Source organism: Asterias amurensis, chromosome 19 (genome assembly GCF_032118995.1).
Source record: "Asterias amurensis chromosome 19, ASM3211899v1".
NCBI lineage: Eukaryota > Metazoa > Echinodermata > Asteroidea > Forcipulatida > Asteriidae > Asterias > Asterias amurensis.
Window position 1 is genome coordinate 12,993,379 of NC_092666.1, and position 144,179 is coordinate 13,137,557.

At 38.4% G+C, this 144,179-nt stretch overlaps 6 protein-coding genes across 18 annotated transcripts in view; 3 read left to right on the forward strand and 3 right to left on the reverse strand.

Annotated features, from left to right (window-relative positions):
• The first annotated feature begins 10,553 nt into the window (after positions 1-10,553).
• LOC139951544 (uncharacterized) lies at positions 10,554-46,329 on the forward strand. Of its 9 annotated transcripts, XM_071950476.1 has the most exons (23): positions 22,221-22,354; positions 22,856-23,215; positions 27,487-27,834; positions 29,825-30,169; positions 30,666-31,007; positions 31,386-31,688; positions 31,998-32,309; positions 33,344-33,625; positions 34,387-34,713; positions 35,143-35,439; positions 35,584-35,604; positions 35,753-35,968; positions 37,000-37,125; positions 37,583-37,607; positions 37,713-37,747; positions 38,352-38,582; positions 39,122-39,232; positions 39,751-39,947; positions 41,461-41,583; positions 42,074-42,185; positions 42,813-42,909; positions 44,242-44,341; positions 44,769-46,329. In XM_071950476.1, exons 1-23 carry the CDS (start codon positions 22,297-22,299, stop codon positions 44,844-44,846), a joined length of 4,446 nt encoding a protein of 1,481 aa, XP_071806577.1. In that variant the 5' UTR covers positions 22,221-22,296; the 3' UTR covers positions 44,847-46,329. The 9 variants fall into 9 exon arrangements, with proteins under 9 accessions (XP_071806583.1, XP_071806585.1, XP_071806584.1 ...); XM_071950482.1 differs by lacking the exons at positions 22,221-22,354; positions 22,856-23,215; positions 27,487-27,834 and adding exons at positions 10,554-10,876; positions 11,838-12,185 and having other exon boundaries at positions 44,769-46,327; XM_071950483.1 differs by lacking the exons at positions 22,221-22,354; positions 22,856-23,215; positions 27,487-27,834 and adding exons at positions 18,271-18,320; positions 18,854-19,219 and having other exon boundaries at positions 44,769-46,327.
• Positions 46,298-62,396, reverse strand: LOC139951546 (titin-like). 2 transcript variants are annotated; one of them, XM_071950485.1, is made up of 10 exons: positions 62,286-62,396; positions 59,353-59,688; positions 55,900-56,229; positions 52,526-52,867; positions 51,083-51,157; positions 49,892-50,020; positions 48,018-48,042; positions 47,675-47,739; positions 46,741-46,841; positions 46,298-46,436 (listed from the first exon to the last, which is right to left on the reverse strand). In XM_071950485.1, the coding sequence occupies exons 1-10, from the start codon at positions 62,344-62,346 to the stop codon at positions 46,356-46,358; spliced, it is 1,545 nt and encodes a 514-aa protein (XP_071806586.1). In that variant the 5' UTR covers positions 62,347-62,396; the 3' UTR covers positions 46,298-46,355. The 2 variants fall into 2 exon arrangements, with proteins under 2 accessions (XP_071806586.1, XP_071806587.1); XM_071950486.1 differs by lacking the exons at positions 59,353-59,688; positions 62,286-62,396 and adding an exon at positions 57,511-57,850.
• Positions 62,397-78,783: 16,387 nt separating this feature from the next.
• On the reverse strand, positions 78,784-80,914 carry LOC139951404 (uncharacterized). Its single transcript, XM_071950286.1, has one exon. The coding sequence runs from the start codon at positions 80,766-80,768 to the stop codon at positions 79,965-79,967; it is 804 nt and encodes a 267-aa protein (XP_071806387.1). The 5' UTR covers positions 80,769-80,914; the 3' UTR covers positions 78,784-79,964.
• Positions 80,915-85,959: 5,045 nt separating this feature from the next.
• On the forward strand, positions 85,960-130,025 carry LOC139951734 (probable G-protein coupled receptor 156). Of its 4 annotated transcripts, XM_071950787.1 has the most exons (10): positions 90,967-91,047; positions 97,379-97,895; positions 112,318-112,790; positions 121,012-121,244; positions 121,884-122,019; positions 123,187-123,294; positions 124,138-124,248; positions 125,987-126,337; positions 126,867-127,028; positions 127,682-130,025. In XM_071950787.1, the coding sequence occupies exons 4-10, from the start codon at positions 121,054-121,056 to the stop codon at positions 128,561-128,563; spliced, it is 1,941 nt and encodes a 646-aa protein (XP_071806888.1). In that variant the 5' UTR covers positions 90,967-91,047; positions 97,379-97,895; positions 112,318-112,790; positions 121,012-121,053; the 3' UTR covers positions 128,564-130,025. The 4 variants fall into 4 exon arrangements, with proteins under 4 accessions (XP_071806889.1, XP_071806890.1, XP_071806888.1 ...); XM_071950788.1 differs by lacking the exons at positions 90,967-91,047; positions 97,379-97,895 and adding an exon at positions 85,960-86,091; XM_071950789.1 differs by lacking the exon at positions 97,379-97,895 and having other exon boundaries at positions 90,931-91,047.
• A 1,236-nt stretch (positions 130,026-131,261) lies between these two features.
• LOC139951633 (small ribosomal subunit protein eS25-like) lies at positions 131,262-135,195 on the reverse strand. The gene is made up of 4 exons (XM_071950601.1): positions 135,130-135,195; positions 134,151-134,243; positions 133,586-133,769; positions 131,262-131,724 (listed from the first exon to the last, which is right to left on the reverse strand). The coding sequence occupies exons 1-4, from the start codon at positions 135,130-135,132 to the stop codon at positions 131,630-131,632; spliced, it is 375 nt and encodes a 124-aa protein (XP_071806702.1). The 5' UTR covers positions 135,133-135,195; the 3' UTR covers positions 131,262-131,629.
• Positions 135,196-136,537: 1,342 nt separating this feature from the next.
• LOC139951765 (cilia- and flagella-associated protein 44-like) overlaps positions 136,538-144,179 on the forward strand; it is a 42,727-nt gene continuing 35,085 nt past the window's right edge. The window contains 6 exon segments of the mRNA XM_071950842.1: positions 136,538-136,624; positions 138,067-138,147; positions 140,715-140,849; positions 140,975-141,820; positions 142,122-142,416; positions 143,191-143,353. Coding sequence (XP_071806943.1) covers positions 136,597-136,624; positions 138,067-138,147; positions 140,715-140,849; positions 140,975-141,820; positions 142,122-142,416; positions 143,191-143,353 — 1,548 coding nt within the window. The 5' untranslated portion in view covers positions 136,538-136,596.

Sequence of the window (144,179 nt, forward strand, 5' to 3'; positions counted from 1 at the left end):
AGTAATTTTCCACGAACTTGAGGTCTTGAAATCAACCATCTGAACGCACACAACTTCGTGTGACAAGAGTATTTTTTCTTTCATTATTATCTCGCAACTTTGATGACTGATTGAGCTCAAATTTTCACAGGTTTGTTATTGTATGCTTATGTTGAGATACACCAACTGTGAAGGCTAGTCTTTGACAATTACCAATAGTGTCCACTGCCTTTAAACAAACAAATAATAACCTGCATAGTGTTGATAATGCTTAATGTATATGGCACAATTAATGATGGATATTCGAGTATTACCCGATACTATTTGGATCAAGGCACATTCAAATTGTAGTTATGCAGACGTTAAAATGTATACACAATTAGTCTGAAACTCATATTTTATGTATTATCTTCTTAAAGGGTCTATGTAACTTTTGTAGGACAAAAATATTTTACACTATAACTTACACAGTTTGAAGATAATGATAGTAGAAAGCTTCCCTGAAAATACTACGTGCTGAGGTGCTGTAGTTTGGGGGAAATGAGTAAAACAATGTCATGAAAATAATTTACAAACGTATTTTCATGACATTGTTTTGCTCATTTCTCAAAAACTACAGCACCACAGTAAGTAAGATTTGAAGGGAAGCTTTCCACTATCATTATCTTCAAACCCTGTAAGTTTAATGTAAATCTATGGACATTTTGAAAAGTACCCAGATCCTTAAATGATTAAAATTAGTTGTCTAACTAAAGTTTACATCGCATGAGCCAATGGTCCAGGTTGATGCTTCAGTACTCATCAATGTAATAGAGCATGTTGTCCCTTCTTGTCCGACGGTAGACCCAATGTTAAGGTTACCTCCATCCAAACTCACTTCGATGGAGCGGATGCCGACAACCAAATGAATCCGTTTACCCTGGACGGTCCCACGGTAGCTTGAGGAGGATCTGCCCCCAAACAACCTGATGGATGTGGCAGTGATATCTATGTTGTAAAAAAAAAGGAATTTAATAATAAATAACAATAATATAGGTTTTCTCGGTCAATTTCGACAAAATGAGCAGCCAATTTAACCACCAAGCTATTCTATTTCGCCCAAAATCGAATGCTACTTAAAAGAGTCATTCGATTTCGTTTTATGATTAGTCAAATGTAATGTTGCGTCATTCGAATTAACAAATTAATAATCATTCAATTTAACAATTCATCAAAGCAGCATTCAAAATCGCAGACGCTTCTGAGGCGTGTGTGCCACGAAAAAGAATGACGCTACGCTAAATTGAACAGAGTGCTAAAGGAATTTGACTCGACCCAAAACGAAATTGAATGGCCGAATTCTGAATTTGAAACGCAGTAAAAACTGGAGAGGCAAAACAGTTTTAATTCGAACGCTTGAAAATGAAATTGGCTGCTCATTTGCCGATTTTGATCGAGAAAACCTAAATTGACAATCTCCTCAAAGGTTCCGAATCAAAACTTTAAGTTATCAATGAATTATGTCATATTCAGGAAGTAGTTGCTTGGCATAAACGCTGTTGATAAAAAAAAATATTTACAGCAAAAACTACTCACAACTTCAACACAACTAAAGGTTGTTGTTTTGACGGACCCTGCACGGATGTGCGACAAGCACAATTATTCCAAGTACTACTTATGTCTTTCGGGGGGGGGGGGGAAATTCCACATGCCCCACAATCCCCAGCCGTGACACTGTGTCCTTGAGCAAGACACTTAACCATTGCTTCGTCCTTCGGATGGGACGTAAAGCTGTTGGTCCCATGTGTTGTGTAACGCATGTAAAAGAACCCAGTGCACTTATCGAAAAGAGAAGGGGTTCGCCCCGGTGTTCCTAGTTGTGGCTGCTTAATGCACCGTAGCACCTGGCAAACCCTTATAAGTTGCTAAATAATTGGGTCTCAGAATTCATCACTGCAATAACCTATCTTTCTGAAAGTTTGTATTTACTCAGCGCATTGAGTACCTTGTTTGGTAGATACGTGCGATATATAAGACTTCGATACTGTATTATTATTATGCATCCTACTAGATTGGGATTCGAACCCACTTTGTAGATATTTTAATATCACGATATTACATCTCCTCTCACGATGTTAGTAAATTTTATACACACACACTTTGCTTCCTAAAACGCTAAATACCTTCCTTAAAATTGACCCCTCCGGCACAAACTATTGGTGGCGCACTTTATAGTGAATCCAAAATAGGGTCGATTTGTACAACTTAAATGCTCCGAATAACCTGTACACAAGTGCTATGCATACACTGACTGTCTTATTGGTTAGCCTTTAAAAGATGGTGGTCACTATGGTAGTGCATTGTTTGGTTTGGGTGGATATTATCTGATTTACCCTAACCTAAAGTTTTCTGTCCGCCGTACCTCAAAATGGCATATGGAAACGTACACGTGTGTGAGCTCTGTAAGCAAATGTCGTGTCTTCATTTCTCAGCAAGGGCGCGTCATTTCTTGTGCTGGTGACGTCATAATTTGAGGGGGCACAGTTTACATTGGTACCTACCCATAGTGTAAACCTTGTCGTTTGTCGATAACTTCAACGTCATTTTGTTTCCACGGGAGACGGTAAAATCGAAAACGAAAGGCAAGTGCTGCTCCGCAGTCAATTCCAAACTGGATTGAGTGGTGTACGATCGTGGGCAAGGGATTGCTGAAGATTCCACGGCAGCTGATAATAGTAAAAAATTAGAATTACACGGTAAAATTATGTAATTAAGCATAACCCCTTCCAACAAATCACAAAATGCAAACAACTATAGGCAACTATAATATTATTGTATTGTAAAAACTAGTAAGTATGCTCACTTGGTGTATTCCAAAATAATAACATGCATACAAAATCCGTGAAAAAAATGTATTGTAAAAACTAGTAAGTATGCTCACTTGGTGTATTCCAAAATAATAACATGCATACAAAATCCGTGAAAAAATGTACTCAAAGTTGCAGGAGACTAAAGAAATAACACAAGTGTGCTTTAAGATGCCTAAAAAGGCTTCAGGCCTTTTAAAAAATTTTTAAAATTCTTTTAAAATTTGAGTGAGAAAAAAATAACCCCTTTTTCAAAAGTTACGTATACTCGGGGAGTCGTTTCTCACAATTTTTTTTTCACTATCAACAGCTCTCCATAGACCTTATCGCAAATACCAATGCGCAAGCGCAGACTGTTGAATGAGGTGCATTGTGGGATATATATGAATCAAATTTGTAATCAGCTAGACCACAATGCACCTAATTCCAAGCTTTACGCGCGCGCCCCAGTATTTGCGAAAAGGTCTATTGTTCTGTGCCAATTAGAGCAACAATTAATTTCGGTAATTACCGATGGTAAAAACAAAACAAAAAAAACAGTTCCCTGGTAACACATACCTCTGGCCGTGGTCTTGAGGGGCGGTGCGTAGGTCTCGATTAACGGCGACGGAGTAATCGTAGTTAGGGTCAAAATCTCGGTCACGGCACTCAGTGTGTCACCTCCAACGGAAAAATTGATAGGCCCACCTGTTGTAGTACAGAATATTATTTATTACCAAATTTATTGCACCATTCATTATACTTTGTAATGATGGCGAGTGAGAATGCATTCTCATCGGGGATTCAGCTGGTTTAAAGGGCTCTCTGACACTTTTCGTGGATCATGTTTTTTGCCATGACATACAATCTATGTACCCACTGTGAATGAAGATGTCGCTTCAGCTCCAAGTTGCAAGAGAAGTTGAGCACAGTCTCAACAGAGATGTTTTTTCTGTCATATTTTATTATAAAATATGAAAGAAAAAACTCTGTTGAGACTGTGCTCTCAGATTCCCTAAAAGGGCTTAAGTCCTGCATGAAGTATGAGTGAGCAGTTACCTCTTTCTCAAAAACTACGTTACTTTTCTTTTACAAATTACAATACGTTACAATTTTTGTTATACTATCAACAGCTCTCCATTGCTCATTACCGAGTAAATTTTTATGCTAACAATTGTGTTGAGTATTTACCAAAAACTAGTGTCCACTGCATATATAAGACTGTTACCTTTGTGTTCACTCTCGTCAAAGTAGATGCAGCTACCAGCTCTCTGTAGGGTGGTAGAGTTTCCGGTGAACACAGCCGAGTTGAGCTGGCAGACCTTTCCATTCATGCAGTAGTTAAATGACTTGCATGCGTCATCGAGTAAGCAAACAACTGCGCACGTCACGTATGAACGCGCCGTTGTAACGCGGTAGACGTGCCCGGTGAACAGGAGGCCTGGCATGGTGCCCTTGTTGAAGCTATGGGGTTTTCCCTTTCGAAGGTCGGGTTCCCGAATTGATGATGGCCATGTTCTGTTGCAAGCAAATGATGACGTCACGGCTGCAATGGCCGCTGCTAGCAAGATGATGGTTAAAATTAGACGCACGGCACACATGACGTTCAAACACAACTGGAAAACAAATTAGGAAAAATAAAACGAGATCAGATAGTTTAACAGACAGCAAACTGGAGTAAAAACGTTTTGCCTTATAAAGTGGCTTCTTATAAAAGCGCGCATATCCAACACTCAGTAACGCAATGTTAAGTGCTTTAATATTCAGTAATTTCCTACGTTTGAATTATGAGATATACTCCGTGTAGCATCATGTACTAGGTAACAAGGTGATGTGGCGCAACATGCTGTCAATCAAACCAGGAACACCGGGGCGAACCCCTTCTCTTTAAGATAAGGTGCACTGGCTTCTTTTACGCCCATTACACAACACACGGGATCTACGGCTTTACGTCACGTCCGAAGGCAAAGCTCATGTTAAGTGTATTGCTTAAGGACACATTGTGTCTCTGCTGATCAGAAATACCATAGCTTGAGTTAAGTGCTCTTATCTGCTCGGCCACAACACCCATGTAAAGATCAACATCAATACTTCGATGTGGGGCACACATCGTGAATATTCACGTACATTTTAACGTAAATTTGCACTATAATGCAGAGATGGTGCACATTTACGTTTACACTATTTAGGCCTGTCTTGGTTTTAAAAAAACCAGATAATTATAAAATAAAATTGAAATGTATGGTGAGATTATTTCAAGATTTCACTCACCTTTTACTTTAGATACTCGTGGTTTTAGCAGCAACTGAAGAACTATTAATGTGTACCTATAAAGCATCTCCCTCTATGCATTCAGAATAGATGCGTGTTCTCCACCTGCCGTAACTATGTACAAACAAACAGCATCCGGGCCCTCAGACGTCCTTATTATAGAAACCACAAAATTACTGAGTAAAGAAAAGGGGTCTCCGTGATGGCCTATAGCTTCAAATTGTACAAACAGTTCACGTACAATCAATGTTTAGTCCAACTCTGTATCTGGAACATCGTTTTTATGATAGAGTGGACACAAACCGTCTGTAGTTCGAGTCTAGTTGAAAGTGGTAACTGGGCTGTTTGCGACCAGACGACTGCGTCTACACTAACCTTGGTGTGACATTTAAAAAAAGCTGCTCAGAAACTAAAAAGACTTCAGTGCGCTAATTGTTGTTATGACCACTTAAGACTAGTATCGATCTTACAAACCGGTGGGAACAATTTGTCAATAATAATAAGTATAGAGTTCTTTAGAAAGCGCACTTATCAAATAAACTAGATCAAGCCGCTGCGCAGCAACAAATAACGACAACAACAAAAAGAAAATGAAGTAAAGGATTCCGCAATGACAGTCAGAATATTGTTCCAAATCATTGGCCCAGATTCACTGTAAGCTTTCTGACCTAGAATATTATGGTTGCTCGGGGAAAATTCAAGCGAGTGATGTCAAGTGTGAACCGAAGAAGAAGTCTCAGAAGAGTGTAAAAATGACAGTATAGGTGGAAATGTATCGAGGAGTTGTTTGGTTCAAGCATTTTAAAGGCAGTGGACACTATTGGTAATTACTCAAAATAATTGTTAGCAAAACCTTACTTGGTAACGAGTAATGGGGAGATCTAAGAGGTTGATAGTATAAAACATTGTGAGAAACGGCTCACTCGATGAAGTAACGTAGTTTTTGAGACAGAAGTAATTTTCAACGAATGTGATTTCGCGAACTCAGGATTAGATTTTGAAGTCTCGAAATTAAGCATCTGAAAGGAGACAACTTCGTACAAGGGTGTTTTTTTCTTTCATTATTATCTCGCAACTTCGACGACCAATGTGCTCAAATTTTCACAGGTTTGTTATTTTATGCATAAGTTGAGATACACAAAGTGAGAAGACTTGTCTTTGACAATTATTACCGATAGTGTCCAGTGCCTTTAAAACAAGAATAGCAATCTTAAAATGAATTCGTTCTTTGGTCGCTCTTTAAAGGCACTGGACACTGTTGGTAATTACTCCAAATAATTGTTGGAACAAAAACTTACTTGGTAACGAGCAATGTAGAACTGTTGGTAGAATAATACATTGTGAAAAACGGCTAAATCTGAAGTATGTACGTTTTGAGAAAGAGGTGATTTCTTACCACAAAATTAAAAGACCTAAGGCCTGAATAATTTTTAGGCATCTGAAAGCACACAGCTTTTGTGCAAAAGTGGCGTTTTTCTCATTGTTCTTTTCTTTTGCAACTTCGATGACCTATTGAGTCCAAAATTGTACGCATATGTTGGGATACACAACGTGAGAATACTGGTCTTTGACAATACCAAAGGTGTCCACCGACCTTTGTTGAGGAAATCACCATTGCGCAGTTGAGCAGACCTCGAGTCTATTGCACAGTTGAGCATACCCACCTCGAGTCTATTGCGCAGTTGAGCATACCCACCTCGAGTCTTTTGCGCAGTTGAGCATACCCACCTCGAGTCTTTTGCGCAGTTGAGCAGACCTCGAGTCTATTGCGCAGTTGAGCATATCTCGAGTCTATTGCGCAGTTGAGCATACCCACCTCGAGTCTTTTGCGTAGTTGAGCAGACCTCGAGTCTATTGCGCAGTTGAGCATACCTCGAGTCTATTGCGCAGTTGAGCATACCCACCTCGAGTCTTTTGCGCAGTTGAGCATACCCACCTCGAGTCTTTTGCGCAGTTGAGGAGACCTCGAGTCTATTGCGCAGTTGAGCATACCTCGAGTCTAATGACGAGCGTTATTAAAGTCACCTGGAAATATAATTTTTTTTTCTTCAAATATTAGAGTACATGTTTCTGAACAATAAAATAATTGTTTGAGTAATTTTTTTTAACGATTTATATGTAAATCCGCCTACCCCTTTTGTGACGTCAATCGAGGCAGACTTTGTACGTTTCGAAAAAGTGTTTTTATTGCATTTTTTCGGCAATGTCGACAAGGTGTATTGCTCTGCTGGATGCAGCAAAACAACTAAAGTTTGGGTCAGTTTGCAAGGCTTTTCCAGCGCTGTGCAGCAAACACTTCGAGCCGTCGTGCTTCGAGAATCCGGAATACACTACACATTTTGACATGAGGAGAAAAGTTCTTTTCTAAAACATGACGCCATTCCAACAATTTTTCCAGCTAGTGGGGAAGTCAAAGAAGGTACCTGAAGACGTACCGAACCTAAAGGAGCATTTGCCTATAGGTGACAAAAATCAGGTATTGTTTCAACTTTGAGGGCATGTTTTTAGCTTGCGCCAAGCGTCACTAGTGTTGGCAGTGCATGCGATCCATCGCGCCTCGATTGACGTCACGAACAGTGCACTCTCGGGTCGGGCTTATTTTCAAATTTGTAAATAACATGGAAACAATTTTTTTTAAACCTTAGTTAATTGTTTATTCATATTATTCCACTCATCAAAACATATTATTTTAGTGACAAAAGCTTTATTTTGAAAAAAAAAAAAAAACACTTCCAGGTGACTTTAAGTTCCTAGCTGTGCGCTTATACACCACGCGCTGTGTTGAGTGTAATACTGTGTAGGAGCAAGGTGTCGTATACCCTGTATACAATAACATAATTATGCACATGGCCTTTGAAGTAGCCAGACTAATGATGAAGGACTCTAACATACTGAGTAAGTGACCAATCGCATCACTACATTGCAGCAGTGTTCCTCTCCAATGGCCTTATAAAAGTCTTTCTTGTTATTGCATGCTTCAAGCTCCCATTGTCCACATTTCTGCAAAATAAACATTATCGCCAATCGCTTCATCCGTTGCTTTGGCAACTGCTCGTGCCAATGCGTCCATCATCGAAATCATCAGCAATTTTATTTTAAATATGTTTTTTTTAAGTTGCTGTGGCACGGTTTGCACTGGCTGTTCATTGTCGCATCACTTATGTTATCGATAGCTATTTCCATAGAACAGTGGAGCAGTTATCAGAAAACACGTTGACGTGACATTCGAAAATTTTACTTCTGAAAGCACACAATTTATTTTTGCTTTCATTCTCTTGCAAATTCGATGAATAATTGAGTCCAAATCTTCACACAATTGTTGTTGTATTCATATGTTGGTATACACCTAGTTAGAATACTGGTCTCTGACAATTACCAAAGTGTCCAGCCTAACTTATGATTAATCTTAGAACTTAGGACGAGTTAAGTTCCGTATCCATAGACGTATAGACGGATTGAACCCATCTTTGGTTATGGCGAGTTACTCGTCCTTATTACTCGAGATAGGATTAATTCTAGCGCTTCGTGAAATCGGCTGCGGTATGCGGCTAAAGTCATCCATCATAACGTGAATTGTTAGTCAATGACGTCATCACAGTGAACTTTCAATTAAGACGACTATTATAATGTCGTCCTTCGAGATAGACTCTGTTAGGCTTGAAACGGAGACAATTATTTTTTTTGGCAACTATAGGTTTTCTCGGTCAAATTCGGCAAATGAGCAGCCAATTTAATTTTCATGCGTTCGAATTAAAGCTATTTTGCCTCTCCGGTTTTTACTGCGTTTCAAATTCAGAATTCGGTCATTCAATTTCGTTTTGAGGCATTCAAGTTCCTAGCACATTCATTCTTTTTCATGACACACAATCATCATTCAATTTAGCAAAGCTGGTTCGACTAGAGATTTTGCTGATTTAATCATTTTCAATTTCGTAAAGAGGCAATCAATTTCGCTCACCGATAATTCAAATAAGTACTACTATAAAGAAATACGAATAAACAGACAAACTGTATAAGGCAAACCGTTTCGTACCTTCACTTTTAAATCAAGCAAACCTTATTTTCTTAATTTATGTTTCCAGTAGACTTTTCCTTGGGCCTCAAAAGGGTTGTTTTCTTCTTAATTTTTTTTCGGGTGACCTTCAATGGTTAACTGACCAAGACCAGACATTTGAATGTGTTCGAATTTTTTTTTTGGTACAAAAAGAAAAAATGTTTTTCCAGTTGTTGGTTTTTATAAATATTCACCAACCATCTGTTGGCGGGCCAGACATCTTGGCATAATTATGTTCACGAGTGCCAAAAATTAACCGCATGCCTTTAACACTCGTATAAGGAAACAACAAGTTAACCAAGCGTTTTTAAGACTGCACAAATATCAGAATTGACTGCCTCAAAAACACTCCTGCGAATTTGAATGCAGCTTCGATGAACTGTTAAATTGAATGATTATTTTGTTAAATCGAATGACGTAAAAGTAGATTTGACTAGTCTTAAAATGAAATCGAATGACCCTTTTGTAGTAGCATTCGATTTCGTGCGAAATAGAATAGGCCGGTGGTTAAATTGGCTGCTCATTTTCCGAAATTGACCGAGAAAACCTATACTATGATAGAGGCATGTCATGTAGTCCTTGCCTCAATTCACCATTGTTACGCTCTGTTTATTTTCTTGGCATTTGCTGCGACAGTTGGCCTTCGCAGCAACAGTTAGTCCTACTGATGGCATCCGTTGATAAACCGCTTTTTCAAAGGAATTGAAAATCGATATTTTACCCTTCATTTTTTGTTCACTCCCTTTCCCAGCACTCAAGGCAGCATGCGTCTAAAAGATAATTCTATCACAATTATTTATTTCCGTGTTATTTTGAAGCACAAAAGCAGAAGTTAATTATAACTTAGCCCTCGAGAAGGACTCTCGGATTGAAACGCCAGACCATTAACTGTTTTTTTTTTTTTTTTTTTTTTTACATCTTTAACGCTCCTTGTGTTCAATCATTGGGTGGGGGATAAAAAGTGATATCAATTATTTGTCCGTAACCGGAGTACATGTAAGTTTTTATTGTCATTAATTTTCAGAGTCATACAAAACGTATGCAGACAAAATAACCAGTAGGCCTACAGATTCCCACAAGCTGAAAACATCTGACGTCACACTTCTAGGCTCGTGAAGCAAGAGAGATGCCGTTTAGCCTTATCATGTCAATAATCACCTTTGACCTCGCATCATGTCACATTGCCTTCATGGTCCTGGAGATTCACAGTTAAGTCCGACGTAAACTTAAGCCAATACCTTTCCTTATCATTGTTGGTAAAGACAGGGTACCAGTATGGACTCTATAGCCTGACGCTACACAGAGTGTCAACAGAGGGCGCGCTAATTGCAACACAAAACCCCCCAAATAACCGTATGAATTGACACCCACGTTGAAACGTTAACTCAGATTGACCAAAATTGTTTCGTGAATCGGCACTATAAGTATTGTTTGAGGCTTTACATGTACATGGTGTGGCTGAATACGGAAAAACTATAAAACAATTTATGGGTACAACCATGTTTACATCTTTTTTGTAGGAGTGTTGGCTTTGAAAAGAGCCGGTTGTGATCTCGACGTTTCGAACAGTATAATCTGCTCGTCTTCAAGGGAATCGACACTTGTTGAACCAGGTGGTGAGCTTATGCGCCGAGTCCGTGGCGATCGTTCCAAACGTGGACTACCCTTTCGACAACAGTCAGCTAAACGTCATGCGCTATGGCATCGTCTTATTGCAAAGCATTTTACTTGACATGGTTGCTGGCAGGTTAGAACAAATATTTCATTATCATCCTTTCTATTGTTGTTTTAAAATAAACCGACCTGACTGGTGTGGACGGTCAAATGTTGGCAAAACAATCAACCATGTTAACAGATGTTCTGACCAAATTAAGAATTGATTGCAATAGATAAATTTAATGACTTAACTCCAACGATCGGTTGATTTGTTTCCAAACAATTTAAACAATGATTCGTGAATAGTTGTGTGACATTTTTTACAAACTGTGGCCATTTATTTTGCATTCATGGCTTACCACAGAGTATGTTAGTACTACTTAGTACGTTTCCGAGTTCCGTTAACAAATCACAGGCATTACTCGGGTGGAAGTCGCAACCATGACCTTTGTATATATAGCATGGTCTTTCACTTAGACGACTGGGTAAGACACTGCTATAGATGCAGAGGTCGTGGGTTCGAACTCCACTGAGTGATTTGCCTGGGATTGTTTTCACAGAACTCGGGAAAGTACTGAGCATACAGTGCTAACAAACATAGGGGTGTAAGTTAGTGAACAACCAAAAATAACATTATATTGACCCATTTCACCTGACGTCATCATCAGAATAATCTTGGATGCGCCATTTTGGTGGTCAATGTCAACGTGTGTTATTCAGTGAAGTGCGCATTTTTAGGTGACGCGGCGTTTACACGTAAGCCTATTGACCACCAACATGGTGAGCCTGGCATCAGTCGCCGCGTGTGTGTGACGCGCGTGCAAGGGGTCAACAGTAAGGTTTGCGGTAAAATCTCTAAATGAGTTGGGGTGGTTCTGAAAAGAACTCTGTTAGCGATTATCCTTACATGGTGTTACCACAAACCATCGTATTTCCACCACGAAACGAATTAATATTCTTTATCCCCGATGTAAGTTCAACATCTATTACATCAATAATTTAGTTTCTGAAGTATCTCTAAGATCCACTTTAAAATCAATTGCTTGTTACAGCTGCCGCAGCACAACAGGTAGCAGTTGCAGGCAATCACTGGGGTGACATCGGCGGTGATGCAACATTCACATGCACTCCTGAGACTGACATATCCTTAGTAAGATGGAAGAACAGCAGTTTGTCCGAGACTGAGATCAAGAACTCTGACACCATCTTAAGATTGGTGTTGCCTCTAGACGACTATGTGCGAGTAGATGACCCTCGCTATGTATTTGACAAGAACAACCCTCAGTATCCCCTGACTATAGAGGGCCTCACCCTTGAAGACGAGATGAGGTATTGGTGCGAGGTAGACTTCACTGTGTCTGGAAGAGTCGGACATGATTCGCAAAAGTTCAGGATTAGAGGTACGTATATTTTTATGTTTTGTTTACATAATAATAATAACATAACATTTATAAGGCGCACAGTATCTGGAAATGTACCATTCAAAGGTGCCGGATGCTAGCAAGCTGACAAATTGAACAAATGGGTCTTGAGGTTGTGTTTGAATGTAGATAGATCAGGTGTGTCCTTCAGCTCGTCTGGCAAGGAATTCCAGAGCCGCGGTGCGCAACTGGAAAAGGCACGGTCTCCGTATAACTCGCCAAACGAGGTTCTTTCCATCCAACAGCACAATTAGCGTCAATAAAAATAACATTCTATTAAACGGCGCATATTTATATAAATAAATAAACTAAAAATAATTAAACAAATACATAAAAAAGAGGAAGAAGGAAAAAAAAAGAAAAAGTATGCGTACTAAAAGCAGTTGTTACAAAAGAAAGATTCAAACAAAATCTGAAGAGTCTGCTTGGCGAGTATGATTAGCGCACATTTTTACTAAACAAGGTACTCAAGGCGCTGAGTATATAGAAACTTTCAGAAAGATAGGTTATTGCAGTGATGAATTCTGAGACCCACTTATTTAGCACCTTATAAGGTGCTACGGCTCATACAGCAGCCACAGCCAGGAACACCGGGACGAACCCCTTCTCTTTTCGATAAGCGCACTGGGGTGGATTTCACAAAGAGTTAAGACTAGTCTTATCTCGAGTTAGGACGAGTTACTCGTCCTAACTTAGGACGAGCCAAACGTTTTGTATACCCCCTAGGACTACTCCTTAGTTAGGACTAGTCCTAACTCTTTGTGAAATCGACCTCTGGGTTCTTTTACATACGTTACACAACACGTGGGACCAACGGCTTTACGTCCCATCCGAAGGATGAAGCAATGGTTAAGTGTCTTGCTTAAGGACACAAGTGTCACGGCTGGGGATTCGAACCCACACTCTGCTGATCAGAAACATCAGAGTTTGAATTCAATGCTCTTATACCGCTCGGCCACGACAGTTTCAATTCGTGAGGTTTCTAGGGTAACAGAAACCCAGTGAATTTGTCCATCAGATGTTACCTCCAAATCTCTCCAAAGGTGAATAAGGACATAACTTTACATCACAAGAAAAATCATAGGCCTACTTAAGTTTCAATATTCTGAAAGTCACTAGTGCCCAATTTCATACAGCCTGTAGGCATACAAACTTGCTAAGCAAAGAAAAATCTTGCTTTATAGAAACTGGTTTCCAGTCACAGCCTGTATGCATACAAACTTGCTAAGCAAAGAAAAATCTTGCTTTATAGAAACTGGTTTCCAGTCACAGCCTGTAGGCATACAAACTTGCTAAGCAAAGAAAAATCTTGCTTTATAGAAACTGGTTTCCAATCACAACTCAATAACGATTGCATTGTTGCAACTTGTGGCAAGTAACTTTTGTTTTGCTTTGCAAAGAAATTTGCTAAGCAGTAATTTCTGTTTAAAAGCTTTATGAAATTGGGCCCAATTTAAGTAGCCATGCTCAACATAGAATAAGGTTACTAGCAAAAACGTCCAATTCACATGTGCTGTTTGTGTCTGGTACCCTGCTCATTCCTGCTTAGCAGACAATGTTGTTTAGCAACATTTTCTGCTTAAGCAGTGCTATGAAATTGGTCCCTGGTGTCAATGGTGACCTTTTTTAGAAAACAGTGGCAAGGTTTTGTGTCCAAGGTAAACATGTATACCCTTTCCTGGGAACATTGATTATAACAACACATGGAACTTCCTAAAGTCTTAGTTGGGACTTGATAATGACCTTCTACCAAGGAAATGGTACTGTAAGTCAATGATGCTTTAATATAATAACAACAATGGTTTTAACATTGCGTGTCATGAAAAGGCCCCAAGGGACATTTTGGGTAATTACTCAAAACTTCATAAATTATTGACTTAAAAACGTACATATCGGAGAGCAGCTGTTGATAATGTATACTATTTTGAGAAACGATATTAAAAGGAATGAGGTTGCAGAGAAAGGGAATTTAAAGATTGTTTATCTGAGAAACTTGTTATGTATGAAAAGTTTTTGTGATGTTGTTGTTGTTGTTGTTATTGTTGTTGTTGTTGTTGTTGTTGTTGTTGTTGTTGATGTTGTTGTTGTTGTTGTTGTTGGTGTTGTTGTTGTTGTTCTTGTTGTTGTTGTTGTTGTTGTTGTTGTTGTTGTTGTTGTTGTTGTTGTTGTTGTTCTTGTTTTCGTTGTTGCTTTTTTTTAATATTTTTTTAAAATGTTTTTTGGGGGAGGGGTGGTTCGATGTTTGTGCACTGTTGTTATTTTGGGTGTAAAACTAAAAACAAAGAGTAACTGTTGACTCAATGGTTTTACCCTTGCACTTTGTACAATACATTGCACTTTGTACAAATCATGTTTTCGGTCGTTTTTCCGCTTGTTGTCATGTTTGTAATTGCCTTATACTGATTTTACATTGTTAGCCTTTTTAATTAAGTTTTCAAAAGAATAGAGAGAAAATAGTGCTTTAAAAAATGTCTCGCGCTGCTCCTTTTGCATTTTGCCTGTCTTTTCCAGTTGATTTGAAACCATTATAAAGTCCTATAAGTTCAACTCCAAAATATACGTCTGCAATTGGAAAGGAAGGTAGAATATTCCAAGACACCTTTGTCAAATCACCATTATAACTTATTTGAGTTAAAAAGAGATGCTTAAAGGCACTGGACACTATTGGTACAGAATGTTTTTAGCATAAAAACGTACTTGTAACAAGAAATAGAGAGCTGTTCTTTAAAAAAAAACAAAAAAAAACAAAAAAAAAAACAGCTGAAGCCTTTAGGCATCTGAAAGCACACAAATTTGTGGCACAATGGTGTTTTTTCTTTCATTATCCTCTTGCAACTTCGATCGCCAATTGAGTGTAAATTTTCACAGATTTGTTATTTATGCATATGTTGAGATACACCAAGTGGGAACACTGGTCTTTGACAATACCGAAGGTGTCCATGCCTTTAATAACACATAATTGCCGCATTGTTAACGGCGCACACGTGTAGAGTTCGTCCAGGGTACACCAACCAGGAAGGAGGGCAGTTGTTGGTTCATCACTAAATTTACCATGGCGGCCCCAGACCATTCTGCCTGTGTATTTTTTGTGCTCAGCAGTTCCATCATTGGTAAGTACCATAATGGTATACAAGAGTTAGACTTGTTAAACTGGATGTTAAAAGTGTTTGCTTATTTTGGTTATCTGCGTGTTCACGTTATAATTCAGAACTTTTAAAAGCTTGACTGGTTTAAAGCTATATGGATACTTTTCTTTTCTCTGATAAACATTTATTTTTTGAAACGATTAGTAAGACCAGTTTCCTGTAAACAATAGTATAATAAATCAAATATACTAAGTTTAAGTATGTTGAAGTATGCCTATTTGGAATTTCAAAGCATGCATGGATTGGTCTTTTTACAAATCTGCTGACAAATCTGCTGCACGATTTATTTTCTTCTAAAACGTACGTTAAAATTTGTACTCGAATTTCCTCTTTATTTGTGTGTGTGGATTTGTTTTAATGGTTAGATGACTTTAAAACAAATTATGTGTTGATTTTGTCGACCCACAATATTGTAAGTTGTTTAATGTTTATTTATCTTATTTAAGCTTACTTAAAACATTCACCGAACAGTTTTAGTAAAGTTAGCGTCTAACTAATGTGTTTCCATCTCAACTCAAATCTCGCGTTCTGTACTGTTTTTCATAATTTTTTATCCCGACACAAATTTAACATCTTTTAAATCAAACAAAAAATTAAGTATTTTTAAAATTCCTCTATTCAATTCATTGTTTCAGTTGCCGCCGCACCACAAGTAAGAGTTTCAGGCAGTCAATGGGGTGACATCGGCGGTGATGCAACATTCACATGCACTCCTAAAACTAACATATCCCTAATACGATGGAAGAACAGCAGTTTGTCCGAGACTGAGATCAAGAACTCTGACAACATCTTAAGATTGGTGGTGCCTCTAGACGACTATGTGCGAGTAGATGACCCTCGCTATGTATTTGACAAGAACAACCCTCAGTACCCCCTGACTATAGAGGGCCTCACCCTTGAAGACGAGATGAGGTACTGGTGCGAGGTATACCTCACTGAGACTGGATTCAGACATGATTCGCAGATATTAAGGATTAGAGGTACGTCTACGTTTATGTTTTGTTCACATCCAACAGCACAATTAGCGTAAATAATAATAACATACTGTTAAATGATGAAGGAGCCTCTAAGTAGCCAGTCACAACAAAATTATGCTTACTAGAATAAGGTTACCAGCCAAACTTCCATGTCACACGTACAATTTGTGAGTGGTACCCTGCTCATTTCTGCTTAGCAGAAAATTGTTAAGCCATATTTTCTGCTTATTAATAGCTCTATGAAACTGGGCCCTGGTATCACTGGTGACCTTTTTAGAAAACGGTGGCAAGGTTTTGTGTCCAGGGTAAACATGTATACCATTTCCTGGGAACATTGATTATAACAACACATGGAACTTCCTAAATGTTATTTTGGACTTGATAATAACCTTCTATCCAGGAAATGGTACTGTAAGTCAACGATGCCTTAGTACAAAAAGGACTTTGACATTATTGTTTGTCATGAGAAGGTTAAAGCGACCTTTGGTAATTGCAAGGGAAAAAAAAAATGAATGACAATATTAACGCCTTTAAAGCACTGCAGCTGTTAATAATGTATATTCATTTTTTGAGAAACGATTCACTTTTAAGTTCTAAGGAATGTGGTTTTAGATAAAGGATTTCAAAAGTTTGTCAATCTAAGCAACACTTTATGCATGAAGCGTATTATTTATGAAGTTCTTTTGTTTGTTTATTATGTTGTAAATGTGTTGTTGTTTTTTTCTTTTCTTTTTCTTTTTCTTTTTCTTTTTTTTTGAGGCGGGGGGGGGGGTTCCATTTTTGTTAACTGTTCTTGTCATTTGTGTTTTCTTAAAGGAACACGTTGCCTTGGATCGGACGAGTTGGTATATTAAAAGCGTTTGAAACGGTTTGTTATGAAATGCATATGGTTAGAAAGATGTTGTTAAAGTAAAATATAATGATCCACACAAGTATCACTCGAAATTGCACGGTTTTTCTTTTACGTCGCGAACTATCACGGTCGGCCATTTATGGGAGTCAAAATTTTGACTCCCATAAATGGCCGACCGTGTTAGTCGACAGGGTAAAAAGAAAACCACGCAATTTTGAAGCATATTTGTGTAGATCATTGTATTCTACTTTTACAATATCTTTCCAACCATATACATTTTACAACAAACGGTTACAAAACGCTCTTCAAAGACCAACTCGACCGATCCAAGGCAACGTGTTCCTTTAAAAAACGTAGGCTAACTGTTAAATTTATGGCAGCTTTACACATACTTGTATTAAGCACTGTAGACCTATACTCGTCCGGCTTCTTTTTATGAGTCCAGAGGTGGATTTCACAAAGAGTTAGGACTAGTCTTATCTCGAGTTAGGACCATATAATCGTCCTAACTTAGGACTAGCCATGCAATTTGTATATCTCCTAGGACTAGTCCTAAATTAGGACTAGTCCCAACTCTTTGTGAAATCGACCCCTGGGGTGGATTTCACAAAGAGTTAAGACTAGTCTTATCTAGTCTTAGGACGAATAACTCATCCTAACTTAGGACTGGCCATAAGTTTTCAATATCTCTTAGGACTAGTCCAAAGTTAGGACAAGTCCTAACTCTTTGTGAAATCGACCCCTGAGAACAACATCCATAAGCTTGGTATTTGGGTTCGGAGGCCACATGACCAGGGAAGTTACTTGCACAAAAGCATTCACAATGCCACTCCCGCTTTGATATCATGTTGTTTTTTGGTCCCATGTTCACCTTTGACTTTCAATGGTGAGCCTTCTCTAATGTTGAAATTTCAAAACATAGAGAGGATTTGTTCACACTATTCAAAAGTACTATAACTTATTCGTGCGAGAAGTTGATCACACAGGAATACCGTATTGTTACGGCGCACACGTGTAGAGTTCGTCCAGGGTACACAAACCCGGAAGGAGAGCAGTTGTTGGTTCATCATTCAATTTACCATGGCGGCCCCAAACCATTCTGCGTATGTATTTTTTGTGCTCAGCAGTTCCATCATTGGTAAGTACAAAAATGGTACAAAAATGATATTTATAAAAAAGTAAGATTCAAACAAGTAACCCAATGTCAAAAGTGCAAGATGTGTTGACTTATTTTAGTTATCTGAGTGTTCACAATAATTATTTTCTCCCGGCGTTATAGTACATTATAAGCTTTACTGGTTGACTGCGTTGCCAACTGGAAATGTTTGTATTCCGAACGCTTAGATCATAGTTGATACAAATATTCATTCATGAAAATCGTCTAAGTTTGTCCATGTATATTTAAAATCCTGAAATTTTAAAGTATATTTTATGTGTTGGATTTGTTTAAAAATCTACTTGTTATAACTTTCCTTTTAGATTTTGTTTCGACTTTTTTTCTCCCGATTGTTTTTGTTCATATTATAGGCCTACTTATGCATTAATTTGTTTTCACGCTTATGTGTTGATTTTTGGAGGCCATAAAACACTTCTCTTTATGTGTAAAAGAATGTTTAACTAATGTTTTCACCTCGACTCAAAATAAATCTCGCGTTCTGTACTGTTTTTCAGTTATGGCCGTTGATGAGTTAATAGTCACCAGTGATCCATGGGTCGACATCCACCAAAACACAACCATCACATGTTCCGTAAGCATGGCACAAGCTTTAGATTTGAATTGGCGGAAGGGCCCGCTTGGTGGCCCCGGAGACGCCACCCGAGCTATACTTTTTTACGATACTTTTTTTACAAGCAGTGATCGCGTGATATGGAATAGTACCGTAGATAGAGCTCACTTTATATTCGATGAAACTAGAGACGATTTTCCCTTGACCATAATCTCTGTTACGCTTGAGGACGAAGGCAGATATTGGTGCAAGGTCACAGATGACGTCACCTTTTCATTGTCATCTAAGCACACAGATACACGCATACGGGGTAAGACAGCCCACTTCTCTCTTTATTTTGGTTTACATAGATCAAAGGTTCTTGACACCATTATCAACTGTTTAAAATAATTAGCATAGTTTTGGAGACAGAGGTAATTTCTCACTCACTTTGGGCTTAAGGCTATTTTTAGGTTTCTAAGAGCACACTAATTTGTGCAACAAGGAGTTTTTTCTTTCATTATTCTCTTGCATTTCGATGACCGATTGAGTATATTTGTCACAGATTTGATATTTTATTCATATGTTTGGGAACACCAAGTCTTGTCTTGGGCAAGTACCAAAAAGTGTCACAGTTTCTTTAACTCTTTCCCCTCCATATTTTGTGCCCATTATTTTGCTAATCTATGTAAACATTTGTACATCAGGTTATTTTTATTTGCAAAATAACTGTAGTATGAAATAAACTTTGACTTGAATTGAAAACTGAATTAAATGTAGTTTTAGTTTGTCGATATTTTTGAAGGATTCGGGGGAATTGTAGAATCGCGGTGTGATTTATATTTTTCCATCCTCTGTATTCTAATTGTTCTTGCTGTGTCTTTGAATGATTTTATCAAATGTGCATTATTATACTTTGTTATCTACCCGAGAAATGCAATAAATATAAATACACAACATAAGCAACAGCAGCAGCAAGTGACCTGCGATCACAGACACAAATCGCTGACCCGGAACGTATGTTGAAAATAAGTTCAAGTATGTTTTCATTATTACGCGGTTCGAACGAAGCAGATAATTGCGGAAGTACGAGGTTGTATGCTGTAGTGGCACCATTATGCCACCTACTATACATGTACTTAAAGTTCCACGTCATGGCGTCAAATGGTGTTGTGTTTGTACTAACACTCTGCTGTGTGTCAACAGAAGGTATGTTCAATAACATTATATTAAAAAATAACTATGTTACTTTATAGTATCAATTTGAATTAACATTGGGATATCACATGGATCCTGGGGGCATTTGTGGGCACGCCCACCCGTACAGGGTGGGTTTGAAAAGTTCTAAGGTCAGTTTGTCCAAGTGCCGTATATAACTTGAAATCGATATAGTATAAGGCAGGGCTTTGATCTTCATGCTTCTTCTGCCTAAGTTTGTTTTTCTATAGCATGACACGTTCTCAAAAGAACAATCTATCCCCAGTAATAGATATTTAAATGGTGTTACTGCAAACCAATTATTGATACATAATGCAATGCCTCAAATCACATTATTTCTAAAGCTTTTGTTTCACATGTCTTTTCCGATATTTTCTGTCATCACTTTGTTTCCTGTATTGTACACGTCATAATGTTTGTCAACTACGTCCTTCTTATTTTTACTCTGACATTAAAATGTTGTCTTAATTTCCATCTATACTCAAATGCAGCGTTTTCTGTACTGTTTTGCAGTTGCGTCTGTTGGTTTAACGGTCACCGGAGAACCATGGGTCGACATCGAGCAAAATACAACCGTTACCTGCTCCGCATCGACGGCCCACCTTTTGATAGTGAACTGGCAGAAGAGCCCACTGGGCGCTTTAATCAGTGTCTCTCAACCCATAGTTCTATACGATGCAACTTCAGTTAGTCAAGTAACTTGGGATGATACTGTCAATAGATCCCACGTTTTGTTCGATGAATCAATGAATGATTTTCCTTTAACAATAGTTTCGTTGGTACTTGAGGATGAAGGCAGATATTGGTGCCTGGCTTTGGATAATGAAACTTTTTCAACTACGACTGAGAATACAGAAATTCTCGTTAGAGGTAAGACACAAGTTTACTTATTTATTACATCTACATCTAAAGCTATGATGGTTCTTTCCAAAGCCTGTTCAGAAACTGGACGAGGGGAGAAGACAATGAAGATGTTTAAGTTGTAGATGTGGGAGGAAAACCCCACAGAATTATTCCAGTGTGTGACTCAAACCGGGGTCGCAGAGTTTAAAGGTATGGTTTCTTCAACGACGAGAGAGAACCTCAGTATTCAGTACGGTTTGAATACGAAAGCTGCGAGCCCATGAAACAAATCGTTGAGTTGGAACTAACATGTTATAGTTTTTACGAAGAATTTTGTAAATTGTGTACGTTTTAATTGCTAACAGGTGCTTCAATTTTTACCATTGTTAAAGGCAGTAGACACTATTGGTAATTACTCAAAATAATTATTAGCATAAAACCTTTCTTGGTGACGAGAAATGGGGAGAGGTTGATGGTATAAAACATTGTGAGAAACGGCTCCCTCTGAAGTGCCATAGTTTTCGAGAAAGAAGTTATTTTCCACGAATTTGATTTCGAGACCTCAGATTTAGAACTTGAGGTCTCGAAATCAACCATCTAAACGCACACAACTTCGTGTGACAAGGGTGTTTGCTTCTTTCATCATTATCTCTGTAGACCTATACTCGTCCGGCTTCTTTTTACGAGTCCAGGGGTGGATTTCACAAAGAGTTAGGACTAGTCTTATCTCGAGTTAGGACCGTATACTCGTCCTAACTTAGGACTAGCCATGCAATTTGTATATCTCCTAGGACTAGTCCTAAGTTAGGACAAGTCCTAACTCTTTGTGGAATCGACCCCAGGGGTGGATTTCACAAAGAGTTAAGACTAGTCTTATCTAGTCTTAGGACGAATAACTCATCCTAACTTAGGACTGGCCATAAGTTTTCAATATCTCTTAGGACTAGTCCTAAGTTAGGACAAGTCCTAACTCTTTGTGAAATCGACCCCTGAGAACAACATCCATAAGCTTGGTATTTGGGTTCGGAGGCCACATGACCAGGGAAGTTACTTGCACAAAAGCGTTTACAATGCCACCCCACTCCCCGCTTTGATATCATGTTGTTTTTTGGTCCCATGTTCACCTTTGTCTTTCAATGGTGAGCCTTCTCTAATGTTGAAATTTCAAAACATAGACAGGATTTGTTCACACTATTCAAAAGCACTACAACTTATTCGTGCGAGAAGTTGATTAGAGATGCATGATCACACAGGAATACCGTATTGTTACGGCGCACACGTGTAGAGTTCGTTCAGGGTACACCAACCAGGAAGGAGGGCAGTTGTTGGTTCATCATTCAATTTACCATGGCGGCCCCAGACCATTCTGCCTGTGTATTGTTTGTGCTCGGCATTTCCATCATTGGTAAGTACATTAATGGTATTTATAAAAAAGTTAGATTGAAACAAGTAACCCAATGTCAAAAGTGCAAGACTTATTTTGGTTATCTGAGTGTTCACAATAGTTATTTTCCCCGGCGTTATAGTACATGAGCCTTACTGGTTCACTGCGTTGCCAACTGGAAATGTTTGTATTCCGAACGCTTAGATCAAAGTTGATACAAATATTCATTCATGAAAATCGTCTAAGTTTGTCCATGTATATTTAAAATCCTGAATTTTTAAAGTATATTATATGTGTTGGATTTGTTTAAAAATCTACTTGTTATAACTTCCTTTTAGATTTTGTTTCGACTTGTTTTCTCCCGGTTGTTTTTGTTCATATAGGCCTACTTATGCGTTGACTTTTTTTCACGCTTATATGTTGATTTGTGGAGGCCATAAAACATTTCTCTTTATGTATAAATAAATGTTTGGTTAATGTTTCCACCTCAACTCAAGTCTCGCGTTCTGTACTGTTTTTCAGTTATGGCCGTTGGTGAGTTAGTAGTCACCAGTGATCCATGGGTCGACATCCACCAAAACACAACCATCACATGCTCCGTAAGCATGGCACAAGCTTTAGATTTGAATTGGCAGAAGGGCCCGCTTGGTGGCCCCGGAGACGCCACCCAAGCTATAGTTTTTTACGATACTACAAACAGTGATCGCGTGATATGGGATAGTACCGTAGATAGAGACCGTTTCATATTCGATGAAACCAGAGACGATTTTCCCTTGACCATAATCTCTGTTACGCTTGAGGACGAAGGCAGATATTGGTGCCTGGCCACAGATGACGTCTCTTTTTCATTGTCATCTAAGCATACAGATTCACGCATACGGGGTAAGACAGCCCACTTTTCTCTTTATTTCGGTTTACATAGATGAAATGTTCTTGACACCATTATCAATTATTCAAAATAATTAGCATGACAACTTACTTGGTAACGAGCAATGGAGAGCTGTTGAAAGTATAAAACATTGTAAGAAACAGCTCCCTCTGAAGTAACGTATAGTTTTGGAGATAGAGGTAATTTCTCACTCACTTTGGGCTTAAGGCCATTTTTAGGTTTCTAAGAGCACACTAATTAATTGTGCAAAAAGGGAGTTTTTTCTTTCATTATTCTCTTCGATTTCGATGACCGATTGAGTAAAAATTACTACAGATTTGTTATTTTCTTGGTATTTTTCGGTAAAACCAAGTCTTGTCTTGGACAAGTACCAAAATGTGTCCACTTTCTTTTTAAAACCCTTTTCCTCTCCATATTTTGTGCCCATTATTTTGCTGATCTATGTAAAGTAAAACAGAATTGTCAGAATTGTAGTATGAAATAAACTTCGACTTGAATTGAACACTGAATTGAATGTAGTTTCAATTTTGTCAATATTTTTGAAAGATTCGGGGGAATTGTTGAGTCGCGGTTCGATGTATTTTTCCTTCCTCCGTATGTTAACTTTTCTTGCATTATTCTTTCATAATTTTCATAATCTTAATTTTACTTTACTTGAATTGTGTTTAATTGTTATGCGCTCTCGAACAGGCTGGCAGGCTTAATAAGTTCAATAATTTATTGCTGTTTCTTTTAGTGTTTTAACAATGTGCATGATTACACTTTGTTATCTACCCGAGAAATGCAATAAATATAAATACACAACATAAGCAACAGCAGCAGCAAGTGACCTGCGATCACAGACACAAATCGCTGACCCGGAACGTATGTTTAAAATAAGTCCAAGTATGTTTTCATTATTACGCGGTTCGAACGAAGCAGATAATTGCGGAAGTACGAGGTTGTATGCTGTAGTGGCACCATTATGCCACCTACTATACATGTACTTAAAGTTCCACGTCATGGCGTCGAATGGTGTTGTGTTTGTACTAACACTCTGCTGTGTGTTAACAGAAGGTATGTTCAATAACTTTATATTAAAAAATAACTATGTTACTTTATAGTATCAATTTGAATTAACATTGGGATATCACATGGATCCTGGGGGCATTTGTGGGCACGCCCACCCGTACAGGGTGGGTTTGAAAAGTTCTAAGGTCAGTTTGTCCAAGTGCCGTATATAACTTGAAATCGATATTGTATAAGGCAGGGCTTTGATCTTCATGCTTCTTCTGCCTAAGTTTGTTTTTCTATAGCATGAAACGTTCTCAAAAGAACAATCTATCCCCAGTAATAGATATTTAAATGGTGTTACTGCAAACCAATTATTGATACATAATATAATGCCTCAAATCACATTATTTCTAAAGCTTTTGTTTCACATGTCTTTTCCGATATTTTCTGTCATCACTTTGTTTCCTGTATTGTACACGTCATAATGTTTGTCAACTACGTCCTTCTTAATTTTACTCTGACATTAAAATGTTGTCTTAATTTCCATCTATACTCAAATGCAGCGTTTTCTGTACTATTTTGCAGTTGCGTCTGTTGGTTTAACGGTCACCGGAGAACCATGGGTTGACATCGAGCAAAATACAACCGTTACCTGCTCCGCATCGACGGCCCAACTTTTGAGAGTGAACTGGCAGAAGAGCCCACTGGGCGCTTCAAACAGTGTCTCTCAACCCATAGTTTTATACGAGGCCAGTCCAGTTAGTCAAGTTACCTGGTCTGATACTGTAGATAGGACCCACTTTGTGTTCGATGTGTCAAGAAATGATTTTCCTTTTACAATAATTTCGGTGGTACTTGAGGATGAAGGCAGATATTGGTGCCAGGCTTTGGATGATGAAACTTTTTACCAGTCGACTGAGAATACAGAAATCCGCGTTAGAGGTAAGACACAAGTTTACTTTGTTATTTCATTATATACATCATAATGATAGATCTCGGCAAAGCCTGTTCAGAGACTAGACGAGGGGAGAAGGCAATGAAGATGTTTCAGTTCTAGATGTGGGAGGAAAACCCCAGACATTTATTCCATCATCAGCTCTCCATTGCTGGTTACCAAGTTAGTTCGTATGCTAACATTTGTTTTGAGTAATTGCCAATAAAGTGTCCAGGTTTAAGGGTCAAACCAAATACGATATACTTTTGACTATAAATTGAACAAGTCATTAGGAACTTAGACTAATATATATTTTGAACAAGCATTATATCAAATGATTTATCAGAGCCAGCGAGGTTAAATATTTTGGCTTTTAAAGATATCCGTATAAGTGCAGCGACATCGACTATAATGTTAAATTGAACTGAGCAACATTTCACTAGGCTTTGTTGTGAATATTGACAACAATTCGAAATACTCGAAAGAAAAATCTTTATGTCCGTTTCAACAGAACATCATTATTTAGAAATAGTCTCGTCCAACGTGGTACTACATATAGGAATAGTCTCAGCGATTCATTCAAATTTGCACTTACTTTGTCAAATTTTGCAAAAAAAAAAAAATTAAAGCACAGTCCTTAATTCTTAGTTAAGAATGAAAAGTTATGATATATTTCCGGATGATGTTTGTCTTTGTACCCATACATGTACATGTTTTTTTTATGTAAGTCAGTGTTGTGATAGTTTGTTGGTGTGTTTGTTTTGTTTGTTCGTTTTTTTGTCTGTCCGTAGGTACTGGAACAAAAGCCTTGCTTCACCCTATGCCTAGATGTTGTCCTGTTTGTCATTATTTACTCAACTTCGGTGTAAATTTTTATTGTCTTTACTACATCTGTGGTTTGCCATTCTTTATTCATTATCATGTATGTTAACTTTAATGATGTACACAAATGTAACTTTATGGCAACATTGAAATAAATCTAAATAAATACAACAAAAATGACAAAACCATTTCCGTGAGGTAGACCCACACTGAGTGTTTGTTGTGTGTGCTAAAGTTAATCTAATAACATTCTCTCTTAAAAGTGGACTCTAGCTAGGGCCCACCCATTATTGATTTTTTATTTTTTGTGTGAATTTTCGGTTCCGAAAAAACACACAAAAAACAACAACAACAACAACAACAACATCAGCAACAACAACATCATCAATAACAACATCATCAACAACAAAAAAAAACGACAACAACAACAACAGCGTACCCATAAATCGTTGGCCTGGAACTAAATGTACTGAACGGGTTCAAGTTTTGTATTTGAGGTTAAAGCCGTTTCGTACAGCGATTTGCGGAAGTACATGGTCGGATGCTCTACCATACAGGCGCGTGTTGGTAGATTGCAGTTTTAGTTCTACATTATGGCGTTGAATGGTGGGGTGTGTGTCCTGATGCTCTGCTGTTTCTTAACAGAAGGTAAGTTTAAAAGGTTTTAGCGTTTAGTTTAAATATTGTGGTAAATCCATTTTGAAATAAGTGTGTGTGCAAAAAAAAATACAACTTCTAACTATAGGAAATTTGTAGATATATTGTAGTTTGTGGCATGACAAAAACCATACGTTGTTACACTTGGAATTTGCAAACACAAATAAATTCTTAAAAGAATTTCCATTAAAACAAAGTTAAGACGCTCTTTATTAAAGTGTGTTTCCTTGCCAGTCATTTGTGTTAAGCCTACCACATTTTATTGTGTTCCAATTTGTTGCACATTTGGTTTGAATATCGTTGTATAATTGTATGATCTATTAAAACTGAACTTAATGCCAATGGCTAAATTGCGTATTTTGTTATATTTATTAAAAATATAAAATTAAAAGCAATTTTCTCTCTCTTAAAGACAGTGGGCACTATTGGTAATTGTCAAAGACCAGTCATCTCACTTGGTGTATCTAAACGTATGCACAAAATAACAAACCTCTGAAAATTTGAGCTCAATCGGTCGTCGAGTTTGCGAGATAATAATGAAAGAAAAAACACCCTTGTCACACGAAGTTGTGTGCATTCTGATGCTTGATTTCGAGACCTCAAATTCGTAACTTGAGGTCTCGAAATCAAATTCGTGAAAAATTACTTCTTTCTCGAAAACTACGTCACTTCAGAGGGAGCTGTTTCTCACAATGTTTTATACCATCAACCTCTCCCAATTACTCGTAATCAAGAAAGGTTTTATGATACTATTATTCTGAGTAATTACCAATAGTGTCCACTGCCTTTAAAAAAAAGAAGAAGAAAAAAAAGAAAAAAAGTTGTCTTATTAATTACTATGTATTTTATTTTCCGCAGTGACTGCCTCGATAACTGTCTCCAATTCACCCTGGGTGGACTTCGGCTCAGACACCACACTTTACTGCACTACAACATCCACGGGGACGATCAGAGAAATTCTGTGGGCACGAGGCGAATTTAAAGACACCTTTAATAATTTTTCCGAGATCGTGATTGTAATGTTTGGGCGACCGGTTGAGTGGAGTAGTACAGTAGATGTATCGCATTTTACGTTTGACGAGACCGTACCCGATGCTCCACTTACTATCAAGTCGGTTACATTGGGGGACGAGGGGAGGTATTGGTGTGTGAGGAACACCATTGGGGTTGGACAAGAGTATGGCACATCTGATATGCAGATCAGAGGTGGGTGTGGTCGGTTGGTGTGGTCGGTGGGTGGGGTTGATGGGTGTGGTCAGCATGTTACGTAATGTAAAAGCTGTTATTCACAGTCTATTGATAGACCACCGGTAAACATACTGTTGTGCGAATTCGGGAGTTCGAGAATTCGAGTCGGGAATTCGGGAGTCACTTGGCTGTAGTTTTTGAGAAATGAGTAAAACAAGTCACGAATGAGCTGTTGTCTCAGGAGAGTTTTAGCAAAGTAAAACTTATTTTCCTGCAATTGTTTTACTCATTTCTCCAAAGTACAGCACCCCAGTAAGCTTTCTAATCATTACCTATAGAAACGGTGCAAGTTTAATCTAAATTATGTTGATATTGTGTTTTGGTTTACAAAAAGTATCCGAAACCATTTAAAGTTCCCCTTCATTTGCTAAGTACCTCTGAATAATGCAGCTAGAATGATGGTGCCTTATAAGGAAGAAGGAAATGGCCAAACAGTTGCCACGCAAAGGTCTGTTTTACCACATTACAACTTTCGGGTTCATGTAGTTGAACGAGAAAAAAAAATGCAATGTTTACTTGTTTTATAGATAGATATCCTTGGACACCGGAAATTTTTTTTTCCCGTTCTGGTTGTTCAATTAATGACCCACTTCAGACCATGACAATGTGGATCTAGTCACACGGAAGCTTAACAAAAGTGCTGGTTTAAAAGTTGAAGAGTATTTAGCTCGGGGCAATATGTTTGTCGGTTGCTAAACCGAAAGTACGCGGGCACTTATTCGAAAAGCTAGTAAAACAGATTTTTTTTTATTCAGCTGACAGGACCCTGGAAATTTCCCCTAAATGCTTTCGGTTTTGCTGAAATAGAGTTGATGCTATAATACCCCCTTTTTCATACTATATCTCCTTGTTGTATGCATCAATGAGAATGTGGTCAACGTCTGCAAATTTTTTGGATATTACTTTGGTTATCAAGCAGTTTTAGTTTTTAATAATGGTGAGGGGTATGGATTCTGACGTAATATTTTGCATAATAAAAATGTGTTTCATTTATTAAAATAATTGATTCTGGTTGTTCTATTTTGTTCTTCTTTTTTTCTGGCTGTGGAAGAGTCGTGGCCGAGCGTTTAATAGCACCCAATTAAAACTCAGGTGTTTCTGATCGGCAGAGTGTGGGTTCGAATCCCCAGCCGTGACACTGTGTCCTTGAGCAAGACACTTAACCATTGCTTCGTCCTTCTGATGGGACGTAAAGCCGTTGGTTCCATGTATTGTGTAACGCATGTAGAAAAAAACAAAACAAAAAACAGTGCACTTATCGAAAAGAGAAGGGGTTCGCCCAGGTGTTCCTGGCTGAGTGCACTTATCGAAAAGAGAAGGGGTTCGCCCAGGTGTTCCTGGCTGAGTGCACTTATCGAAAAGAGAAGGGGTTCGCCCAGGTGTTCCTGGCTGTGGCTGCTGAATGCGCCGTAGCACTCTATAAACCATTACACGGTGTGCTAAGGATAAGGTTCCCTAATTTAAAAAAAGATCAGGACAGTCCCACTCACCTTGCAGTAAAAAATACTTGGCGTTTTGTATCCTTTGTGAAAAGGCTAGTTATAAATTCAGTTATTACTATAAGGAATCTCATCAAAGCGAACTCATAAAGTTTCAGTTTTATATGGAAACCATGTGCAGTCTGATAGGGGCTGATCCACACGTAATCGACCTGGGGTCCCAGAGATTGAAGGCAATGCAAGACACCACTACGCCAACCTGACCCGTTGCGAGTAGGCTCAACAAGTTGGAGAGGTAGTGCTTTCTGCTCTACCATCCAGCCCTACATCCGTATGGATTGTAAATGGAGTTGACCCTGTTGCATCCCCAGGTGTGCGTGGCAATGGCCCCATCGAAATGTAATAGTTGTTTTGTAGCCCACATCTTGAAGTGGTGTCTTGCAAAAAAAAAAAAAAAAAAAAAAAAAAAAATGTAATCGTTGCATTTTTTATACGTCATCTCATTTCAGTACCTCCGACCACCATGACCATCACCTATCAGGGAAACAGATACAGCAACGGTGACTCCATCCCAGTACTAGTAGGAGATAATCAACTGTTTACCTGCATCGTTCCCGGTATCAAACCTGCAGCTAACTTCACATGGACGCTTGAAGGCGCCGAACTCATGCAGACAGGGTCTCAGGTGGACAACGAAAACCAGGGAGATTCCAGATTAGTGGACAGTGATGATACTGAAGACGTGAGTATCGCCGAGTCGCCCGGTACTCTAGCGCTGTCGTGCGGTGCCACCAACCGCCAGGATGGACTCAGTGATGTCGAGATGACTGTCACTGTGACCCTCCAAGTTAAAGGTTGGTCGGTCAGTCATTCTTTTCGGGTCAATTTTACTATGGAATTGTTAAACCTCAAAGATCAAGATTTCAAGTGGTATGGACATCAAGGGGTGGTGTTGGGGGGGGGGGGGGGTACGAACCCTCTTTGGGCCCTCACCCCACCCCCTCCAAAACCCCACCCCGATTACGCTACTGTATGTCAACATTAAACAGAATTGTGTACATTTCAGTTAAGGTGTTTAACATTTCCAGTTCAAGTAAAATTTGTGAAAATTTCCAGCGACATTTCACAACTTTACTAGTGGCTTCATCAGAATGGCAACTCACCACAGCTGGTTTTCTACTAATAGTTGTGTACATTGTATTAATAGTCTAGTTCCTGTTTTTGGAAGGATATCAATAATACTTAAACGGCTTTGGTTTTCAGATTTCAACTGGATGGCAACAATCCTGAGAAGATCTTAAAGGATAAAATGACAGGTTATATTTTAATGTTTCTTTTCGAATTTAAAAGTTCCTCCTAGAGCGTCATCGATAACATTGTCGGATTCAACTGGTTCCCTCGATCCGGATACAACAATCACCGTTGACCAGGGTGTTGAGTACACCTTAACGTGCGTAGTACGGGGTACCAGACCTTCAGTTACCATCAAGTGGTACCTTCGAGATCAGGTGCAAAAGACCGACGGACCCGACTCTCCTCCGATAGGGGACGAGTTGGTTGATACTACGTCTGATTGGTCATTTATACCAACTCGGCCCCACCACGACGGCATGGTTAAGTGTTCGGCTAGTACGCCTGAAACACCAGCTGGTCAGTCGGCCCCAAGTGTGTCTATCGCCTTAAATGTTAACGGTAAGGACAAGTCGTCACTGATGAGTCACATATCTTAAAGGCACTGGACACGTTTGGTAATAATTGTCAAAGACCAGTATTTTCCCAACATATGCATTAAGTTACAAGCCTGAAGAAATTTGGGCTCAGTTGGCCATCGAAGTTGCAAGAAAATGATGAAAGAAAAGACACCCTTGGTGTACAAATGTGTGTGCTTTCAGATAGGAAAGGCTTCAGCTGACATTTTAGTGAGAAAATACCTCTTTCTCAAAAACTGTGTTACTTCAGAAGGAGTCTTTTCTCACAATGTGTTATACTATCAACAGCTCTCCACTGCTCGTTACCATGAGTATGTTTTTTATGCTAAGACTTATGATAAACTGATGTTTCGTTGTACAGGTCCTCCAGACAATGCACGCATCACTGCGGAAACGTCACCAATGACAGAGAATGAGCCTGTTGATTTAACGTGCACTGCTGACAATGGGTACCCTAACGACTGGTCACTGGCCTGGTTCAATGGTGACACCCCCCTCAACAATCCAGGCACCACGCCCACACCCCAAGGTACTCGGTTCACTTTTTCCAGTACGTTGACGTTTACACCAGGAAGACGGGACAATGGAGGGAGCATCATTTGCAAGGCAGTAAGAGGAGCGGTGACTGCTGCTGAGGGGACGTTCGGGCCACTCGACGTACGATGTAGGTTTGTCAGACTTGTATAGGTTTGATGTTTGATAATACCGAGGATTCTTATTTATTTATCTCTTGATTCACACAAGAAAAAAAAAACACAAAACGATAGCAATAATAATAAAAAAAAACAACAACATTTACATCAATTATATCAATCAATCAATCAACATATACACAAGGAGGCATCATCTTAAAGGCCGGGGCTTGTGGTGGATGTGCCTGTTAAAGGCAATACAAAACAAAACTTTCAGCAAAACTAGTAAGATCGACTTGTTTTTATTAACAGTATTTTGCTTGATCCAATTTTCTTTGTAGTTTGCGCCAGATCAACAAGGATAGAGCAATGCCCCATGAAAGTACAGCAAGGATCGGAGCTTGCCCTCATCTGTTCCTCAGAGAGTAGTAGCCCAGCAACTTCCCTATCCTGGTTTAAGAACGGTGCAAAGACAAGTAACCAGGGGACGTCGGTGGTTAGGGATGGAGAATACAACGGCTTCGTGACAGAGCAGACATACCTCCAGCAGTTCACTAGCAAGGTTGATAATGGTGCGATGTTTACATGCTGTGTAGCTGGACCGTGCGATGACAGGAATCTGTGCAGCGCACCTTGCACGCTGAACGTCGAGTGTTTGTATATTTTTATATATATTTTTTATTTACAAACAAACAAAGGGAATCATATCATGTCGCATTCAAGTCTTTTAGTTTCCAACTCCTGATAAACAAATTACAAATTTTTTCTTCAATAAAAACCCCTCTTCTCTATCTTGTTTGATAACACGTAACCCTACTTTTGCGATCGCAACTTAAATTTAGCCTTTTTCTGTTCAAATTCTGTATTATTATTATTATTATTATTATTGTTATTGTTATTGTTATTGTTATTGTTATTATTATTATTATTGTTATTATTATTATTATTTTTTTTTTCCCATTTTTTTTTCACAAGCAACTGAAAAAAACAAACAAATACTATAAATCACAGAAAAAGCATCCAACAAAATTAAACAAAAAAACCTAAAGGGCACTAAACAAGAAAACCATGGACATAGACAAACAAAAAAAAAGACAAAAAGACCAAGAACTAGACAGTGCCAACTAGAAATATAAACCGGGAAGAAAATTCTAATTAAAACATATTAACCCAATTTTTTGTTAAGATCATCGAGTGGTCCGCTTCTCGTTGCGATGGCTTTTCCTGTTTTGAAATAAGATTTAAAAAAACTCTATGAACGCAGTAATTGACTGAAGATGCAGTTCTTTTTATTGTTAAAAATTAACCTTTTCGCCATAATAATAATAAAGGAGATAAGTTCTTTCCCTGGTAATGAACCAAAACAAATATCTTTACAGCTCAGAGTCACTGGATAGTAAGACGTGGAATTAAGCCAGATGATTATATCGTTCAAAAAAGCTTAACCTTACTGCAATCTCCAAAAAGTTGCATCATCTTTTATTACGCTCTTCATTACAAAAGAAACAAATGTCAGAGTTCTTCTTAATTTTGCAGAGAAAGGTGTTTGTTGGGATGGAAAGTTTGGTTCTTGTAGCCCTCATTCAGAGTGCCCATAAATGGTCTAATGATAGGCAACCCCATCCAAAATAAAATGTTGGCTAAACTAAAACGACACCGTGTACTAATCAACCACTTGAAATTATAGATCCCCCGGAGTTTCTAAGGCAAGCAACACCTGACGTGGTAGTCGACGAGGGTGATGATGTGATCCTGTCATGCGCTGCTGATGCTAACCCCAAACCACCTGACTTCATCACGTGGGAAAGAGTCGGTTATTCTCAACCCTTGTCTTCGGTGTACGCAGATGGGGTGAGCAACGTCACACTGACCGGTATCACGAGCGACCAAGCTGGGCGGTACAGGTGCATTGGAAATAACGGTATTCCACCGGTCGTACCTTCAAGTGGTGTTGTTGTCAGGGTCCATTGTAAGTGTAGACTACTCCTAGATGTACAACTACCTAGACCACTCATAACATTTGTAATAATGAACTCAAAGTATTACTTGTATGTGAGCTGACCTACATCCAGTGTCATTGACGTGCCAATATGGGCTAAACATTGGGGCGTCAAGGGCGGGCTGCGTGACGTCATTAAACAAACGAACTAGACTCTTGCAGTCCTCCAACAATACATTACAGAAAGTCACTTTATACAAATTCTAGACCCCCCCCCCCCCGCTAACAATTCCCTACCATGATGACACCTGCGATTATGGTATATCACCCCAATCTATACCATACCTTCTACGATTACCAGCCATGGATCGTTCCGGCTTTCCACTAAGCTCCGCCCACCGCGCAGTTGAGCAAGACACGTGCACAAGCAACCCCAATGACATTCTGCACGATTCTGCCGCGCGTGCCAAATATACGCGCACGCAAAATGACCGAGTTTGTCCGACCACAATCATTGCTGTGATTGGTCAAATGGGTGAACGCGCACAGTTTGATTGACAGGCCGGATCGGTCCATTGAGGAGCAGTGCTGCATTGCACGCCTGATAACAGAAAACGAGAAGGCTGTTAGGTGCACCCAATCCAGGCCAAACATTTTGAAGAGCAGATGATGGACACGAAAGAAGAATCAAACTTTCTATACAATAAAGAAGTATCTCACCTGAAACCCACGCTTATTTTTTGTTCACACGTGCCAACTAGATTAAACTCTGTTCTGTTCTCGTGTTACAGATCAAGTGTTCTTCCTAGATGAAGACGATCTGGCCGTTGGGGCCAAAGATGGTGCCACTGCCCTGCTGAGATGTACAGCCATGGGAAATCCACTCCCTGCAACACAGTGGAGAAGTGCAACTGAAGAAATCACCAATCAGACTCAACCGGGGAAACTCACTGTTACTCATACCACTATTAGCGGAGATGATGTGGAGGGGTACAGGGTGGTTAGCACGTTAGAGATCACTGGAGTGGTTGGGGCCAGCGACTATGGATTGTACACTTGTCAGAGCGGTAATGGTATAGGGAGGGTCGTCACGTTGGCCATTGAACTCAATGATAAAGGTAAGAAGTAACAACGGGAGACTTTGGAACGCTAGGTGGCAGCAGACTTACCGGGTAAACTTCCATTGATTAAGTATGTCTGAGCATGCGCACACTACCGAGAACTATGAATTTTACCTTGTAAGTCTACTGCCACCAAGCGTCTCAAAATCAAACTTCGCAGCCAAAGGCTGAATTGCGCTTAAAATAAAGTATCAACAACCAAAAATGCTACAAAATTTACATTCGAGTTATTTGTACACCCCATGGCCAATGTTGACTCTAAGTTTGTGTGTAAAAACACCCATGCTGTAAATTTAAACACCCCAGTTTTTGAACTGCAGTGGAATGGTAGGTACGTTCGGTGCACATATGGCGCCATTTTGACAAAATAAACATGAATTATTTACCATTGTAAGTTCAATACAATTCACATTCAATTCTCGACAGTTAAGCCCCAGCCGCCTACCGGTGTCACAATCGACCGGGGTCAAATCAAAGCTACATCTGTAAAAATTACATGGACCCCTGGGAACGACGGCGGCGAGACGCAGTGGTTTCACGTGAATCACCGAGAAGTTGCAACGAGCGTGGAGTTCGACCCCGACAAACGGAGCAAAAGGATCGACGGTGCTTTTGAATATCTGTTAGAGCGACTCAGTCCTTTCAGCTTATATGAGATTGAAGTGTATGCTGTGAATGTAAATGGCGTTAGCAGATCCGTCAAGAGGAATGTGACAACTCTACGTAAGTTTCTTTGTTTTGGAAAGTTGTGCCGGTCATTCATACAGAACGTTGAGATAGGCCTACATGACAGAGCTTTTACAAAGTATATCTAACGTTTAAAAAAATAACTAATAAAAATATACATTTTCTCCTTTATTTTTACAGCCTTAAATCCTGCGGAGATGGGTAAGCATTATAAATTCAATAGTTTGTTTGTTTTTAATTCAAAAAGTAAACAATATCTAAAGATACTTTCCCATTTAACATATATTTTGGAACTCTAAATTAAATTTTAGAAACTGAATTGACTGTGTGTGTGGATTGTCTTTCACAGGTATTGCAGTGACTTTCAGACAGGCAACAGGCGCAATGTCCTTGGAGAAAATTCCAGAAAATAACGACGGCTGTTTGCAATTAGAATTTCGTCTGAACGAGCAAGAAGAGTGGTACAACTATGGTGGCTGCCAAGAGACAGACAGGGAGTTGATGTTGGGGGAGGTGCGTTCTCGATATTGTCGGGACAGTCTGTGCAGCGAACCAAGTCAGACAGGTAACCAGCAGAATGTGGGTTGGAATCCCCAGTCATGACACGTTGTGTTCAGGCTTAAAAGCAGTGGACACTATTGGTAATAACTCAAAATAATTATCAGCATAAAACCTTACCTGGTAATGAGTAATGGGGAGAGGTTGTTAGTATAAAACAATGTGAGAAACGGCTCCCTCTGAAGTGGAGTAGTTTTCGAGAAAGAAGTAATTTTCCACGAATTTGATTTCGAGACCTCAAGTTTAGAATTTGAGGTCTCGAAATCAAGCATCTGAAAGCACACAACTTCGTGTGACAAGAGTGTTTGTTTCTGTCATACTTATCTCGCAACTCCGACGACCAATCGAGCTCAAATTTTCACAGGTTTGTTATTTTATGCATATGTTGAGATACACCAAGTGCGAAGACTGGTCTTCGACATTTACCAATAGTGTCCACTGCCTTTAAGCATAACACCTCACCATTGATTCGTCCTTCGGATGGTGGGACGTTAAGCCGTTGGTCCCATGTGTTGTGTAACGCATGTTAAAACAAACTAGTGCACTTATCGAAAAGATAAGGGGTTCGCCCCAGTGTTCCTGGTTGTGGCTGCTGTATGCGCCGTAGCACATTGTAACCCTTATAAGGTGCTACGTAATTGGGTCTCAGAATTCATCACTGCAATAATTCCTATCTTTCTGAAAGTTTGTATATACTCAGCGCCTTGAGTACCTTGTTTGGTAGATAACGTGCGCTCTAAGACATCGATGTCCCGTTCTCTAGCACTGGTAGTGCACGTACACAAATACCAGAACACTTACCGTGGAAGAATATGGGTTTACCGCGGTGTTTCTGGTACCCTTCTTCACATGTTTCGTCAGGCTTCCCTTGCAAGCTTCAGTAATTAAGTTCACTTATGGACATCCTCGGTTTCATGACCAAAACATTTTAAGAATAACTATAGCGTCTTCGGCTGTTTAAAACTTCATTCGATGGGCGGGTACCCTCCCTTTGGTCACGGACTTCATCTTCAATGTGTCTTGTATTTCCCTACTCAGACGTAGACGCATCTAGGGGTGACGTAGGGCTAATTGCCGGCATCATAATACTCATTCTTGTTCTTTTGGTCGTCGTCGTGGTGTTCCTCGTCGTTACATTTCATCGTAGACGATCCAACGGGATGGGTAAGTAATGCAGGTTACAGCAGTCAAGTGTATAAGAGTCCTTTTGAGACGTTACACAAAATCCCTGCCATTTAACGTCTGGCAAAGCTTGCCTCAATGTATTATTCGTGTACCGAGGGATGAACTATCTGATAGCAATCCCACAGTCTTCCAGATGGTATAAAGATTGTAGGTTTACAACTACAATGAATATGTGCACGAAAGGGTCAAGTGTGTCAAACAAAAACAATGGGGAATTCCCTTTGAGGCAGCGGACCAATCTATGTTAGAACAAATCAGCGGGTAAACGACCATGCTTTGGCCACTCAAAAGTAAATTATCATAATTTCCTATGTGCCAAATTCCTCAGAATATTTTCCCCATCTTCCCTAACAATAATAATTTCTATCATGAACAGAAATGTTGTTGTTATAAATGTTAAAGGGGTCTAACGCAATATTTATCATTTATTTTCCAGATAAACAAAGTCTTGTTACAAAGCAGTAAGTAGACCTATAAGTTTAATTATTTTAAATTAATTGATTTTATTTAGGTACCACAATAATTGTATCCTTCTAAATAAAATAATTTATTTTATTTGTCAACAGAAAGAGAAAACATGAAATGGAGTATCAAGAATTGGGTAAGAAAATTACAAGCAAACGTCGGGTGTTTTTGTAAGTTTATTTTATTTTATTGGGATGTGTGTTTGTTAGGTTTGATGGTTTCGTAAGTGTGGATTGTTTGCTTATTTTTTGGTCAGTCTATTAAAATTGTGCCATATGCGATTCTGTTACAATTATCACCATTATTAATGTTTTCACCATAGTTACACGTTAAAGACACTGGACACTATTGGTAATTGTCAAAGACTAGTCTTCAAAGTTGGTGTATCTCAACATGTTTGCATAACAAACCTGTGAAACTTTGAGCTCAATCGGTCGTCGACGTTGCGAGATAACAATGACAGAAAAAAACACCCTTGTCACACGAAGTTGTGTGCTTTCAGAGGCTTGATTTCAAGACCTCAAATTGTAAACTTGAGGTCTCGAAATCAAATTCGTGGAAAATTACTTCTTTCTCGAATACTACGTCACTTCAGAAACAGCCGTTTCTCACAATGTTTTATATTATCAGTCTCTCTCCATTACTCGTAATCAAGTAAGGTTTTATGCTAATATTATTTTTAATGAGTAGTTACCAATAGTGTCCACTGCCTTTAATTCTTCGTGCTAATTTATTTTCAGACATACCGATGCAAATAGTTTCCGGTCCACCAGTGGCCAAACGTCCAGAGCCCGTACCACCAACTTATGACGAAGTACCCGAAGTCGAAATCGCTACGGCTGTACCAAGGGACAGGGTAAACATCAAGAAACCACTCGGTGAGGGCGCTTTTGGTCGGGTCCTACTCGGCAGCGTTCGGAGTATCATCCGAAGAGGTGTGGTCACCGATGTGGCCATCAAAACATTGAAAGGTAAAGTGCACTTTCTCAAAAATGCATCTTTGAATATCCTTATAGATCTAGAAAAGATCTTTGTACAACATTATCCAGAAGAATATTGGACTAATGTTTAACTCATGAAAAACTAGTTCAAAATAGGAATGGCACATGCTTTCTTTTGTTATTTTCCTTTGATCCTGCACTTAAAAGTTCCCCATAGACTTTGTACACGTGTTCGTGTGGAGCACCCATTCACACATTTCCAAAAATGCATCATTTGTGGCGCATTATTTCTTAAAATAGTTCCCTGTAAATGCATTACTTGCCCTGTAGTTAAAACACATCGTGTGTTTATGATAGGATTTGAATGATTTGGTCTGGGCTTCTATTGTTCACAGCGAGAGGTGGGAAGAGGGGGGGGGGTCAGAGCTGTAGTAATACAATTCGGGTTACTATAAGGTGCCGCACACACACAGTGGGCCACGAATCGGCAGGTCTTTAACGGCTGCCGCAGTTTCAGACCGAGTCACCAGTCTATTTTCTTTGCTCTTTGATTGATTGTGTGTTTCTAGACGGGGCAGGCCCTACACAGAAGGACGATCTGCTACGGGAACTAGACCTCATGAAGAGCCTTCCAACTCACAACAACGTGGTCAAGCTTCTCGGATTCTGCATTGAGACGGGTAAAACCAGTTTATCGTTGTGCTTAGAACCAACAACAGTTCTACAGTACAATCAAAATAATTGTGTGTTTTTGTGTGTGTGATGGTGTTAACAATATTTACTCATAACGTATAGATGTAAGGTCCACCCTTGACACTGTATCTGAAATGGTACACAGCGCACATTTCAAACGAGCCGGTCTTGGTGGATGATCCCATGCCTCATTCATGACGGAGTGTAAAGGGGGTAATCAAGTTTCAGCCCGAGAAGTAGATATGTAGCAAGGTAACCCTTGTGGCAGTTGATTTGGGTCGATAGCCCAAATCAGTTTCTTTGTGATGTTTGGCGACATCTCATAAACAACAACAACAACAACAACAACAACAACAACAACAACAATAACATCAACATTCAGACCTTTTCTTTACACATATTATATTTTTATGTTATTTATTTTATATGGTGTCTTTCACAATCATACGGTGCCCTTTTTTTAAGACTATTTTGTAAAGACATTTATTTCAATTAATTTTTCCAGAGCCTATTTACATCATCGTGGAATTCCTCTCTAAAGGAAATCTAAAGGACCTCTTGACCGAGAGCAGAGGCAAAGGAAAAGCTATGATCCAGATATACGGAAACCTTCACGGTACCAGCAAGAACTTGACCTCCCGTGACCTCATCGCAATGGGACGTGACGTAGCTGATGGTATGGCATTTCTGTCTGAGCAGGAGGTAAAGATAGTTTGAAGAAATACAGTAAAGCTATTTTGATGATGAACATTGGACATGTGCATGTCTACTTTGCTAACTGTAGACCTGCAGGTAAGGTTGGGAGAGTGAATGTCTTCTTCTCATTTGAAGATTGGACATTGATGTACAGATCCATGAATGTCCAATATACAATTTCGAAATAAAAAGTAGATATTCGCTTTATAAACCTATGTGAATGTATTCTATAGTGTGTACACGGGGATTTATTTGCCCGTAACATTCTTGTGAGTCAAGACATGGTTGAACACTCACTGTATGTACAAACCTATTTGAATGTACAATGTCCAAGATTGAAAAAGCAAAGGTATTCATTGTACTAATGTGAATGACTAATGTCCAATATAAAACTTAACATTATTTTCATTATGTATTCCACAGTGTCTATACGGGAGTGTAACTGCCCGTAACATTCTCGTGAGTCAAGACATGGGGCCAATTTCATAGAGCTGCTTAAGCAAAAAATTTGCTTAAGCACGAAAATAGCTCGCTTATTTTACACATTTTACTGGCCAAAATTTCATGCCATATACATTGCTTATGACTAGTATTTAGCTGTTGTTTACTTAGCAAAACAATTGAGTGGAGTCTTGGCCGGTAATCTGATTTGACTAAGCAATTAATTTTTTGCTTAAGCAAATTTTTTAGCTTAAGCAGCTCTATGAAATTGGGCCATGGTTTGCAAACTAGTTATCAAACACGCTTGAACACTCAATGTGCAAACCTATTTGGATTTCCAACGTCCAATATTGAAAAGGCAACACAGATATTCGGTGTACTAATTTATTTGATTGTTTAAGGTCCAATACCAACTGTGCTGTCACTTTGTTTACTACACCGTATACACAGGGATTTAGCTGCTCGTAACATTCTTGGGAGTCAAGACATGATTTGCAAACTAGTTATCAAACACGCTTGAACACTCAATGTATAAACCTATTTGGATTTCCAATGTCCAATATTGAAAAGCATCTTCGATATTCGTTGCACCAATTTAATGTGAATGTTCAATGTCAAATATCAAACTAGCTTGTCGTTTTGTATTGTACAGTGTATACACGGGGATTTAGCTGCTCGTAACATTCTTGTGAGTCAAGACATGATTTGCAAACTAGTTATCAAACACGCTTGAACACTCAATGTGCAAACCTGTTTGAATATCCACCGTCCAATATTGAAAAGCATCTTCGATATTCGTTGTACCAATTTAATGTGAATGTTCAATGTCCAATATCAACTTATCCTGTCATTTTGTATTGTACAGTGTATACATAGGGATTTGGCTGCTCGTAACATTCTTGTGAGTCAAGACATGATTTGCAAACTAGTTATCAAACACGCTTGAAAACTCAATGTGCAAACCTGTTTGAATATCCACCGTCCAATATTGAAAAGCATCTTCGATATTCGTTGTACCAATTTAATGTGAATGTTCAATGTCCAATATCAACTTATCCTGTCATTTTGTATTGTACAGTGTATACATAGGGATTTGGCTGCTCGTAACATTCTCGTGAGTCAAGACATGGTTTGCAAAGTGGCTGATTTTGGACTTGCTCGGGACGTCAAAAATGATCGAGTGTACCATCGGAAATCCGAGGTAGGTATCTCTAAAAAAAGAATGGTTTGCGTTTTTTATGTAACCTACGATTATTTCAGCCCACAGTACTGCAAGCTGTTTGTTATATTGGTTGTTGTATAGGCTCTCATTTTGCTGCTACTTAAAGGTACATTACATAATTGGTTTTTGCTTTTGCTAACAAAACAAATGCTGGCAGTGTAAGCACTTTATGTAATCCGCCATATACATAACCTGACAAACCTGTAGAAGTTTGAGATTGATCGGCCATTGTGGTCACGAGAAAATAGTGAAAAAACGTTTACACACCATCATCAGACCGTGTAAGTTTTATGTTAAAAAACTGATCTTAGACGATTTGTTCATCTTACCAACTCTGTAAGATTCCTTTCATCCACAAAAGTATCCCATTTAAATAAGAAATCCACAAACAGATTAAACAAATGAAAATATATTATTATTTTAGTAAACGTTTTGGGTTTTTTCTTTTCAAACTCCCGCCCACCCACAGACTCCTCTTCCAATACGCTGGATGGCGTTAGAGTCAATTTTCGATGACTTGTACACAACAAAGAGTGACATATGGTCATTCGGCATCCTCCTATGGGAAATCGTAACCCTTGGTAAGTTACAATAACAACGGCAATGGCTGCGACGGGCAACAGTCACAACAGCTACAGCGACAGCGACGACATCAAAACGACAGCCACGACATAAAAAAAAAACAGCCGTGAAAGCTATACATCATTAGCCACGACATCGACGGGACCACAGTGACAACAGCCAAGAAAACAAGGGCAATAAAGACAACGAACACATTGACAACAGCCGAGACAACAAGGACAATAACGACAACGAACACAGTGACAACAGCCAATACAACAAGGACAATAACGACAACGAACACAGTGACAACAGCCAATACAACAAGGACAATAACGACAACGACACCGAACACAGTGACAACAGCCAAGACAACAGGGACAATAACGACACGACAACGACCACAGTGAAAACATTAACATAACTGACCATTTGATTACATGCAAACTTCTTGGGCTTTATTCCTGTACAGGCATATGGATTATGTGTCAAGACGCACAAGCTATGGTATAGATAATTTACTGGCCATGTTCTCTGCTTTGTTTCGTCTTTCTTTGTGATGTTGTTTTGTTTCAAGGTTTGTTTGTTGGTTAGTTTGTTTAGATGTTGAGATGGTGTGTTTGTGTTTTTGTTTATGTGTTGTAAAGGTGCACGGCCTTATCCATCCATGAGTGCGAAAACTGTGGTCAACGACATCAAAACAGGTTACAGAATGCCTAGACCGGAACACTGTCAGGATGAACTGTAAGTTTGAACTTAACTCGATACCAAGAGTTAAAGGCAGTGGACACTATTGGTAATTACTCAAAATAATTATTAGCATAAAACCTTTTTTGGTGACGAGTAATGGGGAGAGGTTGGTGGTATAAAACATTGTGAGAAACAGCTCCCTCTGAAGTGCCACAGTTTTCGTGAAAGAAGTAATTTTCCACGAATTTGATTTCGAGACCTCAGATTTAATCAAAAATCTAAACGCACACAACTTCGTGTGACAAGGGTGTTTTTTCTTTCATTATTATCTCGCAAATTCGATGACCGATTGAGTTTAAATTTTCACAGGTTTGTTATGTTATGCATATGTTGAGATACACCAACTGTGAAGGCTAGTCTTTGACAATTACCAATAGTGTCCACTGCCTTTAAAGGCAGTGGACACTATTGGTTATCACTCAAAATAATTATTAGCATAAAACCTTTCTTGATGACCAGTAATGGAGGAGAGGTTGGTGGTATAAAACATTGTGAGAAATGGCTCCCTCTGAAGTGCCATAGTTTTCGAGACAGAAATGTTTTTTCCACGAATTTGATTTCGAGACCTCAAGTTTAGAACTTGAGGTCTCGAAATCAACAATCTAAACGCACACAACTTCGTGTGACAGGGTATTTTTTCTTTCATTATTATCTCGAAAGTTCGATGACCGATTGAGCTCAAATTTTCACAGGTTTGTTATTTTATGCATATGTTGAGAGACAACAAGTGAGAAGACTGGTCTTTGACAATTACCAATAGTGTCCACTGCCTTTAAGATGAATGTGCACAGTACGACGGAATGTCCATACAGTAAATGTACATGCAACAAAGAGCTGTGGGCTTACGGGAGCGTCCTTGTAAGGTCTTTATGACAATGGGACATGGACCCCACAAAAGAATTCTTTAGAAAGGGTAGTAATAGATCATCAATCGCAGGACCCAACAAATCGGATCCGAAAGATGATGTGTATGTGTACCAGTGTTGATAGTACGGTACACGTCCAATGTAGACACTACATAATAGTAATATCGAAGTATTTTAGATAGCGCACGTATCTACCAATAAGTAGGATAATACATTTTTACAGAAAGATTCGTTATAGAAGTTATGAATTCTGAGACCCGATTATGTAGCATCTTATAAGGGTTTACAGGGTGCTACGGCGATTACAGCAGCCACAGCCAGGAACACCGGGCAAACCCCTTCTCTTTTCGATAAGTGCACTAGGTTATTACGTCCCATCCGAAGGACGAAGCAATGGTTAAGTGTCTTGCTTAATCCAGTCAATGCATTAATTAAACTGTGTTTTTGTGTTACCTCCAAGGTACCAGATGATGTTGAATTGCTGGTCTGATGATCCGGATGACCGGTTACCATTCCACAAGCTCGGTACTAAGCTAGGAAAGCTTCTAGAAACAGCGAGTGTAAGTACACTTTATGGTTTCATCGTATTCATTCGCGCTTTGGACCAGGTTAGCTTTAATTTAAATTTTAAAGACAATTGGAAGTATTACTCAAAACAACTGTTAGCATTAAAACTTATTTGGTAACGATCAACGGAGAGCTATTGTGAGAAAATGCACCTACTGAAGTAACGTAGTTTTTTAGGAAGCGGTAATTTCTTGCTCAATTTAAAAGACTTCAAGCGCACAGGTTTATGCAACAAAGATGTTTATTTTTTTCATTGTTCTCTTGCAACTTCGAAGATAAATCGAGTCCAATATTTCACAGATTTGTTAGTTGATGCATTTGTTTGGATACACCAAGTCAGAGAATACTGGTCTTTGACAATTACCAAAGGTATACAGTGCCTTTAATACAAGTTTGCATTTTTCTCCCGTCTTTATCCAGGATTACATTTGCTTGAGCGACTACCAAGAAACTTTGTATGAAGTGACGATGCCAAGCACTTCAGATGAGAAAATTTGAAAACATAATCGATCCCTCGACTTCACTTTATTGCAAGCAACATTTCACTTAGCCTGCACATCTGCAGCCTTCACTTAGCTTGCACATCTGACTTCGAGGCCAGAGATCTGCCGTTGAGCCTATGTCAAACCCCGTACATAATAACCTTTCACCTACATTCATTTCACAATGGAGACCCGCAGTCAAATACAAAATAACATCCAAATTTGTACATGTACTGTGGTGCATGCAGATGACTGAAAGTATTAAGCTTTCCATATCTGTGTTTTGATTGGTCCAAGGTGATGTTTGTCAGCTGCACTCACATCACCTCAGACCAATCAAATTCTAGATAAGGAAAGCATATGTCAGTGCACATTTATCCAATAAAAACATTTTACAAAATGAAATCACTTGTCCTGTAAAACCAATACATGTCTTTATCCTTGCGAATAAAGACACGGGACCAGTCGACATTCGGCTCATATGAATGGTCGATAGGTCGATGGTGGCGCACAACAGCAAAATCATTTTGGGGAGAGGGACAGGGGGCTGGGGTTAGGGCCCGAGAGAGACATTAAATAAAATTAAATTTAAATAAAAAGGGTGTACAAAGTGTACAAAAAAAATCTCAAAACAAGTTTAACTGGTTATTGAGGTGTGCTGTAAAAGCTTACAACAGTTTTATTTTCTATATACATGTAAATAAACAATAAATACAAACTAAAACACGACATTATTTTCTACGTCATATTTTTGTATGTTTTTTTACTGATAATATTATGGTACACGCCAAACGTGCTTTCTGATGTTACGGTCTGGAATAGTTTTGACTCAAAGTTACCATTTGTGTCACATTGTATATAGGGAAGTAAAGCAAACTCATGAAAGAACACCTCGTTTTTTCCACATTTTGATGTGAACTAAAATAAATAGGAAATTGGCACCATACATAATAATTGTCCGAATAGGAGTGGGATAGGTGCCGCGATGTGGTTTTCGAGCTTTATGTAAATTGGCCAGTTTTTCTGTTTTGTTTGGAACTTGTTTGTTTTGGAATAAAAGCAGTTTTAAATCTGTCGAAATAAATTTAAATTGAGTGGAATTGTCTTTTCATATTGTATTGTCTTTGTTTAAATTGTTCTAGTCTGATTATATTAAAGCATACATTAATTGGTTGTTGCATTAGTTCTTGTAATAATATGTAAAATACCAGTGTCTTATACAGCATAACTATATATCAATAAGATATTGTGGATCAGTAACCAGACGACAATAAGACGTCAGCGTTCAGTCTGGTGGGATTCGAACCCGCAACCTTGCCGTTGCAAGTCATGCAGTCCAACCACTTGACCACGGTGAAACAAAACACAATTCAAACGGTACGGGTGAAGGGCTTCCATCTGATTGCAACCTCTGTCCCAACAGTCGACTGTCTGTGATTGTTCCTCGATCCCGCCATATGCAAAGTGTCGTCGTTTGAGAGGTGATTCTTCGCCACACTTTACCCTCAATGGGATCGAGGATGGCTTATTCAACCTGAGAAGGAGGTTTTGTGTCCATACTTTCTTGATGTACGTCTGCATACGCCACAACTGTACTGTGATACACCTGGAAGTACATACAACAAAAGTAATTATAATTGGACACTTTCTGACGTTAGGTGGAAGCAGACTTAAAAAAAGAGTATCTGTTATAAACCTTTTTCGCAAATACCCACTGCGCAAGCTCTAAATGTTGATTGAGGTGCATGCTGGTCTATAGCTAGGGATCAAACTAACTTGAGCGCTAGCGGACCACCAGCATACACCTCATTCAACGCCTACAGCGCACGTACCGAGTATTGCGATAAGGTCTATGCTATTCAATAATACATACGTAATTGAAAGAATGGTTATTTTATTAGTCACATTACCACAGTTTGATTTTGATTAATGACATCTTCCTCCTCACTGCGTTCGGTTGGTGCGAGGTTTAACTCTTGGTAAATACTGGACGTGCCCATTAAGTTGGCAACTGTAAAATAAACAACGCATTAAAAACATTAATCATTTGAACACATTCTGAAATAATGGAGTTCTCAACCGGAGACGTTTGGGACGCTAGATGGCGGCAGACACGCAAGATTATAAGCCCATTGTATTTCAAGTTGTGGTCATGCCAAGAACGATTACAGTTGTATGAATGCTGTCGTTTATAAATCTCCCATGCAAAGTGCATTACTCACCGATTCAATCCCCCTCGTACTAAATATTAAATCAATCAATCAAAATCAAAAGGTCATTTGTAGAGCGCCATTTTTGTGAACACTTAAAGGATGCGGGTACTTTTTCAAAATGTCCACAGATTTACATTAAACTTGTACAGGGTTTGAAGATTATGATAGTGGAAAGCTTCCCTTCAAATATTACTAACTAAGGTTGTGTATTTTTTGAGAAATGAGTAAAACAAGTCACAAAATAGTTTTGGTCTCATGAGACCAATATTATTTTAGCATGTAAAATCCCCTTAACCAGTTATGATATTATACCAAAACCATAGCATAACTGGTTAATACGTGTTTACATGCTAAAAACTGAGATGAAAATTATTACTTTTACTCATTTCTCAAAAACTACAGCACCTCAGTAAGTAAATTGTCAAGGGAAGCTTTCTACTATCATAATCTTCAAACTGTGTAATAAGCTTAATGTATATCTGTGGACATTGTGTTTTTTGTTAGGAAAAAGTACATATACCCTTTAACCACAACCTTTCAATACAAGCGCCTTCAACCTACACATCGACAACCCTGGGTTCGAGCATGAGTTCCGATAAAGTAACGGGTTTCAAAAGGAAAGCAATCTTACCGGCTTTGTCCGACGAGGTCGATGCACTTTCGTCATTTATGCCACGCATGAAGCGTACACTTATCCTGCGTTGAAAAAGAATTCTGTAAAAACTTTGGGAATTTTGAATGCAAAAGATAAAAAGACAGAAGATCAAAAAAAAGTATGAAAATACATTGTGACCTACAACTAAGCAAGTTTTGTCTTAAATGAGGGCAAATTTCGATAAACGAGCATGATAACAATAACCGTATCAGTAAGGTTTATCATTTGCAATCGTAACAATCTAGGCCTAGATTTATATCGAGCGCCACCAAGAGGGGTGAAGGGCGAACTCACGTACCTACTTTAATAATCTACTTACTCTTTGACCTCGGCCGATGACTGATCTGCAAAAGTGAAACACACAAATTGATTTAATTGAAACAATAATCCAGCTAGTACACTTATTATTTTAGGGTGATTAAACTTTCCTTCAAGCCGAAAGTGAGAGGCATTTATTAATAGAAATGAAAAGTAATCCTGTCAAACAGAAATACAACAACGTGATTGATTATATTATTTTATGAGTCATATTCAATGCAAGAAAACTATTAATTTATTAAGCTTATTTCCTTTAACCTTTTTAGGTCAAACTTGTCCCAGAGATTCGTCTGATTTATCTTACAATATGATCATGCTGTGTGACAAATCAGAAAAATCTGGGAAAAGTTTGACTCGTACAAATATTTTTGGAAATACTTTAGGCCTAGTCATCTGAAGGATAATTATATTCATTCGTTCAGATACATTTATTTCTATGCTGTCACATACAATAGTACAAAAACGCACGTTTATATCAAATTTAAAGGCAGTGGTAATTATTCTATTAATTAACTATTGGTAATTGTTCGCATAAAACCTTTCTTGGTGACAAGTAATGGGGAGAGGTTGGTGGTATAAAACATTGTGAGAAACAGCTCCCTCTGAAGTGCCATAGTTTTGGAGAAAGAAGTAATTTTCCACCAATTTGATTTCGAGACCTCAAGTTTAGAACTTGAGGTCTCGAAATCAATCATCTCAACGCACACAACTTCATGTGACAAGGGTTATTTTTCTTTCATTATTATCTCGCAAGTTCGGTGACCGATTGAGCTCAAATTTTTACAGGTTTGTTATTTTATACATATGTTGAGACACACCAACTGTGAAAGCTAGTCTTTGACAATTACCAATAGTGTCCACTGCCTTTAAAAAAGCATAATGGGGTATGATGAATTAGGTACACCAATAATAAGCAGCAATTTAAAGAAAACGTTGAGGTATAAAGTTTAGTGAAATGCTTTTGTTCCCTAACCTATGGACAGACAAACATTATTATGGTACAATCAAGGTACGGTAACATGGACGTAGGACAAACAAAGACAAAGACAAGGGACAACAAGGACAGACAAACACAAGTAGGTGTACCAACAATAATATACACAAAAGCAAGCCATCATTAAATTGACTCGTGCTATTAAAGTAATGAACTAAATAGTTATAATGAATAATTATGCATCTGTGATGTTGCTCAGAACAAGCCCCCCCCCCTCCCCCAACAACAAGGACACCCCTGGTCCGAATTGACTCAGGTTCCTGATACCAGTGGGGGCTTGACCCTTCACTGGGTCAAGCTAACCACAAACAGGTCTTAAGGGAGAGAATAGTCAATACAAACTGGGTTGCAATGAGGAATATATGTTTAAACTAGCAGGGCTAAAGCAAATAGACCTTTTCGTAAATACTGGGGCCCGCACGTAAAGCTTGGAATTAGGTGCATTGTGGTCTAGCTGGTGATCAAATTCGATCCATATCTATCCCACAATGCATCCCATTCAACAGTCTGCGCTTGCGCAATGGTATTTGCGAAAAGGTCTATGGTTGACGACATGAGCTCGACCGACTATAAAGCCACGCCACATAATGGAAGAGGAGAAATCATATGCATGCCAAGTAATGTAAATAGGACACAAAGAACAAGCTTGGGGAAAATCACAAAGCAAATAATCAATGGTGATCCAGACAAGAAAAATCTATACAAATGCACAAAAAGGTACAGCAAGAGAAAATCATTATAAGTCATAAACATTTTAATGAATGCAGTTATAACGGTAGCTAGCAGGTAATAGCAAATTAACACAGATTTAAAATTACAATCATCTTGATAATTTAACCTGTACAATCACGGCAAAAAAGAAAAGAAAAAAAGGGACTTACTTTTTCGACGTTTCATTAATCCGATCGTCAGGAAGCTGAAAACAACGAGTGCGCAGAGAACAACACTTACAGCCGATGATCCCAAAATATGGTTAAAAATAAGATTGGTACCAATACCCGGCTTTGTATCTGAAACGAAATATGTTAAATTGTGTCATACAAAAACAAAGTTTAATAAAGAAAATTGAGCGAACCAGGTTCTAAAGGTATTGTATCCTGGAAATGTTTGAAACTTAGTTAATTGAAAGATATCTTTGGGGGAAACTCGTGTAAAATTAATATTTCTTAAAGGGTTTTGATAGCTTATGTACTTCAAGGTGTGGCCATGACATGGAATCCATTGACTGTGAATGATGTATGTATGTAGTATAGTTGGCCTGTAAAAGTTCCAGCTTCATTAGTTGTCAAGTTTTTGAGAAAAAGGTGAAAAACACAGAGCAATGTTTTAGCAGAGTCGCATTAACCCGTTGTTTGTGCTAAACAAAAGTTAAATCATTGTGAAATTTGTTGCTCATTATTTGCTCAAAACCTACAGCACCTCAGCAAGTAGTGTGAAGGGAATATTTCTACCATCAAACTGTTATTCTGTGGACATGTGTGTTTTGTGTCGTACCAAAAGCACCAAAAGCCTTTACGAAAGGCTGAACAAATCGTTGAAATAATGTCAGCATTTACCGATAGTTGCCGCCCTTACGACAAGTGGAAGTGTCGTGGCCGAGCGGTTAAGAGCACCGAATTCAAACTCTGGTGTTTCTGATCAGCAGAGTGTTGGTTTGAATCTCCAGCCGTGACACTTGTGTCCTTAAGCAAGACACTTAACCATTGCTTCGTCCTTCGGATAGGACGTTGGTCCCATGTGTTGTGTAACGCATGTAAAAGAACCCAGTGCACGTTTCGAAAAGAGAAGGGGTTCGCCCCGGTGTTCCTGGCTACTGTGGCTGCTGTATATGCACCGTAGCACCTTGTAAACCATTATAAGGTGCTAAATAATAGGGTCTCAGAATTCATGACTGCAATAACCTATCTTTCTGAAAGTTTGTATATACTCAGCGCCTTGAGTACCTTGTCTGGTAGATACGTGCGCTATATAAGACTTCGATATTATTACTATATTATTATATTATTAAGGTTTACTTATACTTACTTAGTCATTTTAAGGAGGGTTACTTACACATTGCAATGGTTACTTACTTGCATGGGTTACTATACTGTGTTCTGTCAAAATACTCGTGCTCGCTGTGTTTGTTGCTTGCGGTTGTAATAAGGCTGTATAAACGAAATAAAAGTGTATCAAAAACAGACATTCTATCCTTAAAATAATTCAAAACACTCTCATAATTTGAATCAACATATCCGTCCCATGTTCCCTTATTGAATGAACACTTCTCTCACATGCCGTATTCAAGTAATTACTTTCGTTTTGTCACCCATTCGCCAGATCAAATGTTCAAGATTAATTAATTAATGACAAATAATTTATATGAAGGACTTCACATCCATAACAGGACCTCATGGTGCTGAACAAATTAAAACAGCACTATACAAAATAGTGATATAATCAAAGTTTTTAAAGGTGATAACTAAACATTAAAAACTAATCAACGAATGGTTCAGTAATATTAAAACGACAGTAAACAAAATATAAGTATAACACATTAAATCACGATTTTGAAAACAACTGGAAATAATCACAAGAATGAAATGCAACTGTTGATCATACAATGTTAAAATTTGCATTGGGAATACGGATAATAATATTTTTCCCCTTGCACCAGTGTGTGCAAAGCACTGTATACTCATCATATTCTTCCCGCTCACAGTCGCTGCATGTAGTTAGAATCCTATATTTTAGCAGCTCAAAGGTCGGCAGAGGTCGTGGGTTCGAATCCCGCCGAGTTATGTGGTTCCTTTTCACAGAACTCGAAGAAAGTTCCCAGGGGTCGATTTCACAAAGAGTTAAGATTAGTCTTATATCAAGTTAGGACGAGTTAGGATTAGCCGTACGTGTTTCATATCTCCTAAGACTAGTCGTAAGTTGGGACCAGTCCTAACTCTTTGTGAAATCGACCCCAGTTTACAGTGTTTACACACATCGGTGTAAGGGTAAAACTAAATATTATGGATCATACAAGTTATTATAAGATTAGATGTGACATCCAAAAATAAATACTGCAAAATTTTGAGAAATTTATGAGAAACCTTCAAACAAAGCACATCACTAAAGGCCATGTCCCGCTGGCACTACAGGCAACCAGATCCAGGCAATCTCCAAGAGGAAAAGCTTTACTTTTCGATGCTCATTTTGTTTGCCTTGGGAAATGACTCGTGTGCTATCAAAGTGGTTCTTTAAATGCCCAGGGGTCGATTTCACAAAGAGTTAGAACTAGTCCTAACTTAGGACTAGTCCTATGAGATATTAAAAACTCAAGGCTTGTCCTAAGTTAGGACGAGTAACTCGTCTAGGACTAGTCCTATGAGATATTAAAAACTCAAGGCTAGTCCTAAGTTAGGACGAGTAACTCGTCCTATTAGTCGGAATAAGACTAGTCTTATCTCTTTGTGAAATCCACCTCAGTTGGTTGCCCCAAATTTGCCCGCAAAAGTTGCATCGTGTGACAAGTCCCCAATGCTTACCTCTTAGTACTTTCAGTTCAGTCACACTGTATTTGTATTCTTGAGTTGTATTCACTCTACATGTGAACAGACCAGCGTGTCCAAGCCGCACCGTCGGAATCGTCAGAGTACCAGTTTGGTTCTCAAATATGAACTCCCCACTACTGTATGAATAGGAGTGCTTGATGTAAAACCCAGTGCATGATATCACCATCTCGGAGTCTTTCACAAGCCATGCGAGTTCCACGCTGCAAGGCGGGAGTAGAGAGCCAGTGCTACCCGTAACAGTGCACTCCAGAACGGCAGACTCCCCTTCGACAACCTCCATCATCCTCGTAGTTGACACTTTAACTGTCTTTGGAGCTGTAACAAACAACATTAAAATAATAGTACTGATTTATATAGCGCCAAATCCATCAAAAACAATGATCCATATGGCGTTTACATAGGAACATTTAAATGTTATGTTTATTTATTAATTTCTTGTTTACCATGGGGAAACCTTTCAGTAAGAACACTGATTTTCAAAGTTGCCCATATGCATTAAAATATCAATTAATTTGGACAATAATACAGTTACAATAAAAACTCTAGAAAAAAATCAAGTTACACAAACGAAATAAAATTAACAAATTCTGTACCAGCCAGTGCCTGCAAGAAAGGAGTAAAGGCAAACAAAATAAACAATTATACAAAAATCAAACCTTACACATACGCACATGCACAGGGAAAAATCATTATTTGTTGATAACACATTATACTGTCATTTAAAATTGGCTAAAGCTGAAGGCAGAGGACATTTTTTTTAGATGTCTAGTTGGTAAGACGCTGCTCTAGAATTGCAAAGGTCGTGGGTTCGAATCCCACACGCGTAATATGCCTGTGATTTTTGCTTTAAGAACTCGGGAAAGTACTCGGCTTGGATTCGAACCCAAGACCTTTTTCAATCTAGAGCAGATGTTTTACAAACTATATACCACCGAGATTGCCCGGTAGCTAGAAGCAGTTCGAATCCTACATTTTTGACAGAACTCGGGAAAGTACTGAGTATACAGTGCTTACACAAATCAGTGTAAGAGAAAAAGAAAAAAAAATTATCCCCAGAGCAAACATAATTATATCAAAGCATGCAGACTACTTATTACCTTGCAGTGTCACAACAGGGTCTGCTATACACCATTTCGGAACCTTCAATTTAAGTATTTAAAGACACTGGACACTATTGGTAATTGTCAAAGACCAGTCTTCCCATTTGGTGTATCATCAAACCTGTGCAAATTTTAGCTCAATATTGGTTGCCGAAGTTGCGAGATATGAATGCAATAAAAAACACCCGTCACACGAAGTTGTGTGCTTTCAGATGCTTGATTTCGAGACCTCAAAATCTTATTCTGAGGTCTCGGAATCAATTCATGGAAAAAATTACTTCTTTCTTGAAAACTACTTCAGAGGGAGCTCTTTCTCACAATGTTTTATACCATCAACAGCTCCCCATTACTCTTCACTAAGTAAGGTTTTATGCTAATAATTATTTTGAGTAATTACCAACAGTGTCCACTGCCTTTAACACGAGACCCTCACATCGAAGAGGCTACATGTCTCTCGGTCAACCAAGACCTTTGAAACAGACTCCAAGCCTCTTTGTCACGCCATTTTTGAGGTATGGTGGACTATAAAATGTTTAATAGGAGTGCGCTGCTTGGTTTGGGTGTACATATATATACAGACAAAATTACCCAAACCTATAATAATGTAATAGTATAATGTCCACCATATCTCACAATGGCTTTCTGAAGCTCACCAAAGAACCATTCAAAATCCACTCCGTTACTGGTAGAAGAAACGTGTCATCATTGCGGGTCGAATTGCTCTTCGGCACGGCAACAACTTCCACCACACCGAAGGTCGAGATGTCCATCCCCGTGCCTGAACTTATTATTCTCCCTACAAGTCTATCCTAACAAAGTCTTTTAATTTGAGGCTAAACATGACAACGTAGCACATGCATACACTGGTATATTACTGCCAAAAAGCAGTCGAGTGGAGAAGAATGGCGTAAAATGCGGTCAGATCTGGTTGGTGGAGGAAGAATCACGAAAGAACAAAGAGCACTTAGAACCGTGGGATGGAGGCATTCAAACACAATTGCTTTGTAGACGGTTTGGAATGTTGTGCATTCTCCTCTTCCAGCCAGGCTCCTAATGGTTGATACTCATGCCTACATCCCTATACCAGACTGTGAAGGGTACTATAACCTGTGCCCAATTTCATAGAGCTGCTAAGCACAAACAATTTGCTTAGCATAAAATAATTTCTTCCTTGGTAAAAACAGGATTACTCCATTTGTTGCGTATTGCTTGATACTGGTATTCAGCTGTTGTTCGCTTATCCTGAAAATCTCGTGGAAATTTGGTTGGTAATCCTGTTTTTATCAAGGAAGACATTTCATACTAAGCAAATTGTTGGGCATAGCAGTTCTTTGAAATTGGGTCAAGATCTCTATTATACTGACAGTAATTATAATATAGATTATAAAATCACGTTTCATCCACAGGAGTAGGTGACAACGTGCCCCTGATGGCGGCAGTTGATTTGCGTTGATAGCTCGAATCAGTTAAGTGTAGCGCTCACCTGATTGAATGTCAATACAATATACAATACAATACAATGTGTTTTTATATAGCGCCATTTCATTTAGACCACAGCGCTTTAGACGAACAATAGCAATGCAGATAATACAACAAATGAACAATAAAGCAATAAACAGACACTAAGGAAAAAGATGTTTCTGAAGTGCTTTCTTGAAAATAGGCAGTGAAATTGAGGTGCGTACTGTGATGGGAAGATGGTTCCACAGTCCTGGAGCAGCTAAAGAAAATTATTTATATGCAGCGGATTGAAGAGATTTGCTGCTTAGTTTATTTTCAGCAAGACGGGTTTTGTCTGATGCTGAGCGAAGCCCAGCCCTGGTTTGAATGTGAAAAGAAAAACAAGATGAAAGATATGACGGTGCAAGTCCATTTAAGCATTTATACACACGCACCAATATTTAGAATTGAATGCGCTCTTTCACCGGGAGCCAATGTAGCTTTTTGAGAAAAGAAGTTGCATGATCATGTTTAGAAGCACAACATATTAGTTTGGCAGCCCAATTCTGAAGATGTTGAAGTCTATTAATTTGAGTTGAAATGTCCGTCCGTTTCTAAACCCACCAACAGACTGTACACGTCTAACGTGTATTTTGACATAGGACACATAACAATCTTCCATTACAACGTTAAACAAAAAACAAAAACAAAAACAGCAATGAATGATTTGGAATAAAACACAATACAATGTTCCAATACAATGTGTAATACCGTCTGAGGTTGGTCCTTGGTCCAAGCTAAACTCACCTCTTTTTACTATAATAAGTTCAGTCGTATCATACTCGTATCCACCGAACCGGTCATTCACTGCACATGTAAAATTTGCAGCGTCAGTTGTCCGTACATCATGTATTGTTAAGCTTCCGGTTTCTTCATCAAATGTAATCTCTCTTGATTCATTATACGGTCTTCCCTCTAAACAAGATGCAATGGTTGAGCCATCCACGAGCCATTCGAGACGAACATCGTCACTGCATGGTGGAACTAACGCACCATCACCACGGGTCACATTGCAGCTCAGCACGGCGTCGTCTCCCTCAACAACTTCAACCTTATCGGTGGTCGACACGTTGATACCTTATTGAACACAACAAGTGAAATAAAATGATAAGTAACAGATATCAAATTAAAAAACTTAAATAAAATATCTGGTAAAAAAAAAAAATAATAATAGAATCGTCTGCTCAGAATTATATGGTTAACAAAGAAATTTCATATTAATTGCACTGATGAAAAGGTCATTAAATGAAAAGTGCGTACAAATTAAAAACTTCAAAAATCCAAATCATTAATTAAATGTTTGACTTAAAACATTTTTTGTTTGCCAAATAAATGTTTTGAAGACCAATCTTGACAAAAAAAAAACAAAATTTACAAGATGCTCCATATTATGCAACAGTAATTTGAAATAAATCATTCAGATTGCACTAATGACTTGATAGTTCTGAGCAGACGAAATTGTATTTCTCAATGAATAATTTACAGATTTCATGAAACTTCCACAAATTACTTTTGACGTTCAGAAGATGCAGTAAATGTTTTTAAAGGGGGTGTGTATCGTTAGGTAATCACTCTTAAAATGTATGGAAGTAAAAAATGTTGGTTGAAAGCCTTCAGCAGCAGCTTCGGTTGTTCAAAACATTTTAGGAAACATTTCACTTCGAAGCAATGTGTTATGTAAAAATATATCAGTTTACATGCCCCCCAAAATTAAATCTGAAAAGCGTTACTGTCAAAACGCTTCTCGGATCGTGTAATCCTAACATGGACTATTCTACCTGCGTGTACCTACTCGCTCCGGAGTTGCAGCAATAACGCAAAAACGCGATCATTATTTGAAATGAGATTTTAACTTGTTAATTTATTGTACACATCCACATCTACCTTTATAGAATTGAAACGAACGGACGGCTCCAAAACCAACCTTTGGCAGTGGACACTATTGGTAATTACTCAACATAATGGTGAGCATAAAACCTTACTTGGTAACGAGTAATATGGAGAGGTTGGTTGTATAAAACACTGTGAGAAACGGCTTCCTTTGAAGTGACGTAGTTTTCGAGAAAGAAGTAATTTTTAACGAATTGGATTTCGAAACCTCAGATTTAGAATTTGAAGTCTCAAAATCAAGCATCTGAAGGCACACAACTTCGTGTACAAGTGTGTTTTTTCTTTCATTATTTTCTCGCAACTTCGACGACCAATTGAACTTAAATGTTCACAGGTTCGTTATTTTATGCACATGTTGAGATACACAAAGTGAGAAGACTGGTATTATACATAAACCAATAATGTCCAGAGTCGTTAATAAATATATACTAATTGATTTATTCTAAAGAAAGTATTAAGATTACTTACCATTACACCAACACACCAAAGTACCCACATCAAGTAATAAACAAACCAGGAGAAAGTAGCTCATAATGTTTACCTCATTCATATAAAACCTAAATCTTGCACCGTTCATAGGTCCAGTACACCAACATGAACATTGAACAATCCAAACAAATCAAAGAAACGCTTATTTGACTACAAACTAGGCAAGCTTTTGCAAGTTTGCTTTTCCTTGAAACTTTTTCAGTATTGTCGTTTACAACATGAAGATGACAGTGCGCCCAGCAAAGTTTTCCAACCAGCGTGTTTCAAATGTGAGTATTTTAAGGTTCTTGTTCGGATGGCCCCATCCTAAATATCTAGGTTCTCATAACTAAGACACGTGGAAACTGCGAGTAGCAACTTGCTTTTACATGTCACATCATGTTTCACTTCGTGTGAGAGCCTCAAAGCGAAAGAAGATTTTGGTCTTGTTATTAGTTGCTCTTGAATATTTTGCAGTTTCTGTTTTAAAGGCACTGGACACCTTTGCTAATTGTCAAAGAATAACAAACCTGTGAAAATTTGGACTCAATTGGATCAGTTGAGTTTTTGCGAGAGAATAATAAAAGAAAAAACACCTTTGTCGCACAAGTTGTGCTTTCAGATGCTTGAATTCGAGACGTCAGCTGAGGTCTCGAATTCAATTCAATTATTTAAAGGCAGTGGACAATGTTGGTAATTGCCAAGACTATAGCCTTCACAGTTGGTGTATATCAACATATGCATGAAATAACAAACCTGTGAAAATTTGTGCTCAATCGCTCATCGAAAAAAACACCCTTGTCACACGAAGGTGTGTGCGTTTAAATGGTTGATTTCGAGACCTCAAGTTCTAAATCTGAGGTCTCGAAATCAAATTCGTGGACAATTACTTCTTTCTCGAAAACTATGGCACTTCAGAGGGTGCCGTTTCTCACAATGTTTTATACCATCAACCTCTCCCTATTACTCGTCATCAAGAGAGGTTTTATGCTAATAATTATTTTGAGTTATTAAAAGGCAGTGTCCACTGCCTTTAAGTGAGAATAAACTCTTTCTCAAAGACTACGTTACTGCAGAGGGAGCAGTTTCTCAAAATGTGTTATTCTAACAACACCTCACCATTGCTCGTTACCAAGTAGGGTTTTATGCTAACAATTATTTTGAGTAATTACCAATAGTGTCCAGTGCCTTTAAAGTATAAACTGCGAAGTGAAACTGAATGTGAACAATATTGTCATGAGGTAAAGACAAAGTACTTATTTGCATGACCTTCCTAAGACATTATGCAAATGGTTTCCTTTTCGATGAATGAAGTAATTTCAAAATGGGTGTTTTGTTGGTTTTCATACAATTTAATTTGTTTTTCAAGGAATTGTGATTTGTTTTTGCTGCAAATTGCCATATGGAAACACAGCATTGCTTTAACTGTACGCTCTATTCTAACATCAACATGAGCTTTTCTTTGTGAAAGTCACCTTATGTATACCGGTTCAGTAACACACACACACAGGCTCCGATAACGAGAACGAAAACGAGAACGATAAAATTGCAAGCTCTCGATTGGTTGAATTAGCGTGGGCAAATTCTGCGTGGAGCAATAGACCTTATGCATTGACGTCATCCAGCGGCCATCTTAGTGAAAAAACGGTGACGAAACAATCGAAACGCACAGATTTGTACGCGCGGCGCACAGGACTGGCCAATGAACAACCTCCTTTTGACCTCTAGGTGAAGGCGCCCTACTGAAATGACGTTATGTGCATAAGGTCTATTCAACCAATCGAGGGCGTGCATTTTTATCAGTCTCGTTATCGGGGCCTGTGTGACCGGTCCTTTGCTTACCTCTTTTAACTGTGAGTTCTGTCGATACCATTCCTACAGCTCCAAACAAACGGTTGTATATAAAACAGGCAAAAACACCACTATCTGAGACCAATGTATCAGGTATTGTTAGATTGCCGGTTTCTGAACCAAATCTGTGAGAAGGTCGAATATAACTATTACCATACTGATGGCAGAAAGCAAGCGAAGTACTGTTGTAATCCAATTTAAACCAAGCGATGGTATTAACTGTTTTGCATCCGAGCTGGATAAACTCGAAGTCCGTAGAATTACACCAAAGCACTGCATCTTCTCCTTCGATGACGACCACTTGTTGATTGGTCGACACACTAGTTCCTGCCAATAATTTCATTACAATACTTGTTGAGATATACATTTATAAAGATAGATATTTACTATAGTTAGGTGAGATTTGCGGTAGCACTATGTGTAAAATCTCTTTTGAATAGTGATGGTTCTGAAAAGAACCGGCGGCAGACATCTCCCACCATACACAGTTTCAAATCCCATACTTTGATCTTTACTTATTATATATCTATCTCTCTACAATAATCTTTATTAGATCCCAAAAAGGGTAATTCAAATGCTCGCATACAGCCTCTATCTGTCTATCTATCTATCTAGCCTATGTCGCTCCACTGCAGAAAGAAGGCCTCTTCATCATCATTCCACCTCGATCTTTCCATGACGCATCCATGTGACGGTTCCGAATTCTGTGATGTCGTCCATCCAACGCCTGCTTGCTTGGTCCTGCCTCTACGTCTCGTATGTGTTCGTGGGGTCCATTCCGCAATGCAATGTGTCCATCTTAGTGTTGATGAAGGTTAGTTGCCTACTCTACCGCACTGGCAAGATGAATTGATAGAGGCTGGATGGACTCCTGCTCGATCTAAAGGAGCTCTATAAAGCCATTGGACCCTTTCGGTAAACAGTATTGTCCAAGGCCCACACTTCGTGTATCACAACTTCTATATCAAATAACAAACCTGTGAAAATTTAGACTTAATCGGTCATCGGCGTCGGGAGAAAATAACGTGTCATGACATGTGTTTAAAATAAATCCGTAATTCTCGTTAACGAGAATTGATATTGTTTTACTGTTTTCTCAAAAAGTAAAGCATTTCATGGAATAATATTTCAAGAGAAGTGTTTCACCACTACCTTCTGTAAACCCTGTAAGTTATTTGTAAATCTGTGATATTTTTTTTTTCTGTACCGAAAGGGTCCAATGGCTTTAAGTCAGATCTTGGTTTTACTTCTGACAGCACATTACTTATTCATGTTTTACTTAAAGGAACGTTACAGAATTGATAAGAAACAAAAATCGTGAAGATCACAGATTTACATAAAACTTACACGGTCTAATGATGATGATAGTAGAAAACATCCCTTGAAATGTTTCTGTCTGAAATTTCATATTTAAAGGAACGTTACAGAATTGGTATGAAACAAAAACCGTGAAGATCACAGATTTACATAAAACTTACACGGTCTAATTATGATGATGATAGTAGAAAAAATCCCTTGAAATCTGTCTGAAATGTCATAATTTAATGGGAAACAAATAATCTCATTTCGCGTTTGGAGTTTATCGCTCAGTGAGCGTTTTATTCATTTTTGTTTCGGCAACACTGTAGTTTCAAAAATTGAAATCGTTTTTTTACTATTCTCTCGTGACCCAGATGGCCGATCGATCTCGAACTTCTACAGGTTTGTCAGTTTATGTATACATGGTGGATTACATAAAGTGCGTTCACTGCTAGCAAACCAATTCTGTAATTTTCCTTTAAACCATGGAAACTTTAAAAATTAATCTCTGACAAGCATAGAGAGAACACTGGTTGCGCGTCTGCTTAGTTCACAACTCAATGGCGTTTTACACGGCGAATGTCTACTTTTTATTTCGATATTGGACATTGCACATTTAAATAGGTTTGTATACAGCAATGCCTAAAGTCCAAAATAATGAAAAGTAGACAACCGTAGGCAAATGTCCAATATCGACATAGCTAAGTAGATATTCGCTGTACAAACGTATGTGAATGTCCAATGTGCAATATAAAACAACTTTACTGTCATAATTAATAATAGTAATAATAATAATAATATCGAAGTCTTATATAGCGCACGTATCTACCAAACAAGGTACTCAAGGCGCTGAGTATATACAAACTTTCTGAAAGATAGGTTATTGCAGTGATGAATTCTGAGACCCAATTATTTAGTACCTTATAAGGGTTTACAAGGTGCTACGGCGCATTAAGCAGCCACAAACCAGGAACACCGGGCGAACCCCTTCTCGTTTCGATAAGTGCACTGGGTTCTTTTACATGCGTTACACAACACATGGGACCAACTGCTTTACGTCCCATCCGAAGGACGAAGCAATGGTTAAGTGTCTTGCTCAAGGACACAGTGTCACGGCTGGGGATTTGAACCCACACTCTGCTGATCAGAAACACCAGAGTTTGAATTCGGTGCTCTTAACATGAATAAACTTTGTGATGTGTTCGCATTAATTTGTCCTGCCCCCGTCATTTTCTCTGCCGTTGTCCCCGACATTGGTGACCCAAAACTACATTCCTGACATTGTTTCAGTTATACAGTTATTATAAACAACAAGCAAACCCAGATTTGTTATTGCACTTTTATGTTTTGTTTAAAAAGAAATTAAACTTTGAATCCTCTTCATAATCAAACCGTTATCAACATCAATACACAGATCAGTCTAGTTTGGTTTTGGTTTTTAAACAAATTTAAAGATATTACAGAATTGGTTGCTGTAACAGTTACTGGCAGTGTAAGCACTTTATGTAATCTATACATAAACTGACAAGCCTGTAGAAGTTTGAGATCAATCAGCCATCTTGGTCACGAGAAAATAGTGGGAAAACCGATCACTCGTTATTTTTGCATTACACAACACATCTTACCTTTGGCACAGCACAACTTGTTCATCAAAAAGGTGACAAAAAGTATGATTAAGATGTTCATCGTGAATGTGTAGATCACAATTAATCATGTATTTAGCCGATACTCTATTTTATAAAGTCGTTTATAAATACGAGCAATCTGTGCAACTGAAAGTAAAAACACCTGGCCCTAACTTTTATATAATGTTTTAAAAGGGTTTTATTTCCTTGTAGTTGTCAAATAGAAACGTGTTATATGAAAATGTGACAGCCGAGACCTGAATTTTGCATCTGACTTTCATTTGGGGCTATAAATATACTTCAAGGTACACTATTAAGGCTATGTTGGGTAACACTTATTAACAGAGTTATGCTACACTTGGGTACAAGGTTGGGGTTAATTGGAGTTAGGAACAGGGTTGGGGCTAGCCTGAACATCTGACGTCACACTTCAAGGCTTGTTAATAACGCCAGAGAACTGCCTCCAAACCGGCGTGTACTTTTCACCTTTGACCTCATTCATTTCACGTAGAGATATACGCAGTCAAATTATATTGCGGACGTGACAGCAGTGTACTGTTTGTGCATCAATGGAAAGCCCATGTCACTGCATGTATCATTGTACCTAATGGAATCACTGTATCTGACAGCAGAGGCTTGTCTTTATCCTTGCGGATAAAGACGGGCCCAGTATAGGTTGGGGCCACATTTAGGTACTACAGGGTTGGAGCTACATTGGGTACATGATTTGTGCTGTTGGGGGTACTGTATAAAAGGTACACTTAGGCCTTGTTCAAGCTAAATTTTAGACTGGGATTATGAGATCTATAAATAGGTAGGCCCTAAAGGATTGGAGCTACAATGAGGTACATGGTTTTGGGCTCCTTTGAGGCACTGGGTTAGAGCTACGTTTAGGCTTGGTTTAAGGTACATGTTAGGCTTTGGTTAGAGCTACTATACTATGTACATGATTGGGGCTACATTTAGGTACATGGTTTGGGCCTCATTTAGGTACTGGGTTAGAGGTAAGTTTAAACCTGGTTTAAGGTACATTTTTTACTGAGTTTATAGCTACTAATAATGTACAAGATTGGAGGTACATTTAGGGTTGGGGCTATATTGGGGTACTGTTCTAGAGGTACATTTAAGCCTGGTTTAACGTACATTTTAGACTGAGTTTATAGCTACTAATAATGTACAAGATTGGAGCTACATTTAGGGTTGGGGCTATATTGGGGTACTGTTCTAGAGGTACATTTAGGCCTGGATTAAGGCACATTTTAAATTGAGTTTAGAGCTACTAATATGTGCAGGAATGGAGCTACATTTAGGGTTGGGCTATATTGAGGTACTGTTCTAGAGGTACATTTAGGCCTGGTTTAAGCTGCATTTTAGACTGAGTTTAGAGCTACAAATTGAGTAAAGGACAAAAGCTATATACAGGGTTGGCTTTGCTAGAGGTCTATACAAGACTCCTCAAGACTCTTCCTCTGTACAGTACACAGATACAGAGTCTTAGATAAAGTAAATAAGGGTCGTTTTCTGGAGCTAATGCAATCACAAGAACCATCTATGTCCCTCAAAGGTACCCGTTACCCATCGGTGAAGAGAAGCAATTATAGTTAAGTACTGAATGACCGTGGATGGGATTCGAACCCACAACCCGATGATAAGCAACCAGGGGTCGATTTCACAAACAGTTAGGACTAGTCCTAATCTTAGGATTAGTCCTAGGAGATATACAAATTGCTTGAATAGTCCTAAGTTAGGCCGAGTAACTGGTCCTAACTCGAGATAAGACTAGTCCTAACTCTTTTTGAAATTCACCCCTAAACATACATGAGGTTTTTTTTTCAAGTATTTATTTTGTCAATAATATTCACCGCTAGGTATCAGACTAAGTTCCTGGAACAAAAACAATATTAACCTGTGGGACTTCCCGAGATGCAGCCAAAAATTTCACTTTCGCTAATGACTAAAGGTGTGCAAGTACTGGCAATTTATACTTTTCGCTCCAGAGTGGAGGATGTCTAACCCCAAAACTCCTGTTGTGTGACAGTTTACTGTCTAGTAGTTTTAATTTGTATTGAAAAACAAGACCAAGAATATTTTCCCGGAGAGTTTTGGGGAGTGCCACCCCCGTGGAAAGCGTCTTAGCTGACATGCAAACCCTGGAGTTGATTCCTTGGATCATTTTGATATGCTGCTGCCCAACTGGTGAGTTAAAACAATTTTGTAAAAAATAAACTCTCTTTGAAAAAAATTAGAATCTCACACACATAAGTTCTGTCTTGACTGCGAATCACTCAGTTTGCTTGCTCCTTGAAAATGTAACATTTTATTTATTTATTTAATTATTTATTTATTTTTATTTTTTTTTTTATTTTTTTATTTTTCTTTTTTTTTTTTTTTCTTTCTTGATGTGGAGTTATATTACTCCGTTTATCCAACATTCATCAGCAAAGGAATGGACCAAATAAACACACTATCAAAAGACAATCCAGTAAATACTTCGAATATTTAACAGGCACAGTAAGTAACAGAAGCTCAGAAAATAACAATAATAACAGCAATAAACAAAATAATTAAATAGTTAAATGAATAGTTCTATTATATATAAAAATATCTACAATTTAGCGTGACTCGAGAATCACGTGGTTCGGGAAAAAAACAATGCTGACACCAAAAAACAAAAATTAGAAAAACATGATACATATGGGACAAAGGAAATAACATGGCTCTGGTAAAACAGGCAATTGGTAATTAAAACTGACTTCGTCCTTAGTGGTGAAACACAAAGCATTGTTTCTAGTATAGCAATTTTCAAATGATTCTCGTTTTAACCTGTTCTTTTCAATTCGAAGCAAATATTTCAAAGATAACTTTAACTGAGAGATGATGTCGATTTCTGCTGGTCTGGAATAACTATTAAACACCTTTTTGCATCGAATATTCCAGATCAGCCTAAGCAATTTAGCAACAACGATGACCTGAACCGGTTTTAGAGCATATCCAAGAACTCTGTTAGAGTCGTTTAAATAAAAATGTTTGTTACCTGTATATTTCCTAAGCAATCTTTCTACAAAAACCCATGCATCCAATGTGTGAGAACAGTAAATGAAAATATGCTCATGAGTTTCTCTTTCTACATTACAGAGCGAGCAAGATTCTTCTCAAACAATACAAATTTTGAGCAAAACATCTTTAGTAGGTAAAATTCTGTGTCTTAGTTTGTACATGAATTGCTTAACATCAGGATCCATTAAGTAGTTCTTAAAATCGCTGATCCATATCGCAGACCAATCAAGATCTTGACAAATACTGAATATGTTTTGCCAAATTGGTTGAACTCTAGGAACGACAATTTTTCCTAATCAGGTTGCCGTAGTTGGTCTTGGCTTTAGTTAAATACATCGGAGCAGATTCCTCTCCGTTGTAATCTTTAATGACTAACCAATTACATAAAGGAGTAGCTGGACCTTCTCTTTTTCTTCAACTAGGTTATAATCCACATGATGCTTAAGGCGACCTAGCATTCTACCGGCATTAATATTACGTAATGCACACATTTCAGCAATTTCTTTAAAAGAGATCAGTTTACCCTGTTTCACAATATGTTTTATCCTGTTAATACCAAAAGATTTAAGCAAGGTACTACCAAAAGTGACGTTGTCCTTGGTGACGCTAACATTATTCCACAAAGGCATTTCTCTTGTTTCTAAAACACTAGAATGTTTACAATCCATAATACCTCCTGCTTTATCAAGCAAAGGCATTGATCACATCAATATAAAAAGACGTTGTTTTCAGAGCTTTTTCTGATTGGCAAATATATACCATCCAAAGTGATCATTGGCGCTAGCTTTATTTATCCAATAGTCAAAGAAATATTTCCATTTCCCTTGAGATGAGGGGTAGCGAGCTAGCCAGTTTAATTTGAGGCTCATTAGTTTGCAGTTAATGTCAACAAGACCCATTCCACCCGAGTCTTTTGGACCAATGATGGTAGCCCTCTTAATTTTTTCGATTTTACCATCCCAAAAGAAATTCCAGATCATACCATTCATCTTTTTCACGGTTTCCTCGAGACAGGTTAACACGCTGCCAAGGTAATTAATACACGGCCCAATCAAAATATTTACAATAACAGACTTGCCATGATAGGTGAGATAACGTTTAGACCATTTATCTAAAGTACTTCGAATTTTTGTAATTCTCGGACCTCAGTTGTCATTTGGTACGACATCGTTCCCAAATATAATCCCAAGGATTTTAAGCTTATCACACCACTGGAAGTTACAAGGTTTGTCGACTCTACCCGTCCACTTCCCAAGCCACATGCCTTTGGACTTGTCTACATTAAGTTTAGACCCGATTCCCTTACAATAAGTATGAAGAATGTTATCAATAGTAACGAACTCCTTGTTGTCAGCAACAAAGAAAATGATGTCATCAGCGTGTTGAATTAATCTAATACTACTTTCACCTCCCGGCGTAGGTCCACCCTATGGACACACAGAACAAGAAACGTAAGAACCTTGGTGACATACTAGTCAGGGCCAAACTTCCCCCAGGTACAGTCCAAACACAACCCCCGACAGATATACTGGGCTGTCACAAATGTACCCGTTCCAAATGCAGAACGTGTCTGCACATTAAGCCCTCACTTAAGGTGAAGAGTCATACCACTGGCTCTTCATACAACATCAAGACCGACTCTGAATGTAGCACACCGAATGTAGTCTATGTCATATCATGTAAGAGATGTGGGCTACAATATGTGGGAGAGACTAAGACCAAACTTAGTCTTCGCTTTGCGAATCATGTCTCTTCCATAAAGACTAAGAAACCGTACCCAGTCTCTATCCACTTCAACAGCCCCAATCATAGTGTCATTGATGTTGAACTTCTGGTGATTGAAGCTTGCAATGGTGATGACACACACCGCAAGAGTAGAGAATCACACTGGATCCACCAACTCAAGACAGTCAAACCCTTTGGACTTAACATAAACACTGGTGTTAAATAACTTCTCATTACCCTCCACTTCACTTCTGCCTAAGAACTTATATGTTGTATATATTCTGTACATAAAGTATAAATTAATCTAGTTTAAAGTTGTTTTTATAAATTCATCACTGTAACTATCTGATGTAAGTAACCCCCCCCCCCACCTTTTTTCCACAGGTCCCTCATACCTATGTTTAAAATCATCATACCATTGATCTTGCTATTCTTATTAATTGACCATTGTTAGTTGCATCATGATGCAACTTGCTCTCTAATCCTACCCTTCCATGTCTCCCTGCATTGTTGTCGAACAATACATTTACCACTTTTATGGTCCAGTAACCCATCCTTTCATTCTAAACATCCTTAATTGTCCTCGCCACTTCACTTCCATTGTCTCTGAAATAGAAACTTTGATTGGCTGTTATTTTCCCGCTTCTTTCTGGATCCTTTCCTTAATCCCTTTCCCCCTCTCTTTTTCTATAAATGGATATGTATTTGTTTGTACTTGTTTTATGCCTCTGAAGAAGGTCCGGATTGGATCGAAAGCTAAGGCCATCTACCCTATTCATTATATATATATAATATAATGAATAGGGTAGATGGCCTTAGCTTTCGATCCAATCCGGACCTTCTTCAGAGGCATAAAACAAATATATATATATATATATTTTTTTTTTTTATAAATATTTTTTTTTTTTTTTGGGGGGGAGGAGATATGGTGGACACTTTAGGAGTGCAGTGTTTGGTTTTGTTTAATTCGATTTCAACTCATTTGCTTGGGTTGTGAAGCCAATGACTCCAAGAAAAGTAAACTTGCAATGCATGCATTATTTTTTGTGGCCATCTTTTTAAGAGACTTGCAATTAGTGATTGAAATTTGTGTATTTTTACCCTGAGTTTTACTGACTTTTTATTTGATTTCTTTTTTAAATTTCATATTTGAGAGGTAAATATCTAGTTAGTTTTAGGGTAAAACCAAATGCGAATCTCTTTTTGGAGGAGTGCTGGCTCTGAAAAGAGCCGGTGTGGTCTTTACGCGTGGTTGTACCTTCCTTCAAACACCCGCTAGTTTACTTTCTTTTAGTTTTTTTACTCTATATTTTATTGTCATGCAAAGCTTCAAAATAATAGTCAGTTTTATTTGGGATTTTTGTTCAGTCGTTTGTGTTTCAGAACTCTGAAAAGCATGTTGCTCAGAACAGCAGTAACTTGTTTACTTCTTTTTTTTGATAGCAGGTGTAGCTGTACTTAATGTCTCAACCGCCGGTAATGTGGAAGTTGTTGAGGGAGACGACGCCGTGCTGAGCTGCAATGTGACCCGTGGTGATGGCGCGTTAGTTCCACCATGCAGTGCCGATGTACGTCTCGAATGGCTCGTGAATGATTCAACCATAGCATCTTGCTCAGAGGGAAGTCTTGAAAATTACTCAAGAGAGATTGCATTTGATAATAAAACCGGAAGCTTAACAATACATGATATACGGACAACTGACGCTGCAAACTTTACATGTGCAGTGTATGGCCGTATCGGTGGATACGAGTATGATACGACTGAACTTATAGTAAACAGAGGTGAGTTTAGCTTGGACTAAGGACCAACCTCAAACGGTCTCGAACATTGTATTTGAACGTTGTATCATATTTTATTCCCAGTTATTCATTGCTTGTTTTATCCAAGGTTATTGTTCGTTTTAAAGGATTCGGGTACTTTTTCAAAATGTCCACAGATATACATAAAACTTACAGGGTTTGAAGAGAATGATAGTGGAAAGCTTCACTAACTAAGGTTGTGTAGTTTTTGAGAAATGAGTAAAACAAGTCACAAAATCATTTTCGTCTCATGAGACCAAAATGATTTTAGCATGTTAAATCCTCTTAACCAGTTATGATATTATACCAAAACCATAGCATAACTGGTTAATACGTTTTTACATGCTAAAACTGAGACGAAAATTATTACTTTTACTCATTTCTTAAAAACTACAGCACCTCAGTAAGTAAAATTTCAAGGGAGGCTTTCTACTACCATAATCTTCAAACTGTGTAAGTTTAATGTAAATCTGTGGACATTGTGTTTTTTGTTAGGAAAACGTACATAATATACCCTTTAAAGCCATTGGACCCTTTAATTCGGTACAGAAAAAAAAAAAGTTCACAGATTTACAAATAATTTACAGGGTTTACAGAAGGTAATGGTGAAAGACTTCTCTTGAAATATTAGTCCATGAAATGCTTTACTTTTTGAGAAAACGGTAAAACAATATAAATTCTCGTTAACGAGAATTACGGATTTGTTATAAACACATGTCATGACACGGCGAAACGCGCGAAAACAGGAGTGGGTTTTCCCGTTATTTTCTCCCGACTCCGATGTCCGATTGAGCCTAAATTTCCACAGGATTGTTATTTTATATATAAGTTGTGATACACGAAGTGTGGGACTTGGACAATACTGTTTACCGAAAGTGTATAATGGCTTTAAGATTGCAGTTAAACATTATGATGTGCCCTTATGTGAAAAATACGTACTAGACTTGTACAGTCTGTTAGAAACAAGAAAAAGTATATTCCCCAATATACAGAAAACAGTATAATATCAAAGCCCTTGCAGTAAGTTATTAAGTAAAAAATTATCTCCAGCCGCGCATACAAACATGCGCGTTTCATCATTACTTTATACCTCTAAGGTGGCTGTTGCATGACGTCAATGCAAAGGGTATATAGGAACAACACTTTTTTAAACGAGGATATCAAAATTAAACTGCTTAATAATGGTTGTTTTGGTTGGGTGGAAACAAAACCGTTGTGAAGTTAAAAAATTAACATCTTCTTTTTTAATTTGTTTTTCAGAAAAGTTCAGAGTCGAAACGTCAGTAGTGCAAACTGCGTACATTGGGGGTAATATTAGTTTGCAGTGTTCTGTTCTTGCAGACAGCCCACTGTACGACCGTCAATTCAAATTCCAATGGTCACGAGGCAACGACAAGCTGTCAGATAACATGTGCAAAGGCATCGAGGGGTCGAGCGAGAAAGCTAAATATGAGTATCATTATGACAACCTCAGTTGCAATCTCACTGTTCTGAACGTGGAGAAAATTGACACCGGGAATTACACGTGTAGGGTCAATGACACGTTCTACGAGCAAACCAACTCTACTCAATTGAAGGTTACGGAAAGTAAGTTGTAATAATGCATTATGTATACAAGGAACACTCATAAGTTGTCGAGGAGGTATATTGAGAAATAAACTATGGCCCTTTTCGAAACCACGGCTTTGGCATTGGATTCGGCTTCAAGCTCAGTCCTCGCGTCTGAAGCCCTGGGCGCGTACGCTAAACACGCGCAATAATTGTCAAAACAACCGCGGGGCCAAGCTGACCTGAGCCGAATCCAAAGCCGAAGCCGCGGTTTCGAAAAGGGCCTATGTTATCCCACAAACTTCGATGTTGCTACAACAACCATGTTGGTCTTGTTCCATGTATCAATTAACAGTAATTTATGCTAGTATTAAATGTTTAAAAAGAACCAGACCATGTTTCCCTTCCATCCTGATGACGTGACGTCACTGGTGGTATCTAACCCTAACCCCAACCGAAATTAATAATAATCATAATTTCTTTGGTAAAACAAAATGTGCTGCACTCAACAAAATAATTATATTTTTTTTCATTAGACCGAAGAACAGCAAACACTGCTCATTTAAAGCCATTATACCCTTTCGGTACAGAAAAAAAAAACCTCACATATTTACAAATAATTTACAAGGTTTACAGAAGGTAATGGTGAAAGACTTCTCTTTAAATATTGTTCCATGAAATGCTTTTACTTTTTGAGAAAACATTAAAACAATATAAATTCTCGTTAGCGAGAATTACGGATTTATTTTAAACACATGTCATGACACGGCGAAACGCGCGGAAACAAGATGGGTTTTCCCGTTATTTTCTCCCGACTCTGACGACCGATTGAGCCTACATTTTTACGGGTTTGTTATTTAGCATATAAGTTGTGGTACACGAAGTGTGAGCCTTGGACAATACTGTTTATCGAAAGTGTCAAATGGCTTTAATTCACGAATCTCAAATTCTTAGTTCGGCAGCAAAAGAAACAATCCCTTTTCTCTGTCAATTCATTATTCTTGTTATCCATCTATTGTCATTTCTTCGGGCAGTCTGCCCAGCCCGTTTTCAATTAGCTTGTTTTATTGTCCCTATGATACCCACTTACTCCACTTTTCTTTCGTATTTATGTTTATTTTTAAATACACAGAAAATCATGTCTCTAAAGCCTTTATGTAGTATTTTCCTGGGAAAATCCCGCGAAATATTGGTCGATTTTTTTACACTACGAACAAAAAATTCCCGGGAATTTCCCGGGAAGTAACTTATTCCCAGGAAATAATAAACCCTGCTTCGGGGTAGGGTTATGGGGAGTTCACCCCCAACTTACTTGCGTCATGGGCTGACATGTTAACCACATTTCCTGGGGTTTGATCGTAAGTACGTGTGAAACAACCTTGCATATTCTTGGGAAATTACTCACGGGAGTTACCCAATTGGGATAGTGAGAACGGTTCCCGGGTGGCGGTGGTGTTAACAACTCCCGGGATTTTAGTTCCCGGGAAAATAGCTCCGTAGTGTGAAAAGGGCTTACTTGAGATATGTAGCATTAGGCAGTTGAAGTAACAGCAAAAAGAAACATCTATGTTTTGTGTTGCTGTTTCGTTGTTTTTGATTCACCAGTCGTGACAACAGAGGAGCCGAGGTCCGAAACTATAAGTACGTATGTAGAAACAACTTCAATAATCTCTACACTATACACTGCAAGTTGTGAGTATATAGAGTCATGGTTTGTTTATTGTAATGATTGTCCTTGTCATATACCTGCTTACAAAAGTTAATCAGTCAATTTCACTTTTTACTTTTATTATTGAAGATAATTGGCCTCCTCGGTTGAACAAGTTTCACTCTGATGCATGTGAATTTATGTTGCATTATATTCAATTCAATTCAACACTTCAGTTGTTTCCGTCCCGGTACTCACAGTTATTAATGACATACAGAATAATTTGGACACACAAATTAAAGTACAACACAAGGAAATAGTAAACATGACAAAATTAAACTGATAATGAAAGTGTAACAATAGAAGTTGTGAGGACAGGAGGTTGTTCAAATAAGCCAAGGCTTGTGGGGAGTAGCATTAAACTACGCAAACAATTAGTTAAAACGAAACTCAAATAGGCATGAGAGAATGCAAGCTATTAATTCAAAATGGTTGCAGTTAAAGACACAGCCGTCGATGTCACCGAACTCTTCCTAACTTAGGATTAATTTTAGGACTTAGGACGAGTTCAGTTCCGCATCCGTTAAGACGTTAAGGACGCAGTGAACTCATCCTGAGTTAGGACGGGTCTCTCGTCCTAACTCGAGATAAGATTAATCCTAGCGTTTCGTTAAATCGGCTGCTGGACACTATTGGTAGCTTATACTCAAAATAATTGGTAACATACAAACTCACTTAGTAACAAGCAATGGAGAGCTTATGAAAGTATAAAACACTGTTCCCTCTGAAGAAACGTAGTTTTTGAGAAAAGAGTAATTTCACACTAAAATATTTGAATGTGACCTCTGTTACAGACAGTGAACACTGTTGGTAATTATCAAAGACCAGTCTTCTAACTTGGTGTATCTAAACATTTACATAAAATAACAAACCTGTGGAAACTTGAGGTCAATCGGTTGTCGAAGTTGCGAGATAATAATGAGAGAAAAAACACCCTTGTCACACAAAGTTGTGTGCTTTCATATGCTTGATTTTGATACCTCAAATTCTAAACTTAAGGTCTCGAAATCAAATTCGTGGAAAATTACTTTTTTGAGCCGTTTCTCACAATGTTTTATACCATCAACCTCTCCCGATTACTCGTTACCAAGATAGTTTTTTGCTAATAATTATTCTGAGTAATTACCAATAGTGTCCACTGCCTTTAACCAGGTCTATAATTCAAGCATGTGAAAGCACACAACTTGTTTTTTCGCAGAGCAGGTGAGTTGACAATTACCAAAGGTGTCAAGTGTCTTTAAGTCAAAAAAACAAACTTGTTCAGCGAACATGGTCCTTTTCACGACGCTTTCAAATGATCCACCAGATTCAAATCTTATCGTATAATGTGGATTACCCCGAAAGTGTACAAGGACAACACACTTCCCGCCTAAAATGGGGGGGGGGGGGGACGGGAGCAGCTCTTGTGCAACTTGTATTTTTTGTCAAACTCATCCTAACACCATAATAACTGTACCGACGTTTGTTTCTGCGGCCATGCTAAAATACATTCTCACCAAGGTACCACCATTTTAAAAGGTCGCTATAAAAACAAAACTTCCGAACTGGGCACTGATAATTATATTCAGGTTTCTCTCAAAATGTTATAGTGTTTACAGGGAGTACGCCACCTACGGCAAAGGGAGCTACGACATCAACTGAACCTCTACTGGTCGAGAATTCAACCAGTCCCGCGCTACCTATAGTCTCCGTGCTTCTATTGGTTCTACTCTGTTTGATTAGTCCACTACTTGTTTGGTATTATTTGATCCGAACGAAAGGTACGCACAAAGCACTTGTAACGAGTCTATGTTTCGATTGTATAAACAAATTGTAGTTGTTTAAAACAAATACACGCGCGTTGTTAAACTGTATAAGGTTTTTTTTTTCAAAAAGGAAATTATTCATTCAAAACTCCTCACTTTAAACATGCTAAAAAGCCATACCAGTAAAACACAATATTATAAAGTTGACCGATATAACACTTTATAAAATACAGAGGCAACCTTGACACAAAAATTAAAGGCAGTGGCCACTATTGGTAATTACTCAAAATAGTTATTATAGCATATAAAATGACTTGGTAACAAGTAATGGAGAGCTGTTGGTAGTATTAATATAGTGAGAAACGGCTACCTCTGAAGAAACGTAGTTTTCGAGAAAGAGTAATTTCTTACTAAAATTGAGTTTAATAAGAGACCTCTCAGCTGAGGTATCGAATTCAAGGCATCTGAAAGCACACAACTTGTGCGACAAGGGTGTTTTTTCTTCCATTGTTCTCTCTCTCGCAACTCCGCAACCAATTGAGTTCAAATTTTCAAAGGTTTGTTATTTCATGCATATAATGAGATGCACCAAGTGAGAAGACAGGTCTTTGACAATCACCAATAGTGTCCCGGGGCCTTTGAAGGACTCCAATTTTTGGCGGAATTTCACAATAGAATCATAATAATAATAACAATAATATTAAAGCTAAAGAAAATAGAGGTTTGGTTTTCGTACACTTTGTTTATGCAAGAGTGGTCTGATAAGTCGTATATTTATGTACACTTTATGTTAGGTCGTACTTGAGTTTAAAACAGACTTTAAATATGTTTTTGTTTCATTCTCAGATGGTCACGCACAGAACAATCAGTAAGTTATGAAGTTATCTGTTTTGTTTAATTATTAATAGCCTATTTGTTGAAGCAGCTATGAAACAATACTAGTTTCATTAGCACGCAATGAATTTATAACTTCACACGCATGTTCCCCCCATTCAAGTCAGGTTTGGTGGCGCTATATTTTTCAAAAACACGTGAACTTCACCTTCTTTTATTCAGATACGTTGTGCATTTCAGACGCAATTCCAATCTGACACCCGATGAGCAGCAAGCCCTCACGGCATCAGAAAGATCCGAAATCGTCATAGGTATATTTACTTTTATTTTGTTCTCAGGGGTTCATGATTTTCTTATAGGGTTCTTTGGGGTTACAGCTTCGGCTTAGGCTAAATAAAGACCCTTCCCATGAAATATGTAAATTTCACATAGCGCGTGCGCACTAACGTTTTGGTTGGCAAAATGAGGGAACATCGCGCTGATTTGTACCATAGATATAGAATAGAATTTAATTCTATATCTATGATTTGTACACGTCTTGCGGGTGCGTGACGCAGACGCGATTGCCAACCAACAGGGTCTGTACGCATGCGTGAATGGAATTAGCATATTTCATGGGAAGGGTCCATTAAAGCCGAGACCTTGACAGTTCTGGCTGGCTGGCTAGTATTGTAGTAGAACTACATCGCATTGTCTGCTTTAAGAAATGAACAGGATACCAGTCACACTTGTACATGTGGAATGTAGTTTGGCTGATAACCTTGCTCGGGTTAGCATACTTTTGCCATGCTAAGCTACTTTTCTTTTTGTAATTAAGCAGCTGTAATTGGGCACTGGTGTCAATGTCATCTCCAATTGTACCACCGCCACACGACAATGATTATTTTCAGTTCCATTAATTAAAGTAGAGTGAAACAATCTTCCCTATAAACTGTCTCCTTTTGTTCCACTCTTACTAGGCGAGAGTAACCTTTACGAAGAGAATCCTACGATGGTTAGACACGTGACTTCCGCATCGACAGCGCCCCCATCGGCAAACACTAACCTGAATGTCAAGGTTCAACATACAACCAGTAATGAAATTCATTTTTTAACTATTCAATTATTTTTAACTACTTAGGAAGGGACGTGGGTTTGGTATGAGGTTTAAAGATGCTATGTCAGTTTTTTTTTGCCCCAAACATTAAAAAATAGATTTTTTTTTGAGTGAATGGTATTTCAAAGAGTATCACCCGCTCTAACGAAAAACAGTTTAACTTTTACTTTTAATGGTTAGGAACCATGACAAAAATTTAAAACGTTTCTTATAAAACACAATCATAAGAATTGGTCACGTGATATAATTAATTTTGAGCACTTTATTTCACTGCTACTAATAATTGGCGGACTTTTTCGAGCAATGGCTCAAATGAAAGCTTGTAACTTTCTCGACCCCAATCAAAAAACCTATTGAATTTTTAAGACAGTAAATGGATTTTCTTTTTTACGTAATGTTTTCCCTTTTCCTTTTTTGTTTTTATTTCACAGGAGCATACTGTAATACAGCTGTTGTGCTGTTTTTCGTATCCTGTATAAAGATATTAAGATATTTAAGTAAAAAAAAAAAAATAAATAAATAAATAAATCTCGGTCTTACAAATCCAGTACTTTGACAAACTATTGAATTTTAAATCAAACTTTTGGGGTCAAATCGGCCAAAAAATCTGACATAGCATCTTTAAACGCTGCAGCCGACATACAAATAATGTGTGTAACTAGGGAACACGTTATATGAAAGCTATTTAAGTTTCTACTCTCACGTTGACAGGAGATGGGGTCCAATATGCTCCAGTCACCCTACAAGACAAAGAAAGAACGTGGTACCATCCAGCAAAAGCCAACAAGGGGGCTGGAGCTCAGCCAAAGCGGGTACGTACAAGCTTTGATCAGTTGCATCCCTTAAAAATTAGGAGACCATTGGTGGCAACGCATTCTCCAGAAGACGATCACAGCATACTGATCGCAACGTCGAGTTAAACCAACGGTTCTTTTCAAAACCACCACCCCAACTCATTTAGAGATAGTCATTACATGGTGTTACCGCAAACTCTTGTATATCTTATCTCCACCATGCAAAGTTTCAAATCCTACGCATTAACTTTGGTCTCAAAAAAGTATGCCAACAAAATTGACCTTGCATTAACTTTTCCACAGAATTCCTTTGTGGGGTCCAAGTTGTACAAGTTTCTTCAAGTCGCACATTCTCTCATTCCCCCCCCCCCCCACCTGGAATGTACTCACCACCTCAACCAGGGAATCTACGACCATTCAAAAAGTGCGCTGCGTTATTGACGTACTAGCGCTTTACAAATGCATTATATGATGTATGTATAAAATGTGGCGTCCATTGTGTCAAAAACGACCTCACCAATTGCGCCCTTCCGTAAGCCAAGACGCTTTCCTGTGTGGGGTATTTAACAATGGTAGTAATGCACTACTGCATGTCTATCACAGTTGATTTAAAAAAAAAGAAATCTGTTCAGCAGAAAACTCTGTTAGCAATTTTCTTGGCTACTTCATGATGTTCCGGCTGGTAACATATTTGTTGCTAAGCAAGTTTTGGGGTTTGATGTGCCCCTCCCGTTTCTATTAATTACAGATAGCCCGATCCCAAGAGGAACTTATCTACATCGACATCCAACACCTACGGGAGCATCCCAGGAACGCCCCTCCGATCCGCACGGAACCCCCTACTGAATACGCTGAAATCATGCACATCACGGCATCCGGTTCAACTTCAACCGGACTTTACGGATTGGGTGCTAAAGGTGGTCACGAGTTACTTTGAACCGGTGTGGTAGGATATTATCCCCCCCCCCACCCCCCCCCAACCCCCACACATACACACCACCCCAAACACAGCGAGCTGTGTACAATTTTCTTCTGATGACGCCCTCTTTTAAACTGATCTGACCCTGATCCTGATCGCGTTCACACTAGCCGGTGACCCCAACCCCCCTTTGATCGCCCTTTCGAATTCAGATCCTCCTTTGATCCTCCTTGCAGGATCAAGTGTGAACGCGGTCTGAGACTCCCCGTAATAAATTAAGCAGAGGATTACAGTTCGAGAGTCAATTAATAATTTGTCTTTACTGTAAAAAGCTGTGAGACATTTAAGTATTTTTAGTGTATATTTTTAATATTCGGCATTTTGCACTGTATGCTCTCGGAATTTATGTTGGGGTGCACCCCTCAATGCGGCGAGATGTGTATAAATTTCTTCTAATAGTAATAGCGCCCTCTTTTGAATCAATTTCTTTCCGCCCACGTTTATTTCCAATGGGGGGGGGGGGGGGTCCCAGGGACAGAATGTCCGATAGAAGGGCTGTGTTTTTGAGCAAATCATTTACATTTTTAGAATCATGTATTTTGTACACAGACCCAGAACATGGCGTAGTGAAGACTCATAAAGACTTTACCGGATGCACACGCCCCCCCCCCCCCAAGGGTATGTTAAGGACAACTGGACACTATTGGTAGTTATCAAAGACCAATCTTCTCACTTGGTGTATCTCAACATTTTTATGCATAACAAAAAACTGTGAAATTTTGAACTCAATTGGTCGTTGAAGTTACGAGATAATACCGGAAGAAAAAAACACCCTTGACACACGAAGTTGTGTGCTTCCAGATGCTTTCAGACGATTCCGGAACCTCAAAATCGAATTCTTGCAATTATTTTGAGTAATTTATACCAATAGTGTCCAGTGTCTTTAACTGAAACTGTGAACAACAATTTGGTATGTTTGAATGTTTATATTTTGGGTTATGTTCAGATTAATATTGAAACATTACTTTGAATGTCACTTGGTTTATTAATTACTATTTGCAATACCAAATTGTGATGTTTTCTCTTTACTTCGTGAGCTAAACGGTCCGCCATATTGTGGTTTAAAATGGCGGACCGTGTTGGTTCCAACAAGTAAACGGAACACCACACTATGTTGAGGTATATTTACAAGGATCGTTATATCTCACTTCCATAACAAAATGTATTTAACTTTTTAACAATAAAGCTGCAGAAATGACAAAATACTGAGTGCCAACAATCATTGCTATTTTTTTTCAAATTTTATTTTAATCACGTTTTTCAATAATAGTACATGTAGATGATTAACATAATGACGTCACAAATTATGCACACTGCGATTATATTATTTACAACGTACAATGTGCACACATACACATACACTCTAAATGTCTAACGAAAGCATTTACTATAATCAAGCGAGATGGATTAGAAAAATCTGAACTCAGCTGTGGATTTGTTTGTTACTAAGCTCGGTGATTTTAAAGTAAAGCAATTAAAGAAAGCTTGTGAATAAATGCTGAAAATGCCATGTAATTAACGAGTCAATGTCCAACCCAACGTCTAAAAACTGTTTTATTCTATGTTACGATGTCTCACACGATCAGGCGTTTTTTAACGTTTTTCTTTTGATAAAATAAATAGATAAATAAAAATAGTATACAGGCAAATGTTTGTGGAAAACAAAAATTAGGCTGCGTTAAAAAATACCTGAAGGCTTTAACAAAATTTACATCAAAAGTGACTTGTCCCCCTTCCCCCGCATCCCTTTACATATAACAGCCGTCTAAAATAAATAAATAATAACTTGAAAACAGCCGTCTGAAATAAAGGTATACTGCACTCTAAAAATCAAAGCATACTGCACTCTAAAAATCACAGGGTCGAGTTTAAATCGAACAAAACATGGATCCCATGAAAACACAAGTCAACATTTACTTGTTTTTCTCTGCTTCTTTTTGTGTACCCAGCTAGACCCGGTAACGAGTCAGGCCCCACCAGTGAGTTATATTAATAGTTTACTTGTGACCCAGGAATTTCCAGAGTGTTTTTGCTTTACAATTAATTGTTTCTACAAGTGCAAGTTGTGTAGGCCCTGTTTGAATTACTATTATTGTAAACTCAACTGTAACAATTATCAACAAACACAGAAAATGCAGTTAATTTAAATAATGTTTTGTAATTTAAATAAACATTTGTAACCAAAGTTGAAGACCCTATAGGTATTATTATAAACCCAATTGTAATATATACAAACACAGAAAAACACTTGAATTTTTATTTATTTTTAATAATTTGAATAAACAGACGAAAGTTAACATGGATATTAATTACGCGAAAAACAAATAAATAGATAATTTCAAACTGCTTCAAATAAAGCTAGATTTTACACAAAGTTCATACAAATGAAAGAGTTACTTTTTCTTGCTAGCTGCGTCTTTGCCTGCTGCCTTGCCAGCTTTCGTTGTCTTAGTAGCTTTTGCTGGTGCCTTGGCTGTTTTCTTAGTGGTCTTTGTAGCCGGTTTGGGAACAGGCGAAGTAGAGACAGATGACTTAGCAGCTGATTTCTTTGTTGGTTTGGCTGCGGCAGCTTTCTTCGCTGCTGGGGAAGTGGCTGTCTTTTTCTTCCCGGCTACAGTCTTTGTCTTCGGCTTCATGACCTTCATAGGTGTACGGAGTGGAGAGTGAGACTTGCTTAGCCGACTCCGGACCCTCTTCGACCGGCTGACCTTTGGGGTTGCACTCACCGACCGAGCCCGGGCCCGGGGGAATGGTTTCTTGGCGCTAGCCTTCGGTGATGCCGACCGTCCGCGTTTAATCTCGGCCACTTTCTCCTTCGCTGTTTTCTTAGCCTTCGCCCCAGCCGCCTCCTTCTTGGCGCGTACCTTAGCAGCAGGTTTAGGCGGTTTGCCAAGCCTGTATCGTCCCACGAGAACCGCTGTCACGTCTGCCTGGTCCTTCGGTCTTTCGATAGCACCCGTTGCAAGTGCCTTCGTGAATGCATTCTTGAGGTGTACCCCTAGTTTAGCTTCCGGATAATTGGCACCTATCCATTTCTTCACAGACATGACACTTGTACCCTTCCGTGGGTTGATGTCGCTGTCTCGTAAGGCCTCCATAAGCATGTCGATAGTTTTTGGATGAGTCGCCACAGACCGGACCCTCTTCCCTGTATCTTCATCAGCACCACCATTCTCAAATACAGTAGAGTCAGCCATTTTGATGTTCCAACCTCAAGAAAGTATCACAGTAACACAGCCCGTTGCTTTGAGAGAGCAAAAGAGAGTTCAGTTTGATGGTATTATTGTTCTGCAGCTGCTTTGTGTTGTGATGCAATCTCATACGGTCACACCACGCAGGTTTTCTACATTGATTCAAAACCCTGACGTCATCCCGCGCTATATATACTCATTACGGACGCCCTGGAAACAACTCATGAATAATTCATGAGCCGGGCTTCAAAATGGATCACTGTTGGAATATTGTGTTTGTGACTTTACTTTTAGGGTAAATATTTCACTTTCTAGTGTAAAATGTAATGTTTTTGTTCACAAAATGAAATTTTGACGACCGTTTCCCACTATCTATCGTAGTTTTAATAGTTTTGAACACTGAAGAAAAAGTGATAATAAAGACAAAAATCTGTAAAAAATATTATCAAAAGTTGGAATGCTTTACCTTTTTGGTGCAATTACCCGTTTTCAGTTAATGTAGCAACAAACAAAAAATAGAGATTGAAGGTGAATACTCATTAAGCATTGTGGATTATCTAGATGCAGACTTAATTGTTTATTTAGGGTTACAAATTAATTTGAAATGGGTGTACAAGCAACAAAGATCTAGTGCACTTGCCATGTTTTTTTTTTTTTTTTTTTTTTTTTCCCTTTTTTTTGGGGGGGGGGGGGAGTAATAACTTCTAGGCCAATATTTATTTGACAGTTGCATGATTTATTTACACACAGTTTCTTAGTTTTTAGTACTAAATTTAAGTTGAGTTGTTTTTGTTTAAAAGAAAACAATTAAATTCAGATTCGGCCATGAACATCAACTACACGGCGAGTTGTTACTGTTCGATAGATCGAACGACAAATCATTATTCAAACATGAATAAAATTGAACATTGGTAAATAAATCATACTTCTTGCAGAAGAATGATTACAATATACAGCTCTTCGCTGTTATTAAATGGACGTTTTGGGATGTTTTTTTTATTTATTTTTTTAATTTTTTTTATTTGGTTTACGTCTGCCTAATTGCTGTTGTTGCTTGTTGCTCGTGTACCGATCTTGACTCTCGCATTTCCTCATCTTAGCTCGCGTGCTTTGGCAGCAGACTCTCATAATTCTATATTATTTGCTATTTTTCATCCAAAGTCTTTTCTAATGTGGTTTACTATTTGAGATCTTTCTCATCTCGGTTGGTTTTCTTCATCATCGACCAGGATGACGTAGTTAAAGATGCTATGTCAGATTTTTGGCCCCAAACATAAAAAAAAAATTGTTTTTTTTAGTGAATGGTATTTCAAAGAGTATCACCCACTCTAACGAAAACAAGTTTAACTTTTACTTTTAATGGTCAGGAACCATGACAACAGTTTAAAACGTTTCTTAGAGAACACATAAGAATTGATCACGTGATATATTGTCGGGATCTCGACAAAAACTAATTTTGAGCACTTTATTTTACTGCTACTAAAAATTGGCGGACTTCTTCGAGCAATGGCTAAAATGAAAGCTTGTAACTTTCTCGACCCCCATCAAAATACCTATTGAATTTTAAATCAAAATTTGTAGGTCACATCGGCCAAAAATCTGACATAGCATCTTTAAGACAGTAAATGTATTTTTTTTTAACGTAATGTTTTCCCTTTTCCTTTTTTGTTTTTATTTCACAGGAGCATACTGTAATACAGCTGTTGTGCTGTTTTTCGTATCCTGTATAAAGATATTAAGATATTTAAGTAAATAAATAAATAAATAAATAAATCTCGGTCTTACAAATCCAGTACTTTGACAAACTGACTCTGGCTTTTTTTCGTGGGACTCTTTAACGAAGTTTTCATTAAACTATTTGCCCATCACTGCCTCTGGCTACCGGGCAATCTCGGTTGTCTAGTTGGTATGACACTGCTCTAGAATTGCAAAGGTCTTGGGTTCGATTCCCACCGAGTGATTTTTTTCACAAGTACTGAGTAAACAGTGCTAACACACGTCTGTGTATTTGGGTAAAAACCAAAATGAATAATATTATTGCTCGTCATTAAACAAAGTATTTAAAAGAACGTTACAGAATTGGTAAGAAACAAAAATCGTGAAGATCACAGATTTACATAAAACTTACACGGTCTAATGATGATAATAGTTTAAACCATTCCTTGAAATATTTCTGTCTGAAATTTCATATTTGATGAGAAATAAATAATCAAACTTCGCGTTTGGAGTTTATCGCTCAGTGAGCGTTTTATTCATTATCGATGCAATGCAAAAATTTTAATCGGTTTTTCACTATTCTCTCGTGACCCAGATGGCCGATCGATCTCAAACTTCTACAGCTTTGTCAGTTTATGTACGTGTGTATGATGGATCACATAAAAGGCTTCCACTGACAGCAACTGTTTTGTTAGCAAAAAAAAAAAACCAATTCTGTAATGTTTCTTTAACTGACCTACTATTCGAAACTTCAGTTAATTATTTGTAAATACAGAGTATAAGGTTTGGGGGGAAGTGGTATACAGATTGCGGTTGCAAAACATTGACTCACTGTAAAAACTTGCAAAAAAAGAACACTCAATAAAAATTTATGCACAAATTATTTCATTTTTACACATTCAAATGGACAGTGGGAATTCACAGCTATACGCACCCAGCCTCAGTTTTGACTTCAACGAGGGCACCCGACTACGGTGACGTCATTGGCTGCAGGGGCTACTTATAGAGCTTTTTGCAACGTCATAAACCGAGTTTTTGCCAACCCAGGTAGGAAAAGTATTGAATACCATAAATGCAAAGGCTCAAACTTGAGCGCTAGATGGACCAGCATGCACCTCATTCAACGTCTACACTATACTGAAGCGCACGTACCGAGTTATTTGCTATAAAGGTCTATATGATTGTACTGCCACTTACAGGTGGGGCGCCCCCTTTTGTCACCTTTTTGACGACTCCCAACCGTAGTGCGAAAAACTACCGCCAACTCAGTGAATAGGAAAGAGACCTTTCTTTTGTTGATAACAAACCGCCTTGGTTGGCATGTTCGGCCGAATGTTAGTAAAACCCTAAATCGTAAAAACAGACATTTTAACAAAATTCAACATATTCTACAAACTTTCAAATAAATAAAATACCTTTCATAATTAGTTGTTTTGTTTTAAACAAAATCAACAAATTTGGTTGCATTGTAACCAAAATTAGCGCTCTTTTCTTGATTTGCACTTAAGGCTTTCCATAGTTTTCCAATCTGGGTTGTCAAAAACTTGGGCTGTGACGTTGCAAAAAGAAATGTCTATAGGCATGCCCCCCCCCCCCCCCGGCCACAATTTAGGAAATTAGGAAGGGGAATGGGCCGGGGTTACCAGCCAAAACCTCATCTGGTGTTTACTATTGTCGATTGGTTCCCTTCTTTCATCCTCGGGTTGTACACCACCGTTATTTTCCCCTTGGGTAACTTACATGTGACACATTAAGCATCCACAAAGGGGCTGCTCAGCGCGTTGAGCTGGAGACTCACCATCTTACGTCACTCTATTGTCCGCCATGTTGTTTTTACCTGAGGCTACGCAGCTTCTCGCTTGCCTAGCTAGATACCACCAGTGTACATGACATATCATGGGGGATTACTGCGAGTATCCTTGGTGCTTGAAATAACATCAATTAAGAAAGCTCCTTTGGTGAATTGACAATAAAGTGCAGTCAAGAAGATTGGGAGAAAGCGGTCTAGGTGGAAGAATCGTAATCCAATGAAACGCAACCACTTTGAGTCGTGGGTGAGGGATACTTGCTATCGCTTGAGAGCAACCAACTAAAAACAGTTTAAATAAACAATTACAGAATGACAAAATGAAACGTGTGGCTATTTGGAACTGTAAACACTGTGGTTCAAGTTGATGCCACGCAGTAGCACACACAGTATGATGATCCAAAGCTATTGGAACCATACTCTTGTTAAAGGAACACGTTGCCTTGGATCGGTCGAGTTGGTCTTTGAAAAGCGTTTGTAACCGTTTTTTATAAAATGCATATGGGTAGAAAGCTGTTGTAAAAGTAGAATACAATGATCCACACAAACATGCCTCGAAATTGCGTGGTTTTCCTTTTACCTCGTCGACTAACACGTCGGCCATTTATGGGGGTCAAAATTTTGACTCCCATAAATGGCTGACCATGTTAGTTCGCACAGTAGAAGGAAAACCACGAAATTTCGAGGAAAACTTGTGTGGATCATTGTATGCTACTTTTAAAATATCTTTCCAACCATATGCATTATATTAAAAACGGTTAAAAACGCTTTTGTTTTGACCAACTCGTCCGATCCAAGGCAACGTGTTCCTTTAAGAAGTAACTGAATTAATTGTAAAATTGTTGGGTACAACCTGAAGACTATAGCAGCCAGTTCAAAATGTCGAGACAACACCGGCTCTTTTCAGATAAAAAAAAAAAAAAAAAAGATCTAGGGTTGTACCCGCAAGTTTGTACTGTGTGTGTTTATTTGTCGGGCCTACTTTTTCATTTTACACCTTTAAAAACTTAAAATGCTACTTATTACATCCTCTTTAAATTGGAAAAAAGTTTATTTCGAATTCAACTTCCAGAGATGACTTGTAAGAAATTGATAAGCTATTTCTAACATTGCGTATGTGAACTCTATAAGAGACACAACTGATCAACGGGTTCAAACAAACTGACCCGCTATTCAAGTGACTGTGCCATGGGTCTTCGGCCAGCTTACACCCGGCGTGTCTCGCTCACGGGTACGTACCATCTTGTGTCCACATAACTTCAAGGTTTAACATCAATCCTTTGTCCATATACTGTGAAGCCATGCTCCTAAATATCTAACGGACTTTGCTCTTGATCGCGTGGCGCTTATTTTGATTTCAGTGACGTCATCCCATGTAGCATGACGGGAGCATTCGTAGTAACTCGAGTACTGGTCACGTGTCGTAGTGAACGAATCACAAACAAATGTTTGTTTCTCTTATGTTCTGCTCGTTGCGGCTCCTCTGATTGTACATTGATTATTGGTGGATTGTGGGCTAAACAGTTAAAATCAAGGTAGTGTACGAGGCTGAACAGGGAGGTTATTATCAGCTTCCGCAGTCCCATCAACATAAGGGTGAGAACCGTAGTCAGCGAACAGTCGTCAGCGAACAGTCGTCAGCAAACAGTAGTCAGTAAACAGTGGAGTTGGCCAGCGTAGTCTGCAAATCTGAACCGTTGAGTATTGGGATTTTACGGGGCTTCATTCTTAGTGATCCCATGGGTGTCGTGTGAAGGAAAGTAACTACAAGAGTAAAGGCATACACATCTGTATTTCTACATTTTGGTAAGAACATTTTTACTTCATTCTTCTATAATAGGGATCCACAGATCGACAAGTTCAGTTGTCAAGTACAGGTTCTAGAAACAACACTCTTACAAGAGATTTACACATGGCGCTACCGCAAATCTCACAAAATGTTTGTCATTAAGCAGATACGTCAGCAGCCGATTTCACGACACGCTAAAGATTAATCTTATCTCAAGTTAGAACGAGTAACTCGTCCAAACTTAGGTAGGGTTCAATGCGTCCTAACGTCTATGGATACGAAATTTAACTCGTCCTAAGTTTTAAGATTAATCCTAAGTTTGGAAGAGTTTGGTAAATTCGACGGTAGTTCTACTGCACTAACCGTAAGGGTTGGTTCTTTATGCTTGGTGGTGGTTTGCGTATAATAGGAAAACAGCTTTGCAATATTTATTTTGCGTGTTTGTCTTAAAGTTTGTTTTTCAAACGTCAAGATTACTCTAAAGCTAATTAAGCTTTATAGGTCAAATCAGCCATCATATTCCTTCTTGAATCAACTGCTTGTAAACTGGTTCCTTTATAAACATTGTCCATCGTGGCAAGTCGGCTTTCGTCCGATCATATTTAGGAGCATTCGGAACGCAATAGGGAATTGCTGTTAAAGGGGTGGTTACTTTAACCTATTTTTTTAAGCAAAATATTGCGTCGTTGCATATAGGCCTACGATAATTAATTTGAAGCTATACAAACAAACACAAATAATAAGCATAGTTCTGATTCAATCGAAAATTAGATTTAAAGGTCCCACTTGGAGAACAAAATCAGCCGTATTAGCCAAGGGAGTGTGTTATTTCATGTAGAGTTAACTCGTTCCGGAAAGTCCACAAACTTAATTTAATAGCGGGAAGACACGACACGTTCGGCCGTGCCATGTGGCGCATCGTCCCCATCGCGATGTAGACCTCGAGGCCCAACAGCTTTGGAAAATGTTGTTTTAAAAAAGCAGCTCTGATTTATTGAAGCGGAGCAAACATTAGGGTTGGAAAAACATCTGCGACGAAAATGTTTGGGTCAATATCTGAGTTAAGAATAATATTGTTTAAAGCCATTGGACACTTTCGGTAAACAGAATTGTCCAAGTCCTACACTTCGTGTATCACAACTTATATATAAAATAACAAACCAGTGAAAATTTAGGCTCAATCGGTCATCGGTTTCGGGAGAAAATAACGGAAAACCCCACCCTTGTTTCTGCACGCTTCGCCGTGTCATGACATGTGTTTAAAATAAATCCGTAATTCTCGCTGACGAGAATCGATATCGTTTTAACGTTTTCTCGAAAAGTAAAGCATTTCATGGAATAATATTTCAAGAGAAGTCTTTCACCATTACCTTCTGTAAACCCGGTAAGTTATTGGTAAATCTGTGAGTTTTTTTTTTTTTTTTTTTTTTTTTTCTGTACCGAAAGTGTCCAATGGCTTTAAAAGCCAGTAACCTCATTTTATTTCAACAGACCCTGTCTCTCTCTACATTCGATTGAAATCAAAGCACATTTCGTTTTGGGATGCTATGTTCCTCAGGTAGAAGGCTGAAGTTCCGTTTGTAAACTGTGTATACATATGTATTTGGTATATGTGTATTGTAAATAGTTTTAGTTTCAAGTAATACACAGTCCTTGTTAGGTCCGAGTGAGATAGCCAGGGTTAATTTGGAACGCCATGACAACAGAACAGCGTTACAAGGTGTGCTCAGTATGGACATCAGCTACAATCTTTGTTTTATACTATGTATTGGTTATTGTTTCATCATACATCACTAATGCCCTATAATACAACGTTAACCCTGTTTGGTATTTTCACAAATTCTCAATGAATGCTTAACGTACTCTTCACACGACAGCAATTAACAGTTGTCCCTTGCTTAATTTAGGGATGGTTTTAAAATGTAGCAATTGTTTGACAAGATTTTACAAGAGACCTTGGATAGCACGCAAATTGTTCTCCTTTCACACACGAGTTACATTTTTCACACGTGGTACAAACATGTGTAACCATGTCGAAACTTTACAAGGGACCCTTGCTAAATTGCTGTCGTGTGAAAGGGACTTAAGACACTTTTTTCTGTGATACAAGAAATTCACTTCGTGTTTATTGCAAATCACATCATGTATGAAACATGGCCGTTAGAGCATATCAAAAATAATTGTTCGCTCTAAATCGTGTGTGTTCGCCTGAGTTTACAATTACCCAGTTACAAGCATAATCCTGTCTTTGTGTGTGTACAATCATGGTACAACATAACATGATGGCGAGGATGGCTTTTTTCCCCCAATGGAATAAAGATCAATTACAAGAGTCCGAGGAATCCCTGATTAACCGGCTCCATTGTGGAAGTCCATGCCGTGATAATAGCAACATCTCCCCGTGGTGTAAGTCCAATTACCGCTGGATGATCCTGTTGTACGGACTCTTTTCAGGACCCATTTCCATAGAGCTGAGCACATGCTTACCACAATAAGGTTACCAGCCAAAATACCATGTCACATGTACAATTTATGACTGGTATCCTGCTCATTTCTGCTAAGCATGAAATTGTTTAGCAATTTGTCCTTATTATGGAATTGGGTGCAGGTGATCATAGGCATACTCGCATGATTGGTCTGGGGTAATTGTCTTGTGGTATGTGACGGCAAGAAATCCAATAAACTGAGCTCCAATAGGTGTTGAGCACTGGGGTAGGGTTCAACATTGAATTAAACGTCCAATTGTGGGTAGTTCCAAGAGAAATATCGATAAAACGGCAAGAGATAAAATAAAAGAGAGAAAGCAGATCATGACATAATAAATAGGAAACAACAATCAGTTTTTTGTATCTCGTTGTTTGTGTGTTTGTGTGTTTGTTTGTTTGTTTGATTGTGTGTTTGTTTGTTTGTTTGTTTGTTTGTTTGTTTGTTTGTTTGTTTGTTTGTTTGTTTGTTTGTTTGTTTGTTTGTTTGTTTGTTTGTTTGTTTGTTTGTTTGTTTGTTTGTTTGTTTGTTTGTTTGTTTGTTTGTTTGTTTGTTTGTTTGTTTGTTTGTTTGTTTGTTTGTTTGTTTGTTTGTTTGTTTGTTTGTTTGTTTGTTTGTTTGTTTGTTTGTTTGTTTGTTTGTTTGTTTGTTTGTTTGTTTGTTTGTTTGTTTGTTTGTTTGTTTGTTTGTTTGTTTGTTTGTTTGTTTGTTTGTTTGTTTGTTTGTTTGTTTGTTTGTTTGTTTGTTTGTTTGTTTGTTTGTTTGTTTGTTTGTTTGTTTGTTTGTTTGTTTGTTTGTTTGTTTGTTTGTTTGTTTGTTTGTTTGTTTGTTTGTTTGTTTGTTTGTTTGTTTGTTTGTTTGTTTGTTTGTTTGTTTGTTTGTTTGTTTGTTTGTTTGTTTGTTTGTTTGTTTTTTTGTTTGTGTGTTAGGGTGTTTTTCTGTTAATGTTTAGTAATATTCTTGTAATTAGCCGAATCGTGTTTGTGTGCCTGTTGGTTTGTGTGGCCTACCCTCCGAGGATATTTTTCAATAGGGACAATAGGTCCTCACTAGTCGGTTCTTTGTTTTCATGGGTCCTCACTAGTCGTTTGTGTACAATTTTACAGAGATTGCTTCAATACAGGAACAACATAAAGTACAATCTAGGTGTCCTCTAAATGGTCAAACACGATTGTGTGTGTGTCTGTCTGTGTGTATGTAATTTTTTGTGACCAAGCAGCTCTTTGAAACTGGGCCACTCCATTGCAGTCTCTAAGCCAACAGAAAAGTATGTGAGTTTGACAGTTACACTTAACCATGGTACCGCTATCACAACAACATTCTACTACAGGAACCTCAGAGTGTCTTACAATTGATAGATTATATTAGTATCATGATTGATACTTTGTCCATCAGCGATTCGATAACCCAATACAGAGGTCAGGGTCAAAGGTCATGACCTACTTCTACTGATTGATTGGTTGGTTGTATTGATTGGTTATTTATATCGTGATAAGATACAGAATTTGAATTATTTGGGGCTTCATGACGAACATGTCAGACGTTGTAACCGTTACATTTCTACCTGTCGGCGAGACTGATTGGGGCAAATAAACTCAACCGAAAACTGCTGATATGGCCCACTTGTGCTTGTCTGTAAACAATTAGGGTGGTATCTACTCTTTTGGGGGACAAAACCAACTTGAAATTGTCAATCATTTTTACCAGGTATCTCGTCACTTCAGCGATTTTACACAGTTTGAACTACTCTTATACGAAAAGGAAAAAGAAAAAAAGAAGAAGAAAAAACAGATAGAAAAGATATATAGCACAGTCAATCATAGACCAATTGTCACGCTACCGTCATCTTGGTCATGTTTCTTGTATCGAATAACAATGATGAATGCTAATAATCATTTTGTAAATAGCAACCAGACTAGTTTGTTCTTCCAGCCTCGGTTTGGTTACATTGTTATCAATGGGGGAAATGAAGATGGCTGCACCAGAAAGTATCAAAACACCATGTCATGTAGGCCTACAATTTATCATGCTTGTATTTCACCTTTTCATCTTTTATTTATAAATAAATGTAAATGTAGGCCTATTTTTGTTGGAGTTATCGAGTGGCGTTCGAAACTGGGACACGCAACCCTTATCTCCCACAACCAACCCTTGGCGTAACATACTTAAAAAACCATCAATAAGATAGCGTCAAACCTAATTCAAATAGACAATGTTTTCACGGGGTGGTGCATTGAGCCCAAAGAAAACATCGTACAAGGTTGTTCATAGGTTGTTCCACAAGAGTCCTAGGCCCTCATTGACAACCCATGAAAAGGCTGCGATGTATTACGCTTGGCTAGGCCTCACTCATGCACGAACAATTCCCATATAATTGTGAGATGGGTGTAAGCGATATTATAATAAAGTACTTGTTACTTTTTTAGTTATATGCACGAACACCATTCCATGGGGATAAACTTTGCCGGTTTGAACTGTTGCTTTGAAAGGTAAGGCTTATTTTTTTTGCTATTTGTAAGGAAATTCGCCGTAAAATTAGTCATAAATTTATTATGTTTATCGTGTATTTATGAGAGGAAACTTGTGCCGATTTATGACCAATATTATATGAACCAGCATGTCATGCAATGCATGTATGTTTTGGCATTTACAGTTGTGTCCTACACTTAGATACGTAGGCCATTGTACATTTAGATTTTAGACATACACTTATTACAAAAAATATTGACCATAACAACTGCCTTGGTAGAAGCACTCACAGCTGTTGATGGATATTACTTTGAGAAACGATTCCCTTCAAATGAATATGGATTACAGAGAAAGTGGTTAAAAATATATCAAACTCGGACAAAATTCTATCAGAATTGTTTCTCATAATTTGTATTCCAGTTATGGATTATTAATTCTGCGAAGAGACACAACCGCTCCAGTTGTTTTTTAGAATCTAAAAAGACGCTACCGCAAAAAGACGCTACCGCCTCACACATGTTATACTTATACTGTAGGCTACATTTGATTATTCTTAAAGCTACTAAACGATAATCGCCGGACCATCACTCCAAGCACAACCCAGTGGTATCAAATGGTATACTTTGTCTTTAAAGACACTGGACACTATTGGTTATTGTCAAAGACCATTCTTCTCACTTGGTGTATCTCAACATATGCATAAAATAACAAACCTGTGAAAATTTGAGCTCAATTGGTCGTCGAAGCTGCGAGATAAAAATGAAGAAAAAAAAAACACCCTTTCACGAGAAGTTGTGTGCTTTCAGATGCTTGATTTCGAGACCTCAAATTCTAAATCTGAGGTCTCGAAATCAAATTCGTGGAAAATTACTTCTTTCTCGAAAACTACGTCACTTCAGAGGGAGCCATTTCTCACAATATGTTATAATATCAACCTATCCCATAACTCGTTACAAAGTAAGGTTTTATGCTAATAATTGTTTTGAGTAATTTTCAATAGTGTCCACTGCCTTTAAATTAAATGTTTTGCAGTTACAAAGTTGAAATGATTGTCCCCATAAAAAAAACTTTAAGGAAGTGAATGCCCAGAAGGAATTGTCATCAGTAACACTCATGGTGGAATAATTTAATAATATTTTTTGGAAGTGTAGTTCATAAGGTCAGTTAGAGGAGGTAACCAATGGTTGAAAAACGCAGGAACTGTCAAAAAACATAATACATCACAGATTGATAATATAACCAGGGCTTGTGTTTTCCTCCTTATTTTTCCATTTTTTTTTAACTCAAATCAAAATAAATACAATATGAACATGTAGGTAGTAAACAAAACAATACATAAATACGGGAAAACTTGGAAAGCAAATAAACCAAAAGGGCGTCCGAGGTGGTAACAATATCCAGACTCACAATATTATTAGCATTTTTTGTATTCGAAAAACGAGTTAATGAATTTTCAAAACAACTTCGGTGACAAACAATAGTTATTTTGTTCACGCGAAAGTTATAGTAAAATTGGTTCTGAGACGAACCATTGTGAGTCACACACATAGGTATATGGGTAAACAACCAAAGTTAGCATACCTTATCCCCGATGCAAATTTAACATCTCTTACAATGTGGTCTTATTACCAACATTTCTCCGAAAAGAGTTTTATAGTGGTTGTACCCACAAGTTTACTGTAATAATTTTCTTATTTTGTCCACACCACGCAAAACTTCAAACATCACCCACTTCGATTGTGTTTAGTGGGTTTAAGGAATGTACCCTCTTATAGCATCAGCGAATTATATTCAATTCTATGTGGAGCCAGTCTAATTCGAATCTGTTCCATGTATTAAAGTTTGCATTAATTCTTTTGACAGCACTTTGTGCACACAAACACCAACTTCACTGTGACCATTATGCTTTGGTTCATATTGTAAAGTGATATGTAACCACCACACTTTGCAATATACGTTATACAGCATAAGAGATCCGTGGTCCTTTCTCAATGGTACAGTTAGTAGTCGACCGTTACACGATATTGGGGAAAACGCGGAAAAAGGACAGGATACTGTATTTTGCACTCTGGTGAGATAGACCTGAGAAAGACCTGTTTCAGTGAGTAATAATTTGTTAAGTGTTTATAATGTTATTGAACTAGTATCGTATGTTTTAATACTTTCTCGAAAGATCTCTTATCTGTCTTTTTTCTCTCGATAAACCGGTTTTCTATATTATACATATAAATTACATTAAAGTGGTTTATAGATGGATTGTCAAGAGGTTTTTAAAGATGTCAGTCAATGCTCATCCGATGTAACCTTTAAATGTCCTCACATTGAAGGTAATTCTGCATTTGGTCCCAAACTTAATGGGCAGTAAAGCTTACTATTACAGAGCATTTTGAGAAACAATTCCCTTCAAAGAAAAGCGATTTAAAGGCAGTGGACACTATTGGTAATTACTCAAAATAATTGTTAGCATTAAACCTTTCTTGATTACTAGTAATGGGGAGAGGTTTATAGTATAAAACATTGTGAGAAACGGCTCCCTCTGAAGTAACGTAGTTTTCGAGAAAGAAGTAATTTTCCACGAATTTGATTTCGAGACCTCACATTTAGATTAATGAGGTCTCGAAATCAAGCATCTGAAAGCACACAACTTCGTGTGACAAGGGTGTTTTTCTTTCATTGTTAACTTGCAACTTCGATGACCAGTTGAGTTTAAACTTTCACAGATTTGTTATGTTATGTATATGTTGAGATACACCAAGTGAAAAGACTGGTCTTGGACAATTACCAATAGTGTCAATGCAGTGTCTTTATGTCCTCCCCTTAAGGCAATTCTGCATTTTTGTCCCAAACATAGTGGCCAGTAAAGCCTACTGTTACAGAACATTTTGAGAAACAATTCCCTTCAAAGAAAAGTGGTTTAAGAGAGAGGGAATCAAAAATACTTCATTCCAAGAAAATCGTCTGCATGAAACGGTCCTCAGATGTTGTATTCCAATTACGGATTATTCCTCCAGCGTGGACATAACCGTTCAAAATGTTCGGCGATATTAACGCATCCCCCTTTCGAAATGAAACGTTTACACGTTTGGTGTTTTGTATATCTACAAGCAATCAAACGGTGGCAAACACCAAAGGTATCCTTAATAAGTCTGTAATCAAATTCACTACGAGCAGAACAAAACGCGAGAGAAGACTTATTTCAGAAGTGCTTCCATTATTGGTTTATCCAAACCCTTCCCGATGTTTTTCATCTCAAATTCACCAGGGGTGGTCAAGAAATAAAAAGTCCTTTATTTTTTGGCACGTTTCCTGTTTCTTTCCTTTTCACATTTACAACAATAGAACGCTGCCCCCAAAGGCATACTAGGTGTTCCGGTTACGGTCCATTCACTTATTGTCCCTTGACGCGTGTTGACTGTCTCTCTATAGTAACAACTAAATATCATTGGCGTCAATGACCGTTCAATGACCTTAATGACAGGGTTGGACGCGTTTACAATTAGAGAGAAAACAATCTATTGCAGTTTACTCGATTCGGAGGTGATTTCCAAGTACTGTGACTACTATTTGGTAACTTCATTTAAAAGCACTGGACACTTTTGGTATAATTACTCAAAATAACAATGTTAGCATAACAACTTGGTAACGAGCAATGGGGAGAGCTGTTAGAATAAAATATTGTGAGAAACAGCTCCATCTATTCTGAAGTAATGTTGAACAAGGGTACTTCTCACTCAAATAATATTAAAAGACAAATCAGACCGGAAACCTTTTATCAGGCATTTGAAAGCACACAAATTTGTACAACAAGTGTGGGTTTTTTCCCTTCATTTTTCTCCTGTAACTTCGATGTGACCATTTGGGTCCGAAGTTTCACACATTTATTATTTGATGAACATGTTGGCGTACACCAAGTGAGAATACACGGTCTTGAACAATTACCAATGGTGTTCAGTGGTAGATTTTGCAAAGAGTTAAGACTAGTTTACTCGACCTAACTTAGGACGAGCCTTAAGTTGTTTTTACAAACTCCTTATAAAGGCAGTGGACACTATTTGTAATTACTCAAAAGAATTATTAGCATAAAACCTTACTTGGTAACGAGTAATGGGGAGAGGTTGATAGTATAAACAATGTGAGAAACGGCTCCCTCTGAAGTAACGTAGTTTTCGAGAAAGAAGTAATTTTCCACGAATTTGATTTCGAGACCTCAGATTTAGAACTTGCGGTCTCGAAATCAACCATCTAAAAGCACAACTTGGTGTGACAAGGGTGTTTTTTTTTCTTTCATTATTATCTCGCAACTTCGCCGACCAATTGAGCTCAAATTTTCACAGGTTTGTTATTTTATGCATATGTTGAGACACACCAAGTGAGAAGACTGGTCTTGGACAATTATAGTGTCCAGTGTCTTTAAGAGAGTCCATTTGTACTTCTGCTTGGAAAAAGCAATTATGATAAAGTGCCATACCCATGACACAAGTGAAGTGCCGCGACTGACCCAACCAGGATTCGAACCCACATTCTGTATTAATTACAGAACTTGAGTCCAACTCCCTAGACCCCCAAAATAACAACTGTGTGATCTTATTAGTTCTGGAAAACCGTGCTGCTGTTTTATTCCTAATTGGACATTTTAGGTTTCTTAACCTTGCGTTGTTTCTAACTTGAGCTCATTTCCAAGTATAATGAAACCCAACCCAACCATAGAGACAATGCGAGAACAAGTAACGAATTTATCAAGGATTTCTTCAAAGTGTTTTGAAGATAATTTTGTTGACATCTTGCAGAACATATCAATGATGTGGGCGTTTAGAAACCAACAAATTTAAACCCCAAAATAGGAAAAACCAAAGCAAACAAATCCAATTGAAAACCTATATTTTTTTCTTGACACGCAATGCCATCTGAACTAAACTTGTACACAAAGTATTAATGCTTTGGTATTAAACGGTCAACGCTTGGGTAAAGCAATGTGAAGTTGGGGTTACTTGGCATGTCTTGGGGAGCTGGTCACGAGTGGTCCTCTGGCGCCCTCTGTTGGTCTATTTTAAACCACCGATTTACAGTCTTCAATCAAGTTGATACTTAATCCGTTTGGAAAGATGTTACGATGCTGTTTTGTTCAGACGATACACTGGTAACTAAGACTTTTCAAAACTTGTGTGAGCAATGCAATTTCTTCGTTTGGAGATCAATGAATTTTTCGTATGTCTTATGTTCTTATGTCCCTATTAAAAGTTGTGTAAACCAGATTGATGGTGAACCTTTCTTGTTTCAATTGGCATAGATTACTATAACAATAACAACATTTAGCTTAGGGTGCGTTCGTTTAGCTTCCCTGGGTCGACCCCGTCGTGTGGCGTTTTTTTTCCAGGACAAAAGTGTGCAGATAGTTACCCACGTTCGTCCTGGAAAAAAAAAACCGCCACACACCGGGGTCGACCCAGGGGAGCTAAACGAACACACCCTATGTTTGACACTACTAATCCTTGCATACAACAGCCGTCAATGACATGCTGCTTTTAGCAAACACCGTTTTGCAACAAACCATGGAGGATTCAATTATGACGTGCCATTTTTGCGACGTTTTTTTTTTCTTCTAATAAGGACATTCATTTCAAATGCACGCAGTTATATTCCGCTTAGCTTCTTGACCTAGCTTCTAGGCAAAAAAAAAACAAAAACAAGTTTACCGTCCTGCCTTTTTTGAAAGGAATGGCCTAGGAGAAGCGCATCTTTCTTCTATTTCTTTTTCTCAAATTGGCCGACCAACACATTTAAAAAGACAACCAGCTGTTTTTTGTTCCAAACCTTATGTGAGATCTTTAAAATGTATCCCTTTTTTTTTTTTTTTTTTTTAAACAAAATATGAAAAAGGGAAAAGGAGGCAGCAAAAGAAGATGACTGGGACGATAAACATGTTTTTTTTCTCTCTTTTTTCGGGGGGGGGGGCATAGGTGCTACTGATAATGATTAGAAACAGTCGTCAAGTGTCACCTCAGACTCCACTTAAACACTTCAGAATGTTAATCCAATTTTTAAAAGTATCTCCCCGCCTCGAATCTTTCACAAGCTCTGCACTCCGGCCGATCGATCTTCAAAACGCCCGTACCAATTAGCTAAACACCCCCTCACACAGAGAAGTCAGTTATTTGGGTAGCAATCAATAAAGAGCCGCCTTTGTTTACTTGTCATAATCGATGCCATCTATTGCAACAATTTACACGCTCAAATGCAGAGAGTTATTAACGGGATAAACGTTTTGCAATAAGCCAACTGCTTATTTATTTATTTATCTATTCTACATTCCCTTTTAAAATTAAAGCTTTACTCGTATTGATTATGCTGCAGGTACTGTATGTGTTTAAACAAAAGACCGGTACAAATGCCCCAACGCTGCGGCTTCATTGCCGTTTAACGCATCCACTGCACCCGTTCAAAGAGAACTGCTGCGTCCCCGCCTTTCGGACACGTCCCCTTTCGGCAACACAGGGCCAGGTTCTATGTGACGGCCGAATCTCATGAATACCAGATTGCATGTTGGTTGTGGTGCTAGTTAAGGATACCCGCTACTCTTGATTGACCCAGAGCAAACACTCCATTTAAGACGGTAAGCTGGAAGAGCAAACGAAACTGGAGAGGTGGTTTACAAAAGGAATTCGTACCCAAGCCGAACTGTTATGACATTCAAACTGAGTGAGGAGCACTATAAAGACATCGTTTTACTAGGAGAACAGCAAAAAGACTACGCCACATCACAACTCAGGAGATTTACCGCGCGGTGTACTTAATTTTGGCCCGGACAAAGACCACTTTACACGGCGGGGATAAGCTCTCTGGTCACCGTGAGAAGTGTTTCCTGGATTAGGTATGTCGTGTAATGATATTTCTTCTTGATACAAATTAATTGAACAGCATAATTTTACACCATTGGGCGATTTTTATATCAATGTAAAGATCAAGCACATAAACGTCACATTTCAAATCAAAAGTATTTGGACGTTGAGAGATCAGTTACCGCCGCCTAGCCGCAACAGAGCAATAGTAATTAAAAGGCAATGATGGACACGTTTGGTAATTATCAAAGACCTGTATTCTCACTATAGGTGTATCCCAACATGCAGAAAATAACACATCTGTGAAAATTTGGACGCACGAAGTTGCAAGAGAATAAAGAAAGAAAAGCACCCTTGTTGCACAAAGTTGTGTGCTTTCTTCTATAAAGGCTTCAGCTAAAGATTTTTTTAAAATATTATTTGAGTGAAAAAAACAACGTTACTTCTGTGGGAGCCGTTTCTTACAATGTTGTATGCTATTAACATCTCTCCGTTGCTCGTTACTAAGTATGTTTTTGTGCTAATAATTATTTTGAGTAACCAATATCCAGTGTCTTTTATTGCTCGATGCTTTAAACAACACACTGTAAAACGACAACATTCGTAGAGCATGCAGGTCTACTCTTATCAACTGAAAATACAATCTGATTTTTTTTTAATGCAACTCAGAGGGAATGGGTTTGTTGAGATACGAAGTGCAGATGATGGGAACTGTGTTTCACTGATTGGAAAGGACTTAATAATTACAGGACCTGACATGGTTCTCCATTTATCATTGGGATGAGGCCGTGAGGTTGCATCAATGTTGACAATTTATAACTCCGCCCCATAGGCGAGACCTGAAGTATATGTTGTCGTCGAGCGAGGTCATGCAGTCTACTTCAGTTAAATCAATTTGTCGTGAGAAGGAGGTTGATATGTGCACCTGATCCAATATTTACAACCCATGCATCAAAATAAAATATTTCAAAAACTAAAAAATTGAGTTTTTCAGCAAAATCACAAACCACCTCAAATAGTATTATATTTTGGTTTTACCCACAATATAAAAATAAAACGATGCAGAAATCCCGAATTAGTACGAAGGTATGAAGTGTCTCGTGAGAAGGTACGAAGTGACTCTTGAGAAGGTGCGAAGTGTCTTGTAAGAAGGTACGAAGAGTCCAAGGTACGAAGTGTCCAAAGTCACTTCGTCCAGGGTACGAAGTGGCAAAGGTGCGAAGTGTCCTGACACCACAATACACCGATGTGTGTTATAGCACTGTATACTTCTATAGTACTTTCCCGTGCCCTGTGAAAAATAAAATCACAGGCATTGCTCCGGTAACCCTTTTTCACAGAGCTCGGAGAAGAACAAAGTGCTAACACACATCGGTGTATTTATTTTAGTAAAACCTAAACATTCTTTATCCCCGATGAAAATTTCCACAAGCAATACTGTTTGCATAATTTTTGTTTTTGTTTTTATGTTTATGTTTTTTATGTTTTTTTTATTTTATTTTTTTTTTTTGGGGGGGGGGGTGGGGGGCGAGGAGGGGGGTGATTTTTTGCATTTGTTGCATTCTTTTACCCCTTTTCTTTACTGAATAGACTAAGAAACTGAGTGTATAAAACAAAATAATGTTTATGGCACAAATTTTAATAAAATGTCACACTGAAATAATTTAAAAAAAAAAATTTAAAAAATAAATAAAAAAAATCTTAAAGGAAAGGTATACAAAATTTAAATATGAGAAACTACACCCCCAGAAACATATTTCATATTGTGCCAAACAATTACGAATGATCTGCGTGTATGGACAATCTTAGATTTTTTGCGATGTCTCAAAATCGTGACCAAATAAATTTTTTGTCAGGTAAGTTGTATTGCATTTATCCAAACATAATTTAATCAACGGTTCAAAAAACCAAAGATAATAATTATTTTCCTTTAACCATTTTCTGATAAGGACTGGACCAACCATGTATATAATTCATTTTATAATTCAATGTTGTTTATCACACTGTTGTACCATGTTGTACGATCAACACAACTAATGTTATTGTCATCGCTGTATTCGGTACTAAGGTTTCAAATAATCCTTATCTAAGAATCGATAAAATACCTTTAAGTTTTTGAATTTCATTCTCAACTCAACCGTTATGAACTCAAAGATTCAAGAGATGAGGTCACAAGTACGGGCTGACACCCCTTCCTAGAAACTCACACCATCGTCTAGCCTTCGGGTTGGTTTAGTTTTCAAGCTAAATCATCCCGCAAACATTTGACAAATCCGACTGAGATGAAGGCCCGAAGCCTGCTCTTTTCAATATACGTTTACTTTAAATCAATCTCTAATAAGATTAACTGTACAACATGGAAGAAACTCCGTCAATGGTACAAGCCAAAACCATACAAGTGTCACAGGCATACAACTACAGTTCAGTATAGTTCAAAGAAATGAGTTTAGGCTTTTCATAAAATGGCGTCCATGGATAATTGAGTACAGACCGTGCACAATTTCGCACTCGAGTTTGTGATCCTTGGGTCTAAGAACAATGCATTGAGCTCGGACAGAAACAAATTCCCGTGCTTTACCGGGCGCACTCAACGTTCAAAACGAGAGAGACTCCCTTGATCTAAAAAAAAAAAAAAAAAAAAAAAAATTAAAGTAATTAAAGGCAGTAGACATAATTGGTAATTACCTAAAATAACTATTAGCATAAACCCTTACATTGTAAAGACTAATGGGGAGAGGTTGATAGTAAAAGACATTGTGAGAAACAGCTCCCTCTGAATTAACGTGACAGTTTTCGAGAAAGAAGTATCTCCACGAGTTTGATTTCGAGACCTCAGAAAGGTCTCGAAATCAAGCATCTGAAAGCACACAACTTGTGTGACAAGGGTGTTTTTTCTTTCATTATTATCTCGCAACTTCGACGACCGATTGAGCTTAAATTTCACAGGTTTGTTATTTTATGCAGATAATGTTGAGTTACACCAACTGTGAAGGCTAGTCTTTGACAATTACCAATAGTGTTCAATGTCTTTAAGCTGCAAGTCTTGTTTAGGAAGATTTTTAGTAAACGGTTTCAGAACACCTCGGAAAGAGTACGGCCTATTGGGGTTAATTAACCCCGGTTTTGCTGGTTCACATGACATTGTTGTGTACATGCGTGCAAGATACAGTGATTAAAATCACTGATGAGGCTTCCTTGGTTTCGTTATAGGCCTAATTGATTTTTTTTTTTTTGCACCGAATGAGGCATAACAAAGATGGCCGCACGTCAGATTTGTAAAGTTAGGACATTCTCTCTTCAACCGTTTTATTCATCCATTTTTCTGGATTATCCGGTCTTTGAATTTCTCCAGTGAGATAAAGCTTGATGAACTCATCAAAGCCGTTGAAGAATTCAAATCCTTTTGATGGGAATAAACAGTAATCCATTACAGCTTTATGCGACTTGTAAAGAGGCTAATCATTGTACATGGCTCCCTTCAAAGGAGCAAGCTTATTAACCAGTCCTTGGTTTTACATATTAAAGGGAACGCTCGCGAAGAAGTATTGTTAAACACTGAGGGATTTGGTAAAGTCTAGTTTGGGTGGCTTTGCTCATTGTCTGTGTAAGTCAAACGTCTTGTCCTGTTTCACGAGTAAAACCACGGAGTCTAGTTTATTCCTCCATGGTTGCTCCATGTACCCAGTTAGTTTGATATTGGATATTCACACATAATTTTTGTACAGCGAATATCGATGTTGCTATTTAGATTTTATTGAACATTCACATATAGGTTTGTACAGTGAATGTTTACCCTGTACATCGATATTGGACAGACATTCATATTGGACATCCCCATAGGTTTGTACGTGTAAAACATGACTGTAAAGTTAGATTGAATTGAATATTGGACATTCATTCACATTATGTTTGTACAGCGAATATCGATGTTGCTTTTTAGATGTTGGATTTATATTGGACATTCCCATAGGTTTGTACAGGGAATGTCTACCCCTGTCTACCCCTGTGCAACTCACAACATAATTTGGTTTTTACGCACTGTACACCATCTGAACTCTGTTTACAACAAGTGTGACCTTGTACATTATTTGGGTATTCTGGCAGGCAAAATACTGCACTGGTCATACGGGAAAATTTACATTTGTGTCATAACTTCCACATGAATTCAAGAGTTATGAAAGTAAAAGCTGGACAAGTTTTGAGATGTGCCCCCTTTTCATCATATCAAAAGTTGATAAGAATTAGACAGTGCAATCTCCATACAATATAAGATTTTATGTTTTCTTTCATTGAGCTGTGTACAAATCGTGCCTGCAGGAAGTTCAGACTACGGTGGCTCTTTTGTAAACTTGTGACGTCACAGGTCACATCGTGTATACTCATGAACTTTCCCGAGTTCTGTGAAAATAAACACGTAACACATGCTTGACAGTATTTTAACAGTGTCACACGAATTATTAGCCTGGTTGTCATGACTGTTCATTCAATATGTATCCAATACCCGACAAGAGTGGGTATCACAGGCTATTCGGCATGTAGTGTGCATATCGATCATTTCGAAAAACCAAAACAGACGCAAAATCACACGCAGGAAAGCCCCTTTCACACGACAGCAGTTTAACAAGGATCCCTTGCTAAATTATCGCATTGTTTTAAAAGTTTACAAAATGTACCTCGTGTTATAATAAAATACATAAATTTGTGTAGTGTCCAAGGTCTCATTGTGAAATCTTGTCTAACCTATTGCTACATTTAAAACGATACGCCACACAAGATCGAATATATAGCTTCGCTTCCAGTCTTCAATATTTACACGAGTAGAAAAAACAAACATTCATTGTTCGCGTAATACACGGTCCCGGCTTCTTGCTTGATAAATGGGGTAAGGACCACACTAGGCGAGGTGTGAGATTTTAAATGTTGACAAAACTGGCAACAAGAGGTTTCTTGTTTAATCACCTCTTCAGTCCTGCTTGGAGTTGAGACAAACATGTTGAATTTCCCCACTCCATGTGTTGAGTCAAAGTAAACAACGGGTGACAATCAAATACACACTTTGACAATTTGAGTGAACTCCGATAAAAAAACAACAAGAACAGCATTTCTGGAAGTTTTTCACCGTGTTTTGCACGACGATATCTTTCAACAACAAAAGGTAGTAAGAGGTGATGTAATCATTAGTTTGCAAATGTGAAATCATCTTTAGGGTCCTGTATTAAATGCACTGGACACTTTTGGTAATAACTAACAAAATAATTGCTTAGTATAAAAGTCTACTTGGTAACGAGCAATAAAGGGCTGTTATAGTAAAACACATTGTGAGAAACGGCTCTTTTTGAATAAAGAGGTAACTTTTTACTAAAAAAAGCCCTTTAGGCATTGCCTTTTTTTTTTTTTTTTTTTTTTTTTTTTAATCTGACGTGCAATGAGGGTCACTTCTTCCTTCCATTCGTCTTTTGCAAATTCGACGACCGATCGAGTCAAAACTTTCACATATATTTTGTGTATTTTATGCATATTATGTTGGGATACGTCTGGGCCCAATTTCATAGAGCTGCTTAAGAACAAAATTTTGCTTAAGCAAAAAAATCCTTGCTTCGTAAAATCAGATTACCGGCCAATACTCCACTCAATTGTTATGCTAAGTAAACAACAGCTAAATACAAGTCACAAGCAATGTATATGGCATGAAATTTGGGCCAGTAACATGTGTAAAATAAGCGAGCTATTTTCGTGCTTAAGCAAATTTTTTGCTTAAGCAGCTCTATGACAATAATCATTTGTATTACCAAACGTGTCAAATGCATCCAAGGCACACAAAGAGAATGAAATAAATAATGGCACAGGGCAGTCTCGCTAACATAGGTAGAGCGGGATTTATAACAGAGTGTCGTTGGTTCAAATCCCCGTGTTAGATAACAATTTTTGTTCAACCTAAATGTGTTCCTCTTTCCTTTAACGAAGTCTTAAAGACACTGGGAAGACACTATTGGTAGTTTTCAAAGACCAGTCTTCTCACTTGGTGTATCTCAACATATGCATAAAATAACAAGCCTGTGAAATTTGAGCTCGATTGTCGTCGAAGTTGCGAGATAACTCTGAAAGAAAAAAACACCTTTGTCAAGTTTCGAGACCTTAAAACCTAATTTTGAGGTCTCGAAATCAAATTCGTGGAAAATTACTTCTTTATCGAAAACTACGTTACTTCAAAGGGAGCCGTTCTAGTTTTATACTATCAACAGCTCCCCATTACTCGTTACCAGGTAAGGTTTTATGCTTTTAACTATTTTAAGTAATTACCAATAGTGTCCATACTGCCTTTAAAGTATTACCATCATCCTTGTTTTATCTGTCAGTTCGTCCCCGTTAGCTATACGTCCACTCATATTTCCTCACCATGCAAGCCTTCACCAGGGCCCAATTTCATAGAGCTGCTTAAGCACAAAAAGTGCTTAAGCAAAAAAATCCTTGCTTAGTAAAATCAGATTACTGGCCAAGTCTCCACTCAATTTTTATGCTAAGTAAACAACAGCTTAATACCAGTCACAAGCAATGTATATGGCATGAACTTTGGGCTAGTAACATGTGTAAAGTAAGCGAGCTATTTTCGTGCTTAAGCATTTTTTTTTTGCTAAAGCAGCCGAATGAAATTGGCCCCAGTCTATATAACCTATTTTTCCAATATTTAATCAGTATTTTCAGTTTCTAGTGTTCGGTATATAAACAGTCCCCATATTGCCACCGGATACATGGCCCAACAGATGATGCATCTTCCTCTGTTAATCACAAAGTGCCTTCTCTGATCGTATCGTCACTTTACCAATTTGCAGTCTTTTTATTTACACTGCCAATATTTTCATTATAGTGTCCTGATTGCGCTGTTGTTTTGTAAACACGATCGGGTTTCCGACACGTGTGGCAAAAGACTGTGCAATTTTCGTGCGTATTCTGGGACCTGTTAAAAGTGCGCAAGTTTGTTTCCTTCATGCGTTAAAGACACCGGACACTATTATTGTCAAAGACCAGTCTTCTCACTTGGTGTATCTCAACATAATTATGCAAAAAATTACAAACCTGTGAAAATTTGAGCTCAATTGGTCGTTGAAGTTGCTAGATACATACGAAAGAAAAAATACCCTTGTCACACGAACTTCTGTGCTTTCAGACGCTTGATTTCGAGACCTCAAATTCTAAATCTGAGGTCTCGAAATCAAATTCTAAATCTGAGGTCTCGAAATCAAATTCGCGGAACGCGACGTACTATTTCTATATCAATAGAAACATGCATGAATCGTTGAAGTTTTGGATTTGCTTCTCTCTTTTTATTTTATTTGCAATCTTAAAAAACAAAATTAATATTCTTTATCCCCGATGCAAATTTAACATATATTATATATCATTGCGGTACTCGCTGCCTAAACATAGGATTCCAACTGCCTCTAGCTACCGGGCAATCTCGGTAGTCTAGTTGGTAAGACAATGCTCTAGAATTGCATAGATCGTGGAATCCCACCCGAGTAATATGCCTGTGATATTTTTTTTCACAGGACTCGGGAAAGTACTGAGTATACAGTGCTAACTCACAATCGGTGCATGGGTAAAAAACAAAAGTTTGTAAACTTGAATCCTCCTTTAAATTAGTGTTTATACCCCATTTGTTTTTGGTAATGTGATAAACTTAGTGTAATCTTGGCGAACGAGAGAGAACCCTCACACGATACAGAGAGGGAAATCAGACAAAAACCATTTACAAAAAGCCAGATTGTGCAAGTTAGTTTTTAAACTAATCTGAAAAGTTTCAACACTATAGAAATGAACTTGTTATGGTAAGTCGTTTCAGGGAGTTGGTCCAGCATGATGACGGAACATAGGCCTAGAAGCAAAATAAGACGATCGAAGAGACCGTACAGGAGTAAATTGGTTTAACCAAAGAAATATTATATAAAGGAGCGGAATCAGTATAATTGTTCGGTTGGCTATTAATTTGTCCGTTTCCTGGAAGGTCTGGTTGGGGGTTATGCAAACAAGAGACGCTCTAAAGGTTTACAAAAGAACGTTTTGCGTCGACAGCAGAAAGGCAAAATGGCGTCTCGAGAGGGAATTTTAGCGCCTTGGGGCGTATTGGATGCAATGTGTTATACTGCAGAGTTGCCCCTTCGCACGGCGTTAAACTAATATAGTTCCTAATTGTTGTTTCACAAAATGTCAGAACTATTTGGTGATGTCTTTTGTAAACCAGAATAACTCATTGTGTACTGATTTGGCCACACAGAGTGTTGTAAAACTATCTACTATTCGGATCGAGCTTTTTTAGACATGGTATCGTGAAACTCTCAGGAGATTGGAAGTCTATCGGTCTCTGGCTGATTGGCGCCTTTTCTTATTATAGGCCCACCTTGTTAACACCTGCATATGGCTGTATTGCGCTAAAGAGTAGGCCTAAGTTGGGTTTACATGTTAACATTAAAAACAACATTTTACATGTAGGTTGGCCTCTCACTTTTGGGTTTAAACACATTTTTTAAATACTTTTTAAAAATGTGTGCTCGTTCAGAATGTTATTTGAAGGGACGGCCGTTTGGTAAGTGTCAAAGACCAGTCTTCTTACTTGGTGTATCCAATCGTGTGCATAAAATAATAAGCATGTGAAAATTTTGGCTCAATCGGTCATCGCAGTTGCGAGAAAATGATGAAAGAAAAAACACCATTGTTGGACGAATTTGTGTGCTTTCAGATATAAATAAAAGACTTCTAGCTAGAAGTCTTTATTATTTTAGTGAGAAATAAGCTCTTTCTCAACAACTACATTACTTCAAAGGGAGTCGTTTCCCACAATGTTTTTTACTATCAACAGCTCTCCAATGCTCGTTACCAAGTCAGTTTTTAAGTTAGTATATGTTTTGAGTAATAACCAAACGTGTACCTTCCCTTTCATGTTTTTTAGGTAACAAACTTACTTTGTTCTATGTTTTTTTTTTTTAATACATAAGTTGAACAAAAGTTTTCCTGCATGCAGAAAGTCAATTAGTTTGTAAATACAGTGCATACAGTTTTCGCAATTTGTTTACAGAAAGTAATAATTTAACCCCACTGTTGTAATTAGGAAACGAGTTTGTACTAGGCTGTTCTTACTTCGAATCGCTCACAATCAATGATCTGAGCATAACACACGGGTGAGATAACGCGCATATTACACAGTGCTTCCGAAACCGACTGCGACAGAGACTGGTCAATACAAGCCCAGATTAATGTCAACACTACTCAGGAAATTACAAAATCTGTTTTGGGGCCAAGCAAACACACTACCGCTCTTTTGTTTTTTATGATTCTTTATTTGTTTTACTTCACGCTACATGGATTCTCGCATTCCTGCGTTATTAAATCGAGTTGGGTTATGTTTCTCTGTTGAGCTATTTATTGACGAGTGTGCGGCATCTACATATACGTATGGTTGTAGCTCAATTTCGAAATGTGATTCGGACATATTATAAGTAGTCCAACCATGTACGTATATTGTAGGTCATTCATTGAATGCAGGAAGCGCGATTCCTGTACATGAATACAGGCAGCAGAAAGTAGCCACAGCTTCAAAGGTACAGGGTCGATACACACAAGCCCCTTTCACACGAGATCAACTTATCAAGGGTCCTTTGCTAGGTAATGTATGAAGCGCGATTCCTGTACATGAATACAATCATACAGCAGAAAGTAGCCAGAGCTACAAGGGTCGATACACTAAAGCCACTTTCACACGCGAGCCACTTTATAGCAAGGGTCCCCTCGCTAGGTAACGTATGGAGCGCCATTTCTGTATACATGAATACAGGTAGCAGAAAGTAGCAGAGCTGCAAGGGTCGATACACTAAAGCCCCTTTCACACGAGCGCAATTTAGCAAGGGTCCCTTACTAAATTGTAGCATGGTTGTAACATTTTACAAAATGCACCTCGTGTGAAAGGAAAATAATTTTTGGAGTGTCCAGGGTTCCTTGTCAAATTTGGGTACAGTTTGGGGTACATTTTGGTACAAGGCTGGAGCTCATTTCCAATGCTTTAGCTTTAATTAGGTGAATGGTTAGGCTATTACTTGGGTACAAATTAGCACTACTTTATATACGTATGTTTGGGCTACATTTTGGTACAAGATGTTGCTGTATTTAAGTACAGATGTGAGCTAACATTCAGCCATGGGTCAAGGTCCCACACAGACTATCAATTCCAGAGTTTGAAAGATTCAACTCTTTGACTCTTAGTAAAGTTAAAGTAAGTGTTATCATATGTTGTCTCCTTCGCTCTCTCTATCCTGCAATCATTGCCAACATAGATTACATCATCAAACCATAATATTTCCCCCAATCTCCTACAGCTATAATTAACCAATCATTCCATCTAAGACTATATGGTTACATCACGATACCTATCGTCCTCAAATTTCTGCGGCCACAGAGCTAACTTTCTTGCCTTAAAGCAATCGCACAACATCGATAAACAGTATTGTCCAAAGGCCCACACTTCGTGTATCACAACTTATATATAAAATAACAAATCTGTGAAAATTTAGGCTCAATCGGTCATCGGAGTCGGGAGAAAATAATGGGAAAACCCACCCTTGTTTCCGCACGTTTCGCCGTGTCATGACATGTGTTTATAATAAACCAGTTATCTCGATATCGAGAATTGATAATTGTTTTAATGTTTTCTCAAAAAGTAAAGCATTTTATGGAATAATATTTCAAGGGAAGTCTTTCACCGTTACCTTCTGTAAACCCTTAAAGTTAGTTGTAAATCTGTGAACTAAAATTGTTGTTTTGTTCAGAAAGTAGCTTTAAAACCCACCTAGTTCCCCTAAGCTTATATGGGATCTTGACATAGGTACGGTGACGTCACTAGATTTCGGATAAAACACTAATGGCACCTAAAGGCGACGGTAGATTCTCAACATCAGATATGAATCTAATACATTCTTCATTTGGTTAAGTAGTCCAATATCTGTCTAATATTTATCTATTTATTTACCGGTATTTCTTATTTACCCTGGGGAGACCTCTAAGCTTTTGTTAATGCTCAGCAACTACAAACAAACATTAGAATACAAATAAATGATTAAAAAATTTAGGACATTGAAAAAAAAATGACATAAAATTATGCTAAATAGAGGAAAAACAACATCATGAAACAATACCACAAGTAGGGCATACATGTTAAAGACAGTGGACACTATTGGTAAGTGTCAAAGACTAGTCTTCACAGTTGGTGTATCTCGACATATGCATAAAATAACAAACCTGTGAAAATTTGAGCTCAATCGGTCTTCGAATTTGCGAGATAATAATGAAAGAAAAAACACCCTTGTCACACGAAGTTGTGTGCGTTTAGATGCTTGATTTCGAGACCTCAAGTTCTAAATCTGAGGTCTCGAAATCAAATTCGTGCAAAATTATTTCTTTCTCGAAAACTATGGCACTTCAGAGGGAGCCGTTTGTCACAATGTTTTATACCATCAACCTCTCCCCATTACTCGTCACCAAGAAAGGTTTTATGATAATAATTATTTTGAGTATCTACCAATAGTGTCCACTGCCTTTAGAGATAGGAAAAACAGCAAAATTAAGGTATATGCCAAATAGAGGAAAAACAGCAACACGAAATAAATACCACAAGTATAGTACAACAAACACTATGAAGATATTATAGATTTGTAAAGTTAGACATATCAGCTAGCTGTGTTGAGAATTTCTTCAATTACACAAAATGACAGATTTACAACATTCGTTGTTACCCACGGTGTCGTTGGTCGAGAGGCAGATAGAATAGACTATAATCGTTGGGTTACAGTGTGGATTTAACACAGAAACAGCTCAAAATGTTGTGGCTTACGAGATTAATATAGGCCAAAATTGTGTTGAAGTTTAGACTGTAATGAGTCTGATGTGGCATGTTCTCGAATCTCGATTTGTGTTTACTTTGACACCAAACAATGTAAAACTAATAACACAGAAAAAAAGAAAACGTTTCGTTGTATTTTATTATATAAATATTGATTACATTAATGGTGATATTTTCCCAGCCGGTGATGTCGTGCTTACTTCACGGAACTAGATTTTAGATCTTTTTATCTGACATGACTATTCAGATTTTCTTACGCAACGTTTACCCATGTTGGGGTTAGTATGACCCGCAATCTGTTTTCAAATGAACCAAGAAATGTGTAGAAAATATGCAGAATCCAAAAAGAAATCCCCCCCCCAAAAAAAAAAAAAAAAACCAGTTTCCATTTATAACCACCCGAAATGGGCCAGGGCCAACGGAAACCGGAAGCTGATGAACTCTGACCAGGCAGTTTTCACTAGTAGGTATATTTTCTTTGAGGAATAAGTTGCAAGTCTCACCATTGAAAGATGAAAAATGACAGCCACATTAACATCCATATAATACATCTCCTAGTCCTTGTAATAAATCACTGGTTAAACATCCCCCTCTCGGCAATGGGAATTGATTGGTTTAAATGCTATGACGTCACGACCATGCAGGCTGAGCTGATTAGTGCGTAGTGGACAATACAAAATGGCGTCCCTAGTAGAAAAAAAGACAGAGAAATCGTTAAGGGGCTGGGTTACTGTAGGGTATGACCGATGATGGACTGGGTGTGTTTTGTTCAATCGGGCCATTAATCAGAGAGTTAGGTTGGGACAAAGAAACTTTCACTGTCACTTACATTGATCTTTTTAAATGAGGATATCATGCTTGTCAAGCTGTCAATTTGCAACTTGCGTTGGGGCCTATATACACTCCACACGTAGTGAAATATGCACTGGTTGTAAGGTGTGGTGAACAATTAATTTTCCTTTTTTCAAACATAAACGATCTACAGCAATCTTGGAATAATTATGGTCGCCAAGAACCAACTTTATGAAAATTATAAAAAAAACCTTCCCGGTATGCCAGTATGGATAAAAGTTCCGTATAGGGTCGTAACACTGTAGCATGATTACCAGTCGTATATATGTCGTAAAAACATATAGGGGGATTAAAATAAACACAAAAAAGCAAACAATTCAGGCGTTAGGCATTCGCAGATACTTTAAAATAATGCTAAATGCCAACATCACTTTTTCCCAGAAATACCGCAGTGCAAGAGCTGACGTGTTGGAAATTACACTATTTGTATTGTGTGATAACTTTGATTGTGACAACATATTACCTATGAAATTTTAACACCCATGTTTTTGCAGTGTTCGTCATCTTTTGACCTAATTGTAAAAAGACTGATATACCTGTCTCCAAATGGCTCAATATTTTACGAGTTTGTAATATTTGTTTATTCTTCTTAAAGAGTACATGTTAATCCCCATAAAATTCTTATGGATTTCTTAGTTATCACAGATTAACATTAAAAAGGATTTTCTAAAGCCAGAGGGGACTGGAAGAGCAACTCTAATATTCATTGAAACTACGTCATCAACATGATATCGAACCACTGCCTGTGATCAGATTGTGGTTGTGTTTTGATAGGATGCTGTGTAACCTGCCTGCTGATGAGCAAGCAGTATTACTACCATTTGGGTGTACCTGTAGTAATTATACTAATGAACGGCTTGGTAAGGCTCGCTCTATGGTACGGCTGGTGATGCTAAAGCTACCTTATTACATCGATTGAGCAGTGCTTGAAGACAGATCATTCTTAATCTCTATGCACACACACGGTTCGGACCTTCAAAAGCGAGATTACATTTAATTTGTGAATTTCTCGATGATATTTCTGTGTTTACAGGGGTGAGTAACATGTGTTTAAAAACAGCTCAGTTTTGAGTTTAAAGGCAGTGGACTCTTTTGGTAATTGTCAAAGACTAGTTGGTGTATCTCAACATATGCATACAATAACAAACCTGTGAAAATTTCAGCTCAATTGGTCGTCGGAGTTGCGATATAACTATGAAAGAAAAAACACCCTTGTCACGCGAAGTTGTTTGCTTACAGATGCTTGATTTCGAGACCTCAAGTTCTAAATCTGATGTCTCGAAATCAAATTTGTGGGAAATTACTTCTTTCTCAAAAACTAAGTCATTTCAGAGGGTGCCGTTTCCCACAATGTTTTATACCATCAACCTCTCCCCATCACTCGTCACTGAAAAAGGTTTTATGCTAATAATTATTTTGAGTAATTACCAATAGTGTCCACTGCCTTTAATTCTCAAGTCAAATGTAATTTCGGTGACATCGGATCTTCTAAATCATTTTTGCCTTTGTGTGTTTATCAATATTTACTTATTATGTTTTTTTTTTGTGTGTTTCTCAATTTATGTATTTTTTTCCAGGGGTGAGTAGCTGTGTTTAAATTAAAAACGGCTCAGTTGTGAGTTAAATTCTCAAGTGTAATCTCCGTGCACACACATCGGATCTTAAAACATTTGTGTGTTTCTCAAATTGTTTTACGTGTTCCTTGTTTTTTTTTACAGGGGTGAGTACCTGTGTTGAAAACGGCTCATGTGAGTTAACTTCTCATGTGTAATCGGAGATTTGATGTGGAGCAACGAGCCGTGTGAAACCATGTTATCTGCCGATGAATCATGCTCTGTTACCACACAGCTGATGTCCTGATTATGATTGCATCCAATGAGAACAGAGTCTTACAAATGTCAGTCAGTGGGGAGCAAAATCTTGTCTGGCGCTGATGAAACCTCGAGAAAAAACGACGAACTAACGAGATTAGACAGGACTCGAGATTCTAGTCAGACTTAATTTTGAGGACGTCAAATAACGGACTACGTGTAACGTGTGTGTGTGTAATATTTTGACATTTTATGCATTTTGGGACATCGAAAAACTATAGTCTTCACTCAGGGCGCCGTGTGGGTTACACTCGAGTTGCTGAGTGTAACAGAGATATAACACGAACTGGACCGCTAAGAGGCTTGTGACTTGAAAACAGGTAAGAATTGGATAAACACAATTTGTTATTAATTCTTTAGTTTTTGTTAGTTGAATGTATTTATGTATCCAGTCTGTATTTTAACTGTACTTGACGATGATTGATGGAAATCGTACGTGCAGGTCCTCATGTGGCAATGTTTCGCAGTTAAATGTACTGCGCACATTTGATAACAGTAATTGTCAAAGACCAGTGTTCTTAATTGCTGTATTTTGACTCAATTGGTCATCGATGTTTCATGGGAAAAACACACATGTTGCATAAATGTGTGTGCTTTCAGACGTCGTCTGATGAAGGTTTCAGACCTTCCTCAGATTCAAATATATTTTAGTGAGAAATTACCTCTTTCTCAAAAACTACGTTACCTCAGAGTGAGTCGTTTCTCAAAAAGATTTTAACTACCAACAGATGCTAAAATAATGTGAATGATTACCTAACGCAAGGGGTCAATTTCACAAAGAGTTGGGACGAGTCCTAGGAGATATTAAAAAGGATGGTTAGTTCTAAGTTAGGACGATTATCTCGTCCTAGGTTGAAATAAGACTAATAATTAACTCTTTGTGAAATCCACCCATGTGCTTTTAAAACCAACACATCGCATCATGCATTATTTCATATCGTGTGTTGGATATCTTTGGCCATTTTTATTTCTAAGAATGTGGAGGGATGCAATAAAGCGAATGTTGATGGGGAGACTGGTCTATGAAAGGCGGCAGAGTAAAATGCCTCCGGACCAACATGGTCCCACTTAATTATATGAAGAGGCCAAGTATTTTATTATTATTTATTATTTATTAAAATTCCATTTGATTGACTTCTGCTTCTAGGGAGTATTTAATCAAATCGTAGGGCATATGTTTTCAATTGATCAAGGAATGGTCTGCTATCGTCTTCATTTTCAGGGGATTTTTTTATACAAATTAATTATCAATTTAGTATTACATTTTCAGGCCTGATACTTCACGGAGGCAACGAAAGCGATTGCCCCCATGCATGCCCCCTGGTCATTGCCTGGGTGCCATTGAAAATGCCCCAGTATAGAAACTAACAATTTCTTCGTAGGGTGCCCTTTATCAATGAGAAAATGGCCCCTGTGCCCTTACCCTTTCCCTTAAAGGAACACGTTGCCTTGGATCGGTCGAGTTGGTCTTTGAAAAGCGTTTGTAACTGTTTTGTATAAATTACATATGGGTAGAAAGATGCTGTAAAAGTAGAATACAATGACCCACACAAACATGCCTCGAAATTGCACGGTTTTCCTTTTACCTCGTCGACTAACACGGTCGGCCATTTATGGGAGTCAAATTTTTGACTCCCATAAATGGCCGACCGTGTTAGTTCGCGCAGTAAAAGGAAAACCACGCAATTTCGAGGCAAACTTGTGTGAACAATTGTATTCTACTTTTAAAACATCTTTCCAACCATATGCATTTTATAAAAAACGGTTATAAACGCTCAGTTATAGACCAACTCGTCCTATCCAAGGCAACGTGTTCCTTTAATTGTCCTTGCCATTTCAACAGCCAGGATACATGTCTGCTTATTGCATCGCGTTCCCGGCGTACATGAATCCGAAATTGAAAACCAAACTATTTAAGTTGTACTCATCAGTTAATTTCCCTCGTGGTTTATTCCCTTGCAGTGATAATTTAATTTGAAAAACCGTTAAAAAACAAGCCCTTGCCAAACACACAATTAGAACCATAAGAAAGCCAGATTAATTATATAATAGCACAACTGAATCCAATGGGGAGTGGATAGTCAACAACATGGTGATGTGTTTTCTTCAAAATGGTCTCCCATCAGTTGATAATCTTTTAATAACAATATCACCAGCATCGTTTATTTACCCAAGTATTGTCACCACATCACTCCAGGTTGTCCTTTTCCTAACCAACTCTGTAAAAGAAGATTACACTAAATCCATTCTCTATTTATTGTACCCATCTGAGAGTGTTGACAACAGCATCTCTAACTATAAAGATCTACCACTATCTGGAATTGACGGGTGGGATTTCGATTCTTTTACTATTCGACTCGACGGGTGGTATGGCGTCGACTACTGACCACCCGCTGCTTTTACTACCTCTAGTATCGACTCCCTATAGTGTCGTTTTGATAATCGTTTCAATGGTTTGAAAAGAGTCTATTGTTCTACCTATTTGCATCCAACTGTGCCCACCGTTGCTCTTTTGCTATTTTTAGCTTGATTTCTAAGATATAGGGATAACGATTTTTGAACTGGTGCTGTGGTGTTCTCGTTATCCCTTAAGCTCTTCCTATTTGTCAAACACTTGTAATGACAGGTCAAATTATCGCATGTCCTGTGGGTCCAATAGACCCTTTTCACGGTGTGGCCATCTTGATTTTACACCATTCCAACTCATTGTAACCAAACTGAGGCTGGACGAAATAATAGTCTGGTGCCATGTTTGCACAATGAATGTTAGCATTCATTACTGTTAATGGAAACAGGGAACATGACCAATCTGGAGTGCGTTTTAGAGACCCCAACCAAAAACTGTTTCGGTTGTTGGTCGTTGGTTCTGCTGTTCAGACTGAACGATAACCGAGTTGTGAGCCCGGTTACCGTTTTGGTTATGACGTCAGAAACAGTTTTTGGTTGGGGTCGCCAAAACGCACTCATGGTGACAGCGTGATAAAGGTCTATACAGGATAAGTAAGTGATTTGGGAGTTTCAATGGAAGTCGCAAATCGTTTCTTAAAAATATATTGGATTTGTCTTGAGCATTATACTGGCAGTTACGGTTGCCCACTCTATGTAGGCCACCCTACGCCCCGCCCAGTCCCAACCCAAATCCCCACCCCACTCTCGTCGTAGAATTAACATAAATAAACGAGAGTGGGTTGATGTACCACGAAATGTTGTCCCTTAAAGGAACAAGTTGTCCTGGATCAGTCGAGTTGGTCTTTGAAAAGCGTTTGTAACCGTTTGTTATGAAATGCAGTGGTTTGAAAGATGTTGTAAAAGTAGAATGCAATGTTCCACACAAACATGCCTCGAAATTTAACCTCGTCGTCTAACGGTCGGACTGTAATGGCCGATCGTGTTAGTTCGCACAGTAAAAGGAAAACCACGCAATTTCGAGGCAAATGTGTGTCGATCATTGTATTCTACTTTTCTACTTTTAAAACATATTTCCAACCATATGCATTTTGTATAAAAAAACCCGGTTACAAATGCTTTTTATAGACCAACTCGTCCGATCCAGAGCAACGTGTTCCTTTAAAGTCGGCCTTTTTTCTAGTGCGACATTGTGGGTTCTCGATTTATTTTCTCTATTACAAAGTATACCAGTATTGAGGTTAATGTAACGAAAAGACATGTCTATACCATCCTGCAATTATGGCGACATATGCATCGCCGTAACTATGGTAACAATGGGGGGGGGGGCACTAATGGCTGCACAATTTGTTTCGGGGCGGTATAGTTCTATCCATGTTTCCGTTTGCACTTTTTTGATTCTAGCCCCCTTTCATCAGCGCCTTTTTGTATTCATTGTAGGCCTACCGTATTTTTTGTTACACACAAATTTAATCATATTATTTATGTCACTAGCGCCACTTACCCCCGCCCCCCCCCCCCCCTCTTGTTATAACACTGGCGACTGTACCTATTCCTAATGAACAACATCTCATTACAAATGTTCAGATTTGGAGATCTCCCGTTATAGCTCCGTGATTAACAATTCCTCCCCGAGCTCACGGCAGCCGAGTTAGCGGGGGAATGGACGCGTCCGGACGGTACATAGTTTCCCCCAAAGGGAGCATCCGATACTCGTTATTTCTAGGAGTAGGCTTCAATTTTCACGAGTTCCGTTCGCAGCACGTCTCTCTACAACTGCCAGACAATTATTGGCGAGGTTTTGACTCCCCAGGTGGCCTAAGAATGGGACAGATGCGTCTGTAGTTTGTCTCATTGATATTCTCAAATAAACAGTTGTTTACAGCTACGGTAAAAACAGGTTTTTTTTTTAAAAAAAAAGGAAGACCTTTAAAGGGAAGGTATGCGTTTGATAATCACTCCAAAAATAATGGCAATAAACACTTACTTGGTCAGAAGTAGAGCAGCTTTTGGTAATATGGGCCTAAACAAAATTGAAGTATCTTATGGCTCTAATTACAACTACGGGTAAAACAGTTTTTGTTAAGCAAGACCTTAAGGTTCAAAGACCAGGGGTGGATTTCACAAAGGTAGTCCTAACTTAGGACTAGTCCTAGGCAATGCTAAGATATAGGACCAGTCCTAAGTTAGGACCAGTAACTCATCCTAACTTAGGACTGGTCCTATCTCTTAGCATTGCCTAGGACTAGTCCTAAGTTAGGACTACCTTTGTGAAATCCACCCCCGGGCCCAATTTCATAGAGCTGCTTAAGCACAAAATTTTGCTTAAGCAAAAAATTCATTGCTTAGTAAAATCAGATTACCGGCCAAGACTCCACTCAGTTGTTATGCTAAGTAAATAACAGCTAAATACTAGTCATAAGCAATGTATATGGCATGAAATTTTTGCCAGTAACATGTGTAAAATAAGCGAGCTATTCGTGCTTAAGCAAATTTTTGCTTAAGCAGCTCTATGAAATTGGCCCCAGTATTCTCAGACGGTGTATCCCAACATAATTTGCAAAAAATAACAATTCTGTGAAATTTGAATCAATTGGTTCATCGAAGTTGCAAGAGAATAATGAAAGAAAAAACACCATTGTTTCACAGATTTATGCGCTTTCGGATGCCTAAAAAAGCTTCGAGTATTTTGAGTAAGAAATTCACTCTTTCTCAAAAACTACTTCAGAGGGAGACATTTGTCATTATGTTCTATACACAGCTCCCCATTGCTCGTTACCAAGTAATGTTTATGCTAACTATTATTTTGAGTAATTTCCAATAGTGTCAAGTGCCTTTAAACGAGGGGAAATTAAATATCCAATTTACTCTTAATGAGGACCAACCTCCATTAACGGCAGGCATTGCTAAAACACAACAAAGAGTATTCATGTGTTTTGTTGGCTGTTTGTAGACTGTGCAGAGACTTGAAATTGGATTGTCTTGGGACATTATAAAATGGATGGTAAACTTGGGGCCTACATTACTCATACAATGTCAACGTGGTCAGTAGGCAGTAAAACATTGTTCCTTAAATGCACTGGACACTATTGGTAATTGTCAAAGACCAGTCTTCTCACTTGGTGTATCTCATGCATAAAATAACAAACCTGTACAAATTTGAGCTCAATTTTTGGTCGTCGACGTTGTGAGAGAATAATGCAAGAAAACACCCTTGTCACACGAAGTTGTTTGCTCTCAGATGCCTGAATCTGAGACCTCAAAATCTAATGCTGAGGTCTCGAAATCAACTTCAAATATGTTTGTGAGAAACTACTTCTTTCTTAAAAAAAACCTATAGGTTACTTCAGAGGGAGCTGTTTTACACAATGGTTTATACTATCAAAAGCTCTCCATTACTCATTACCGGGTTTTATGTTAATAATTATTTTGAGTATTACCAATCCAACAAAGTATACCATATTGGACGCGGGACGAGTAGGGTTGGCCGACTTCTAAAATACCGACCCATTCTTCTCGGGAAAAAAAAGACAGTTAAGGGGTACCTTTCTGAATTATTAATTTTGTACTCCGCTTCACTACACAGGTTTCGATTTCAGATCAACTCAAAAAAGGGTACAAAGCCCTCCTCAACAATTTGTAATTAATTAGCAATACTTCACAAAGGGCCCGCCGTCCGTCCCTTGTCAATAAAGATGAGCAGGCGGCACTCAGGGAGTCGACGGGGCGGAATGGGTGTATGGTCCCCTCGAGGTTGCCCAGAGGGGGATGGTAAGGTCGTCCCCGGGCAAATTAAATTCCCATAAGAAAATTCTCAATCAAAATTGATTTTTCTATTATCCGTTGATGCGATGGGCTTTTGAGAGACCTAGCTCGATTTAACATGGATTGTTAAGCTCTCTTCATTAACACACGTAATCGTATGCCTTTATTTATTAAACAACCGTGAAAATTACCACGTTAGTATTGTCTGCTGAGCTTACACTGCTGCGTTTTTATGGAAAGATAGAGGTGGTTTATATTATGCTGCACTGCGTGGAGCACAAGGTAAAACTCTAGAACTTTTACTGTTTCCCTTTTTGCGTTATTCTTTTAAAACAGACTAATAAGTTAGCTATAAATATGGAGTGATTGATAATTTTCGTTATATACTATGTGTAATGTGAAAGCCATATCAAATGTATTATGTTCAAGGCACAGAGAGTAACAGGACCATTGGAACCTAAGTATACGGTTAGCTATGGGACTGGGTTTGATTTGTCCAAGTATAGTCGTAGAAAAGTACAAATCCACTGTACAAACCTTTGTGAATGTGCAATGCCCAGTATCGACGCAGCAATATTCACTGTACAACTACGTAATGTCCAGTGTTCAAATATCGAACCCGTAGACATTCACTGTACAAATCGATGTGAATTTCCTATGTCCAATATCAAACTAACTTTACTGTCATAAAAGTTTAATATTTAATGTTGGACATTCACACATTCACTACATAAACCTATGTGAATGTCCAATGTAGAAATCAAACTAACGTTAATGTCGTCAAGTATTTTGGCAGTATTTTAGTTAGATATTGGACACTCACACATACACTGTCTAATGCCTATTGCCAATATCAACACAACAACATTCGCCGTACAAACCTAATTGAATGTCCAATGCCCAATATCAAACTAACTTTACTGTTTTCAAATTACAGTCAAAGTTAGTTTGATATTGGACATCACACATTCACCTATAATAAACCTATGTGAACGTTCAATATCCACTATCGAAACAGTAACTCAGATACATTCACTGTACCAACCTACGTGAATGTCCAATGTCCAATATCAAACTAACTTTACTGTATTCAAATGTGACAGTCAAGTTAGTTTGATATTGGACATTCACACATTCAGCTATAATAAACCAGTGAACGTTCAATATCCACTATCAAAACAGTAACTCGGATCACTGTACCAACCTACGTGAATGTCCAATGTCCAATATCAAACTAACTTTACCCTCACCAATCATTACCGATTGAAATTCCTGCTAGACAGATGGACCACCATCATCTATTCGAGGAATGTTGACATTTTCCAGTGGGCTTTAATGATGATGGAAGTGTCCGGAAAGAAGGCAGCTGGTTTCAGATTAATTGGCTCTCAGTTATAACTGAAGGAAACATTGCACTCCGTTGTACTGCTTGTACAATTTCCTCATTGGATTCCTCTCGTGAATGTTACTAACGAGGTCCTAATGACGGGAAAGCCCCCCCCCCCCCCCACTCTTTACCCTGCAGCACGGCCCTTCCATGATAGCAAAACAGCCTAACTCGACAATTTCGGTTTCTTATTAATTATACAAGATTATTTCTGGGTTAATTGAGGGCGCACCTTTTTTCAATTTCAAAGTTTCAAAGTCATGCTTTGTTGACTATTGTGAATAATAACATGTTCTATATCGGCCACTTTCATCCCATCTTATGGCATTACAATGCAATGTACAACAATGAGTGGTATTTCATCCCCAGGAGTTAGGTGCCCCTGGGGCCGATTTCACAAAGCAATAAAGTTCATCGCAAGACCAATTTTCAGTATCACCATAGTGATTTGTATTGTGACATCACACTTTACTAAGCAACTACGATTGATTTGCAGTCACGATCAATTTTAGATCTTTGTGAAATCGGCCCCTGGTGACAGTTCATTGGGTTGATAGCCCAAATCATTTAAGTGTAGCCATCACCTTGAAGTAGCCGTCTGGGCCCAATTTCACAGCGCTGCTTAACGGTAAGCTAATTTGCGTGCTTACTGTAGCAGACAAATTCACAGGTTAGCAGACAAATTGGGCGGCCATATTGCGTGTTTGCTGTGGATTTGCATTGTGACGTCATTTATTTTCGTGCGGTAAGCGGAGGTTAGCATGTTTTTTCGTGTGCTTACGGTTAGCAGCGCTATGAAATGGAAATTGCACAGTAAGCACAAAATCGGCTGCTAAGCAGCGCTATGAAAGTGGGCCTAGATATGACCTTGTGATAGCTTATAAAGATTTAAAAAAATAATAATAATAATAATAATAATAATAATAATAATAATAATAATAATAATAATAATAATAATAATTATCGTAATTTTTTTCATAAAGGTAATGCTGACCATCTGAATCAACACAACCCAATCAGCAACGATGACCGAGAATGCCTCGCTTTCGAACAGCCTCGTTTTAGATGACAACCCGGACGACACAGGTGGGATGGATGACGTCATCATCAGGGCTATCTCGCCAATCTTACTTGGTGTCATGTCATCCCTAGCGCTTTTTGGTATCATCCTTGCCATATCATTCCTGAGTTTCAACATAAAGTACCGTCAAAGCAGGTATTAGCTGAAATCAAATTGATTTGATTTGTTTTGATTTGATTTGAAATTGTTTATTAAAAACAAAGACCATCGAAGCTAAAGGCTGAATTACATTCAGCTGTGACGTAGTCCCGCTTTAAGCCGCGCTCACTTCATGTAAACAGGCCCGAACGACTACGAGGGTTGCTTTTCAAAACGAAAGCTAATTTTGAATTTGCAGTGTTTTGCAAAGACTTGGGTTTTATATTTGTGTCTTTTATTCCTGGCTGAGACGAGTAATGAAGACAGTTAGTGATGTATGGTACTATTATAATGTAGACCTACATGACAAGAGGTTATACCCATGGCTTTCACTTAACGGCCCTGGACACTTTTGGTAATTGTCAAAGACCAGTCTTCACAGTTGGTGTATCTCAACATATGCATAAAATAACGAACCTGTGAAAAAGTTGAGCTTGATTGGTCGACGGAGTTGCGAGATAACTATGAAAGAAAAAAACGAATCAATTACTCTGCACATTAATTTGATCAACGAAAACAATACCATTATTTTAGGTTTGTATTTTCAATCTGGGTTCTTTTAGGATGAAAATGGTTGTTGTTATTCAAAAACTCGTTGATTCTTTGGGATAATTTTCTGATTTGTTACTATTTCAGATTGATAAAGATGTCAAGTCCAAACCTCAACATATTCATCGGAATTGGTGCTATACTTGTCTACGCATGCGTCGTACTGTTTGGGATCGACGTTGGTGTGACGTCATCAGATGATGTTCTGCTCTTTCTATGCAAGGTAAATTCCGCACAAAATGACATAATTTTGTTCTCAGTTTGTGTTCTTAAGATTGTGGTCTCATTATACCTTTCCTCAAAATATTAAAAAATCACAATTATTTTAACTGTGTGCTGAAACCTGAATTTTCAAAGACGAATTTTCAAATTTTAAACGAAGAACAGTGATCAAAGTTACGGCACTTTTCCTGGCACCCTACTACCAGGTAAAGTGCCGTAAATTTTACGGGTATATTTTACAGTGGTGTCAGATGCTAAGCCGATGCAAAGGTTCTAGCGCCAAAATATTTTTTGCAAAGTGAAGCAAAATAATTCATGAGCTGTCAAACGTTAACAATGTACAAGCCAATTAGCGACAGGTGTATTTGGTTGTATCGACAAGTTGACTCGATCAGCCACACCGAACCCCAATATTCAATCTTAACATACGACACCTTTGACTCAGGTACGAGGTTAATACATCCGGCCGGGTGAGTTTAGGAAAATGCAGCACCAACTAAGACACAACCTCGTGTCCCAAGCAGGTGGTTGTGTTTCCCTTTCGAAGTGCTACGTGTATAGGTCCTGTATCCGGGTTTGACAATTAATAGAATGGGTCGGTTCCTGTTAAACAGGAAGAGTCGGGCGTATGGCCCATGTGTTTAGCTTCGTTTGATGACGTACAATGTCGGCTTTCTCGATACCCAGTTTTCTAAATGTTGACTTGTGATATTATACAATGTATGAGATTTATCGATTGTGGATGATGGTTATGAACTAGAGTTGTGTAAAGAGTTGCAATGTGGCGGGATCTGAGTTTTCTTTGGTCACGTGGTAGCTGGACGCCAATTATTGACCTGACCATTTTAGGTGATTTTTATAACAAACTTGACATCTTTAATGTGAAACAATCTCTGGTCAACAAGGGATAAAGCTGTGTTAGACTGAATAATTTCAAATTAATATAAACGTGTTCTTTTTATAGGCAAGATGCTCTTCTTAAAGGCATAAATGCGAAAGAAAAAAGGGGGGAAAAAAGAAGGGGAAAACAAAACCGTGGCGTCTAAAAAATGTTGAGGAAACTTTTACGGGCTTGCTAAAAGTTGTTGAAAACTCGAGTAGTTGCATGAATGTTATTTTCCGAAACTCAAGTAAGATCATTTGGTTATTTTTGTTTTGTGCATTACAGGTACGGGTTCCACTCTTGACTGTTGGGTTCACCTTGGTCTACGGTTCAATTTTCAGCAAAGCATGGAGAGTGTATAGAATATTCACACACGCTGCTGCTAAAAGAATGGTATGTAAATTAGCATAATGACTGCATGGAACGATTTCAACCAGCATTTTTGCAGAGCAAAATATTTAGACTGAAAAGTTAAATGCTTGTAATTGAGTACCACAGGATGACTTACTGATACTTTTTATGTAGCATTTTGCTATGCAACCAGGGAAATCGTTCATTGGACTGTGACCGACACTGGTTTGTGCGTGACCCAATTGAATCCACTGTTTGGAAAGGGAGTTACATGGAGAGAACAGGTGTGAGTTGCCAGAGGAAAAGGATGTTTTATTTTGGCCTCTGTATTTAATGGAGTTTTCCCGTAATGAAAAGTTTGTCAACCTTAAATTGTACTCTGGGGTGTAGTGACACAAACCCCTCCCCGGGCCCCTCCCTCCCAATACGTTTTCTCATTCAGTATTTTAAATCGCAAAAGTAGCAAGAGAGAAAGTAACTGTCAATAAAAGCATCCAGCATCCACCCATTTGAGCGTGAAACCAGGCTTTCTGCTTCTTCTCACCCTACACTCTTGCTTTCCTGATATGTAAAACAAGGAGCCATTCCAGCAGCTTTATTCCACGATCTATTTTTAACCCCTTTCCTGCTGTTACATTGCTTCACTCCACCCTACAATCTATAAACTGTTTTAAAAGGAATGTCCATTCCAACCTTCAGCTCCCTTGAGTTGCATCTTGAATATTATTATGTTCTTTATGGATCCTGCCTTTAATTTAAACAGCTCATCTTTCAAGAAGAGGTGCAAACGCGGGCTGGCATCGTTATTTTTATGATGACAGACTTTTGTCATCATTATTAAAATTCGTGTTATCTATGTATTTTTTATTTTATTTGTACCTTCAGGTAATTCGAGATGGTCGCCTGATGTCTATGGTCGGTGTATTATTATTTGTGGATGTTGTGGTACTGGTCACGTGGTTGATTCTCGATCCACCACAAATTCACCGCAAAATGGTAAGTGTTGGAAAGTCAATGGCGGATGCAATTTTTAATATTGCCTTGACATATCGAAGACCCACCTTATAAGGGGATCTTATTCCTCCATGCTTATACATACACAGAGCGTTAATTATGAAGATCATTTTCGACAAAATCAAAGCGCTATAAAAAAAAATGTGCATTAAAATAATGGGTATCTTTTATAATTGTTAGAAATCTCGTTTACACTTGTCTTCAATTATAAACATTTTTTAGGACTTATTTACAATATCTCTTTCGAATATACTTCACTCCGATGCCATATTAAAAGCTAAAAGTCGGTGAAGTGATAAATTGCGACGCTCCGTCTAAGTGGTTTTTAGTAAACACACAAACGCTTACATTAACTGATAGTTAATTGATACCGATGTAGATAATGACGCACATGTACTTTAAAGACACTGGACACTATTGGTAATTGTCAAGTCTTCTCACTTGGTGTATCTCAACATACGCATTAAAAAAAACTGTGAACATTTGAGCTCAATTGGTCATCGGAAGTTGCGAGATAACAATGAAAGAAAAAACACCCTGGTCACACGAAGTTGTGTGCTTTCAGATGCTTGATTTCGAGACCTCAAATTCCAAACTTGAGGTCTCGAAATCAAATTCGTGGAAAATTACTTCTTTCTCGAAAACTATGTCACTTCAGAGGGAACCGTTTCTCACAATGTTTTATACTATCAACAGATCTCCATTACTCATTACCACGTAAGGTTTTATGCTAATAATTATTCTGAGTAATTACCAATAGTGTCCACTGCCTTTAAAGGCAGGGTTTACTTTTGGAAATGACTACAAAAATTAACGATCATAAAAACTTACATTACCAAAAGTATACCTCCCCTTTAAGCACAGGCGCATCAAGAAACACATTATGTCCCTCATGAGATTTACCATCAGCTGTGTAAATATTTTCTGTCTCGTCCATTTGGTAAACAATCTTTCTGATACACTGTAATCAGAAACCGGTTGCTGATTAAATGAAATTGCCAAAAATGCTAATTTTGTATCAGATTCCGCTTATGTATTTTAAGCGATAAGCGGCTTCGGATTTCAAAAACAATTAGTTAAGATATCATGTTTTAATTAAACTTACACAAGGCATGCAGCATGTATCAGTCTTCTTTCAGTTTGGGTTGAGCAGAGATAAAATGACAAGAGCGCGACTTGAACCTTCAACCTCCTGATAATGGTCCGGCGCTCTACCACTTTGTTTGTTTGTTTGTTTGTTTGTTTGTTTGTTTGTTTGTTTGTTTGTTTGTTTGAGTATTTTAAAGCTACATGCGAAGTGTGGACCTGAGCAAGAGGTTCACATAATGTAGGGACTTAAAACACTGTGTGGACTAACACACGTCCACACAGTGTAATTTACACAGTGTTGAAAAATAGGATTTCCTTTAAAGTGTAACCTAACAAAGAATATACACACAGTGACTGCAGCACAGAGATGCGTGTTGGGGTGTGTTTTTGGTTTAGTTCTGTTTTTCGTTTTTACTTTAAGTTTTATTAGGGCGGTGTGTGTGTTTCTGTTTATTTATTTATTTATTTATTTTTTATTTTTTCCAAAGGTGCACACGTTACCAAAGTTGTGGCATGTCCTTTGTTTATTTTAAGGGTAGAAATCAATCGTTTTAACAAATTCTCGTTTTATCAAAACCATCATCGGGTGGAACACCTTTTCCTGACCGGGTTTCAAACTTTTCTTGACCAGATTCTTACAGCATCTTCAGAGGATGCAGCAGCTCCCCTAAGCTCAAGGGAGGCTCTCCAGTTCTGCCAGTCAAACAACACCGGGATCTGGTTCACCATCCTCTTCTCATTCAAAGCCGCCATTCTCCTGATGGGCACCTATCTATCGTGGGAGACCAGGAACGTCACCGTGCCTTCAATGAATGACGCAAAGTGCATCGTACTCAGCGTCTACACATGCGTCATACTAGTTGCTATGGCAACGGCGTTAATGGCGGTGCTGGAGGCGTGGCCTAACGCCTGGTACAGCTGTTTGTCCGTCGTCATGCTTGTTTGTCCGACAGAGCTGCTACTCATGCAGTATATTCCAAAGGTATCGGAGAGTCAATTATTTGGCCCAAGCACCATATCATACATTTTTCTTCCAATTCTGAAGGAGTCTCTCAAAAGGGATTTCGAACTGGAGTAATTTCCTTGCAGTATCTCCCCATCTCCCGTCAGGTGGACCATAGACAAGGGGCAGGGTGAATTACCCTTATACAAAAACATCATACCCAGTAAGAAAGTCCTCTCCAGTGTTCAAAACAACTAATTACGTTTGAGTGCCGTCGACCGAAAATCACAATGTTGTATACCTCTCATCCGGGCCTGATTTCACAAAGATGATAAGCACAACAATGCAATTTGGTTGGCAATCCATATAAACGCCAGGAGTGCGTTTTGGTCGTTGGTTCTGCTGTTCAGACTGAACGATAACCGAGTTGTGAGCTCGGTTACCGTTTTGGTTATGACGTAAGAAACAGCCTTTGGTTGGGGTCGCCAAAAAGCACTCCAGAGTGTTGTATTGAACTCACGTGAGATCTCATTCTCATCCAGTCTTTATACATGTACTCATCTTACAGATACGTGCAATGCGCAACAACCCTGATGTCAGCTACAGTATGTCTCGCTCCCTCACGACGTCTTACTTAGCGACGTCTCAGCATCGCTCCTTTGCCGAAGTAGAGGAGGAGCTGTTCCTTCTGTCGAAAGAGAACGCCTCCTTGAAGAGAGCACTCGGAGAGGTAAGGATAAGAATAATAAACTACAGCCTTGATAAGGTGCACTTTTCCGAAAATCATTCAAAGGCGCCGGTCAGGAAGAAGTTAATAAGATTATGTTAAAGTATTGTCAAGATGTTGAAAAGCAACATGAACAAGTTTGTTTTAAAGTTCGGCTGGAAGAGAGTAATGTTGTGACAACCCAGTTACAAAATCAAGATTTCTCTTTCCAACCTTTCACCATCTTCCCGTGCCTTGTAAATCTAGACCTTGATCACTCTACCACCATCTTGGTAATGTTCCCTGCATCCGGCAACAGCAACGGATGCTGATATGCATAGGTAGCACAACATTATTTTTTAAGAGGAACCAGACTATTGTTGCCCTTCAAGCCTCGGTTTAGTTACATTGATTTTTAGGCATGGAAGATAATCAAGATGGCTGCACTATGGGAAAGGTTTCACTTCTACTTATGCGTCTGTTTTAATTTTGTGTTGTCAATTTGGCGGCCTTTTCCCCAAAATGTCTTAATATTTTGATCTCATTGAAAGAGCTCCACCCACACAAGGGATATTGTTTATGCTTTTGGAGCAACAAACTAGTTTTTTGCTTCATGTGCGTCTTCAACAGCCTTTAAAGAAACTAACACGTCTGATCCATCATCCTTATTTTTACAGAAAGACAACACCATCAAGATGCTCCATGAACACGTCGCCTCAGCCAGAAAGAAGCTTTATCTTCTCTCCATCGATCCAGAACAACGCCAAGACAGCGGCTGCGACTTTGACATGTCATCCTCCTCCACGTGCCCCGATGACCGAGAGATCATAGGGTTGCGTCCCCCTGACGTAGTAGAGGAAGAATCCCCTGCTAGGGATTTCATCATCGGGGGCAACAGACAGGGGGAGGACCCTCATAAGTTATCCGTGAAACATAACGACGCGGCGGCAATGGAGAGGCAGAATTTGAAGCGAAGGCGGGGTAGAGATGGTGGCAGTATTCGCAGCACAGGAAGCATGCGGTCACAACAGTCCGTCCAGCAATTTGAGGACCTACGTGAATCCATTGTCAAGGAACTCCACCATGCACATGATTTATCCCTTAACCTACGCGAGGCCATAACGCACGACCTCCAATCATGCCGCACTACACCTATGTACATGGTCATCGCTGATACTGAAAGAGAACTAGCTGGTGTCCTCAAAGACTCCTACAAACTAGATGGGGATAATATATCCATCTCCAGCAGTACATTCACGTATGACAACCCCGTTTTCACACGGAACCATCGACGGCGACACAGTACCAATAGTTTATGTGTGTGTAACAGTCGCCAATCTAGTTTCCGATCGGTGGCGAGTCTAGCAACTGACATGACAATAAGGGACGGCAGGACGACTCCGTCTTCGGTCTCGAGACATCTTCAATGGCCGCAGTACATTCCTCCAAAGATGTCCGAAGGTGCACGGGAAACACCTCATGTTGTGAACCGGTCGCCGCCAGCCCAAAATGGCTCCCCAGGAAAAGTAACCAAGAGTGTGTATCACACTTATGTATGATGATGATTGAACAGCAGTAGATGGCTTTTATCAGCACTTTTTGAAATAGTAACGCACGTCCGATTTGGTGGAGAAGAAACTTTACAGTGGCACATAATGAGACGTTGAGGGCATCAGACTTCTTGGTCATGGCACCTATGAGACGCTGGGGGCGGCAGACTACTGGGTCTGTGGTTGTTCTTGTGCACATGCCTAGATAATGATTGACTACTTGCCGCGGAACGCACCTTTTAACACAAAGCTTCCGTCATTTGGGGGAATCAATTCTTCAGTGTGCTTTTTACCCCTTACATTGGGACCAGTAATAGGTGTGTGTGTTGTTAGTGTGCAGAATGTTGTGAAATGGATACATTCACAGCTGAACCATTCAGGGTTTTCTAATTTAAATTGTTCACCAAATGCTCTGAAATTTATCATTATTGTGTTCATTTCATTTAACCAGTGTATCATTGGTAATACTATTTAAGCATTAGACTATGGGCCTACACAGGGACCACAGACTGCCAGAAAGGACCGTAAACTTCTAAGCTTATACACAAAACTTAATAAGCAAAACAATATTGCTTAGCAAAAATAGGTTACCAGCCAAAATATACTGTTGCCATTGCTGGGACTAGTACCCCACTCATCTTGCTTAGCAAAGAAATTTACTCGGCAGAATTTTATGTCCGTGGTCTTACCAGGAAACCCATGGCTTATGTTAATGTAGTCTTGGTTCCAAGACCTTCGTAAAGTTCGTACCGAAATGGATCAATTCGTACAACGCACCGAAATGGATCAATTCCAACAACAGAGGGCGTCACTATCCATAGACCTTTTCGCAAATACTGGGGCGCGCGCGTAAAGCTTGGAATTAGGTGCATTGTGGTCTAGCTGATAACAAATTTGATTCATATATATCCCACAATGCACCTCATTCAACAGTCTGCGCTTGCGCATTGGTATTTGCGATAAGGTCTATGGTTCGATTTAGAGTCGTCAAACCGCGATGAATTCGGGAAGAAAAGCGCGCCCTCTGTCGGGTTATCACGAGTATGAAATATCACGAGTATGAGATAGTGACGTCTTGGACCAAGACTAATGTTAATGTGGACCCGAGTCTCAAGACCGACTCCTGTGACAATTTGTGACGGGCAAGTACATGTAGTACAAGATGAGTGCACCAACAGAGCCTTATAAGGTTTAAAAACATTTCATGAACCAAATCAAAGTATCTCTGAAAATGATCGGAATGAGTATTTTCTGCTTGTGCAGAAATTAGACAATTTTTTTTTTACAGAGTCCCATTTCCATGTGGCAAGGTTTATATTTGTTTTATTTTAAAGGAGGTTGTATAAAATAGTTCTATGCCATCGTCGGGCTATTATTTATTTACAAGTTATGTTGTTATGTTTTAACTATTATTTTGGACTATCTTGTACAGGTGTAATAAAAGATAGGTATTGAAACTTATCCAAACAAACCAAGATCATCTGAATTTCAACTTTCTGTTTCTATTCGTCTTCCCGTAGGGATAGTGTAGCTGGGCTGTGGTACACACCGGGTTCCAAGTCAGAGACTGTTTTGTTTACCTAATTAGCCACAACCAGAAGAGCCTTCTAAATATTGCCCGACATCAACCATCCTGAGCTTCAGGAGCATGCAACCGCCAATTAGGGGGGGGGGGGGGGGGGGGGTGGTGCGTGGCTTATGCCAATATGACCGAGTCCCCATACTTAAACCGATACGAAATTGGTGCAGGCTGCTTGGGTGGGGCAATATTTACTAAAATTTCTTGATTTGATTTTCTTTCTTACACGTTTGTTTAAACAGCGGCTACAGGATAATGTAAATATTTTAACTATTACCCATTTTGGGCCAAACAGACATCGTAGATACCGATTTATAACCATTTTACGCTTAAGATTTGCATTTGGTAATAAATAATTCAAGTCAAAAGTGCACCCCCGCGAGGTTTTTCCAGCCGAGAGTCAAAAATGGCTTATCTATTATAATGACCCCTTGACGCCAGTGGCGATTTTCCCCAAATTGGGTTTACACACAGTTCTCCAGCTTTGGCAAACTGAGGGCGCTATTTTCCACATCAAATAGCTGCCAATGACATCTTGATTCCTTTGTCGCAAGGGTTTGTTTGAACTCACGTTTTTCAGAATTTTGGCTAGGAGTGTTTCGGGGAAAATCCATTTATACCATGTTTTAACGTGAGGTAAGAGACTCGTTATATGGTTTTTTCTGTGTTTACCGTGGACTGCATCTATTACAAAAATGTAACTACATGTATATATTTCTGAGCATTCTGTAGCCGCTGTTTAATGTTTTTTTATGAAATGCAAGTGCTTCCGAATTGTGACCACTACACCGACAGTTATTTGATTTTCGAGAGAAAAGAAAACCCAGAAAAAAACAGAGAGTAGGGGCCTAGAGCTTTGAACAACTGTTTTAGTCAGCTGTACAGTTGAACAGTAAGACTAGTTTCTGTAATTGTTATAAATGTGTTATAAATGTGGCTACAAAATAAGCAAGTACAAAATCTGGGCTGTTTTCGTAACCAGCATTTACACACTCAGCCAGAGGCAACTTCAAGCCCTCTTACACTTAGCCTATTTGTCTCAAAGGTTTAAACAACACCCTTACCAAATTAAGCAAAACCATTTTGACAATGTGAGAACACAAGAAACATCAGACATCAAATAATCACTTTTTAAATTGTCCACGTCCCACCTAATCCATGGGTATTTATTTCCAAATTAAAGCCGCAAAAAGGTGCTACAAAAATTCCACATTATGGGTATTTCATGCAGAGACAACTGAAGACAAGATCTCACGAAACCACAAGCATTGTCGAAAGCGTATTGATCTTACTTTTCATTTTCTAGTCGTCCACTGCTGTGTTCAGCTCACTTAGTTTAAGAAGATCGACATTAACTTCTTACATCTCGGGATCCATGACGAACGAAATTCAGCAGCCCTTGATTGACCAGGCGTTTAGAGCCTTAGAAAGTTTTGCATTTAAATGGGTATTTTGTGGAAGATGAAAACCAGAGTTTAGTGTTGCTGGTGATGAGTTTACTTGGCAGCAGCAGCCTCCTCTTCTGCACCTGCCTTGGTTGTCCTTGTGTAAATAAGCTGTGAGTGATGCTTCACGACTTGCTTGATGAGACCTGGGTCGATAAAGACAACAATTTTAAAATGTTATTTACGTCTGAAGCGAACTGTTGATGCTGTTGAAAGTTAACTTCATGAAAATCAAAACTACAATTTCCAAGAGACCAAACCAAAGAGCCAACACTCCCTCAAAAGCGATATATATTACACATGGTAGTACTCGCAAGTCTACTATTTATATTGATTAGTTATTCCTACTATTTACACTTTAGCGATTTTAGATTGAAATCAAAACCAGCAGAACTGTCAAACTCTACCCAGTTTAAACTTATTTACTGACATTTTAATAGAGTAAAAAACATTAGATAAGTACAGATTTCAAACCTCACATTCCCAACCTGACAAACAATGATAATAAATTGTGAGCCTTTTTTTTCACTCTCCTAAACTCCTAGATTAGCAGCAAAAAAAACAAAACAAAAAAAAAACGATTAGCCTAATTGTTCAAACTAATTCTTGAAAGCAAAACACAAAACCTGGGCCCTATTTCATAGAGCTGCTGTGGCAGAAAATACTGCTTAAAGATCACTGCTTAGAAATAATGAGAAGGATTCCTGTCATAAATTGTACATGTGACATTGTGTTTTGGCTGGTAACCTCAGTCTGGTTAGCATTTAGCATAGTTTAGTTTTGTTGCTTAGCATATATGTGTGCTTAAACAGCTCTATGAAATTGAGCCCAGGTTAGACCCTAGTCAAATTTCCTAGATTTGGTTACTGCAGAATTCTGCGCCACTGTAAAGCTAACAGGAAATTGAAAAAAAAAATTGCTTAGGCTTTTAGATTTTGCCAGTTATTTAGAAAAAAAAATGCTTATAACAGGTAGTCGCACCCTACTCTAATGGCATAGAATTCTGCAGTAAGTATGAAAAATTGAAAGTATTAACAACTGGTTAAACACATAAATCGCCATAGTTTGTTACTTACTATTTCTAGGTTATGTCTAAAAGCAAACATTACTTAATCTTACAATACATACAAGAAATTGAAGATTTACAAAAAAATAAATTGGAACAGATATTGTTCTCTAAACCATTCGCAAGTTTAAATTATAAAGCATAAAATTGAGAACAGAGATGGGTGCACAACAAAACAAAGTTAACAAACAAAATTAAATAAACAACATTTGACACTTTTGGTTGTGAAATCAGAAGGGGAATATGTAGCCAGACAATGGTGCAAAGGATGATAACCTTGGCACTCAGTTGGAAACTAAAACAAGTGAATTTCTCATCTACATGTGGGGTGAGGGTTAAGGCCGGTTTATAGTCGGTTGCGCACTGGTCGCGCGATGGAAATCTTGACGCGCGACACAGTTTGTAGTCATCGCTGAGACCTAAAAACTGTGTCTTTTTATGATTGCGCATAAAGACTTCCATTGTGCGACCGACTATAAACTGGTCTTTAGGGTAAGGGTTGCGGTAGGTGAGGGGGTAAGGGAAGTAATGGGAGCAAAGGTCGGGTTGAGGGAAGGTTGAGCTGTTAACATTTTCATCTTGCAATCAGGGAGATTTTGTACAAGGACTTTAGAATTACATTCAACACAATAAGGAAAAAGCTTCTATGTTTAAAAGAGATTTTCAAATTTGTTCCTAAGAACATGGAAAGATTAGTTTATTTACAGGAAACTTTCTGCAAAAAGTTAGGGGTCGACTTCACAAAAGATAGTCTTAACTTAGGATTTGTCGTAGGAGTTATTAAAAACTTGAGGCTAGTCCCAAGTCAGGACGAGTAAGTCATCTTGAGTTAGGACGACCCCGAGATAAAAGACTAGTCTTAACTCTTTGTGAAATCCACCCCCAGGGAGAGTTGGCAGTTCAGGGGTGGGTGGGGGGGGGGGTGTGCTTGGATAACTCACCCTTATTCAGGAGTTCATTGAGAGCTGCCCTGGCCAGTGATCCCCTGATCTTCAGTCTTTCTGAGACGACTGAGGGTGTGATGAGCTTGTAGCTTGGGACTTCCTTGTAGAGCTTGTCGTATGTGGCCTGGTCGAAGAGGATCAAATTGTTCAACTTGTCACGGACCTTTCCCTTGGACCACTTCTGCTCGGATAAATCAATTCAATTGATTAAAAAATATTGCTTACTTCTTTATTTGTTTGGGCAAAAGGGCAAAAGCACCAAGGCATTTTCTCCTTGGTACAGGGCACCTTTTTAGGAAATTGTAAATTTTTCTGGAGCATTTCAAGGACACCAGTGCAATGACTTAAGCACGGAGCCAAACGACTTTGTTGTACACAACATGCACTGATGTCATGTATAACATTTTGAGAAACGATTCAAAAACATTTCAAACTGAGCCACGTTTTATCCATGACCATAAAACATTTCTTAGTTTTAGCTTGTGTATTCCAATTACGGGATTTACGAATAATTCTTCGGAAAACATAATTTTGAAGTTAGGTTTCAAAGCTATATGCATACCTTCTTCTTGGCCTTGCCTCCACCCGATGTGGGCTTCTTCTGTGACGTTTTAGACTTGCCGGAGTCCTTTCCCTTCTGCTGCTGTTTGGGCGGCTACAAGGTAAGACAAAAAGAGAAAATAACAATTGTGTTAAAACAAAAGTTAACAAAAGCTACACAACAAGAAGGCTTTATAAAATTGAACAAAAAGATACAATTTAGGATACCCTGGATGAAAATAATTATTTTACAATCCCTGGATGAAAAAAATTATTTTACAAACCCACAGAAAAAAAAAAATTTTTCAAAGCCATCAATTTGTCTATCAACATTTGATGGACCATGACGCTCATTGAATTTCATGCGCAAAAGAATGTTCCCGTGGGGCGGTCATGTGCCTACAATCCATTAGACGGCCAGAAAATTCTGCTGGACCGCAGAAACGGCGCAATCAGTAACTATCACTGCAGCTGCATGCCGTGCAATGTGTCGAAGCATTGGAACAAATCCATGATGATGGAACATTCCAACCAATAGATCAAGTCAACCAACAACAGCATGGTTGATTGAACCACAAAAGTTCAAAACAACTTATCAAAGCACATGCTGGAAAACTTTTGCGACTCCCCAAAAATAAATTTGATGAATCAGATTAAGGCCTACAGATACACAGGCAGAAGTATTCTACATTAGAAATAGGAACTTCTCACAAACAAATCCAACAATAAATAAACAAAAACACCACAATTTTACAAAATGTACAAATCAAGTTAGGGCGCCCTCAAGTCAAAAGCCCGCAGCAAAAACCAAACATGGCGAATTGGACATTCATGTCGGTCCACAAAAGTGACAATTTTACAACTTTCCAATTAAAGAAATTCATATTTTACTTACTATTTACAATTAACAACCATGAATGTTTATTCGGTTTCAATATGAAACTAAAAGGCTTACAAATTATGGTGAAATTTTAAGAATAATTGTCAGATTTTACACGTACCATCTTGGAAGCTAGTGCTGACCCACGAAAGAGACAGACTCGTGGAAGACAGCACGTGAAACCCGTTCTTTTTCAATCATTAAAACGTTTTGACTTGTTATACAGTCTTTATTTGGTTAATATTTTACTAAATAAGGTCCATAAAAATTAAAATTTTCGTAAATTAATTTTTTTTATTGTTAATGTTGAATATAACGGAAAATTACGTCCATGCTTAAACAATTATAAAACATAGTTATTGAAAGAGTAACTAACTAGAGGTCAAAAGTCGTAGATTCAGTACCAACACCAATAAATATCCGAAATATTGCTTCTTCCTAAGTAAAAAGTAAACTGCACCCAGTCCTTCCAGATTCGTGTAACGCATGGCTAGTTTCATACAGAATAGTGAAATCATGGGCGTGAATTATTTCTGCATAAATTCTGACCCTACTTGCAGTATTTAAACGGAACAAAAAGTTACATCGTGGACTGCAGTTTCAGCTGCTAGCGATAAAAGTAATAAAAGGACTGGAAGAAGTTCAAACATTAGAAGTAGCGAATAATTACTTCGGATATTTTTTGTGCGCAACTTAGTTTAGTCAGGAGCATAACATTATTGGTTATTCAAAATACCCAAAAATGGCGTTGGGTACCAGAGTTTCTTGCAGAGCCTAGCTATGGCGTGTCAAACGTTGCATTATTCGATAATGTACAATATATGTGCGATGTTTCTCATATATATGCGATAATTGTCACATATGTGCGATATTTATAGCCATACTATATCCCACAATTCCGTTTTCGCACATATATAAGAACGAACATCGCACATGTATATTAAATTATCGCATATGCATACCGTCACAAAACATCGCATACAAATGATCGCATATAATATACTACAAAATTATCAAACATATATTAAAAATTATCGCACATATATTGCAAATTATTGCACATATATTACAATTTATCGCACATATATTACAATTTATCGCACATATATTACAATTTATCGCACATATAAAAATTACAATTTATCGCACATATATTACAATTTATCGCACATTGATTACAATTTATCGCACATATATTACAATTTATCGCACATATATTACAATTTATCGCACATATATTACAATTTATCGCACATATATTACAATTTATTGCATATATATTACATTTATTGCATATGTATTACATTTATTGCATATATATTACATTTATTGCATATATATTACATTTATTGCATACATCAAATGAATATCGCACATATTATGTGACAATTATCGCATGTATATGAGAAACATCGCACATATATTGTACATTATCGAATAATGCAAAGTTTGACACGCCATACCTAGCAACGATTCGCTGGTTGCTCACTGTGGCGTGATTCGCTTTACTGTGGATTGGCAGGATACCAACTGTATACGAAGGGCCGTTGTTTTGGTTGGCAATAAAAAAAATCGAAGAAGCAACAAAATGGATGAAGAAAAAGAACCGAAAAACGGTAAGGTTTATGATAAAAATCAAACTTGGGGTGATGTATTTGGTCATTAAGCAATGTGTTAATAACAAAACTGTGATTTCTAAATCGTTTGGCTTTGCAAGTGCAACGAACTTGACTTCGTTGATCATGACTGTGGTTGATCATGATGAATTGAATGTTTGTTAACTTATTTTTTTTTGTAATCTGTCAATAGTTCCGGAAAAGTTTCCGTATGGCGCCACCACTTTTTCATTCGAAATAAAATAATATAGTATCTAATTTACCTGATTGATATATCCCTTTTTGTAAAAATGAGTGAAAAAGTGGTGGCGCCATACGGAAAGTTATCCCAATTTTTGGTTTATCCAGCCCACACTGCACTCTGCTCTGCCATTGCACTCTCCTCTGTCTGGTGGCCACACTGCACTGGGCGGCGTGTAGCCAGCTGTAGCCAAGGCAGGTGGGGTGTGCCCCCCCCCTCCCCCACAAACTAATTTAAAGTGCCCCCCTCCCATGCCTCCCCCAGGCAGTAGGTCACTTAGGTTAGGTGGGCCACAACAAAAATTGGGATAATGTTTAACAAAAAAGGGGGGGAGGGAGCAAGAGGAAACTTTTGTTTGTATTTTTTGTAATTTATTAACTACTCATGGTGTAGTGAACAATCACAATTGGGTCGCAATCAGGAGATCGCCACCGTGGCCACTAACAAAATTGAAATAAGATAAGAAGATGGATGCCCTCTCCAGCGAAACCCTTCTAATTCTAAAACAGGAAAGCATTACAGCCCCCCCCCCCCCCACCCCCTGGCAAAATCCATCTCCTGGTCCACCATTTATAATTATAATATATGTGACCCGCTACGTGAAAATGAGTCAGATTTTGACAATTTCAAGAATTGAGTTGTATGCATGGCTGGTAAGAACACACCAGCAGCAGTAATTTGTTATAAGTCTAAGCTTTGGGAGTAATGCGTTGCTGAGTTACTCCCGCTTGAAATTAGCCAATACATCATTTTTTCTGAAAAACGAATTACAAGTAAAGTGATGTTTTAAACTACCATTGCGCGCGCAAGGATACAAATTAGACATAAGTATGATCACAAAATTGTTGTATTCATAGCTTTATAGCCTAAAGGTAAGTGTTCTCAAGGTTAACCATGCAAATAAAGATCTTAAAAGATCTTTTTTCTTTTTTCACACATTAAACTGTCCATAACTTAATAATGCATTTGGCGACATCTGACTCATTTTCACGTAGCGAGTCACATATAGAGTAATGCCCTCCACCCCCACTCCAATCGACTGTGGTAATCACTTGCCTGGGACTCTAAGGTTGGCCTTGTCAATTTGCTATAATTTATCTGAGAGAAAAAACTGCCCTGTGACCTGGCCTTTTACAACCTTGTGTAAAGTTGTAGTTTTAAAACCGTGTTGTGTGTATTGTGAATAATATCAAAACATCAGGTCAGTCTACCAAGAATCTTCGAGACGCAACTCACATACTACAAGCTGAAGCTCTGAGACAATATCGTCTCGCACATTCAGGTGACTTCATCTGTAGATCACATCCTCTCTAAACTGTCAATCATCCATACCATTAAAACCACTAAATCATTTACTAAATACTCTGTAACTATTGACATTTGATATTTAGAATGGTGGCTACAGCTATGGCTACAAATTGATTTCCACGTCATTAGGCCAAATATAAAAATAACAGTTGATCGTTCCTGCCCCCATCCTTTTTTGGGGCCGCATCTTTTTGTTTCTTCTTTTCTTTTTATCCATCTTTTCAAAAGGACTGGCCTAGGAGCTTTTCCCGAATCTAACGTGATGCTCTAGAACACTTGTAACCGTCTGTTTCATAAAACAATATTTTTTAGTGAATGCCTACCGGCAAATATTTTTAGTACATCCGACCCTGGTGTTAGTGTTAACACAGGTCCTCATGCACCTAAACAGGCATACAATAAGTTTGCGGTTGATTCAAACTGAAGAATTGGTGGCCTGTTTGATTTGAAATACTAAGCGGCCATCTTGAAAACAAATAGTAAATATTAAATAATAAGGCCCTCATCCTCCTCTTTTTTGTAAAATCCGGACGATCAACTCGTAATTCTTTTTATTTGGCCTTATGCGTTGAAGTACAGTGTGTCCTTCACAATGACAACAGTCACAGCCGTAGCTGCAGCCACCAAATCTGATAAGGCCTGCAATAGTAACCAAGAAAGACATATTTCTAGGTCAAGCAAATCTGCCATCTTGGGTGTTTTTAACATCAAGGACAAGTCGCAGATCATTCTTTCTTTCCTTGCAAAAAAAAACAAAAAAACACCCAGCAACAATTTTTTGTTGACATCTGCACTATAATGTAGAGAAGTAAAACATTGTGGGTTTGAGTCCCTTTCAAAATGTCTGGTTTATTTTTTCCACCAGGACTCAGATTGTATGCAGATCCCCATTTTAAGGCATTGCTTACCACAGAAATATTTGTTCATGAGCTGTTCATATCCTTCTTATATGGGCTGTAAGCGCAGAATTCTGCAGTAAGCATGTAAGCAGGCCATGAAATTTGGCCCAGCGCAGAGGAATTTAGCCCAGTGCTCATCACACCCGGCAGCGCAAAAATTAAAATTCATCATGAATTGCACTTCCCTTAAAGACACTGGACACTATTGGTAATTGTCAAAGACCAGGACTTTTTCTCACTTGGTGTATCTCAACATATATGCATAAAATAACAAGCCTGTAAAAATTTGAGCTCAATTGGTCATAGAAGTTGCGAGAAAGTAATGAAAGAAAAAACACCCTGGTCACACGAAGTTGTGTGCTTTCAGATGCTTGATTTCGAGACCTCAAATTCGAAACTTGAGGTCTCGAAATCAAATTCGTGGAAAATTACTTTTTTTCTCGAAAACTACTACACTTTAGAGGGAGCCGTTTCTCACAATGTTTTATACTATCAACAGCTCCCCATTACTCATTACCAAGTTAAGGTTTTATGCTAATAATTATTTTGAGTAATTACCAATAGTGTCCACTGCTTTTAAACAAAGATCTCAAAACATAACCCTTACCCCTTACTTAACCTTAACTACATAACTGGGTAAAGGACTGCACTTTAGTAATGGGAGCAGGCATGCACTGTACACCATGACCACCATAATCAAGTTGAATAGCCTTGGTGTTTAGTTACTGAAAAGTGCTGCACTGAGGACTGCACTAGTAAACTGATAATGCTTTACATGGGATCAGGCATACCACCATAATCAGAGTCCAACAGTTTGGGTGTCTAGTTACTGTATGTTGTTGGACTAAAGACAACACTAGTAAACTGATTATGCTTTACATGGGATCAGGCATACCACCATAATCAGAGTCCAACAGTTTGGGTGTCTAGTTACTGTATGGTGTTGGACTAAAGACTACACTTGTAAACTGATCATGCTTTACATGGGATCAGGCATACCACCATAATCAGAGTCCAACAGTTTTTGTTTTTTTTTAGTTACTGATTTAGTGCTGGACTGAGGACAGCACTCGTAAACTGATAATGCTTTACATGGGATCAGGCATACCACCATAATCAGAGTCCAACAGTTTGGGTGTTGAGTTACTGAATTTTGTTGGACTGAGTACTGATCATGCTTTACATGGGATCAGGCAAACCACCATAATCAGAGTCCAACAGTTTGGGTGTTAAGTTACTGAATTGGTGTTGGACTGAGGACTGCACTAGTAAACCAATTACACTTTACACGGGATCACCACCATAGTAAGGGTCCAACCAGTTGAGTGTCGAGCTAGAGAGAGAATGAACTGTTCCATGAAATCACTCCATGTAGAATCTTGTAGCGCACCTTTTAACTTAAATCATTAATAATTCATCAAATTATAATTCTACTGGAAATACATTAAACTCTTTTTTAACAAAATACATTTTTAAATCTAGGCCAATAGTGTTTGTGACATTTTCATAAGAAACTGAAAGTTGCAAGAAACACTGGGAATCCAGATGAATGTTCATTTTAACATTATTTTTATGCAAACTTTAAATGCATTATTTAATTTTAATCGTTGCTTATTTGTTGGTTATTTTTATGACTTTGAAGGTGAAGGTCAGGAAGAAGAACTTCCTGCAGCTGATACAAATCCAGAGGAAGTAACATCAGAGCAGCCTGCTGATGGCAGTGCTGATGTCGCCAAACCCGATTCTCCCGCTGGTGAAAGAACAACCTCTCCTCAAGGTACGTTTAAATTGTGTGCATTATTTTGTCTGTTCAGTTTTCATTGTAAGCTTCTTGATGCTGTCTAACAATTTTATTTAAAAATAAGATGAAACATTTAATTTTGCCCCTTGTTGCATTCCTAGAAAACAAAACTTCTGAGGAAGAACAAAAAGATGACACAATTGAGCCTCCTCAAATTGAGGTAAATATGGATGAAAATACACCTGATGCCACACCCACCGAGACAAAAGAAGATGCCACACCCGCCGACACAAAAGAAGATGCCACACCGGAAGAGGTAAAAGAAGATGCCACACCCGTTGAGGCAAAAGAAAATGGCACACCCGCCGAGGCAAAAGAAGATGCCACACCGACTGAGGTTAAAGAAGATGGCACACCCGTTGAAGCAAAAGAAGATGCCACACGCGTTGTGGCAAAAGAAGATGCCACACCCGCTGAGGCAAAAGAAGGTGCCACACCCGCTGAGGCAAAAGAAGATGCTACACCCACAGAGACAAAAGAAGATGCCTCACCTGCAGAGGCAAAAGAAGGTGCCACACCTGCTGAGGCAAAAGAGGATGCAACACCAGTTGAGGCAAAAGAAGATGGCACACCAGTTGAGGCGAAAGAAGATGGCACACACACTGAGGCAAAAGAAGATTCCACACCCACTGAGGCAAAAGAAGATGCCACACCCGCTGAGGAAAAAGAAGATGCCACACCTACTGAGGCAAAAGAAGATGCCATACCCGCTGAGGCAAAAGAAGATGCCACACCTGTTGATGTGAAAGGAGACACCACCCCTGGTGATGTGAAAGAAGATGGTGAACCTACGAAGCAAGAAGTACTGTCCAGCGATGGCAGTCAACCAGTGGCTGCGTCCGGGGATACAAACCAGAACATGAATGCAAACCCGAGCTCCGAGGAAGGTCAGGGAGGAACAGAAGGAGGGAAGGAGGCTGAGAGTGGTGTGCCTGGAAACCAAGACGGTGAGTGACTACTTATTCATTTATTAAGTTTGTTTGATAATATAATAAGGTTTTTATTTAAAGTATATTTCTGATGTTAATAAAAGAAAGGTGCTGCTTTGGCAAAAGTTCATAGTGTGATAGATGTGCTTTGGGCATTTTCCAAACCTCGGCTCTTGTTCCAGCTTTGTCTCTTGTTCCGGGCTTCGTTCAAAGAACAATGGTTCATTAATGTGAACGCCCAAGGTGGAGCTGGAGCCCAAGCCTAGATTTGGGAAAATGCCTTAATTTATAGAGTGACTGAATTATACATTTGGTACAGGTGAAAATCCAGAGTCCACTGAAACGGCGCCAGAGCAAGTTGCTGCCCAACAAGAATCTCCATCCACTGAGGGTGGGTCAAAGGTCACTGAGGATGAGTCAAAGGTCGGCAATGACGCTGCAAAGGTCATCGAAGAGGGTGAAGCCAAAGAAGGATCAGTGACCGAAGCGTTCCTGGAGATGACGGACGAGGAGAATAAGATGCCGGTAGACTTCTACTATGATTACGAGGAGCATGTATCCAAGGCCAAGATAGCTGAGAACTCAGACCTCCCTGCTGATATGCTGACTCTCTAGTATCCTTTACAATTAAAAAACTGGGCAAAAGCTAGAGTCGAGTTTGTCTGTTCAGGATCTTGTCAGAGAAATTTACATTTATTTTGTTTTGCTTGATGGGTGAACATTAAAGTCACTGGACACAAATAGTAATTGTCAAAGACCAGTCTTCTCACTTGGTGTATCTCAACATATGCATAAAATAACAAACCTTCGAAAATTTTAGCTCAATTGGTCGTCGAAAATGGGAGATAATAATGAAAGAAAAAACACCCTTGTCACACAAAGTTGTGTGCTTTCAGATGCTTGATTTCGAGACCTCAAAATCTAATTCTGAGGTCTCAAAATCAAAGTTGTGGACATTTTCTTCTTTCTCGTAAACTACGTAACTTCAGAGGGAGCTGTTTCTCACAATGTTTTATACTATCAACAGCTCCTCATTACTTGTTACCAAGTAAGGTCCACTGCCTTTAATGAACATTCCATTTTCATTTTCCGAAGAGTGTACTTCCATTGCAAAATCTCAAAGGCTTTGAGAGAGTGAAGAGGCACCAAAGCCATGACCGGGGCAACGGATAACATACTCACTGGCAGGCCTTGAACTTCGCTGTTAAAGAGGCACAGCAATTTTTCACTGGTATGGGGCATTTCTATGAGGAAAATGGGGAAAAGTTTGTATTGGAACCTTGCAGAGGGCACAACAGCAGAAACACAGGGCACCACAATAAATACTGCCGTGGGTTATTTTGAGGCCTGATATTTTCTTAAATTATCTACTTAACATAATTTCACAGCCATTCTTTCGGTTACGATTGCAAGAGACTCTCCAACCTCTACATGCTGGACGCTAACACCTTGATCTTTGCGGCTGGTAATGTTGTGGAGCTACTGGATATACAGACAAAGGAACAGAGATACATACGTAGTACCAGTGGAGGAGGCATCGGAGCTCTTGCTGTGAGTATAGTTGGCCTTTGATAATTATTGTCGCAGAATTTCCACTAGGAGCACCTCCCTTATACTTTGTTTTTATGAAGGAGTGTCTCCAAAATTAGGGCACGTTCTAGGCGCAAACGAACATTCCCATAGGCATACACCCAGAGCTGTACGAGAGAGTTGTGACAACTTGCGATTGCGATTGCCATTTTTTGTAATAAAAATGCATTGTCGAACATTAGTTCAGTAGTGTGCCCGTTGTTTTGTGCTGCATTTGGACCAAAAATGGCATTCAGCATCCATGTGAATGAAGAAAACTGGACGCTCTATGTCGCAACCTTCACAATACACAGTTCTTTATTAAACATGTTAAAGGCAATGGACACGTTGATAAATGTCAAAGACTAGCCTTCCAATTGGTGTATCTCAACATATGCATAAAATAACAAACCTGTGAAAATTTGAGCTCAATCGGTCATCGAACTTGCGAGATAATAATGAAAGAAAAAAACACCCATGGCACACGAAGTTGTGTGCGTTTAGACGGTTGATATCGAGACCTCAAGTTCTAAATTTGAGGTCTCAAAATCAAATTCGTGGAAAATTACTTCTTTCTCAAAAACTATGGCACTTCAGAGGGAGCCGTTTCTCACAATGTTTTCAACCTCTCCCCATTACTCGTCACCAAGAAAGGTTTTATGCTAAAAAATATTTTGAGTAATTTAATTACCAATAGTGTCCACTGCCTTTAATACAGCGGAACACCAGAATATTCTAACACTACTTATGTATTAAAAGAAAAGCTAATTTGCAAGACAATCATAAAAGAAAGACAAATAATAATATA

What these genes read in the sequence shown, in the direction of transcription:
- LOC139951544 (XM_071950476.1), top strand. Translation starts at nt 22,297, where the DNA reads ATGGCGGCCCCAGACCATTCTGCCTGTGTATTGTTTGTGCTCGGCATT. An exon ending in TAGACGATCCAACGGGATGG is followed by an intron (nt 37,126 to 37,582) that starts GTAAGTAATGCA and finishes TTTATTTTCCAG; the next exon opens with ATAAACAAAGTCTTGTTACA. An exon ending in CAAAGTCTTGTTACAAAGCA is followed by an intron (nt 37,608 to 37,712) that starts GTAAGTAGACCT and finishes ATTTGTCAACAG; the next exon opens with AAAGAGAAAACATGAAATGG.
- LOC139951546 (XM_071950485.1), bottom strand. Translation starts at nt 62,346, where the DNA reads ATGAACATCTTAATCATACTTTTTGTCACCTTTTTGATGAACAAGTTG. An exon ending in CAGTATAGTAACCCATGCAA is followed by an intron (nt 50,021 to 51,082) that starts GTAAGTAACCAT and finishes ATTTCGTTTCAG; the next exon opens with ATACAAAGCCGGGTATTGGT. An exon ending in GACCTCGTCGGACAAAGCCG is followed by an intron (nt 46,842 to 47,674) that starts GTAAGATTGCTT and finishes TTTATTTTACAG; the next exon opens with TTGCCAACTTAATGGGCACG.
- LOC139951404 (XM_071950286.1), bottom strand. Translation starts at nt 80,768, where the DNA reads ATGGCTGACTCTACTGTATTTGAGAATGGTGGTGCTGATGAAGATACA.
- LOC139951734 (XM_071950788.1), top strand. Translation starts at nt 121,054, where the DNA reads ATGACCGAGAATGCCTCGCTTTCGAACAGCCTCGTTTTAGATGACAAC. An exon ending in TCATGCAGTATATTCCAAAG is followed by an intron (nt 126,338 to 126,866) that starts GTATCGGAGAGT and finishes CTCATCTTACAG; the next exon opens with ATACGTGCAATGCGCAACAA. An exon ending in TGAAGAGAGCACTCGGAGAG is followed by an intron (nt 127,029 to 127,681) that starts GTAAGGATAAGA and finishes TTATTTTTACAG; the next exon opens with AAAGACAACACCATCAAGAT.
- LOC139951633 (XM_071950601.1), bottom strand. An exon ending in GAGGCAAGGCCAAGAAGAAG is followed by an intron (nt 133,770 to 134,150) that starts GTATGCATATAG and finishes TTATCCGAGCAG; the next exon opens with AAGTGGTCCAAGGGAAAGGT. An exon ending in CAATGAACTCCTGAATAAGG is followed by an intron (nt 131,725 to 133,585) that starts GTGAGTTATCCA and finishes TTATCGACCCAG; the next exon opens with GTCTCATCAAGCAAGTCGTG.